The 141,962-nt window shown below is 43.2% G+C and overlaps 3 protein-coding genes and 1 pseudogene across 3 annotated transcripts in view; all 4 read right to left on the minus strand.

The window, feature by feature from the left end:
- Nucleotides 1-32,264: 32,264 nt before the first annotated feature.
- Nucleotides 32,265-35,033, minus strand: LOC139651660 (zinc finger and BTB domain-containing protein 14-like). The gene is made up of 2 exons (XM_071528664.1): nt 34,942-35,033; nt 32,265-34,308 (listed from the first exon to the last, which is right to left on the minus strand). Exon 2 carries the CDS (start codon nt 34,283-34,285, stop codon nt 33,113-33,115), a length of 1,173 nt encoding a protein of 390 aa, XP_071384765.1. The 5' UTR covers nt 34,286-34,308; nt 34,942-35,033; the 3' UTR covers nt 32,265-33,112.
- A 2,933-nt stretch (nt 35,034-37,966) lies between these two features.
- Nucleotides 37,967-87,924, minus strand: epb41l3b (erythrocyte membrane protein band 4.1-like 3b). The gene is made up of 27 exons (XM_071528672.1): nt 87,806-87,924; nt 72,688-72,893; nt 68,570-68,713; nt 63,536-63,640; nt 62,871-62,913; nt 62,688-62,763; nt 62,169-62,387; nt 61,089-61,176; nt 60,015-60,059; nt 59,226-59,378; nt 58,664-58,761; nt 57,894-58,069; nt 57,077-57,282; nt 55,971-56,555; nt 53,911-53,964; nt 53,354-53,389; nt 52,768-52,833; nt 51,472-51,657; nt 50,672-50,734; nt 49,445-50,128; nt 48,499-48,546; nt 48,212-48,282; nt 46,342-46,432; nt 45,798-45,896; nt 44,764-44,844; nt 44,205-44,320; nt 37,967-38,994 (listed from the first exon to the last, which is right to left on the minus strand). Exons 2-26 carry the CDS (start codon nt 72,880-72,882, stop codon nt 44,210-44,212), a joined length of 3,723 nt encoding a protein of 1,240 aa, XP_071384773.1. The 5' UTR covers nt 72,883-72,893; nt 87,806-87,924; the 3' UTR covers nt 37,967-38,994; nt 44,205-44,209.
- A 2,033-nt stretch (nt 87,925-89,957) lies between these two features.
- LOC139651641 (transmembrane protein 200C-like) lies at nt 89,958-91,572 on the minus strand (annotated as a pseudogene).
- Nucleotides 91,573-113,826: 22,254 nt separating this feature from the next.
- The window catches only part of LOC139651666 (receptor-type tyrosine-protein phosphatase mu-like), a gene marked incomplete at its 5' end in the record, with an annotated part of 82,183 nt that continues 54,047 nt past the window's right edge, over nt 113,827-141,962 (minus strand). Inside the window, 15 exons of the mRNA XM_071528674.1 lie at nt 113,827-113,935; nt 114,498-114,633; nt 114,968-115,131; nt 116,083-116,208; nt 118,207-118,338; nt 119,601-119,774; nt 120,490-120,639; nt 122,889-123,024; nt 123,706-123,860; nt 124,937-125,053; nt 127,486-127,583; nt 132,690-132,726; nt 136,029-136,105; nt 137,057-137,144; nt 140,954-140,962. Of these exons, the coding sequence (XP_071384775.1) occupies nt 113,882-113,935; nt 114,498-114,633; nt 114,968-115,131; nt 116,083-116,208; nt 118,207-118,338; nt 119,601-119,774; nt 120,490-120,639; nt 122,889-123,024; nt 123,706-123,860; nt 124,937-125,053; nt 127,486-127,583; nt 132,690-132,726; nt 136,029-136,105; nt 137,057-137,144; nt 140,954-140,962 (1,653 nt within the window). The remainder of the gene's footprint in view (nt 113,936-114,497; nt 114,634-114,967; nt 115,132-116,082; nt 116,209-118,206; nt 118,339-119,600; nt 119,775-120,489; nt 120,640-122,888; nt 123,025-123,705; nt 123,861-124,936; nt 125,054-127,485; nt 127,584-132,689; nt 132,727-136,028; nt 136,106-137,056; nt 137,145-140,953; nt 140,963-141,962) is intronic.

Genomic DNA, 141,962 nt, shown 5'->3' on the forward strand with positions numbered 1-141,962 from the left:
GAAGGAGGCCTCATCATATACATGAACAGTATTCCATACACTTCTCCAGTAATCCTCCAATCCTCAAGGGTGCAGCTAATAAGCTACACCCTTAATCAGTAGAGCAATGCTCCGGAGGGAGTTCTAATTAATTTCTATTGTCTGGAGTCTTAACCCCACGGCTGGCTCCCTCGGTACGCTCCACGGTATTTGCTCTGTTTCCTCTAATCCTGGATCCATGCTCTGGGAGAGTGACTCCAGCCCTCCTTTTCTCTATTCCTTCTTTTCTCCAGATCCGGAAAGCCGCGGACCGGGATCCGGACAAACACACTCAGACTGATGGGATTTGCAGGGCCCCGGAAGGCGTATTAACAAGGGGGTTGTATAGAGGAGCGGGCAGGAGCAGGGAGGTGAAACTGGGAGGCTTGTTCTGGTGTGTTGACCCCTGTGTTGTCCTGTGTGGCTAATCAAAGCGTCACCGCACCCCCTTTGTGCTGCTGCTGCTGCTGGGATGTGATCTATGCCTGGTGGAAATAAGCCTGCTTTGATTGTCCAAGGCTCTCTGGGACAGTAAAGCCCCTGAAAACATCGCACCCAAATCATTCTGCCATCACAGACTTATAAAACCCATAAGCAGTGATAACATTTATTTAAATGTTGTGACGAAATCATGTGGAATTGGTCATGGTGCGTTGTGATTTTGTCTGTAAACATTACGCATGGCTGTGCTGCTGACTTTCACATCGAAACTTGTTACTCTCTCCCTGTAGTTTTGAACCATTAGGGAGGATTGTAACATATTTTTCGCATTAAGCATTTATCATCAGCGTCCCTAAACATGTCAGTGCAGATGGATGGTAGTGGGGACATTTCAAAGTTGTTGTCTCTCTGTTTCTGATTAAGACCATGTTCTGAATAATTGAATGACTGTGCTGTTTTCTGTTTGCCTTCTTTTTCATGTCTCCCTTTAGACATTTGTGTCATTTCTGGCGGGGCGTTGTAAATGGCGAGATTTGAGAAGGGTGTGGCGCACGGCGAAGATAAAACGCTAAAACACAGGCTGAGTTATGGGACGTTAGCTGTCCAGCTCTTGATTGTTTGTTATATTAAGCCAGAAGTATGACTAACTTAGACTACTGACAGCACTGTGTCACCAACGTCAGGTGATCTATCATCTGAATGACTCCATATTGTATTGTAGCTGATTGGTTCTGGTGATATTGCATTAAGCTAGAGCTGCTCCTACTGTGTCAGTGCCAATCAAATTACTCGCTTTGTCTTCAATGTCAGACATGGGTCAAATAGTGGCTGCAAATACTTTGTTTTTATTTTATCTTGCTTTGGATATCAGATGGGAGGGCTTCACCTGACAAAGACAACTCATTTAGTGTCAGATGAGCTATTACTCACAGAATAATATACTGCATTTACTTTATAATACCTTCCTGTAATTGTCCACATTCTCTGGCACTCATTACATCTTCCTCCGAGCCAAGCACCATCCATCTTGCACCTAAGTAGGATAAAACATCATAAAAAAGTATCTGCAAGCACCACTTGACCCAGGTCTGTTCCAAGTGCAGCAGGAGCCAGACGGAGTATCTCCTCCACCTCTGGTCTGTCTCCCTCCCTCAGAAAAAAAAAAACCCCTCTGCAGCCAAACAATGAGTCAAACATGTGAGGTAGCCCAGAGCGCAACCGAAAAGCCCTGGCTCCGAGTGCAGTTTCAATATGGCCGACATCTGCTGCATAGACAATTGAAACAGCACAGCTAAATCAATCCAGACTGGGAGGGGAAACAGAGAGAGAGAGAGAGAGGGGAGAAAAAAAGGAAAGAGGAAGGGAGGAGGAGGAGGAGAGGAGGAGGAGGAAGGGGCCTCTTTTCGTCTGTGTTGCGTTGGTAAATACTCCCATGTGCAATGAGAGATGCCATTGTGTAGAAGTCCCCTGAAACTGTGTGCGATAAAGCAGTCCTGCTCCCTCAATGAGAAAATCCCAGAACCGACTGGGCCTCATCCATGACAGAACCAAGAAACAGTACAGGGGGAACATACAGAGAGAGAGAGAGAGCGAGAGCGAGAGAGAGAGAGAGAGAGAGAGAGAGACACACACACACATTTACTTCTGTCTATGTGTAGTTTACATTTCCCCCAATCACTTTGCAATGCATGCCATATATACTGCAATTTTTTTTTTACCATTTACTCATTTTTCGCCGTTTTTAAAATACAAACTCTACGGTGAGAAGGTCCCGGCTAACAAAGGCGCCCTAAATAAAAAAAGACACGGCTGTAACAATAAAGTTTTGAGGTGGAGTCTTCCATTTTTTCCTGCGGGTGTCAGGTGATTGACAGAAAGCAGAGCGTAATGCAATGCAGCGCTGATGTGAAAACACTCAACTCTCTCACAATTAAATGACGCTAAAACTGAAACTCTGACAAAACCAAATTAAGGCTTTGTGTTTACTGTGATGGAGTATCCAGATTGGGGGTTGTTTTTACATACTGGACAAAAATGAATGGGAGCAAATGGCACCAGGAATAATGCAATGGATGAACAGCTGTGTTATCCTTTAAGATAGAGAGAAATCCATGATAGAGCAGGACCCTCGCTCCCGCTATACCAATGTAAAAGAGGCATAGGATGTAGGAGCAGCCTGCTGCTGCTGCTGCTGCTCCTCGATGCCAGAGTCAGAATTCTTGTGGTCTCTGTGGCCTCCGTCCCGTCCAGCGGCCTCTGGCCTCCTCCAAAAGGCCCCCGCTTGTCCTGCACAGTGCCAGCTGCTCTGTGAACACGGGGGCTGACTTGGCACCGTCCTGCCCTGCACAGCACAGCACAGCACAGCACAGCCAGGGCGAAGGAAGCCGAGGTCTTCGGGCCGCCGCCACAGCAGCTTCTGCTAACAATGCAACATAACCATAAACAAACAGGATGCATTCATTTAGTCACTGTAAAACCAACTGTGTAGATGCTGTATGTTCGATGAGGAATGGAAAAGAATGGAGGAATCATACACTTGACATTCAAAGAAACAGCATTTGATGGCGCACAAAATGTAATTTTGATATTATGGCACAGTAAAGATTCATATTAAAACAGCTTTGGAATAGAAAGATGGACACCACTAATGGAGGCAATAGGGGACCATTGGGATTGATAACGGAACGACTATATACTTTTATTTTTTGATAAATAATATGGATATTTTCCTGTATATTGGACTGAATATGTGTGTCTGTGTAAGATGAACTTGTATATAGCCCATGTTTAGTTTTGTTTTGATATGTCTGTGTTATTTACGTTGGTTATTTTCAGTATTGTTATTATTATTATTTTCATTATCTCAATTGTAACCCCTTGTAAAGGAAACTGTCAACCTATGTTGAAATATTTTTGATGTAAAAGGGGATGTGAGAAATAACCAAATAAAAAAATAAGTTTCTAAAACAGCTTTGGAACTGTTTTGAAATATATTTAAGTCCCGATTTCACGAAACAATGCAGTTAGCAGTTATGGACGATTCTGTCGCTGTATTAACACGTGTTTTCAAATTTGGTGCAGCCAGTCGTATCAACATGTATTCAAAACATCAAAATGTTTGCTGGGTAACATCACACTTGTGGGCAATTTGTAAATAAACAGAAAAAGTAAGAACGAAGAAATGACAACTTCTATCGCAGGGCTGCTACAAGGTCAGATATGGAGATTTCATCTTCTTCCTATCCGAGCGGTTTTCCCCTGGGTGTGACAGGCAGCTGCAGGGATCAAAGGCTCTGGCATGAAACTGTTGAGGAGGAACATCCAGAACATTCTGCACACAGGTGTCAGGAAGATGACTGGAGAGCAGCAGCCTCGCAAATCAGGCGTCTCGCTGCAGAAGAGGAATGACTGGATTGCGATGATGCCGTGAGATGAAGAACGCACTTAGAAACTGCATCGTTTATCAAGTCACCACTTATAACTTTGTAGAACTTTTTTTGTGTAGTGGAGCATAAACCCACCTACACTCAGTTTACCCACCTTTTTATTTGCAGAATAGAGTTTACCCACCTTTTTAGACTGACTTCAACCTGTAAGTTAAACAAAGATCATGTTTTATGTGGGGGAAAAAAGTAGAAATTACTGCTTTTCTGAAAAGATAATTGATTTTTGTTTATATTGGTGGTTGTTTGCCTCATGATGACCACAGACTGGAGGTCAGAGTTCATCCACCTTTTTTATTTACGACATTACTTCTTCAATTCATTCACTGCAGCTCCACTAGAGCAGCAGGAGTTTTTGTACTTTGCTCAAAGGCACCTCAGCAGTAGTTGTTGCGGGAGGGGAAAGTGTGTCTCCTTCACTTCTCCTGCCCATATTTTCCCAGACGGTTTGGAAACAAAAGGCGACTAACTGTTAAGCAAAAGCAGGACTTTGGACCGTTACGAAATTAAAACATGATGGCTCAGTTACTTAGGCAGTTAAGCCAACGAATATCCTATTAGTGTGAATACAACTAATCCTACTAAGGTTCATACAAAGGGTTTTCAGGCATCTACATTCATTCAGAATATTTAACAACAGAGAAAACAACAGTTCAATCTTTTCTCTGTTTTATGTCTATTGTATCCTGTCTTTTTTTGGAGGGTGGGGTAATGAGACTATCATTTGGTATTCATGGGAGTTTTCCCAGTGGGCTTATAGACAAGTTTGTTGTCCGGGGTCGTCTCAGCTCTGACCCGGCCCTCTGTGGACTGACAGGTGGGGACGACCTCAGCTTATAGGCAGGTTGCAGCACTCGGTTTCTCCTGATAGCCTGAGGCAAGGAGGGATTTTAGCCCTTCAATGGATTTCCAGAGTGATAAGTACCTTGTATTAGCTCTGTATTGATGCAGCGTGGCCAGCATATCCATTATGAACTGTTGAACAGCTTGACTGGAACTACATTATAGGTATTTAACGGAAATATCCATCCCAAAACATACTGTTAAAAAAGCAGATAAGCTAATGTGCCTTGCATTTCTTGCATCATTTTGTTGTTTGGTGGCTATTTATAAAACATCAATGTTTAAACGTCAGGGCAAGGAAATTACAACACTTCATCATAAAATAACTCCTAGAATACACTGAACATCACAGACTGATGATATATAACAGTGTAAGTGTGTGATTCTTTTTATTTCTTCTTGATGGCACAACGCCCAGGAAGCTAATATTTATTTGATACACTGAATAACATGATAGTGACTTGTGATTATGCCACATACCGTATGCAAAGTTTTATTTTCAAAGGACAGATAGAAAGACATCTCCTTATTAAGTAGTTTGCTGTAGGTGGCCTTGCCCAGCAGCATCACAGCTCTATTTGACACGGTGTGGGATTGAATCAAAAACCTTTCAACCAACTTGCCACCCTGCTGCCTCATATTGCTTTCATCTGTTGCTAATATAGATCCCTTAGAGCAAAAAAGATGAGATGTAATTTAATGGTAATTCATTGCCATTCAGATCTGATGTCAAAACATGTCTGTGCAAACTCCAAATAGTTCTTTGCAATGGCAACTGTTGAGCACAAAGAGCAGCAGGAAGAGGCAGGTACACTCATGTTTGTGTTGTTGGAGCTTCTGAGTGACGGGGAAATTGCTATAGGGTCACGTTTCAAAACATACCATCCCACCCCGCAACATTTGATCTTGTTTCTGTGTGTGTGTGCGTGTGTGTGCATGTTGTGTGCATATGTATTTGTGTGTGTGTGTGTGTGTGTGCTTGTCTGTGTGTATATGTGTGTGTGTGTGCATGCCCAAGCTTGAAGACAGGAAAGGCATTAGAGGATTTTTGATTAACGCCGATCTTTTTGACAGCACCGATTTGTTTGTCCGGGGATTTCCAAGCATGCAGAGAAGACAGAGGCTACGGCTCACACTTGTCATCACAATTGGATTTTGCCTTGATTGTATAACAATGATGCTGCACTAAAGCAATAAAACTTGACAACAAAACTATAGAGCTTAAAAAAGCCTCTTGCCAAAGCTGCTGCAGAAGTGAAGGGATGAGCGTGGGAGCCGCAGAGAGGACTTTACAGGACTATCTGTGCGAGCGGTCAGAGATTGATGGATTCTCAATGCAACACCGCTGATGTGCTCTGCAATTTTTCCATGAGCAAAGACAGATCGTGGTGTGTGTGTGAAACAGAATTTGTCCCAGATTTTCTCTCTTCTTCTTCCTCCTCCTCCTCCTCTCCTCTCTTCTCTGTGGGCTGGATGGAGGGAGCTTTGATGTGGCACTCTCTCAGTGTTGTGACCGCAGGCCCAAGAGGAACCAGATGCTCTTTGGACTGGCTTGTGGTGGAGAGGCATATATATATAAATTAACAAAAAAAAAAAAAAAAAGAAAAGAAAGAAAGACGGGGCAGGCCTGAGGGGGGATGGGGGGGGGCAGGGGTGGGGGCTTCCTCCATGCCAGCCGAGTTTACTGTAAAGTTAGCCACACCAAAGCAGACGCAGTGGGGGTGTCTTGTCCCCGGGACAGTGACGTGACACCATGGAAAGCATAACGGCCCACACAAAAAAAAACGCGGAACAGCAGAGGAACAGCAAAGAGGAACAGCAGTTCTTACCGTAACAACGGGCAAGATCCTGTAAAGGATTTGACACAGCAAAATCTGATATGATATTCTATATTTAATTTTTTTTTCCATTTTCATGCCAGAAAATATAAATATTCAGTGTTTCCCCCAGAATTGTATTCTTGCCAGGGTGGAAAAGCCTCTGAAACAGCATTTAGACCAACATGGGACACTAAAACACTCCACTCTCCAAGATAAGATAAAATAAGATAAACTTTATTGTCCCGAAGGAAATTCATATCATCATATCAGCAGTGGACAGCTGCCACATTGATATCTGATATTTAGTAAAAGCCCAATATCAGCAAACTGATATATTGGTCTAAACCTGCTGCTAACATTTCCTCAAGACATGAGTGGTGACTGCTGGTCCCCATGGAGATCTTAATGGCTGACACCAAAAATCAGATAATGACCAACAACTCTCACCACAACAATGTCTGAGCAGTGTGTAAGACAATGTTTCTCAACTGGTGGTTTGGACTCACATTCTAACAGACAAAGAACCATTTTTATAGAGGAATATTATTTATTTAATATTATATTTGATATTCAGGGTTTCTGGGGAAGGTAAGATTTGGATCCTGATGCCAAACCAATTGAGAATCATTAGTCTATGATACATTTCTTTTGTTATTCTACACTGGGCTTCCTTAGCCTACATGAAAATATTACATCTCAGTGAAAATATTATTGAAACATTTGGTTTACATTTACTCTGATTCTCACTAGATGCCGTCACCACTGCAAATTACATCAGTACTGCTAACAGCTGAATTCATTGTGACGAAGAATATGTCAATATAGGACAGAATGTGTATACAGAATCAGTGTATGTCTGTATGTTTATCTGCACGACCTGATTTTGCAGAGTTAGAGCCATCCCAGGGTCAACAAGGGACAACATTAGGTGATGTCTCTGGGTCAACATCAGGCATGATGTCTCTGGGTTAATATCATGCATGATGTCACTGGGCCAACATTAGCCATGATGTCTCTGGGTCCCCGGGTTAACATTAGCCATGATGTCCCTGGGTCAACATTAGCCATGATGTCTCTGGGTCCCCGGGTCAACATTAGCCATGATGTCCCTGGGTCAACATTAGGCATGATGTCCCTGGGTCAACATAAAAGTATGAAATGCATGCTTGCTAGCTAGCTATGTGGTAAACAAGCTATGATATCCAGACCACTTCCATAACTTCGCAACATTAATAAATATTGAGAAGAAACTGTTCCAAGCAGGTTCCAAGTATTCTAACAGAATATGAAAACATATTAGCAAGTAACATAGCAATGGCTATAGCAAAGTTAGGTAGCAAGCATGCTAACGTTCGCTAAAGTAGCTGTGTCATGTAATGTGTCATTAAAACCAACAATGCATTATGCTAATCATGTCAACAAGTAACATAAAGGTCCTTACCTCCTGAACAAGTCAAAGATGTGATTTAAAAAAATGCTGAAGAAGGGGGCGCAAAAAAAAAAACACATAACAAAAGCAAAGCACAGGTAATGATGGCATATGATGAAGTTTGGGATTGGCTGAGCAGATTTAAGGCAAAAGCACCACCCTTGTTGACCCTGGGATGACTCTAACTGCAAAATCAGGATGTGTATGTTTATCTGCGCTGTATGTGAGGTCATGTGCGTCTTTACACCACGTGTGTCAGTCTGTAACGTTCAGCTATGTGACTGTGACACATGGGCACCAAATACCAAAGTCCTTGTGCATACACTGTACTCAGCGAAAAGCGATTCTGATTCTGATACTTGACGTTTACTGATGTACGTTCTCCATAGGCAAGCAAACACATAAGAATAATAATAATGTGATGAATTTAAAACTTTCTTGGTCCCTGTTGGAAAATTCTCTGAGCAGCGCCCCTGGAACTAGTGAGGGGGTTTTGCTTAAAGAAGTTACGTGTATCATTTTTAAACCTCAATATATCACTGTCAAATTAAAAGTAGTATAAATACTGTATGGTATAAATACTGTAAACAAACTAGTAACTTAACATGTCAGTTTTGTTATTAGATAGTTTTTAATATATATCCTCAATCTGTCCCTTGTACTCCTGCTTCAGTTAGTGATTTCCTATATTTCCCAGAATGCCTTTTGACAACCCCCAGAGAACACGCCTGAACTTGTTGCATTCAGCTGTGGGTTTCATGTGTAGGTGGAGAGAGCGAGAGCTTTTCCAGTCGAGATCAGTCACGCCCTTACTCAAAACGCAACATGGCTGTGTGGCTGCATTGCATTCTGGTCTATTGAGGCTTCTGTCTGTGGAGAAATTGGTCTCTCTGCCTCTTCTACGATGGATTTCTCCCTGTATGATTGTTGATTGTTGGTGCAAAATGGTGAGTCTAGAAAGAAGCCCTTGCTCTTTGATTCTGAGGGACTGACACCAAATTTAAAAAAGTTGATGTTCTAACATTTTCTGCTATTTTGGCCTGTTATCCCATAAAGAAACACACCACCAAACAACAAAAATGGACCCAGAAATGTTCTTTTTTAAACGCCGTAAAAGAGCTTCGGGGTGGATTTTTCCCTCAGCAGGACGAATACTTGCTGACACAGGGGTTTGAACCCGAGTCCTCCGGTTGAAGGACAGTCTGTCTGACCACTAGGCCACCAACAACAACAGCACAGCAGCATGACAGAACACATGCTGCATCAAATCTGTCTCCTCCACGACTCTCCCTCCATAACCGCCGCCTTGGTACTGTACCATTACACAAACCTCATTATAGTTTTGATTTATGACCCTCATGTGACACTGTAGGGTTTGGCAGGAAGCCTAGAGAGCTCCGTCCCGGGGCTTTGACCGCATAAGCATAAAGGCGTACATTAAGAATTTCCTTCTGGTCGCACCGGGGGACGTTAATTGTGCCGTTAACGGGAGAGGGAGAGTAAGCTGTGAAAAGTGAGACGGGGAGAGAAATCTGATGTCCGCTTCAAAGAGTTTCTGTCCCATCGCTATCTGCCTGGAGAAGAGGAGGAGTATGGGAGTCACTTTTTCCATCATCTCTCTCTCCTGCCTTTTTTCTCTGCGTCAATTTCTTTCTTTCTTTCTTTCTTTCTTTCTTTCTTTCTTCTTTCTTTCTTTCTTTCTTTCTTTCTTTCTTTCTTTCTTTCTTTCTTTCTTTCTCTCTTTCTCTCCGTCTGTGAGGTAGATCTGCCATGAATGTTTATCTTACATGACAGAAAACTGTTTATGCAGTAAACCAAAGTGGAGCAAATACAATGTCTTGGTAATGGATGCTGGATGCGAAGTACGTTGGAATGATATAATTGTTTTGGTTGGAGGGCAGTCGAACCCGGCAGGCCATAAACAAAAACAACTAAGAGCTGATTTTGTTTACTGAAGGCGAAGACAAATACGGGGAGCAGTTTTGTGAGCGATAGTCTTTGAGCCTACTGCTGAATAATTTCAAGAGGTTTTAAATTGGTTTCAGAATCAGAATCATTTTAATCGCCAAGTACAATAAACAGCAGAATTTGTCCTGATGACAACTTGGTGCAGAGTCGTATTGACAATTTACAGAGATTTGCAGCGCAGGCAGCAGGATCTCACTTACAGTGTGACAAGACAGCGCAAGACATACTGTATATGACCCTTAGACTATATCAGTGTCCATATATATACCTGCAATGGTTATGGCAGATTGGAGATTTCATTTATACTAATTCTTTTTGCAGGGATGCCACTGCGCTCTGACCACCTGGTGCGTTATCCTAGATGCATATAACCATTTTGTGAAGAGAGGGTCACACTCAGAGATATATCATTCACTTGATTTAATTGTTCATCTGTCAGATTTCAGTTATACAAACATTTCTTGGAGGGAGAGCTGCTCAGAAATAATCTCACTGGTTGAGTTAATCTTCAATGGGTGGGGCTAAAGAAACCATTTTTTTTCTGGATAAGTAACATTACACTGAAGCTCAGTGAAAAAGTCAAAAGGTATTGGAGAAAGCTAATATTATGAAGCTTAGTGCTCTGCTGCTAACTGAAAAAATTCAGTCATACTAAGTTAACCAGGTAAGCTAGTTAGCCTAGCTGACCTTCCAAGATCAAACTAGCCATATTAGCCTATAGCTATCCAAAGTTAGAGCTCCACTACCAGCGTTGCGTCGTGTTGCCATCAGAATTGTGCCAACGTGACGTTCTCCTGCTCCACAGAGCGCGTTGACTTTTTGATTAGATTCACCAGAAAACAATCAATTCAACTTTATTTCAATGAGGGAGAACGCATGCATCAGCCAGTGAAAATTTAAACCCTGGTGATTTTTCGCTTGGACGCAGCCATCGGACGCAACGCAACATGAGCAGTGGAGCATCTTTCAGTGCCGGTAAAGGAATCATTCCTTCGATGGCTGACGGCTGATGGCTGTAGTGGAGCAGGGCCGTAGGCTAGTTAGGTAGCCTGACCTTCCAACATCATGAATGTAATGGACATGAGTGAATGAAAAAAAACTAAAACAAAAGAAGTCATTGTGAGTCATATTTTCATTTATATTTTGACCAGAGTTCCTTCTTGGCCATTCAAGTTTGTCAGTTAAGCTGGGGATAAAACCACACAATTTTCAAAATCCTAAAAGATTATGAGAAGACTGGGCATACACACTAAACTTGTGCTTTGAAAAACTGGTTCATTGGCTCCATTTAAGGTTTAACTCGACTAGTAAGATTATTTCTGCCTGCAGAGCAGCTCTGCCTCTGAGAACTGTTTGTACAACTAAAACTACAATCTGTTAGTCAAAGAGTTTTTTTAAAACGCTGATTTTTCCAGGGAACATCAAGTCAGACGAGAGTCGTTGACAGAAAAACTCCAAAACTATGCCAGTGGTTTATTTTATGTGGCAGAGCTGTGCCAATTTAAGGATCCTCTTCGGTTTCCCTCTTAAAGATCAAAGGAGCTTGGCTAATCTATTTGACTGGGCCTGGCTGTCTCCACGACAACAAGATCATAGACAGGAAGCCTGTCCTTCCTTCATGGGCCCTTGTCATCAACAATGCAACCACTCAGCAGTGTCTGACTCTCCCATAAGTCACTGTGTATGTGCATGCCTGCCTGCTTTTTGTGTGCATGTGTGTGCGTGTGCGCGTGTGCATGTGTGTGTGTGTGTGTGTGTGTGTAATTCTACTCCACAAAGCAAATTGCTTTTCTATTTTTCTTCACTGTGCGTGTGTGTGTGCACACGGGTATGTTTGTGTACGTCTTTTAGTTCTGTAATGACAATCTGCTATCTCCCTCCTCCCCCCACACTGTGTGAGTGTGTGTGTGTATGAGTGTGTGTATGTGAGTGTGTGTGTGTGTGTGTGTGTGTGTGTGTGACAGTTGAGTTCTGCTCCAGTGACCCAGAAAGCATCTTCAAATGCCACGGTCTCAGGTCACTAGGAGCCCCCCTTGTTTGCCCAACACATGATCAGAAACTAACACGATAGCTTTTTCCTTGATGGAGATGGGGTAACGCTTTACCACATCATAACCAAATAGACCTGGAATGTTTTTTTCTTTTTTCTTTTTGGCAAAATTAAACCATATCTGTGATGGGCTTCTTACATCTATCTTCTATCTATATTCTATCTTCAGGTGCCTTTGATGAAGTTTTTAGCTTATGAGTAATGAAAACAAAACCTGCACAGATCTTAGGCTGGGCTGCCTCTTGCACCATAACCAGGTTTGGCTGGGTAGCTGGTAGTTATTCCACAGATTCAAAATGAAACTATGAGCGAAAGCCTCATTAGTAATGTTTCTGAAGATGTACCTTCATATTCTCAGGGTACATTTCCAACAAAAGATCATAAACAAATCTTCATTCCCAAAACTCTTTTGTGTTGCTAAAGGAGCACAATTATCGGGAACTATGAGCTCAATATGCAAGTCATCACCCCCCCCCCCCCCCTCCTCCTGGCCATCGCTTGATGAGAACAGTGTGTGTGTGCGTGTGTGTGTGTGTGTGTGTGTACACGTATGCATCCAAGAGCAGCTCCCCTCAGTGACAGACTCTTGTCATCTTCAGCATGTTTCTAGTTGAATGTGAACAATATGATTTGGACGCCCGCGGGCCTTTACGGACATGGGGAACGTCAAGTCTGTGTCCTATTAAGAATCTGTTATAATCTTATGATGGAAAGATGGAACGAGCCTATGAAAGTGGGGGGGGGGGGGGGGGGGGGGGATCAGCTGCAGCACATTAGGACTAAAGCCTGACAGATCTCGCCCGTCTGGGCTCAGGCAGCAGATTCCATCGTGTCCAGCTAACTGGATTTTGTCTTTTTTTACTCCATTTTGTTTGCATAACATCAAGGCCTGGGTAAACTGAAGAGATAATTCACATTCTCTTGTGTTACTCTGTGCATACAGCATTGAATGTGAAGCAGAGATAGTGTGGTGTGTAGGGTAGGAGTATGAGAATATGAGCATCACTTGTGAGGTTCAGTATTCACACATACTTATTATGGGATGGTTTGGCTTACTTAGGTATACTAGATGGTTTGGATTTGCCACCTTTCTGTGAACTTACCTGACTGAATTGTCCAGATACGGTAAACTCCTGGTCCGGGGACCACCAGGGGTCCTTGAGGGGGTTCCAGGGGGTCCCCAGCAAGTTGATGAATTGTTAAACTTCAGCATTATTTCTTTTATAAGAAGTTAACACAATTAGTAGTACTACAATAGTAGTTCACTGTTGTCTCTCTGCATACAGATAGTCATGGAATTCTGGACAAAATCATATCCAACAATATAAATGTAGATTTGGGTCAGAGAGACAAAATCTCATCAAATGGGGGTCCGTGGCTCTAATGTGGACTAAATTAGGGGTCCTTGATGAAAAAGGTTGAGAATCACCGTTCTAAAGGAATGCAAAGAAATATGTGGAAATAGTATTTAACCTAAGGCTGGGTAATTTCTACTGTAAAACATGCGGTTTAGTTCATCAGTCTAACATGTTTGTGTCAGCCTACCAGACAGTCCAGGTGTGATTCCCCGATTGTTAATACAACACTTTCCAAAGCCAGGTATTGAGTAAAGTCTGAGTGTCACTTCAGATGAAACTGATTAAGAAAACCATCGCAGAGCCGCCTTGAGCTTGAGTTTATTAACGGTCAAGACAAAGTGTTGCGTGACGGTTTGAGCCATTAAAAACGGCGGAGGATTTGTCACCGTGCTCGGAGCCGTCTCATCCCCCCCCCCCCCACACACACCCGCACTGTTTCAAACACTTCATTACTGATGAGTTGTGAGGCAACAGATTTTCAAACATTTCACTGACTCCATCTCTTGGCGGGGCCGTTTCTGTCTGGTCCCCGCAGCAGGTTGGAAACAGATGGGAGGAACGGAGCGGAGGAAAAAGTCGGACACTATCTAAACTTTCCTGAACACTTCCCTCATATTCTGTCAGAGAGCCCGCAGTCCTCAGTCTGCAAGGAAATCTCAACACTGCAGCTGCACATACAAGTGAAGAGTTCTGCTCCAAAAGCCTGTATCCAAAGAACATTACCTGAGGGTTTTCATTTGATATCTCTAGAACATACACACAGAAAAATAAAGGTGTGAACTGGAACCGAAAATGGCTCTTTGGAGTGACGAACCATTTCTAGAACCACAAAGAACCTTTCAAGAACCTTTGTAAGATTCTTCGGGTTCTTGATTCTTAGTTATTGGATGGTGGGTGATGGCATAAATGTGGAAAATAACCAAACCCCTCCATAGTAGATATTGTGCAATTGCAAATGAGGCAAATGGGCAGATAAACAAAAACACAATGCAAGTGTCTAAGCAGAGGAGTGCAGAAATGGTTCTTTAAAGAACCTTTGTGGAACCAGGGATGGTTCTTCTATGGCATCAGTCCAAAGAACCATTTTTTGCACCTTTTTTTTTCTGTTGTAGAGCAGTGATTCTCAACCTTTTTCATATCAATGACCCCTAATTTAGTAAACATTAGGGCCACAGACCCCCATTTGACCCAAATCTGTGAACATTTTTATTGTTTGATATGATTTTGTCCAGAATCTGTATTGTAAGTAGAGAGATAACAGTGTAACTATGATCAAACTAGTCATTCTTTTACATTCTCTAATTGTGTTATCTTCTTGTAAATTAAATAATGAAGTGTAACAATTCATCAATTTGCTGGGGACCCCCTGGAACCCCCTCAAGGACCCCTGGTGGTCCCCGAACCCCACATTGAGAACCACTGTTGTAGAGGATTAAAGTGTGTAAAATCATTCTGCTATCCAGTGACTTACAGGAAGTTAGTGACTATAATTTAAAAAGGGCTGTAATTTGCTTTAAATTGTTGCTATTAGGCATCACTTTTTCAAATGGTGAAATCTCATTTTGGAAGAAAACTCTTTAGTGGCTTAAAATAACTGCTTCAAGACAGAGCTGATTCAGAATAATACTGTTTCAGCTCCACTAACCCACATAATAATCACTGTAAAGCAAAAACAATCCTCTCATCATTTTTTTTTCAGCTCTATTTACTGCTATTTTTAGAGGGCTCATCAAAACTATTGGGCACCAAGAGAAAAATCCATTTGGCTGCATTAGATTAATGCAGTCATGTTTTCATCATGTTTTTCAGAGAACTGGCATCATTATTTTCTTGTGGCTTTCCATCATTATCAATTATCCCTCTCGTTTCTCCCCTTTAATTTATGAGGCTTATCCACTACCATGCAGATACAGACATAAGTGTTTAGTATCTACTGTAGTTATTTTGTTATGTGCTGTTCGCTGCACAGAGCAGGAGAGGGAACGCATTTATCTAATTCTGAGAGACACACGCTGGTAAGTTTAGCCAAGTAATTCATCATTTATAAACATTTGTTTTCCATTTTGTAAATGCATATCAGATTTATGTAAAGGACAAATGAGTCCTCGACCTTTTCTCAACAGAGATTTGTTTCTCCAAGCCAAGTATTTCTTTTTTTCCTCTGCAAATGCATGCTTTATTAATTAAGAAAGAGATGCAATAGTGGCTCCAAGACACGTTCCTTAAAGGGAGGGTCCTATTCCCCCTGAGTCATGATATCAGACATTTTCCTGTATATGTGCTTGCAGTGTAGTATTCTAAGGACTTGACCCCATGCTCATTATGCTACACTCACATTAATCATCCAGGACAGATATGGCATAACACTGTTGAGGTTGGAGTCGAGGAACACTTCACAGGAAGTTCCTGTCATGTGTGCACCTCAGTCTAGAAATGCAGATTTTAAAACTGACAGAAAAGTAAAACACAATCCCTAAAAATTTTGTGAAATGAGCACAAACCCTGCAATGCAGATTATGTGTTGTGAATCCAAATTATGTTAAGATTAGCCTACGCTCCTCCACTTCCCTTCTAAATTTAAAGGCCCCATATCGTATAAAACAGGATTCCCCTTGCCTCTTTGATTATTAAGGAGTTGGATGTGCTATCTAAACATTGTGGAAGTATAAAAACGCACGGTCGCCAACTAAATCCACGCAATCCATATTAGAAAAGTGAGCCTCTAAAAGACCCGTTTGGACTTCTGTAACTTTGTGGCGTCACAAAGGTTCGCTCATTATCATTTTCTCATTATCATTTTTGTAAGAAATAATAGACTAACAATGTGTTTTTTTCAAAGCGGTTGAGTGGTTCTCATTGTTTTTTACTGGAGAGTATTCCTTACCTGTTGCTGCCTGGCTGTGGTGTCTCATGTTTCACGGTTAGCCAATCAGAACAGGGGTTGTTAATATTAATGAGCCTTAAAGACACAGCAACAGAAACAGCCTGTTCTTGGTAAGGCTCAGAGAGATGCTGGAAAATGAACGTGTAAAAATGGATTGAGAGTGTTTTTGGTACATGACACCACACAAACAGCTTTTAATGGACCTCAAGACATAAAATAAAACACTGGAAAGTGGAGAATATGGTTGATAGTTGTTCCTGAGATTGCTATAGCTAATTTGATAACTGATCGCCCTTTCTGAAGTCCTCACTTAAGTGCTGAAGTAACGGTAGTATCTTCTGGGTAGAGTTTCCAACCCTGAGTGTGACGTAAATTCAAAATGTCCGTCGTGTGAATAAGGTCAATACTTAACCTCTAGCTGCTTCAATGAAGCTGCTCAGTGGCCAACAGTAGAAGACTGTGGTTGTACTGAGCAGGTGTGAATGTGTGTAACTGTATGAGTGTGAAATAAGTTCTGCTGAATCATGACCAGTGCAATGAGCATCCTCGTCTTTTCCCTTTGGAGGAACTGAAGTAGGCACATAAAGTTAAAGGATCTTAGCCGTGTGTGTGTGTGTGTGTGTGTGACACTGCAGCTGACAGGGTAGCGATAGCATCACAGTGTAGTAAAGGCCTCTCTGTCCAGCCCGGCCTGCAGCGGCCCAGGCCCGAGGAAACACACACTGGCCCCTGATCCTGAATAGAGGCCGGAGCAGGATTAAAGCTGTCATATTTCAGGAGTGTTTGTCATCAACGTGCGCCAGTGTCTCCGGTGAAGGAAGTGGTAAGTGAGAGGATTAACCCGGGGGTATAGCCCTGTGTAGAGGTCTGGGTCCACCGGGGGTAGGGCACACTTGAGCGGTTTATTTCGAATATGTTATAACAATGACATCCCCCTTAAATTTGTGAATCAGTATTTCTTAAATCAGGCTGTTTTCATTCTCAGAAGTGTTAAAAGGCCTTATTAGGCCTTATTATAACTTCAACAGCACTCCATAAACAGTTTGAGGGTTTGGAGCCAGAGGGGCGTAAGTAGGTTTTGGCAAACTTTACAGGTGAGCCAAAACAAGAAAGTGGAACCAACTTTGATCGACTGCTGTAAATATCTTATATCATCACATAAATACACAAATAAAGAGATTCTTACACTACTAAATAGATCTCATCAAGAGCTTTTACTTGATATATACATCTCATTTTTGCCCAAAATACCCTCTTTTATGTCAGCGTTAATTTAAGACAAGGTATTAGTTTTTAAAATTAGGATTATTTAGTTTGGAATGTTTTCACTTGTAATAAAAGAATAATGCTACTGTGCAACTGACTTTCTGTGTAATAATATGAAATATTATATAGTAACTTCAAATCAAAATGAAATTATGTCATTTTGAAGAGAAGAGAAGGAAGCCAATGAACTCTTTTATATGCTTAAAAATGTGCTTTAAAATCTTAAAAACTGCTTATTACTGTGGCTGCCCAGAATCTTCCCCCCTGACTCCAATGAGTGTCTTTATTTGCAAGCAATATTAAAAATAGTTACTGGATCATAAAGCTCTGGTATCCATTCTCAACACTGAATCACTCAGTATTCACTGACCAATACATTGCTGCAATGTGACGCAGCTTTATGGTCTTTGTAATGACATGTAAAGAACTCTGCATGTTCAGAGGTGGTAAGAGGCTCGGCTTTGGAGCGCCAAATCAGATACTGAGCGATCTGTATGAGCTTAAAGGCAAACTTCCAGCATTCCTCATTCTGGGGCGGACCACCCAAAAAGCCCCCCACGCCTCCCCGCCCACCCATCCCATCCCCTCCCCTCCCCCCGTCTCGCGTTACAAGGCACCGCTGGTCTCCAAAAGAAAATGTCACAAAAAAGGAACTTGAACTTCAAAAGGCGACTAATCTGAAGTAGCCTGAGTTAATCGTGTGCATCTGTTCCTCAGCTCCAGGGCTTCTGACCCGCAGCAGCCTCGCTCCGCCGGCTGCCTCGCCATGCAGTAAACACTAAATACTCGCCGAAAAAGACTATAAAGTTATTACTACTAGATTTTTCGAGGGAGAACCTCTCCTTTTACATTTTGTTGACGAAGCCGCATGGAGAGACAGACTGTCATTTGGAGGTTGTTTGGAGGCTGACGTTCCTTCCAAAGAGCCTCGTCTGATTTTACGAGAGCGCTATCAAGCTGATGTCATGACCTCAGTGGAATATTTCATTTCAACCCTGATGAAAGGAGTTCATTTTGCAAACACTTTAAGTCCATTTTGGGGGAGGAAAATCATTACTACTAAGTTCATCAAGCAATATTTCTGTTAGCATTTTGTCAACCAAAGACTGAACTAACCTCCAATCCTTAAAAAACACCATAATTTATTTCAATTTTGAGGTATTTATCATTTTGTAAGATTATGCGTCACTTTTTTCAAATGGTAGATATCTCATTTGAACCCAAACCCAAGTTATGTTCCAGTCACTTCAGCTCCCATTCATCTACAAAGAGTCTGAAGAAAGCTCCATTCAGTGGCTTCATATTCACACTTCTCCAACAAGTTCAGACCAAAATAGTCTGACTTGTCTTTGATCATTCTAAAGCAGGCAACAAGTTCAATGGATTTGCTCATAAACACACACACAAACTTTCAAAACAAGTTCAGACCTGAAACGCCTCAGTTCCTTATACTTTAATCACAGGTAAACAAAAGAGAAATACAAGCGACAGATAAAGTTTTTAGAAGTCAGACCACAAACTATCTTTGAGGCTGTTTGTACCTCTGCCAAGTGACGTAAATGTGGGTCAGTGTCTGAGAGAGAAGAGATCCGTCCTGACACCGCTTCTCTCTCCAGGCAGCTGCAGAGCAAGAGGCCAGATGGCTTCAGATGGCTGTACAATATCTTAATATACAATAACAACCAACCAAAAAAACAATAACAATGCCACTCACTCATTTCTATTACTGTGACCACTGACTTTTTCATATAATATAAGTATACAGTGTGCAACGTTGAAAGGTTAAAGGGAAAATCCACTCCAAAACAACTATTGGTGATGTAGCTACCTTGTACTTCTGTGCCCATTTTTTTTAGGTACAATGGAGTTTGATAGCAGAACATTTTTCAGCGATCTAAAACATCAACAGTAAACGTCATGTTTTGGTGTCAGTCAGGGCCGGATTAACCAACCACATGTCCTATTGGGCCCCCCCACCTCTCGGTACGCACAAACAATACAAACGTAAAACTTTTACAGGTTCAAAGTAATCTGAAACTCAGATTTAGCTATTACAAACTGCCATTCCTTCTATCTGGAGCTCGCTCATTCAATTTGAGAGTGATAACATTTGTCCAACCCCAAGGCAAGCTTTAGTTCCTAATTTTAAGTAGTGGGGCTTCCCTTTGTTTACATTTGGATTGCAGGTTGTGGCTTTAAGGAGGCGAGGTGACAGGTGGCAAGAATGAGGGACCAAAAAAAACAGTTAAATGTTTGACTTGATGTTTGAAAAAGGTTTGACTGTCTGTACCTAGACCCCCCTGCCCCACCAGTATATAATTAGTGCGCTGCATCTTAGCTGGATGATACTCACTAAATGCACTGCTCATAAACATATAAGCAAGAGGTGGCAGTTTAATAATTGTGATTGGGGCCTCCACATCAAAAGAAATGTCATTAGAGGCTGTGACTTGGGCCCCAATAATCCTAAACTGTGGCCTACGGGCCTGTATCTGTCAGGATCCCGCCTGACTGCACATTTCAATTGAAATTCGTGAAATGTTGTAAAATGCATTGAACATGGACACGGGCCCCTGGTGGTCTGGGGCCATGGCGCATGTGCCCTGCATGCCCGGTCAGTGATACAGGCGTGGTGTCAGTCCCTCAGAATCAAAGAGCATTGAGCTTCTTTCTTCTTTCTTGCACCAATGTTCAACAATCACACAGGGAGAAATCCATCGTAGAAGAGGAAGAGAGACCAATTTCTCCACCGACAGTAGACTCAATAGACCAGAATGCAATGCAGCCAGATGTTGTGTTCACACTCACTTTTTCTCAGCTGGAAAAAGTGAGTGTCTTTCTTACTATGCTATTGCTATCGCTCTCTCCACCAACAGCTGAATGCAACGAGTTCAGGACTGTTCTCTGGGGGATTGAAAGGCATTCTGGGAAATGTAGGAAAGCGCTAACTGAAGCAGAAGTAGACAAGGCAGGTTGAGGGAAAGTGGGTACACCACGGCAAGTAAATTACGACACTTCATCTTTAAATACTGAACAAATGTTGCAATATGCTGACTGAGTGTAAAAATCTGGGAAGATTTAATGTTTACAAAAATGTGTTTTTAATAAAATGTGTTTTTGCCATGCAAAGCATACAGTGAAGTGATTTTAGCACTAACAGCAGTTTGTGGCCAGTTTTACTAGTTCTATGCTAATACTATTGTAATCCTGGTATAATATTGTTTACCAAGATATTTTTGGCTAAGTAAATCATATACTGCCTCACAAAGCCACAGAACTAACTGATTAGTGAAACTGACAAAATGACTTCAAAGTTTGATCCTGCTCTAACAAATGTCTTTTTGTTACAGAAGTAGACTGCATATCATTTGATAGTATTTATAGGTATACATTTTGTTGACATTGAATCTAAAACACATGATTACTGCTGTTTGCATTTGTAGAGCAGAATACCGGGACAAGTTGATTCCAGGTCATGTCAAAATATTGATTCTTGCTGCACACCAAGTCTCCAGAAAAAGTTCCTTTATTTTACATGAGACACAAAGTTTAGGAGCGAACTATGCGTTTCACTTCCTGCTTCTTCAAGTTTCTTCCAGGAAGTCAAATCAATATCCCCTTTTGCCTCCTGTTTGTTTTAAATAGGGACTTCTTTTGAAGTGGTAATGCATTTGCACTGTACCTATGTAAGTTGTCAGTGTATCTCTACACCGACGCCACCAAGACAAATTCCTATATGTTTATTATACTTGTTGAACAAACTGATTCTGATCTCCCTTTGAGGTTTAAAACCCCAGAATAGGTATATGAGTCATTTTACTGTCACCAGATGTTGGTTAGTGTTAGTGCATTGGATCCACTTGTCTGTGATTGTACAATATGACACACAGGAGCTAGACATCACTAAGTTCTGTAATGGCAACATTAGATGTCTCTCAATTTGGTGTAATGACAGATTCCCCCGACCAAACCGTCTGCATTCCTCGCAGTGGGACAGAGGGAGAAAAACATCGCCTATCATATTTCATCTCCAGCACCACCTTGCCAGGCAGATAGCAGTCCAGCAACATGTGGCTTGCCCTTGAAGGCTACCCAAAACCACATGTGTGAATCCCCCAACCCCCTCAAGTACACACACACACACACACACACGCTATACACGGGCAACCTGGTGTCGTTGGAGAGGGGCGATTAGGGGGAAGCCAAAATCAAAGGTACAAATCTTGAAAATTAAAGGACCAGCCATCTTTTCCTCTCTCAGTCAGGAATGCTTCTCATTAGACGACCGCCTCGATGTGAACCAGCAACCCGCAGATGCAGATTGGAGTGGGCGTTCACCTTTCGCAGCCTCTTTAGAAAAATGAAACACAAAAAAAGAAAAAAAAAAAGAAAAACAGGGTTCAAACCCCGTAATGTTTTCAGTGTGTCTGAGTGGGTTCTGCTCTGGATGTAACAGGATGTGTTACAGGATTTAAATCACATTACACTTTGTTACGCGGTGGACGGAAGTTAAAAATCGACTAAATCAATCAATTCTTAACGTCACTTTAATAAGTCCTTTGAGGAAATGTGAGGAAAAAACATTTTAAATATTAACGCTTATTTTGAAGGTTTTACAACTGGCTCTGCTAATGGACAGTGACAGTTGAGAGCAGGTTGATAAAATATTTAATCATTGACTAGCATTGGACAATTTGGAACTCTTTAGCTTCAGTTAGTAGCATAACGCATTAAATGGTTAGTATCACCTCACATCAGAAGTAAACAAAAGTCAAATAAAATAAAAACTAGCCTTCCCTTGGGACTGAAACATCTTCGATAAAGTAAAAATGATGGAGTGCTCTCACCTCTGGAGTGGCATTTTCCTTTGCCTTACCTTGGGGAAAACAACTAACATTTGAACTAATATAGGTGCGGAGAGTCATGGTGGGGTCGTCAATAAATCACCCCTCCCCCACACACACACACACACACACACACACACACACACACACGCCCTCCTGTCGATGACGGATAGGAAACACTTGAGATCACAAGCTCGCTATCGCATGTGTGTATGCTTAAAGTGCCTCAAATATAGATCCTTTGCACAACACCTACGCACATGTTTAACTTATGTGTGTATGTCTGAGTGTATGTAGTGTGTGTATGTGTGTGTGTGTGTGTGTGGTGGGGTGGGGTGGCGGGCAGGAAGCGCACATTCAAGGTTTATCCACTTTCTTTTCACCACTTGCTTTGAGTTTCGAGTCTTTAACTCGCTTCAGCTTATCAAGCCGGGTGAATTATTCACCGAGGGAATCGTTTAATCATCCGAGTTTCTTTAACCTTTCAGGAAAGCCTGCCTGACAGCCAACAGGGCCGTGTCATAGGTGTGTGTACACTGCGGGGAAAGGCATGCGCTAAGTGAGTGTGTGTATAGAATTAGACTCCGCACCATATCCTGTTTACATTCACACGCTCCACTCCCATAAGCTGTTACCGTTTTCTACAAGCATTAAGTCGAGCTAACGTCCCCTCCTGCCTCGCTTTTGTTGCTCTTAAGCGCCATTATCTTTAGCTCTAGTGTCTCGCGGATGGATAGAGAAATAGGTCAGAACCCTTGAGTGCATGACGCCCCCCTTTGGCCTCCTATAATGGTATCTTCCTCCACGAAGCACACCTGTTCTCCGCTGCACAGTCCCTCCATTTTGTGCCGAAACACCAACTGTTGGGTCGGCGGGGATTGAAATCCCTCTGAAAGCGGGCCGCTGACCTTCTCCCTATGAGGTGTTTATGACAGCAGGTTGGATTTTAGGCACTTGAGCTATGTGACCCCCCCCCCCCACGACCCCGCGCTCGAATATAAAAACAGTCTCCTCATTCCTCCTGCCGAGACCCCTGCGCCCGCTAAGCCTCAGTTTTGAAATCTTAGATTGTGAGAATACGGCGAAGAAACGTCCACTTTTCATCCCTCTTTGAGTTTAAGGGTCTTCGGAGGCCTGGCTCGAGTGTAAAAAAGACCTCAAAGGCACTTCTGGACCGATGCAGATAAACGCGGCTTCAGATAATTTCCCAGGAAGCATGCGGGCCCGACAACTGCAAAACTGTTCCGACTGTCCCGTATCTCTCCGCAGCTCTCTTTGTTCTATTTCAATCATTCAGTGGGTTGGCATGCACTACCTGGAAAGTTAAGAGGCTGCCTTTGAAACACTGACCACAACATTGGCTTGATTGAATAACAGCTTAACAGCCTCTGCTCCACCACCGCATTACATCGGGCGGTTGGTGCCAGATTGCGAGTTCAAAACCTTTGGCTGCAGTGCTGTTGACCACTTGTGATGGTTTTGGGACAAGGCACTCACTGTTCTTGGACCAGCTACTCTGCCGATCAGAGGCCCCAGCTGCTGATAACACTCTGGGCTGATTTAGTCATGTGTGAGACGATCAAAGGAGACAAACTGACGGTGAAGATTAAAGCGGTAATCTGCGAGAGTCACGTTTTGATTTTCGGTGACGTCTTTGGTGCAAAACGGTCATCGCTGTGCCGTTTTTTATGCCGCAGTTCCCAGAGATCGCCTGTCAATCAAACAGGGTGTCCATCGTTTCTGTTGGTGAAGTTTGAGTTTCTGTAGGTGGCACTTTTTTCTTTGTCTGTTCACTGCTCATAACTACCCAGTTCTTCTTCTGTTTACTCCAAACAAACCGCTGTTTCTGGTGACATAAAACGCTCCACTTCACCTCATCACTTTTCCCTGGAAAGACCTACCAGACACCGGGTGATTACAACAGTAAATGTAAAAGCTTTCATGAACTGGATATAGGTTGTATCACTATTGTGTTATAGCCTATTAATCATTAATAGAGAGTAGCAAAATGGAAATTTCTTGATATCAAAATGTCACAGATTTTCACTTTAACTCATCGACTTTCATGATGGCTGTGTGTCTCATGTTGCTTTATCGTGTATGATAATAGAATTTGTTCTACTTTGTTTGCTTTTGATTCAACCAAAGGAAATGTGTGGACAATAGAGTTTTCTATTCTCTACTCCAGTGGATCTCAACCTTTTTCATATCAAGGACCCCTAATTTAGTCCACATTAGGGCCACGGACCCCCATTTGATGCGATTTTGTTCCTCGGACCCAAATCTGAGAATATTTTTATTGTTAGATATGATTTTGTCCAGAACTCCATGACTATCTGTATTGTAGGGAGAGAGATAACAGTGAAACTATGATCAAAACAGTCAGTCTCCTACATTCTATAATTGTTCTTGTAAATTAAATAATGAAGTTTAACGATTCATCAATTTGCTGGGGAACCCCTGGGATGCCCTCAAGGACCCCTGTTGGTCCCCGGACCCCACATTGAGAACCACTGCTCTAGTCTACTCTTTTCTGTTTTGTTCTGTTCAGTTGTGTTCTGTTCTATTCGGTTCTACATTGCAAAAATGAGACGTATGCACCTAACACACATGTTTTCATATCAAATTCCCGCAGACGCATGCCTCTAATGATGAGTCAATATTTTCTGGGACGCCCCAGCGGCCTTGTGCGTTGCCCACTGAGGGTCCTGCGGTCCGCAGCGTCTGGCAGAGGGGAACAGAGGCCCCTCTCATGAACCCAGAGCCCAGTCTGGCTGGCTGACATCAAAGTTCCCCTCCACGCTCAGACACAGACAAGACAGAGAGAGGCCAAGCGGACAGAGATCGAAGCGATACCTTTTATCATTTATTTTCCCTCAGCAGGGGACAGAGACAGGGACGTCCTCAGATTAAACACAAAAATAAAAGGCGCTCCTGGAGGCGCGGACTGAGGAAACAACCGCCGATAATTGATATTTGAACACCTGCTGAGGAAGAAGGACAGCGAGGCGCTCGACTTTGGGCCCCAGTCCAACTCACATACTCCGATGTTTCAACAGGTTTGTTGAGGAGTGTGCAGCTGATCACAGCAGCCATTGTTCTCAGCACTGCAAACACAGAGGATTCACTTAATATTCAGCCAAATGAGATGTTTGGTTCACCTCCATCTCTGCTTGACAGACCTTTATGATAATATTGTCAAGGTTTTCCAGGTTGACGTGCCCCTCGGAGACGGATAAACCCTCGCCTGAATCACAAGTAGAGAGAGCATCCCTGAGGAGAGCCCGTTTTTTTCAGCCTAAAATAATATACAGGTTGAAGTCTCCCTGAAAAAAATGGTGTCCTTTTCCCCTCAAGGAGAGACCACAGAATAACTTGTGATGGAGTTATAATCCCTGAGGGGGAGAAGACAGAAAGCGGGCTGTCTTTACCCCGGGGTACGTCTGGAGATGATTACAAAGATGATTTGGAAATGGATCTGACTCTTCCAAGAAGCTTTTAAGTGAAATGCAATTTGGATAATTTTGTGTGTCATGCAAGTAAATCAAGGTTGTCTACACAAAGCATGAGAATCTTTCGCAACAGACTCTGCAGCGTGAGGTCGAAGGACCAATCACTCAAATCCCATCATAGGTCAAACTCAATGTGTTTATGTGTTGGGTTAAAAGCTCCAATGGGGATTCATCCTTGATTCTTTCCAAACTTCATCTGAAATACTATTGATTACGCTATCTTTATTTGAAGAGCATTAAATACACAAACAGTAAAACACACTGACACATTGTTGTACCGAGACTTTGTTCATTTAGAAACAAAGCGATGAGAAGTGAATTATTTGGACATTTAAAAGTTCTAATGGGGATCCGCCCCCTGATGTGTTTCAAGCTTCATTTCTAATATGCGTGCCAGTTGCACACATATCAAAGTCACTGCAGACATGGAAAAGGACAAATGCACATAGACAATACACAAGTTTTGAATTAAGAAGAAAATTGACTTGCTGATTTGATTGAATTGAAAGTGAATTGACGTTAACCTTGACATATTAAGATGTGAATCTACACAGAAACATATAATCTGACAGTGTGGTCTATATCTAATGTATTCATGTGTGTTGTCATGGAAAAATTGGCACCTAGGGTACAAAATCATTACTGTGGTCTACATCAGACTCGGGACTAACAGCATTTGTAGGTATTTGCTTTTGGTTGTGCATGTGTCTTTGCTTTGCCTCATCAGATCAGGACAAATCAGATAGTGTCAAGTAAGGTTTCAATCACAGAAAAGTACAGTGTCTACGCTGTACACTGTAAGTTATACTGTGTAAGGTTTTACAAACTCTCTGTTACTTATCCTATGCAGCAAACCCAACCACCTGGTACTCACACTACAAATTATTTGTGGTTCTTACCATTCAACCCACATCCAGTCTGGAATTTGTATACTCTCTTTAAGTCTTTAAGAGTCTTGTATAGGTTTCACACAGAATGAATGTAAAATCATCCATGGTACCAAGGTGCCATGTGGGTTAGGGAGGTTACTTTAAAAATATAATCGATTACAGATTACTGATTATCTGTTTAATGTGTAATCAGTAACATAATCCACAGAGATACATTAATGTAACCTGACTACAATCAAGTGTATTTTGATTACTTTGCTTTCAATACATAGCAATTTAATGCTGAGCTTTATTGTAAGGCAGTGTGCATGGTGTCTTTCTGTTCTATTTAGTTCTGTCTTTATCCTTTTGTACCTGCCAAGAGGATTTTGAAGGTGTGCAGATAGCTTGACTACTAGATTACTTTGCTTTCAAAATGCCATAAAATGCCATAAAATGAACACATTAAATTAATTTATCCCCATCTATTGAATAACTGAAGTGTTAGCTACAGCCCGAATCCATTATTTCACGACACATAAAAATATGTTGTTATCCACAATCTCAGGTAGATGAACTGGTTTTTGAATAATGCAAGTAATGCAATCCACCTTTTTTGTCAAAATAACAGGTACCATTTTTTGAAATCATATTTTTGTGCACTCCCATTCTGTCACTCCTCAAACATGGACTCCAAACACTGTTTAGATCCCTCAGCATGATCACCAGGGGAATTTCATTAGTAGAGTGAGACCTCCAACGCTGAGACTGATAACAGCGAAGGAGGGAAGGAGGAGGGAGGGAAGAGGGAGGGAGGAGAAGAGGAGGGGAGGAGGAGAACAGCATGTGCTGTGTTTGACCAAAGACAGCCTTCAGTTGTTATCTCTACTGGGTGGTGAGGAGGGGAGGAGAGGAGGAAAGGAGGGGAGGAGAGGAGACGGGGAGAAGGGAGGGGAGGGGACTTGGGGGAGAGGGGAGGAGGGAAGAGGAGAAGGAAGAGAAGGAGTGGGCACTAGAGGAGAGGAGAGGAGAGAGAAAGAGGAGAGGAGAAGAAACAAGGGGAGAAAGGAGGGGTGCAGGGATGACGGGAGGGGAAAGAGGAAAGTTGAGGAGGAGAGAGGAGGAGAGGAGTGAAGGGAAGGGAAGAGGGGAGAAGAGAGAGGGGAGGAGGAGTGGAGTGGAGACACGGCGAGAGGAGGGAGGAGAGGAGAAGGGAGAAGGAAGTAGAGGAGGGGAAGGCGGGAGAGGAGAGGGGAAAGAGGGAGGGGAGGAGGAGAGGAATGTAAAGGGGAAGGAAGAGGGGGAGGAGAGGAGGAGAGGGAAACAAGGGAGGAAGAAGGGCAAGATGAGGAAAGAGGAGAAGAGAGGAAAGGAGAGGAGAAGGAGAGGAGGAGACGGGGAAAGAGGAGAGGAGAGGGGAAAGAGGGAGGGGAGGAGGAGAGGAATGTAAAGGGGAAGGAAGAGGGGGAGGAGAGGAGGAGAGGGAAACAAGGGAGGAGGAAGGAAATGAGATGAGGAAAGAGAAGAGAGGAGAGAGGAAAGAAGAGGAGAAGGAGAGGAGGAGACAGGGAAAGAGGAGAGGAGAGGGGAAAGAGGGAGGGGAGGAGGAGAGGAATGTAAAGGGGAAGGAAGAGGGGGAGGAGAGGAGGAGAGGGAAACAAGAGAGGATGAAGGAAATGAGATGAGGAAAGAGAAGAGAGGAGAGAGGAAAGAAGAGGAGAAGGAGAGGAGGAGACGGGGAAAGAGGAGAGGAGAAGGGAGGAGAGCAAGAGGGGGAGATGAGGAGAGAGGAGGAAAGGAGGGAGGCCTGAGCGAGTGAGATAGAGCGGCCCCGGCTCCCCACTGAGGAGGAGTGATGCGATGCTAATCTCTCAGCTGTAACATCTGCTGCGGTGCTGAACAATGGCTCCGGCAGCCCTGGCAGCCCGGCTCTCTCAGAGCGCCGGCGATGGCCCGATAACCTCCTCCGCCCCGGCTGGAGGGAGGTCCCCTACCCGCCGAGGTCAACGCCGCGCCGACCAACAAAGGCCTACCTTGTCTGCGGACGCACCGGGTCGCGGTTAATAAACCCACGCGGCCCGGTGGGGGAGAGGAGGAAGCCCGGCAGATAGGAGTTCCTGTGTTCCAGGTGACGAGTGAAACCTCCTGGTAACATTCCACAGGGATCAGCGCCCTCCCTTCAATTAATATGACTCGATAGGGGATTAACTGCTATCTGAGCGTAATTTAGTCGGTGTCATACTTTGAGTGGGGCCCCATCAAATCAGTGTAACAGCCTAAGTGGGTGTTTATACAGTAACTGGAGATTTGCAGTTGCAAGATGATGATTTATGGGGTTTTTTCTCGGTTTAAAGATGCCTTGGAGATAAAATCAGGGACATAAAACGTCTCATGAAAAGACAGCGGGGGATAGAGAGGGCCCATCATCCAGAAGTCCTTAAGCAGGCAGCGGTACAATTCCAGATGGCGCTCGAGTGAGGACGACATCACGGGGGAGACTATATGGCTTACGAATGTCAGCAACTTTGATTAAAAGCTATTTCACATGGAAAAAAAATGTGCTGGGTTTGCCTTTCATGCCCGTATATCACATGGAATTGTTTGTATACAGTTGTTTTATTCTCCCCGAGTGTGTGTGTGTGTGTGTGTGTGTGTGTATGTGAGAGAGAGATGAGATGAATGTAATTAAAGTTTTTTAATTAGACGCTGCTCTTTTCTGGGAAGCCTGTGGCAGCGCTGGGTGGAGCCAGAGTGGAGACAGGAGGTTTGTGGTCTGGCTGAGCGAACCACGCCGGCCAGGGTAATGGAAACCGGGTGTGCACCATACACATACATACACACACACGTACACACACACACACACACACACATACACACATATATACGCAGAGTCACACATGCACACGTGCCCACACACACACACACATACACATTCACAAACTCAAGCTGAAGAGTGCACACATACACACACAAAGCCACATAAACTCAAGCTGAAGAGTGAACCTGAATGCACAACCCCCACAATACTAATGTATGCGCACACACACACACACACACACACACACACACACACACACACACATGCACGCAAACACATATACTGATTGATGTGACTACCTGCATTAGAGGACTCTGTGGCCTGCTCACATTTAAATTAAATAGTGATGATGTGCATATTTGCATGCACATACATGCATGCAAGCTCATGCATACATATAAACAAATAAGCACTGACACAAATACTGACTGACACACACACACACACACACACACATACACACAACCTCCTCCATACTGATGCACAATCCACACGCACAGGCACGGATGAGTACACGCACATAGGTACATGCATGAATGCACACTCACTCTCCGCCTATCACTCGCATGCAGACACACACAGATGTGCGTGCGCACACACAGGCCTCATTATAAATGCATATAGCACACAAACATATAAACACTCACGAATGCATGCACGCACACACGCACATGCATGAATGCACACTCACACTTTCCACCCCCCAATCATTACACATGCATACACACGCACACATGCGTGCGCACACATATAAATGCGCTTAGGCACATGCTTGAGCACACACATACTCACACACAATAAGCCCTCACCACACAAATCCCTTGGCACATACACACCAACATAATTCATGCACACATTTCACCCCCCAACCCCACCCGCCACACACACACACACACATTCACACACAACACGCACACACGGGCAGTCACGACACAAAGGCACACAACAGAATAAACACACTGCATAACCAGCCCAATCAGTCCAACAGTGTGATACAAAACCCAGATCCTGCATCATTCGCTGGGTTTAATGCACACACACACACAGCAGGGCCAGGAAATGCAGAAAACAGATCTTGGGCATCTACTGACACCAGTGAGGCAAGGCCCGCCTTTTCCATTAGACACTGACGTCAGTTTTCCACAAAGCCATTTCACCCCAAATTATAGGCGATCAAACCCTTCCTCTGTTAACAGTTAAGAATAGATCAATCTTACATACGTACATACAGCATACGAGCCAGAGAGCGGACCAGTAGTGAGGACGGTTTCCACCAGGCTGTGTGGTCACACTCATAAATACGTATATCTGCAGCCTGCTGTCAAAGGAGACAGAGCAGTGACTGTGAAACCTTGATACTGCACTGGCCCGACTCCAGCCATTGGAGTCAGATGTATGTAAATGTATGGAAAACATCAAGGTGTGATGGCGCATACATTTCACACTGGCACCATATGTGCTTTAGAGTGAGCTCAGCTCCCTTTAATAAACCCAGTATCTGTAATTCAATTAAAGCTGCTGTTCTAACACTGTCATCAGTGCCTCATTTAGACTTGGACTGTCTACAGGAGCAGGTCAAATTGGCCAGCAACAGGTCAATCACTATGAACAGGGCACCATCTAGTGTTGCATACTGAGTATGGGAGAGTTGAAAAGTTTCCCTCGACGACACAGCACAGCTGTGTCAAGAGTGTGTGAGCTACCTGTATGTCCAGTCCAAGGTGTCTTTACCCTCTGATGTGAAACACTCAGGTCACTGAGAGGTCAGTTTCTACTCCGAATTAAACTGCGGAGCTGAAACAGACCTGAGACGGACTCGGTAAACCCGAGGGGCAGCAGACTTTAAGGGGGCTGGGCAGCAGATGTGATTGTTTGCATAGACTGGGCTTATAAACAAACCAAAGCTTGAGCCGCTGCTTGAGCCTGGATAGAAGACATTTTTAACTTAGGATGAACTAAAGCTGCATCATTCTCAACATGTTTCATATCTTTGTTCCAGGTGGATCTTTGCTGTGTAATATATTAGTTTAATAGACAACACATGGCCAAACACACCAGCTAAATCTCTCTGAACTGCTTCAGTAATACAGTCAATGACTTGGACACTTGCAGCTATCAATCAAAACTGAGTCTGCAGACTAACGGTGTGGTGCTGCACACACAGGTAGGGCTAGTTGGTGATAATTCTTGTCAAAATTAAAAGGTGAACTACTAATTTATGTGAATATTTCTCTCACAGTAACTTAACAGGTCATTGTGAACATTTGACGAACTACACAATTACATAAATTACATGATAACCAAGCTCCTGTTGATAACTCACAACAAAATCCTACTTTCTGTTTTGCAGTTGATTTATTCTAATGGACTTCTTATCACTATAGGTCACATAGGATTCTGAGCTCAAATGGAAATTGCAGCCTATAATCTTGTTTTTTTTAGATGCACTTCATCCAAATCCAACCAAAATCCTCAGAACTTGACCAGTTTAATCTATGTGGCAACAGCTGATGGTATTGATCATTGATCAGCTTTGAAACCCTCCAATTCCCACAGATCAGCTTGATATTGATTTGGGCGTGGCACACCTTACTCCACTCATGAATAATAATAAGTACATGATGTGTCTACTGGACACAAAGCCTGAGTACTGAACTCTCTCAAACAAAACCAAACTTTGGAAAAAACAATAAAACACAGCAAATGGTGTTTATTGTCAAAGTGTAGGAGTAGGACAATGTTATATGTGCATATTTCATTATTCTGTACTCTAATTGTGCAACAAACTAAGCTACAGTATATACAGACATCTATCATTAACTGTTGATAGCTGGATGACAGTTATACTGTATAACAGTAAATCTAGTTGGCCGGTTGCTTGGGCAGGACAGCCTCTTAAAGACAATCCGTCAAAGGCCCAAGACTTTGGTATCATCTGTGTCAAATGCAAAATGGTGACTCTTACTCTTACAGTGTAATATCAATCAATACAACTAAACACATCCATTAAAAACATCCACATGAATATAGTCAACGCAACAAATGTTATGCAGAAAATCTTTTTTTTTCCTCTCTCTCTCTCTGTCTCATCTCTCTCTCTCTTTCTCTCTCTTTTATCTCCTTAAAATCCAGTAAAGGTTAAACAAAACATTTAAATGTTACATATTCCATAAAAGTAAAAGAGAATAATGTTATGAGAACCCCCAGTCTAGATAGCAACGATGCTTTGTGAAAAATATACGTATAGTAGAGTGAACTAAACATTTACATGATTTTACAGGCAAAAGAAAACATCGTTTTGACATAACTCTTTAGAATAATAATACAGCCCCACAGTCTTATGAACATGCTATGATCTCTTGTTACTCACTCCGATCATTGTCCGTGTGATTTGAGGCTACGCAGCCCGTCACAGGGTTGTGGTTGTGTCGGTGTGTATACAATATGTCTGTGGCTGAGTGAGTGTTGTGCACGTTATGTGTGTGTTTACCGTGTCGTCGTGTGTGTTTGCCATGTCAGTGTGTGTTTATGTTCGGTGTGTTTGCAGGCTCAACAGTCCCCAGAGTTATGCGAGTGTGGCCCGGTCTCCATTTTCCAGTCTCTCTGGTCCGTGGCGTCCGCCTGGCCCTGCTGGGAGGCGGCGGGGGACAGCGACATCTGTCTGCGCGGGTTGCCGCTGTGCATGGTGTTCCAGTGGCGCTTCAGATCCGACGCTTTGATGAAGGCTTTGTCGCAGGAGCCGCAGTTGAACGGCCGCTCGCCCCGGTGCTGCCGCTCGTGGTCTTTCAGGTGGGACTTGTGCTTAAAGGCCTTTTCGCACATTTGGCACCCGAAGGGCCTCTCGTTGCTGTGGACCCGCTCGTGCCTCTTCAGGTCGGGGCCTCTGATGAAGGCCTTGCCGCACACCACGCAGCGGTGCGGCTTGAACCCGGAGTGGATCTTCAGGTGCTCCTTGAGGTGGGCGGCGGTGGTGAAGGCTTTGGGGCAGTGCTCGCAGCCGTAGGGCCTGTTGGCGGTCAGCAGCCTCTCCTTTTTGGCGTTGTGGTCCATGGGCTTCCCGCCGGGCCCCTGGCAGGAGCCGTGGTCGCGGTGGCCGTACAGCAGGTACTCCAGCTTCATGTCGCTGGAGGAGGAGGAGCCCCAGCCGTGGCCGTGCGGGTCTTTGCCCATGTTAGTGCTGTAGTTGTGGGGCTGGGAGACGTGCGAGCCGCCCGGGCCCATGCTGTCCATCCCCTGGTCGTAGAAGCTGTTCTTCCTCACCTCCTCCATGGCCAGCTCCTTCAGGATGGCGTCCTGGGCTCTCATGCCGTGGTCGCCCGGCGCCTGGTTTTCCCGGGTCTTCATGTTGGTCAGCTCTCGTTTCTGGGTGCACAGGTTGTCCAGGAAGTTGATCCCCAGGATCTGTCCGGACGACATCATCATGTTGATGTCCTTCTTCCTCACGGCGAGCCTGGCCGTGTACATGTAGTTGAGCACCTCTTCGAAGATGTCGGAGCGGATGAAGTCCAGCTCCACGATGGAGTTGTCCTCGTCGCTCTGCTTCTTGAAGAGCTTTTTGAAGTAGTTGCTGCAGGCCGCCAAGACACAGCGGTGAGCCCTGAATTCAATGTTTTCCACCACCACCACCACATCACAGTGCTCACCCTCCATCCTCTGCTGGTTCAGCATCTTCAGGAAGGTGGCTTTGTGGTCATAGTCGATATATCTCAGTAAGTCAGACATGTTGCAGGTCAAATAGGAGCAACCTGGGAGCAGAAAACAGCGAATGGTCAAACGTTTTGATTTACAACAAAACCGGGCATGTTAGTCACCTGCAAAACAGAGGGGTGGAGCGCTCACACAATTTGCATGCTTATTATGATAATTTATACAGATACACACAACGCAACACCCCTTCACTTTCAGGAAGAATGCAAACACACAAAAATAAAGCAAACTAGTTACTATTAAAACACCCGATGACAGATAAGCGTCGAAAACACACAAAGTAAACAAAAGTGGCTAAATCACTCATGCAGAAATCCTTTTAGAAAAAAAGGCCCTACAGCGTTAAAAACCGCGATAATGCTGACATAAAAATTAAACACAAACATACAAAAAATGCTTCGCTGTTCGCCGCGCAGATACGCGGTTTTATCCCTGCGTTTGCGTGACAGTCGCGTTACGTGCAGAAAGGATAACCTTAGCAAGAATATTTCACATTTCACTGCGCCCAGCCATTTTGGTCAGCAAGCCTCCATTGGCATGTTTCGGTGTCTTTAAGCACTTCAGAAATAGCAAAGACCACAGCGCTGCACTAGTGAACAAAAGCCCAAAACGTATCGTGCCGCTCACTACGCCCTTTCCAAGCGACAAATAGTGAATAGAAATGTTAATACCCGAAGCCTGAACGCGATCCTGGTGTTGTCACGCAAGGCAGTCGACGACGATCCAGAGCTGTCGTTTTTCCTCTTCCTCCTCTTGTTGTGACTGTTGGACTCCACAGGAAATGCTGCATTGTTCTGCTGCCACCTACAGCACGGGAGCACGCACCGCCCGCAGATCGTCTATCGTGCGAGAAGATGAACCACTCGGTAGTAAATAAACGAGGAGAGAGAGAGAGAGAGAGTACCTGTGCGGTCACACGGCGCTTTCGTTTGCGATGACATTGCGGTGACTTTCAAACAGAGGTGGGACCAAGTCATTTGTTTTGCAAGTCACAAGTAAGTCTCAAGTCTTTGCACTCAAGTCCCAAGTCAGGACAGGCAAGTCCCAAGTCAAGACTGACAAGTCCCAGGTCAAGACAGGCAAGTCCCAAGTCAAGTCCCAAGTCAAGACAGGCAAGTCCCGAGTCAAGTTCAAGTCAAGACTGACAAGTCCCAAGTCAAGACAGGCAAGTCCCGAGTCAAGTCCCAAGACAAGACTGACAAGTCCCAAGTCAAGTCATTGGTGTCATTGACTTGACTTGTCATTGTCATTGTCATTGGTGTTAAAGTCCAAGTTGAGTTGCAAGTCTTTTTTTAATTTGTCAAGTCGAGTCTAAAGTCATCAAATTTGTGACTCGAGTCCAGGTCATGTGACTCGAGACCACACCTCTGCTTTCAAATGGCCACGCCCACAAAGTCAAGCCTCATGCTACAAAACAAAAATCTGTGGTTGCTTTTTCTGAGTTCCAGTAATTTATGTGAAATATGGTTTTGTTAATCGCTCATAATCTTTTCACAGCTGTCAAACAACTGCATGATTATTGAAATGTTTATTTCTTGTTTAAGTCTCAAAATGCTAACATGACTCCTCTCTTGTACGGCACCTTGTTAGCATTTTGTGAGTTCCAGATCATTTAATTACAATGATCATGCAGTTGTTTGGGATAAAAAAAACCCCAAAACAATTATCATTTAAATTTTTTATTCCCAAACTCACGATTTAATTTAAAAAGTACACAACAGAGAGGGAAATGCAATGTGGGTATAACCCACTCACTGCGGCTTTGTATTGTTTGTTTACAGCCATGACAGAGCCAGTCAGCCAGAAAAGGAAACTGAGATACTTTTCTGCATTGCAACACAACCAATCATATAGCCTAATATTTTCGACCAACTGCAGATGATTGGGAGATGGTTGCAATTTCCACTAGTTCGGCCAGCAAGCCTGTCAATGCATTGCCAATGCTATGCTTAGCTTTCACTGCAATATGCCTTTTTCTTTATTTGCATCAGACAAATTTAATTTCTGCAGTAAAGTATACCGCCAGCTTTATGGAAACAAAGTGTATGTGACATAATCTCTTTTTCCAAAGCACAAAATGTTGTTGATGCAGCTCTTTTTCTATATTTGATGAATTGCAGCAGTCCATTCTAATTACACTGGAGATAGCTCTTGCATTTTGTGATGTAATGTGAAACCATTTGCATACAAGTTAGAAGATAGATGCATTTAATTTTTTCACAACTATTACTTCATTTTATTAGTTATAATAATGCTTAATAAACAGCATAAATGACTTGTGGAAAATTAGTGCTGTAAACCGTGATGATGTTTGCTTGTGCACAGGTACAGAGGAGTAAAGCGTCTTACCTTTAATTGACTGGTAGACCTGCCACTTAATGTCCACAGCACTGTGGTGAAAAAAAACAACAACAAAAAACAACAACGTTGGTCCACCTTAGTTTGCACAAGGTTTGACACTTGCATGTGTTCTGCAATTTTCCCTCAGAGAAGAGATGGTGTAAGCATATAAGTAAAATGCTGTAAATTAATAATAATTAAATAAAGCCTAGCTTCTTCCCCATGCAAAACACTGTTGCCATAGTGACTGATCTGGTATAGACCTAAAACAGTGTTATTATTCTCAACAACTCATCACAAAATGATATTTTTTTAGCTCTGATTGTTAACAGTACTTTGGTAAACTTTAGATGTTTTTAAGGATAGTTATCTGCAACAATAATTTACATCTTGTAAATTTTACATAACGTGAATACGGTCCGCCGTGCTTTGCTTTGACGTTTCTGGTACCCAAAAATAGTAACAGAGTGAGAGCTCTTCACTTTTCCTTCTCTCGGCACACATGCACTTATTTAAAGGGGGTGGGGCCTCGGACAAACAGGCCTCTATGCAAGCTTAATTATCTGTAGCCATAAAAATGCTGCTTTAATTAGCCCTAGGGTCCTCCTCTTAATGAATCAATTAAGTATTTAGGGCCACAGCTTATTCAATAATAGATCGGCTATTGGCGTTACATTTTGAACCCTCTCCCAGTAATATACAAATAGGTATTTTCCCCCCCAATATTTATCCTTCAAGAGAAGATTTTTATTAAACCTCGCTCTTCAAGTCCCGATTTGAGGGTTCAAGGGTAGATTAAATTGCCGTTTTTGTCGCGGTTATAGGTTTTATTGCTTAGGCAAATATGTAACCTACGGTATAGCGTATTTGTTAATGTAGCCTATGTCTCCATGCTTGCAATGAAAATTGCCCCGTGGGGATAAATAAAGTTTAATGAATTTAACGTTTAAAACCCGAATGTGGAATCCTAAATTGTACATTCCACATTAATGGGAGTTCAGAGGCTATCTGAAGTTTATGATCCAATTTGTTTAACGAGTTCAGAGTGCCGAAGTGTTGCGTATAGCCTACTAAAGCCGGATAGATTATCATGAAGCTTATTAATATTTTTGATGAAATATAACACAAGGGATATTTACAGTGCATCCTGTGTATTAGTAACAGGGAAGTATAACACAAACATCCTCTTGTTAAATGAACAAAGTTTTCTTTATCAAACATTACAACCTAATGTATTTACTGAAATATTGACTCCATACCAGTGTTTGAAGATGTAAAACCTCAATAATAGGTCCACTAATCACACAAATTTCAGTAATATGGTCAATATTTTATTTGAAAAGAAAATGACAAAAATTAAAATTAATGCATTTGCCACTTTTATTTCATCATTTTGAGGAAACATCGCTGTACATGAACGATACTTGGTTATTCAGATACAGTTTGAACAGATGAGGGGGGCATGTAGCTGACATGTTCAGGGGTTTGACAGATCGCTCTTGGCTTTGCATCTCGTCTGGACACAGTCACACAACCTGGGACTTCTGCTTCTGCTGCAGCCAATCATCAACCCTCAAAAACATTCAAGGCCTGCTCAGGCACACAAAAACCAGTTTCTTGCACAGAAATCTTTGGAGTTCCCCAAAACAGACTACGTTTCACCTTCTCAAAAAAAAAAAAAAATGTTGCAGTGGTGGAATCAATTGGTGAGAAAAAAAAAAAAAAAAATACTGATATGATCATAAAGGAAAAAGCAATTCAAGTAGACATGACAAAATCATTTGTGAAAGATATAATTTGCTTTTCTTCTAGTAAAGCTTAGGTATGTACAGTACTGGGCCGTATTGATTTCTGCAGTGGCATCTGACGGAAAATCATTGAGCTGTTGGAGTGAGTGAGGCGATGCTTGCTGGCAATGAGGTTGGCACTTCTACAGCAAGGTTAAATAGTGTTTGCTCTAACATATACAGCCTACAGCAATTTTAGGTTTTTGGAGTGATGGCTTTATTTCATAAATAAAACGTTTGCTACAATAATTATTCTTGGTAATCATAAAAACGCATCAAAGTCATAAGGCAGTGAAAGTAAAAGGTTTGCTTGCTGCACACACAGGGATTGAGCGTGCAGATGGATCGAGAACCATTTTTTAATAATCGTACAGTTTTCTGTATAATCTTGCCATTATTTGATAATGCAACATTGCGTCCTTCTCATGCAAAATGCACTTTTTTCGCAGGTGATGGGTGGGACTAGTGGCGAGCTGCAGCATCTGGAGAGTAGGAGCCGTCTAGTCTTCTGAGAGTCCCGGCGGTACATGTGGAGTCCTGGGTGTCGGATGTTGGGAGGTTGAGTCCTTGAATAGAAAACAGCCCTCAGCCTTATTCCTAGAGGAGCAGAGAAAACAGCAGCTAGTACATACTGCATATTTCATCACTTCTGAACCTTCACTGCCATAGTACACCATGCCTTACAGTGTAGCACTGGGGCAAAAAGGTTTACGGCGGTGTTTTGCCCCCCGAAATAGATGCAGTGAGGACCACAAGTTACAAAAATGCATGTAGATACACACAGGCTACTTGGGGATTTGCTGGCTACAGCCAACTTGCTAGCAATGCTCCTACTAGCACTGCAAAGTTATCAATTCCTACCATTTTACATTCTGTTGACAGCGAAGACCAGCAATATATAAAAGTCTACAAGGCTAGTGTCATAGCTGGCTGACAAAAATACAAAACAGTAGGGATGGGACGATATACTTATCTCACGATTCAATTAGATACACGATATGAGCTTCACAATTTGATACAATACGTTACGATGTAATAAATAAAAGTTCAATGACAACAAAGTCTGACTGTGCAGAATTATGTTCATTTCTGAGCCACAAGTCTTTCTAGCAATGGCATTGGCTTGCTAGAATGTAAACAATAGTTTAGAAATGCCATTACAAAGTACAAATAATATAATTTGGATGGCGAGCTTGTTAAATTGTGTTGGGCAAGCTGTCTCATTTGTGATTACTACAGCAGAATAAAGCGTATTGTCGCATTTTTGTATTGCGATATACTGAATTTCGATATATCGTCCCATCCCTACAAAATAGTCACTTTCAATCTAAAAAGATGTGGTTTGAATGGGATTCTCCAAACTGTGGACACAGCTAGTCCCATACATTTTTTCTTACTTTTGCACAAGCTTTGCCCCACCGCTCTGTGTGTATCTACAGTGGAAAGAGACGAGCATCCAAAAGACCACAAAAAAAAAAAACATAGTAGAATGTTAATAGTGCTACTCAGAAGCAGCCGTACTGGCAGGCAGACGTAAGACAGAGCTGCACACGGGGCTGAGGGCAAGGCCGCGGAAAACAAAGCCAGCCATTCCCATCTGGTGAGTCACGCAAGTACACACATGCACGCACACTCATCCCAAACCCCGTGCCTCGGGGGGGTCATTTCATTCAAAAAGCTAATGAAATAATAAGCTAGAGCGCCAAAAGGTGATTTAGAAAAAGTTCAGCTAAAAGAGAGTTTCCACAGACAAAGTGAGAGAGGAAAGGGAGGCGGGGTTAAAGCGCCAGCAGAATGGAATGAGAGGCTCGATCCGCGCCTGTCATAACCCTCACAATACTGACACCAGACAAGTTGAAACGCAAATGGCTGTGTTTGCAAAGTCGGTAGAAAACATTGCAACAAGAACCTCTGACCTATTTCTCCCCCCCCCCCCCCACCCACCCACACACACGCACACACACAGACTGGGAGTGAATGCTTAGTGTGCAAGTCTCATTATAGAAAATAGTTTTAAAGAATGCGTAAATATATATATCGTGGAAACATTGTTCTTACGTTTCAAGGATGTAACTTGTCCTCGAATATTTCTTACTACGGAATGTGTCCTGCTGGGCCGCTACATAACTATCATTACTAGAACGATTACATGATTGGTTTCTATACTTCTACACTAGAGCATGGGACTACTGCTGGCAGGATTAAGGGTTTGGATTCCCACTGTGGCTGTCCATGCTGAAAATGTACGCACTCGTAGTAATGTAAGGCGCTTTGGATCACAGCAGGGAAGTAATGGAGGGAAAACCCACCTACACTCAATTTATCCACCTTTTTATTTGCGAAATAGAGTTTACCAATCTTTTTAGTCTGATATAAATCTTTACTGAGTAAAATTCAGAGTGTAAAGTCAGAGAAATTAATATCAATCTGACGGTAATTTATTTGAGCATGGGGTTTTTCAGCAACACTGTATAAATAAATGTTTTTCAGAAATCTTAATAGATTTTGGTTTATACTGGTGGCTGTTTCATGATGATCAGATTGGAGGCAATATTCTATCCACCTTTTTTCTTTACCAGTACATCACTGGATAACAGTGGCCAGAAACAGAGGTTAGGGTCTGTTATTTGTATTGCAAGAGTTAAGTGGAAAATAGACCTTAAAGATAGCCCTTAGCGCATCTGTGTATACACAAGATCAGATTTCAGTCAATATGGGCGACTTGGCAACCACAAACAGAGAGCTGCAGCAAGAAGCAGAGCTGGTTCAGCTGGTATTTAATCACTCATCACTGACTGTGCCTATTGTGAGGCCACACAATGTTGACAAAACATTGTTCTTGCAATTTTGTTTGCTGAATATTGCTATTGTAATACGCACTACATGTGGACACAGCTTTTTCGCCGTAATGTCTTTTTCTGTACTTGTGAAAATAAGAATCAAACTTTAGTGGGAGCAATGAAAATGCTAATGCTCGGTTAGATTTAGATTTGCTTGATTTGAATACAATGAAGGATTGTCTCCAATTCCTTTCCAGTTGATCTAGTTTAGGAGGCAGTCTCAAACATCTTTTGGAAATTGCCAGTCATAGTCAGTATTGCAATTTTGATTTCTTAATTATAAACTGTCATCTAAATGAACTAGAAAGGTCTGTGCTGGGTGAAGTAATTTAGGGACATCATCATCATTAACATCGAGCTACAAGTACACACAGCAGCCTTGCTCTCTCCAGGGACTGTGTTCCTTTCCAGCAGGGGGGAGTGTTGCAACCACATTACAAGTGATTGCATGAGACTGCCAGAAGCATTACTGTACAGGGTTTTCAGCCTTGTCATTATGCAGGGCTTAAAGGGGGGGTAGTCAGTAGGGCTGGGTTTAAAAAATCGATTTTCCGATTTAAATCGATGTTCATTTGAATGATCCGATATCGATTCATAAAATCCTGAGATCGATCTTTTAATATATGCCTTTTTCCGTGGATGCTTGAAGCTTGAAGCTACACCGCACTAAAGAAAGCGCTTATCTGGTCACTCTCACTGACTGTAGAGTCTGTAGAGTTGCAAAACTTGTACTATATTGTGTTGACTGCTGTAGTGTGTTGGTCATGTTAAATAAAAGTACATTAATGTAACTGCTTTGGGGTTAATTCTAAATGTAAACATTAATAATTTTAATAATGCACCAGGTTAGAGGGTTCCTTGTACAATTTACAGCATTAGTTCTCTGAGAATCTCTTTCATATCCAAGCAAAATTGGTATTGTAACTGAAATATCCCCAACCGAATCGATATTGAATCGAATCAAATCGGAAATCGAATTGGGACCTTGTGAATCGGAATCGAATCGATTTGGGAAATCAGTGGCGATACCCAGCCCTAGTAGTCAGCACACGACACTTCTGTGCTGAATGAATGAATATTCAACACACAGCATTATTAATCTATAAACCTAGTGCAATAAGGATAACTGTGGAGCCCCCCAGGGGTCACCTGGTACAAAAAGAAATGATGCGGAAATCAGTGGGCCCGGTTTTCTTACAATTTACTCCAAAACCGTGCCCAGGGATTAGTAAACCATGCGCACAGATTTGTAATAACTATGTTGATAACATCAAAGAGGGACATTTAGGTCTATATACAGTGAGCCAGAGCCATTACACACAGCTTGGCATACATATAATGAGCTGTAATAGCCATTAGGCACCTAGACCATATGAACCATAACCATTGATTAGGGCTGGGCAATATATCGATATTATATCGATATCGTGATATGAGACTAGATATCGTCTTAGATTTTGGATATTGTAATATCGTGATATGGCATAAATGTTGTCTTTTCCTGGTTTTAAAGGCTGCATTACAGTAAAGTGATGTAATTTTCTGAACTTACCAGACTGTTCTAGCTGTTCTACTATTTGCCTTTACCCACTTAGTCATTATATCCACATTACTGATGATTATTTATCAAAAATCTCATTGTGTAAATATTTTGTGAAAGTACCAATAGTCATCCCTACAATATTGTCGCAATATCCATATTGAGGTATTTGGTCAAAAATATTGTGATATTTGATTTTGCCCATATCGCCCAGCCCTATTTACAACTGAACATTTAGGCCACTTCGTAGAAAATACCGAGATATATATCATGTATCGCGATTCAGCCTAAAAATACCGAGATATGATTTTTGGTCCATATCGCTCAGCCCTACCATTGATTAATCACATCAGTAGGTCTAATTTATGATCCGATGTGTGTTTTGGTGACAATATGAAACCCATTTACTCCCTATAAATCATGCTTGTAGAAAAAAACATGTTAATTAATTTTTATATGCAACTCTGGGCAGCTGTGGTGTCCCTGTTTGACGTTATCAATATACATATTACAAATCCGTGTGCACTGTCTACTCAGTGGGCACGGTTTACTAATCCGTGCGCATGGAGCTGTGCGCAGTTTACCAATCGGTGCCCGTATGGATTTCCACATCTATTATTTTTTTTCTTACCAGGTGACCCCTGGGGAGCTCTGTAGAGAACAGCCAAAGCAATGCCACATTTTTATGCTAAATGACGTTCGTAAATTGTGAAAGACAGATCACGTTCCGGTCTGTCATTGCTGCTGGAGCCGCAGCTGTAACTGTCGCTCCCGGTGTGGTCAGATATCGGAGTGCGCGCATAGCGGCGTTGTGTCTGGGATTGACCTCACGTGGAAAGAGCACTTTCTTTCTGCTGGTTGAGCACACACTGCAGAACAAACACCCGGTTCCCTTAATTTGTCGCACCAAGTGTCAAACGGTTTCCTGTCTCCATCCGTTTATTCAATCCATGCCTATCGCCGTTTGTTTTTTTCTCTGTCTCAGTGACGCGTGTATCTTTACCAGCTTAAATATTGCTTCGCTGAATATGATTGGATACACATCAAAAACAAAAACATGTGTGAGTGAGATTTTTTTTTTTTTTTTTTTGTCGAAAATAGTTTGTGAATCTAAAACGTCCATATGCCGGAAATCTGGCACCTGGCCGGAGGTCTTTAAGCCCTGCATTATGAGCTGAGACTATAATATCCGATCTGTGTGCACACACACGCACAAGTCGACTTTTCCCTGCTGGGGTAGCGGGGCTGGGATGATGACAGCATGATGCATTGGCTGTTAGTGCTACAGATACACAGCTGTCTGTACCAGTGAGAGGAAGTACTGATGGGAAAGCAGCATGCCGAGAACGGAGACCAGCTTGCAAGCTCAGCCCGACCAAAACCAGACCAGACCAGACCAGACCGGGACTGGGACCTCATTCTCTTACCTGGGTCAGTCCTCCCCCTCCTCTGGCGTGATCTCTGTCTCTTTATGTACCACTACTTTGGTCACTGACATGTCAGGATGCTGTTCTTTAGCCTCCTTTATGGCCTGAGCCAGAGCCTACACACAGGGTGCAGTGCCAGGAGGGGCCACCAGGGGGAGACAGAGAACGGGGTGGGAGGTGGGTAGGGAGGTGGGGGAGTGGGGATGTTTGGATTGTAAGTAAATATGCCAACACGGAAGCCACTATTAGTTACATTTGTAATACTTGCAATACTTGTTAAAGTCACACCACAAGTTAAAGAGATTCTGTAAAATGTCACATGCTAAGCCGCTCTGCATCACATGGCTATGAGCCTATTATTGTGCGGGGAACAGATAAGTGAAGGGCCTGCAGGGGGACAAGGTCACTGTTCAGCGTTTTACTTTTTCATGGTCATTGTACAAATCCAATCATTGACAGTATAAAGAGAGAGAGAAAGACGAGACGGGAGGAAGAGGGTGGAGAGAAAAACAAGATAAAACAATACAAAGGAAGACTGTAAGAGAAACTATGCAGAGACCTGGTCATGGTCGATGTCTGCATCTCCTGTGATGACAATCCTTTTCTCGATTCTCGTCTCTGATATTCCTCCTTTCACCGTCTGACCAACAGAGAACAGAAAGACGACTGTTAAATTAATATATACACACAAACCTCGCCTATGGCAATAAACATTAATTCTGGTCATAACCATAAAGCTACACTAAGCAAGATTTTTATGTAAAAAACACCGTCTTATCAGCCAAAATCACGTGGGGCTGCAACAGAGAAGAGTTTCCCATCCCCACTAATTGAAACTGCATAGATTCGCCATGTTTTGCCCAAATCTGGTGTTTGTATGTCCAATTCTCCACCCACAGGAAGGGACTTATTGAAACTAACGAGTGAAATACAAACTGTCTCCTAAACAACAGTGCAGAAAGTACTCCATCCAGAGAAAGCTGGACTCTGATCTTTTGCCTCTCTCATCTCTTTGGTTTCCTTTGGTATAAACTGATCACAGACCAGCCAAGTTGGTAAACAAGAGCGTGCTGTGTGCAGTTTACTGACATCACATTACGTGAATTTGTTTCTTTTTCTTTTTTGAGGTTAATCTTTTTCAAACAGTTACCTCTCACTGACATGTGGAGCCGCAGACATGTGAAACTGCCTTGTGCGGCTTTAACATTTCTGCACAAATGCTGGTTGAAATGTGCTCCTAGTGTGCAGCGCTGTGTTCATGTTTGCTAGGACCTCTGTGCTAATACATGTCGTGAGCTATAAAATGTTACTGAAAACCTCTAGAAATGTAGGTCAGAGAGGGGGATGATATCTTTGCGGCAAAAGCAACATGAGACTCTGCGTTGCAGTGTGTAATGATGCGTATCCCCGTACTACACAGACTCCTGTTCCTGTCCCCACTTCTTTACATGTTTCAAATTGGGCAGCAAGCAGAGAAAGGCTCAAACTGGGAGGGGGAACATTACACATTAATACAGCTGCATTACTCTGCTGTAGACATGTATAGGCTGTAAGAGCTTAGAGGCATGAGAGGGACAGCTGACGAACCCTGACCTTTGTGATGTGTGTGGTCATGGTGGTGCTGGTGGTTTCCGAGGTGATGGTCTGAGCGCTCAGCAGCACCCCGGGGTCTGCGTCACCGTTGGTGTCGACCTGTTGATAATCAGACACTCTGTTGTGAAAGGACGTTCAGGACGTTTTGAACACTTAAAGCACATAACAGAAAAACAATCAAACTGCATACTAAAATAGATTTTTTTTTAAATCTCAACATTACTGGTCAAATCAAACAGCCGTACCCTTCTTCAAGCACTTTCTTGCATCTTTCAAAATTGTCCAGTAGGCAATAAAAGGCTCAAAGTTGGGGTGATATTACATTTTTTGGAGATTTTGATGCCTATGTATGAATTTCTTTCCAAAGCCTTTGCCTTTCTATCAAGGCAAAGGGGTGGCTACTTTAAAAAAAATCGAAAATACAAGATAGTTTTGATTTGTTTAACACTTTTTTGGTCGCTGCATAATTCCACTTGTGTTATTTCATAGTTTTGATGTCTGGTGGTAATATTACATTTTCTTGAAGTATATAGGTCATATGTACCTCTGCAGACTCATAGGTGATGGTTTTTGTCTCTGTGTGGATCACAGGCACCTCTTTGGTACACAGCTCGTCCTGTTGCACGGCTTCAGGACTCTGGGACAGATGGGTGCAAAAAGAAACGAAAAGGGTGTGAAAAAATGCGTTAAAGAGCATAACAGCACTACCAGAACGATGGATGCTCTAGTTCTCCAAAGATAAATTAGGTGTTCTGTGCCTGAAAATCACAACCTTGTGGTAGGTGTGCTCTGTTGTACGGCTCTGTTCTTAAAATAGCCCCCGCCTCCACAGCACCGTTTGCAAATGTAATCAAATTGACACAAATAAATGCCGCATGCTCATAAACTAAGCCAATGACAATCATTTAAGGGCTTAAATCTCTCAACAAGCATGCAGTCATGCATTAGGGTCCCTAATCCAGTGAAGGAGAGGAAACTGAAGCAGTGTACTGGAAACGACCATGAGGAGAATGCAAATCACAAGGTTTCCATCAAGTGTGTGTGCACCATTTCATAGGCTCCCTGATCTGCTCAGCGACAAACAGTGAAGTTAGCAAGTTGAGACGGAAGTCCATGCTTTTGGTTTTGAGTTTTGCCCCTTGATTATTAGTGGCAGATTGCGTGGGGCCAGAGGGGAAGGGAGTGGTGAGGTTACACGGCCCAGGCTGAGGCCCTGGAGCAGGGGTAGGGTTACCTCCGACTGAGGCAGGGCTGGAGGTGCGTGGGTGAGTGGGGCCTCTGGGGCGCATGGCTCAGTCTGAGGAACTTCTTGTAAGCTGGACTTCTGGTCGTGTTCGTTTACTTCCTCTTCCTTCAATACTTCAGTCTGGTCTACTTCTTCTTCCTCTGCTTCTTCTTCCTCTGGTGCCTCTTCTCTCACTTGTTCCGCAATCTTTTCACCGCCACAGTTTTCTGCTTGCCTCAAATTCGGTTCTTCCTCCTGCTCCTGTATGTGTTCTTCTTCCTTTCCCTCTCTCTCTTCCTCCTCTGTTCTCTCCAGTTCATCTTCTGAGCTGTCTCCCTGTGCATAGTGGTATTTCTCTTTTTCATAGGGCAAACTTTTTGAGCTGTCTGGAAAGCTCTTCTGTTCTTCATCCTCTGTACACTGAAGGTCTGCCGGTGAACAGTGTTCTCCCTCTTCCTCCACCTCCTCAATGGCATCTTCTAACTCTGCGGGAAACATTTCTCCCTTGAAGTACTGCACCTCAGTGGAGAACTGGACTCTCTTGCCATCTACCTCTGTGTGCTCTCTCTCTTTGGTGACTTTTACATCTGTGGATAATGCTACTTCCCGATCCAAACCGTTCTCCCCTACTTCCTCTTGGTAGTCTTCCTCCTCTGGCGAAGGCAACTCCTCTTCTTCTCCTCCACAATCTTCTGTGTTTGTGGTGTATACAGGCTCGACGGTGAATCTGGAACATTCATCTTCGTCTTTGACCGTCACCGCCTCCCCCTCCGCACTTGCATCCTTTCCCTCCTCATCCACTTCCTCCTCACTTTGCCTTACTGCAGACTCTGGCAAGGCATTATCAGCAGGCAGGCTATCATCTACCTCCTCCGTCGCTCCTATCAGCTGCATTTCAGCTGCCGACTCCACAGATGCACACTGTTGAACTCGCCCTCCTGATAGCGCCGCACCTGGAACACCAATTCTTTCACAAACAACAGAGTCAGCTGGTCTATCTCCTACGCTACTCTCACTAATACCCTCCGGCGTCTGTTCATTCACTCCCATCTCGAATACTACAGAGCAGCCTAGCTTCACCTCTGCAGGCTCTGCTGACACCGTTTTGGCTGTGAGCTCTAGCTCCTCCGCTGCAGTGTGTAGCGGCTCGGCCTTTGCCGCCTCTGTGGTCGGGATATTCACCGTAGGCCCTGACGACTCGGCTGGCGCTGCCTCCGTCGCCGTGGCAACCCCCGCCTCGTCCTCTGGCTCAGCTGATGTCTGTGAATGATAATAGTCCCATTAGTTTTTGCATTAAAAAAAAAAAAAATCATACAGCACAAGGTAGTCTCACATCACACCTGTTAGAGGAAAGCAGTTATGTCTTTTACTGTGTACAACAACCAGATAGAATTAGATGAAATAGGTACAAAACAACTTAGATTTTCATGTAAACCAGCACCACTGCAGTGCCTTATCCAGAAAGGGAGTGGTCACCTTTTGTGAGGTGGGACTCAGAGAAGAGGAGACCCATCCCAGCGTAGACTGATAGGACAGAAGGACGGAGGGACAGACAGAAGGAAAGGAAGAAAAAGAGAGGACAGTCAAAATAGACACACAGTGAACACCAGACAAAGAGCAAATAGAGAGAATGTGGAAAAAGATGGAAAATAAAAATAAATATCGGATTGTATGGGTATGGTACACGTTCTGTTGTGTACTAAGAATCCTATTAAATCCATTGACATTAATACCAAGTTGAACAAATCCTAAAACCTCAAACGAAAATCCGTTTTTAGAATTACTGTAGCCACCAAGAGCAAATTTCCAGTAAATCTGTATTTGAAAAACTGTTAGTTAAGAACACTTGAAAATCTCTTTTCAGCTAGACCCATACAATTTTTTTCCTGTTAGCTGACTTGTTACAGAGGCACAGGGGATTTTGGAGAGTGAGGTGGGGAAAGCTGCAGCGGTGGCACTGAGCCAGGGCTATGAAGTCACTGCTTTAGGGGGGACTGATAACAGAGCTGAAAGAAAGGATGGCGCTGCTGAGCAAAACAGTAAAAACAAACAAGAACCCCCCCCCCCCCCCCCACCTTTTCCTTCCTTATCAACTGTTGGAGCCAGCTGCTAAGGTAAGGTAAGCCGTTTTAGCTGTCAACAAACAAAAAAAAAGAAAAAAAGAACCCAAAACACTTGTATCAAAAAGAAGCAGAGCGCTTGATTGCAACAGAAACCGGCGGTTTGGCAAGTGTAAGAGTAAACACTTGGTGTTTGGGGACCATTAGCCATGCAGAGCGGTTGATTACATTGTTGTTAAACTGGTTTGGCTACTGCTGGAGGGAAGGTAATGGGGATTAGGCTGCGGGTGGTGGTGGTGGTGGTGGTGGGGATGTGGAGGGAGGTAGCCAAGACCAGGTTGTTTTGTTTTGTCATACAGTACCACTGCTAAGGATGTAGTTGAGGATTCAGTAACAGTAATCTGAGATGTGGTCAGGCTCGACTTTGATTGCTCAGTCTGGAAGTCCTCAAAGGTGAAGAATTCGGCTTTCTGTTGGACCCCTTCAAAGCTCATCTCCTTCACTTCCTTTGTTGACACGCAGGTGACCTCTGACCCCTGCACCACCTCAGAAACCCATGAAGCCATGGCCTTCTTAGGCGAGCCAATCCCTTTAGTCATGTCAAACTTTTTGGTCTCCATCTTCGGACTTGTCTCTGTGTCTATCCCAACAGCTGTGTCTTCTTCGATGGTTGGTACATCTTTCTCTTCAGAGGCAGAGAGGAACTCCTCAGAGACAACAGTCTCTCCTTTCTCAGTAGGAGTGTCCACCTCTCTACCATCGGTGTCCACCTTGTCCTCCGCCTCCTTCAGGATGATGAGCGTCCCTTTCTTGTCGCTGATGGCCTGGGACACCTCCTGTCTGACGGCTCCGGGGCTGATCTTTACCACAGACCTCTCCGACAGCTCGTCCTGGGAGTCGGGGGTCTTCCCCTCCTCCCTGAGGGTCCCGTCCATGAAGACATCGTCGTCCATGGTGGTGGACAGACTGATGCCGTGCGGCCCGGAGGAGGTGGCCCCGTCTGTTATGTTACTATCCACCACGTATTTCACCACATATCCTGCCGCCTGGGGAGACACTTGGCTTATTGACACTAGGTTGTTCAAGTTAATACACAAGAGGGGATTAAGTGGTAGAGACACACAGCCAATACACAGTATAACTGAGCTCAAGAGAAACTACATATATAAAAAGACACACACTTATAGTGGGCTTGATATGTATGTGGACAAAGATGCACTGTTTAATGCATCTTAACCTCTTTTCCCTGCACAGAGATTGCAGAACTACCTCTCATAGAACTGTGAATGGTGCAGCGTGTGATACTTTACATAGATATGGGGTGGAAAAGGTGGAACCATATCCAAAAAGGAGTATAGTTCTTTACCTGACATACATGAATAAAACTAAAATTAAAGCTGAAAATCTGAACTTCTACCTCAGTAATTGTGCTCTTTCACATCCAAAGTAATAAGATCCAAAAAATCAAAACACTGTGCCAATGTCCAGATACGTATGGAGCTCTGTAGATACAAATACAAAGAGAAACACACAGCGATACACAAACAAGCTCAGGTTTAAGTGTGACAAACAAATTAGCAGCAGCTTACCTCAGTGGCATTAGCTTCCAGTTCCTTCTTTGTCTCATCTCCCACAGGCTGCTCATCTTTAGTCTGCAGAAAACAAAAAAAAGTGTCATTCAACGAGACAGATAATAGAAAGGACATGTCCAGTGTTGCCATGGCTGCAAGTTCCAATGAAGGAGATCTGTATCCCAAAGCTCCTCCAGAGAATCAGCATCTTTTTCATTTCAGTCAGCCAGACTCTTTTGATGTTAGTGATTCGTCTTCAAAGACTGTAATTAGTGCAGCTCATTCATCCTGCATGATCTCATCAGATTATGTTGCACAACACACACAAAGGACAGGATGAAAAAGTTTGATAAAACTACTCCTAACTCCAGCACACAATCATATTACTGATTAATGACTGCACCATTCATTACCCAGACAAATTATTAATATGACAATCAGCTTCTGATGAGATACAGTGAAGACATTAAGCAATATTGGCAGAGAGACACAGACTCACTGGATTAAAATGTGCAATTTTATTCACACACAAACTCTGAATGACTTCACACAGATTAATTTCCTATATCAAAGTGCCCATATTCTCTTATAATATGCACAAGACCCATCTGGAATATAAAATATACCACACAAGGCTGATTCTGAATATAAAATATTCTGCCCTAGACCCATAATGAATATAAATGATCTCTCATTACAAAAATGCTTCTGGTGTATCCTGCGTGTGAATGTGCTAGCGTGTGTGTATGAGACTCCTCGGTGATGTCACGCTCCACACACACATGCCGTTAATTAGCCTGGCGTGGAAAGCAGCTTACATCCTGCGGGTGCAGCGGCTCTATCATGGGTGCCTCGTCTGCTTTCGGTGAGCGGGCGGGAGACGAGGAGAGTCTCTTCTCCCACTCCGTCATGCCTGGGGTGCTGTCGCCCGTCTCCAGGAAGGAGCGCTTCAGTTCGCTGATGTTGCTCTGGTGCTTGACCAGCTCGTCGGGCGGCTCGGTGTCCTGCGGGAGCCGACCAACCACGATACAGGGAGATGAGGCCAGGGGCGGCGCGGAGGGAACGGCGGCCATGCTTTAAGTACGCAACGGTAGCTTGCACATCCAATGAACAATGGGGGGGGAAAGTCGGGAGGCGTAGAATGCAGTTGATTCTACACTACCAGTCAAAAGTTTGGACCCACGCATTATTCTTTATTTTACAAATTTTCACATTTTAGAATAATAGTAAAGACATCAAAACTATGAAATAACACAAATGGAATTATGCAGTGACCAAAAAAGTGTTAAGCAAATAAAAACTCTTATATTTTAGATTCTTTAAAGTAGCTGCCCTTTGCCTTGATAGAAAGGCAAAGGCTTTGGAAAGAAATTCATACATAGGCATCAACTTCACTATTTATATTTGTCTAAAAACAAATTTAAAGCATTTAAGCATAAGCCTTTAGATCAAAATGGCTTTAAGTTAATGAAAAACATAGTACATTCAATCAGGTGTGTCCAAACTTTTGACTGGTAGTGTATTTCTGAGGAAAAGGTCTAAACCTGAAATGTCAGCTGATGCAGACCTAAATCAACTGCATCCTACACCTCCTGATTCTTTACACAGTTCATGGGCCTGTTTTGAGAGGCTGTGCAGGCTACCTGTGCAGCGGTGTCAACTCTTACATTTATGGCTTGCATACACAGCAGAATAATGGCAAAAGGTCCATCCATGTGGTGGCTGTTAACAAATACAGTAGCTTGTGCTTAAATGCTAAGGCAGCATTTAGGACGAGCTTAATTCAATGAAAATAAATGGTTTCATGCGTAGTTTTATGTTTAGTACAACACTCCCAATTCTCGTTAGAATTTGAGAACCTCTGCAAACCTTGACTTAATCCGATCTATTTGTCATTTCTTTATCACTCACACAAATGAGTTTGGATGCTCACACTAAAGTCACTCTGTTATGGTAGATATTATAACTCCAATCCACACGGGAAATCCAGAAAAAGTATCCAATACTGACACAGCTACTGGTGAGTTAGACTTATTCGACAGCAGTCCAGTTAGGATTCTTCATACCAAAGTACCTGCATGCATATTTAGATCATGCATCGTTCTCTTACCAACCTCTAGCATCAGATTGCTATGCCTGATAAAAACGTTTTCCCCTTTTACTCGTCTTATGAAACTATACTGTAAAGACAAAAAGAGGGGAGATAGGAATTGTCAGCTTAAAGTTTGCTATGCCATGTTAAATTGATTATGTTTCATTGGGAGAGATCGGGAGCTTTGTCTTCTATGGCTGTGAATGACATGATGGTCAAAAGTCAACTCACTGCAGAGTTATTGTACCACAAATGGATAAAAAAAAAAGAAAAACCCTGAATACCGTACAATCCATTTGATTGTTAAACATAAGGTGCAGCAACAGAAACATGAAAATCATTCCACCATTTACAAAGAAAAGCACTTGAGAAATGAGCTGGAATGGTTTAGAAGCAGCGACAGCTTTGCAGCAGTCTGTGAAGTGAATTCAGGGGTGACTGGATGGTCAGTCTGGTGTCTGGTGTGTGGCGTGTGAGTGTGTGTCAACAGCAGCAGGCAAAGGCAAAGCGGAAGGACGGCACAAAGTGACTGATGGCGTCTGGGTAGCTCAGTGCATCCGGTGGTGGTGTGATGCAGTGAGCTGGGCCATGAAGCGAGCCCAGCGTACCTGAGTCCGCATCTCAGAGTCTTCCTCTGCCTCCGACTGACAGCAAGTAAAGAGGAGAGCACAGAGACGGCGTGAGACACGGAGAAGCACCGATAAAAGAGAAAAGACACAGAGGGCAAGATGGGCAAAGGGGGAGAGAGAGAGAGCGCAATAAGAAACAGAGATAAGAGAGGGGAAGGGTGGTGTGTAGAAAAAGAGAAAAACAGTATAGGAGAGGAGTATAAGAAGAAATTGTAATGTGGGCAGTGGGAAAGACGTAGTGACATGTAGGAAATTGCAGAGACAGGGTGACAATAGAAAACTTGTGAGAGAAAAGCATTGTGTATATTAAGTTTTAAGTGTGTGCACTTAATATTAAGGAGACCAAAAACTAAAGGGTCAACAGTACAAACAAGATGCATTGCATGCTTCACATGCAGGACTTCATTATATATAAATCCTTTCAAATGTTTTAAAATAAACATTCCACCTGTGATTCAGCACCACTTTACTTTACTCTTTTCCACCACTTCTTCTCTCATGCCTTAAACTCTTGAGGCTTTCCTCGATGTACAAACCTCTGTGGCGGTCGTCTCTCCATCAAAGGCAAAGTCAGTTTGTTCGCTGTCAGTCTGCTTTGTCGAACAGACCAAAACCATTCCGATCGGGCAAGCAAGAAAACGAGAGAACCCAGCTTGTGAACGTTTGAAAATGCATCACTTCTCAACAGAGACTCTTCATAACCACAAATGGAAAGAATGGAAATGCACTGGTTGTTTTTGTAAGCTTCACAGTATCAGACAACACTAAAGATTAAGGTTAGCAAAAGAACAAAAAAGGCAAAAGAATAGTAAGCAAGCAAAACAGACTCAGAGGAAGTTGAAACCTTCGGTCAGTCACTTTAACATTTAAGCATAATATCAGAGAGTTCGCCTTGGATTTGGAAAGGCTACATCCTGTTCTATATTCATTGAAATCCGGTCCAGGTAGGTAACACATTAGTTGTGTTGTCACTATGTAAACATAAAACTCTGGATATACAATAATTTGATTTGCTGATTTGGGTGATGAACAGTAACCTGACTTTCAGGCCCCCCTCTTCACCATGCAGGATGACAGGATGATCTGGATGTTTTAAACTGTCATAGTCTCTCTGCATTACAATATATTGTACACTCACTGAGCACTTTATTAGGAACACCATACTAATACTGGGTAGGTATCAGCTTTCAGCTCAATGTCAACTGGCTACCAAAGTGCCATCCGCCTCAAGGTTCGATGTGTTGTGCATTCTGAGATGCTTTTCTGCTCACCACAGTTGTAAAGAGGTTATCTGAGTTACTGAAGCCTTTCTCTCAGCTCCAACCAGTCTGGCCATTCTCCTCTGATCTCTCTCATCAACAAGGTGTTTCCGTCCGCAGAACTGCCGCTCACTGGGTGTTTTTTGTTTTTCGCACCATTCTGTGTAAAGTCTAGAGACTGCTGTGCTTGAAAATCCCAGGAGATCAGCAGGTTCAGAAATACTCAAAGCAGCCCGTCTGGCACCAACAGCCATGCCACAGTCAAACTCACTGACATCACATTTTTTCTCCATTCTGATGTTTGATGTGAACATTAACTGAAGCTGCCGACCTGTATCTGCATGATCTTATGCATTGCACCACTGCTACATGATTGTCTGAATGGATAATTGCATGAATAAGCAGGTGTACAGGTGTTCCTAATAAAGTGCTCGGTGAGTATACATTACACTGCCGCCATTTGTAATTCAAAAGAGTTTTGCTTGAGGGAAAAAAATCACAACTTAGCACTCTAAGCTGCTTCCCTAAAAAGCTGAGGGGCTTTCCGGAGCACAAGTACAATTTAAATGATTGATCTTACTTTGTGCTGCTTTGCTTGAGGCAGATTGCAACGCAGAGAGACTGACTGACTGAATGAGGGCACAGATGTATGTGGAAGTGTTTCCATGCAGCTGGTGTTGATCTTGTAGCAGTCTACACTATAAAGCTGTGAATGTAGATGATAACACTGAGATGGGTTAGGCACAAAGCTATAATGTCCTTAAATATGGGGTTTGGTGAAGGATTAGTAACTGAATGAGGATAGGTGACTTCTTCAAATCCCCAAAATCTCTAACAAACGCACAGTATTTAAATATTTCTATGAGGGATGTTTTTCCTTTGCAGTATGACAGTGATATTGTTCTACAGCTATTTGTTAGTGAGGCTGCTAAAAACTAAACTAGTATAGACTATCAACAAGAAGCTGAACTTGACTTCAATGTGAGTAAATCACTCCCCAGTGGCACTCATTGTTTGTGTCTAACCCTCTCGTTAAGGTGGAGCAGATACAAGCCAATCCATCAATTAAGAAATGGTGAGACTTGCATGTTCATCTCTGTGTACTCGTGATGCTGATGGGGATGCAGTCTACAGGATGACAATGTGACCAGGCAGAGATGAGGTTCTGAAAGTAGGAGAACTGACAGACACTGGGACACACACAGTCTCCAGGTCGGCTCTGGACTCTGAACAGCAGAGCGAGATACAGGACAGGATAAGGGGTTAACTGTTATAATGAACTGTCATTCTAAGCCAGAGGCGGGAATTGGAACACACAGGCGTACGCGCACACACACCTCCTCTTCCTCTGAACTGTCATGGTCATGGAAGCCCTGGGCTATGGAGGCGGTCAGGGAGGCTGCCTTGGGCTCCAGGTAGCAGAGGCACAGCGCCAGGGGGAAGGAGAGGGTGAGGGCGTAGGGGACAGAGAAAGAGGTGGAGAGCAGGAAGAAAAAGATGAAGAGGAAGCAGGGGATGAGCGAAGGCGACTTGATGGGCAGGAAGTGCTGCGCACATTCGGGGAGGAAGCGCATCTCCGACAGGTCGGGGAAGGTGATGTAGCCGTCCTCGTCCAGGATGGAGGACAGGTCGGGCAGGTGCAGGGAGAAGGAGAAGAGGGTGCCGCCGCGGCCTTTGCCCTGCTCCAGCCTCTGCTTGCGGGCTGAGAGCAGCAGGGCTTGCTCCTCCAGCAGCGCGGCCTTGCGGTCGGCGCGAGCTTGGCGGCGGCGGCACCCGGCGCTGCTCTTGGCCGGACTGACCGACGAGGCCCGTTTGCGCGCATTCTCCCTGCGCCGCCGACGCACTTTAGTAGATGAAACGGGGGACGAGGGCAGCGAGAGCTCTGAGCGGAGGGGGTCGGACGAGTATACACAAGGTGAGCACTGATGGGGAGAGGGATGATGGGAAAACGGGGACGAAGGGAAGGGATGCGATGTGTGTAAATGGAGAGGAGCAAAGGGGCAGGGGGCGAATGCGCATGAGTGCACACGAGTATAGTGTGGGGTCAAAGGAAGGACAAGAAAAGAAAAGCTAATTAGTAAAGCGCACACAAGACGAGAAGCACTCAGGCCTAGTCTACTGCAGTGGGTAAGCTGAAAGCATCTGGGATATTATTCTCAACAGCAATATAGTCCATTAAGGGAGAAAAAAAGAAAGAAAAGAAAATAATCTTCTAAAAAGGACTTGCAAAAGACAAGTCATGCAGCAGCTACTGAGAAAAAAAATGCACCATTCCCTCTCAGTGTGTAACCACCAACAAGAAGCATCTTCAACAATCAAGGCATGTTTGTACAAAATACAAATTTCTTTGAACCAAAATCCCCAAAAACACCCATCCAAGCCTCTGAAAGGTTCTTTTCTCCAACTCAAACACAGCAGCGGTGACTGTGCTGAATGTGTTTACCTTGGTGTCGTGTCTGAGCGGGGTGGAGGGGGCGGGCTCTGCCGTCCCCTCAGCGGTCATCTGGGCGTCCTCTTGCTCCGCCTTCTCTTCCTCTGCCTTCTTCTCTGGCGTTACCGTGGTGATGAGGTCTCCCTTGGAAATGACTTTAGCTGCCGCGTCAGCAGCGCTGTCCTTCATGAGGGTCTCATGGTTCTCCATGATGGGGGCTGGAGGACCAAGAGACAAACGCAGATGCAATGGACTGGAATCAGTGTGAATTTATTTAGACTCAGGCATTCACAGAGAACAAAATGGCCTGTTTTCAACACCTAACAAGGACAAATTTTAGTTATTCTAAATGCCATAAAAAATTTGAGCTTTTCATTTTTCGGGACAAAAGGATTTGATTTTGAATGGCACATAGCCATTATGATGCCCATTGTGGCCATGTCGCTGCAGATGTGAATAAATGTGCCAGAATTTTCAGCTTTGCCAGCTTTCAGGTGGAAAACACATTTTGTCTTCCTTTGAGAAGAAATTAGTTATTCAAGAGAACAATAAACTAATTTGCAATCCTCAAAAAGGGATTTTGCCATCATTTCTACTCACAAAAACTACCGGTGACTTACTGCAATTAGAGCAAGTTTTTTCACCCACTCAGAAAAGACAAACAAAACAAACAAGTAAAATTAACAGAGCACTTCCAATACTGTATGTATCAATTTGCATATGTAAAATTACGTTTTTTTTGCCGGTGATAAAATATCCACCTCAAAACAAACTGGACAACAGAAACTAAATCCAAGGCCATTCATCAAAACACAGGACCGCTCCTTACCTCCATCTAAGCTGCGGGACATGTTGTAGCGTTTGCTGGAAGAGCGTTCGAAGAAGGGAGCGGGTCTGATGATCTGGGAGCTGGCCCTGCGGGTCTGAGCCTGTGTTCTGCCGCTGTAGCGGAACTTGGAGCCGAGGCCCAGGAACTTCTTCGGGGGAGCCTCGGGGGATACGAGCCTGCCACGGTTACAAACACTCACATGAATCAAACCAGGAATAACCCACAGATTTAAGGTATGCCACTAAGCTTCTCCTTATTGGAGGACTCCCCGGAGATCTATTACCGTTGGGCTGGCGGCATGAAATAACCCAAGGGGGACTGTTTTTGCTTAAAGCTGCACTAGGTAACTTTGCACACTGGGTTAGGGATCCAAATGGCAACGAAAGGTAACTGCTTGAAAAATACCCAGTAATCATGTGAGGTGATGTCACTAAACTGCGCACAGCACACTCATGTTTACCAACCTGGGAGGTCTGTGATGCTTTACACCAAAAGATTAAAGAGATGAGAAAGCAAAATGTCTCATGTTGGTGAGTCAAGCTGCTTTGTCTGGATGGAGCGCTCTCTGCTGTTAAGGAGAAAGTTTTGTATTTTGCTCTTAAGTTTCATATTTTAAATTCCTGTGGGCAGAGAAGATTTCCCACCAGTGACCATTTGGCAAATAGGGCAACACAACAAATAGGGCAGCCCCACTTTGTGATTTAGGCTGATAAGTCGGGTGTATTTTTAGATTTAAAAAATCTTCCCTCTTGCCTTCTGGTATTTCTTACCTGAAGAAGGTGTGGTGCTCGACGCAGACCTTCCAGAGCCTCTTGGCGGCGCGATGATTTGGAAGCTTGAAACCAATCGTACTTTCAAACTGCTCAAACTGCAAGACAGGCGAAAACAAGTCACATCCACGGCAAAAATCACAATCTCACATCACTCTTCTACTCATCAATTCTGATCATATACAGTACTGTGCAAAAGTCTTAGGCATCCTAGATTATTTATATACATTTCTTAGAAGTCTTAGATGTTTTTTTTTGTTTTCTGGTTTTGTTAGTGTGTCAGTAGACTGCTGTTTATTGTAAATGTTTGATATTCAGAAACTTTTCATTTCATTAGTTTTGAAAGCATCTTCGCTTTATGGATTTCTTTGACATATGCCTAAGACTTTTGCACAGTACTGTATATCTATTTATTTTTAACCACTTCTCTTTTGAATGGGTTTTCCAATTTCACCTCCTATATTTTACTAGTCCTTACTTATATTTTTTTAACTCTGCTTTTTGATAAGTGTAACTCAACTGTAATTATTGAGATTTATGTATCTTGTTTTTTGCTGCTCACCTCGCCGGGCCGGATTTTGATGTAGAAGTTGTTCCTCTTGTAGGAGATCTTGAGCACTTTGGGCCAGGCAAACCTGTTGATCCGCAACCTGTCTCTGTAGATGAGGAGGCCGCTGGCGCAAACCCCCAACATTATCTCCACACCCTCAGAGTCCTGGGGAAGACACACGAACGGACGTGAAATAAAGAAAAAAAAAGAGAAGACTAAACCCCTTTTAAACTGCTTCAGGGTCTGCGATGTTTGTATAAAAGAAGCAATGTTCTTCTTTTTCCGTTCTGCAAAACATCAACTCCTATTCTATAAACTCTACAGCATATATGGGAGATGTATACTAGCTGGAGCACAGCAGGGTAAAAGTAGATGTAAACAGCAGCAGGTTTGTGATGGAAACAGGGTAAAGCAGGCAGGTGGAGAGTGGAGTCAGGCATTTGGTATTCTAATCTTCTCTATGCAGGTTGTGAGGGGTGACCATGAATAATGACTCAAGGGGCATTGAGTGGCAAATGCAACAGTGAAGACTTCGGGATATGGATGAAGCACGAAATGAGGTTGCGGAGTTCACAAGGCTCTTTATTGCACAAAGAATAAGATGAGCGAGTGAAACAGACGAGGACTTTTTTGAGAGGGAAGCGTTGATCCAAAGCAGGAACAACCAGTCTTAAATAACAGTGAGAGTGCAGTGCGTGTTGCAAACCGCAACTCGCACTTAGTGTCTGAAACCATGCATGAGGAGAAACCACACCAACACACACACACACTCAGGTAAGCACATGGAATGCAGCCTCTTACCTCTCCCTTAGCTGGAGCCAAGCACTCAAAGAGACTCCCTACCAACTAGGCGTTTAATGAGAGAGGAGAGAAGACAAAAGAGGAATGCTGGTCTGATTTATTCTCCATTACAGTTTATAAAAATTATGGCACTCACATATCCAACGTCTACTCGGTTCGATCGAGGCCGCTTCTTGAAATCCCCTTCTCCTTCATTCTGATCTAGATCTACGAAGGCAATATCCTCTTTATCGCTCGCATCTAGCTCCATTTTCACTTTCAAAACGCCTTTGATAACAGATTCAATAGATTCATATCTATCATAGAGTGATGTTTGTAATTTGCCTTGCTGACAACAGCAGTCCTGCCGCGGTAATCCAGCTCTTTCCCTCTCTCTCTCTCTCTCTCTCTCTGCTGCCTGTGTTCTAGTGACGCGTTTGATCCCATCTGGCAGGCGGATTAGAAACAACAAGAGAAACCACTGAAGTCAAGCTGGGCTCCAGACCCCCCCCATACCCCCCACCCCACCCCCAATCCACAGAGGCAGCAAATGACAATGTCAGTCAATCAGCGGCGCAGCGGTGGCATGTTAAGCTGTAGCATTACTGTGGCAGCGGTGATGTTTCTGAAGCAGCGGTGTTGTGGTGCTGGTGGCAAGCGACACTGCCAGTTGCGGGAGTGAAATGCGTTAAGATCTGTGGTCTTGCAGGTGCAGAATACAAAAAGTCGACATGTCACTTGGGTATTTCATGTCACTAATGTATCTTGGAGACAACTGTCATGAATGGAGACCTGGGTGGCATTCTGGTATACTGTTTAATTGTTAAAGATCACTTCAACATTTTCTTGTTTGTAAAGGAGGTAACAATTGCAATTACATTTCAACAAGTGACGGTTACAAAGTTGATAACAGAAACTTGAGGATGTCTCCAGCTGCAATGACTGCCTCCAATTTTCTATTTAATTTCATGGTCTCTGGACGTTCATGGCGTATTAATACTGATTAGTAATCCCTTAGAAATTCGTTTGACTTCAAAGAGACACAATAAATCTGAATACTGAATTCTGAGTTAAAAGGTTATAGGCTCTTCTTACCTTGGCATGGTGGAGGTCCACGCCGTACATCGACAGCTTCTTGGCATTTTCCAGGAAGTGCATCTCTGCTTCGGCTGGTGTCATCCCTCTGACAGAACGGGACAAAACAGATCATCGTCATATTGGTTCAACAGGTACAGGTAAAGCGAGCGAGAAGGTGCTGATCCTCTTTAAGCAATGTGGATATGCAACACCGGTGCGATGGCATTGAATCCAGCGAGATCTAAAACGGAGTATTCATAATCTTGTTGCATAAAAGCATCTGCAAATGGGTACGGTTTTGTTTTAATGTATTTTATCGGTTTTTATGGATGATTTTAACAAAGGCACCTCTCAGTATCATGAGTGCATCCATTTTTAGCATAGGTGGAGAAAATGGAAGCCCTCACCCTGGCAGTCTTGTTGCCGTGCTCCACCCATTGAGCTACACAGAACCGCATCAAATTACATCCAAATCAATATAATACAGGGAGAATGGGAGCATCAGATAAAGGTCTATAGCCAGCTAGATCTATTTATAGGACAATACATACTCAACGTCCGTAGAGATGATGGGTTTAGAGAGAGAAACATTCACCCAGACAGTCTAACTGATCGACTTGAAGTTGTCAGATTCAGGACTAAACAAGAGAGTTTTACAGCAAGTACAGTACAATTGGAACAAAAATTGCAATACTGAGCATTGCAATTCCTAATTCTTAGAGGCTGCCTATGTTTTGTTTTCCTTTTTAAATTTCTCAAATTTGGTTTTCAATCACAGGTTTTCAATCACAAACCCACAAAACTATGTATACAGGCTCTGAGCAGAATTCCTGTCAGCAAACCTACTGCAAGTAAGTAAATATTAAGTCAACAAAAAGCAGATTGTCAATATCACATAGCCCTAATATTGTGGGAAAAGCAAGTTTGCAAGTCATCTATGTGGACTACTTGATTAGTCAATAAAATCCTCTGTCTATTATTCAATCAAGTATTATATTCTTTAGTCAGAAACAGCAGTAGAAATGACTAAACTGACTTGTACTTCTTGCCAGGTTCAGGATTATATAAAAGCGTGTTACAAATGATGCGGAGACTAACTTGTAGGTCTTGTGGAGCTCCATGACCTTCTCCTCTAGCTCTTTGGTCTGGTTGGGGGCGAAGCGCAGCTCGCTGATGTAGTCGCTGCCCAGTTCGTCCGGGTCGTAGTCTCCGAGTTCAGACTGCACCGTGTAGGAGCCCAGGACCGTGTGGGTGGCGAAGGAGCAGGGCAGGCGACCCGAAACCACGTCATCCCTCAGCTGCAGGCACAGGTAGTACCTGTAAGGAAGAGGGAGAATCAGAAAGTGTTCAGTTTTTTTTTTATCAGTTTAGTTTTTGTTATCCAATCCCTTTTTTATCTCTCATCTTGATTTTAATCCTTAATTACTTCTTTTGAGTATTAGTACAGTTTTTTGGTGAGATGTTTTTATAAGCCCTTTGGGTTTTTCATCTAATCTCATCTGCACAATCTGTCATTTACCCCCCCCTCTTTCCACCTGTTTTTAATCATTTTTGTGGCAGAATCAAATACCTGCCAATGAACGCATAGCAATCAGCTTAAATGAGCTGCTGACTCACCTTGTAATATCCTCAGACAACTGGGAAGGGTCTGGAGGGTAAAACTTTACGTTGAAAGCAAAGTTCCAGGGTCCAGCTGAGACGTAACAGAACATTAAATTAGTAAAGCTCAATCTTACAATTGCATCTGCCTCGTTTCAAATCAAGATGAAATACTTGAGTGGTATTATTAGATTTACTTACTCCTGATCTGCTTCTTCAGCTCCTTGGAAGGGTCCAGCCAATTCTGCAACAGACAACCGCAAAACCAAGACCATTAATCACTGCCCAATTCCCGATCATTGTAAAATAAATTATTAAGGACCAGTTCCTGAAGTAGGACATCTTCACTGACCCCAGGACATAAAAACCAAGAGATTAATTACATATGGACCCTCAGGCTTTGGAATGGCCTGTCTGAGGAGCTGAGGCAGTGACATGTTATAAAACAGTTCAAATACACTTTTATAGACAAGCTTTTGTAAAATTTTTAATTATACCCATTTCATCCACCGATTTGCTTATTTTACTCTTCTGTAGCCCTGTTTTTAATTTGTGTCCAGCATTTTCTTGTCTGTAAACTACTTTGTAACTTCATAAAAAGTGCTTTGCAAATAAAGCTGATTAATATCATATTGTTGCGGTTGGATAAAAAAAAGTGTATCTTCAAAATGTCTATGAGAAACAGGCATGTTTTTAGATCGAACATCATGCATTTATTAGTGTATTTTATGGGGTTTTGAAAGGGTTTCATAAACTCAAGGGTAAAATTTTCTCAACCCACAGAGATATAATCCTTCAATTACGTTAGTTAACAAGTTTACAAGGTTTTCCCATGACAACAGCGATATTATAGGTTTCTCCTTTACCTTCTGATTCTCTATGTCTCTGTATGTGATGCCAAAGTAGTCCTTCTCCAGCAGGTTGAGGTGATCACATACTTTATCAAACAGCACTTGACCCTTGGCTCTCTTCTGGGGGAAAAGAAAAAACAGACAAACAGCAGTTGATTTAACAGGGGGTCAAAGAGCAAGAGTCATCTGACAGAGTCACACTGGAAGCAAGAGGCATTATCCCACCATGTATGTGTATGCTCACCATGTTATATTTAATGGATTCTACCAGCAAATTTGATGTAGGCTGTTATTTTGCTTAAGAAAAGGGTTGCATTCCTATTCCTACACTATATTCAGCATCTACAAATATGAAAACAAACAAAAAAACGAGTTAAATTTAGCTATGGAAATGTGATTGCCCATAAAAAAAATATATTTTGCCCATCTCAGGTATTGCAATTTTATGACGTCATAGGATTATATTTTCCTTTATCCTGAGGGAATAATAACTCAAAACTCATAAAAGAACAGAGATCGAATCTGGGCAAATCTAAGGAAGATTCATACTTTTGCAGAATAACAACATAAAAGTCAATTTTGGTGGAATTCTTAACATGCGATACACGCTTGATCCAAAGCGCCTGACAGTACCGTACCGCAGTGCATTTTCAGTGAGACTTGAACCCCTAACCCTGCCAGTGTTTGTGCCACGCTCTACCAACTGAGCTTCACTGGATCAATTCCTCTATAAAAAGCATCAAATAAATACACCTTCAAATTCCTGAGCCTCAAGGTGAACAATCCTGTGAACAACATCATCCCTCTGAAGGCTAACACCGGTCGATGGCACGTCTTTAAGTGAGCGCCGGGTGTCACTGGCTGCCGCTCCCTCATCTCCCCCAGAGGAGGAGGCTGGGGCTCAGCGGCTCATTTGGCCGGCTCCCAGAGGATATTTTAAGGTCTGTGTTACCACGACACACAAGCCTCCGCGGTACACACAGAGCCCCGGCCAGATCCCCACGTCTGGCTCCACCGCGCCACTGTGACCACTTATTCCACCAGCAGGGCCGGTCTGGCCATAACACACACACACACACACGCTTCTGCAGAGTAGTGCACACACACAATCTATGGCACGAAGACTCAGGAGCACACAAATTTAAGTATAAGGGCTGGAAGATATTGACAAAAAATGTCATCATATCATCAAGTTTTTGTTGTGATGATTTCTTGTGAAGAAAAGTGGTTTTGTTAAAAAAAACCCCCACAGATGTTAGTATGCAGGATTTACTGAGGTTTTCACCAGTATTGTACTTGATTCATGGACCAAAGATTAGCCGAAGCACTAAAACACCTTGTTCAGAAAATCCATTTTGGACAGCTCTCTCTCTTAATTAATTGCAGCCTCTGCGATTTGGAAATTGCATATGTTATTGCTATTTTGATTAATTGTTCAGCTCCAGCAAGTACGTAGTAGAAGTAGCAGCAGGAGCACAATGGTCTCAGACACAGAGAGTACATGTGCATGTGCAGACACACACACACACACTTCCCGTCACTAGACACAGACACACACATCCTTTACATGAGAGGAGATCTGGAGTGTGCGTGTGATTTTAACAGAGCTATAAAGCCGGCGGTGGCAGATAGTTAATCCTACCGGAACATCTCGGAGGGAATTAGCAGGATCGTGTCAGACTGCCGCTGCCTTGCTGTGACTGTGGCTTCTCAACTCAACACTTAACCCTAACATTACTGACAGAGCGATTTCACAAAAAACAAACAAACTGGTCGTGATCTGCAAAACTAGGTTTATTCTGTTTGGGTTTAGTCAAGTAGTTGTCTCCCAAACAGACAGTTGTTTCAGTTGTTTAGAAGAACGAGAAAAGCAGAAAAATGGAGGGAAAATCGATCTCATATTATAAATGAATCGGAGCTGTAGGGCCAAAATACCTGACATTCTGAGAAAATGTGAAAAACCTCATCCACGATCAATTTCATGATAATCTCTTCTAAAACCATCTTTGCCTAGGGAGCGAACAACAACAGTAGCTGTGTGTTATGGAGGTTCACGGTGATTAACTGAAGAGATTGGAACGTGGGCTAAACCACCACTAAACCACTTACTGAAAGACAACATCTAACATGCATCTAGCTTAGAGGTACGATAAAAAAAAAATACATCTAACTTACTGACGCAAAAATATACCAACGATTTCTAATCACAAGACAGTGAGGGGGAGAACAGAGTATTACTGTGGCACAGAAAACGATGAGAAACTCCTCGTAAAAGACATTTTTCCCACAGGAGAAAAATGAGTCAAGCTAGAAAACTGCGAGGTCATGGAGATAAAAATGTAATATCTTGACATTCTGGATTAGTTTCTAAAGGGATTGGGAGGAGGAAAGGGACTCCCCGCTGCAATTATCTGAGGATCCTCTGACCTCAATTGTTTCACCGTGTGAAACAACACAAGCTTTAACTGGCCTGTGTTTTAGCCTTGCCTGTCAATACGCTTTTATCCAACTGGTAGTTTCAGGCAAGCAATCTGATTGGTCATGATCATGATTTATTGATTGCTATGCCAACTCTTGACGTGACCAGGGATCTAATTAGCCATCTTTCGTGTTTTCTTATGAATATAAACTACTTGAAAACTTTTTAGTTGGTACATATGCATTAGTAACTGTCGTATGAAATATATAATACCCAAGAGGACGGTTTTTACTGTGATTATGGGTATTTTCGTGCTGCCGAAGGTACCCGGCTATGCTTCATGCCTATTGCATCACCGCTGGACCCATTATCACAGCTCACTCTTTTTGTATTATTGATCTCTTAAAGCTGCCTGGTCTAAAAAGCTCAGGGCCTGACTGCAGCTAAAATGTAAAATGTGTGTGAGATGCTTTATGGAAAGAAAAGGAATACAGTTACATGTATAGCCTGCCTAATCCTAGAAAGTTTTCACGATTCCAGACAGGCAACTCCTAATCATTCCAGTTTTCCTGCATTTTTTCTTCTTCTGTCTTGTTGTGTTCCTCCTGCTCACATCCCTTCTAATGCACTGTAGCCCAAGGTCAGCTGTAAGTATCCCTCCTCTGATGTCAGTGTTAAGACGTGGGAGGGGTGAGGTGAGCCCAGACCCCTGCCAGGGCCGCCCTGACCCAGGCAGCCCTGGCAGGAGGCAGGGCAGAGGGATTAGAGGATAGTAAACAGATGGGACAGGGTGATTCCTCTGGAGCCTCTGCGTCCGATACACACTCCAAACGTGCATGCTAACACCCTACGTGCAGAGACACACACACACACACACACCCTCTAAACAGTGATCTAACCTAGTCTCTACACAGTGTCTTATTAAGTTTATTAAATTTAAATGGTAATTAGGTAAATTGTTATGGATACAGTATAAGCTCAGTTTGGACACATGCAATATACACTACCAGTCAAAAGTTTGGACACACCACATTTTTCTTATTTTTACTACTTTCCACATTTTAGAATAATAGTAAAGACTTCAAAACTATGAAATAACATGAATGGAATTATGCAATGACCAAAAAAAGAAAGAAATCAAAACTATCTTATATTTTAGATTCTTTAAAGTTTCAAAGCCTTTGCCTTTCCATCAAGGCAATGGCTTTGGAAAGAAATTCATACATAGGCTTCAACTTCACTATTTATATTTGTCTAAGAAACACATTTCAAGAATTTAAGCATAAGCCTTTAGATCAAAATGGCTTTAAGATAATGAAAAACATAGCACATATTCAATCAGGTGTGTCCAAACTTTTGACTGGTAGTGTAATTTTCTGAGACACTGAAAAATTTAGAAGCACAAGAAAGTATGTCAGGTAATTGAAAATGTGCATCCCTACTTTCAATTTCACAAGATTCAATTCACCAGAGGTTAGGGAGCATGAGTCTCCAGCAGCATATGTTTCTAAAATGACATCACTGTAGAAACCTGCTAGGAGTCTGTCTGGAGGGCCACAGGTCCAGACTGACTCTCATTTCCAGACCAATGTCCTCAGGAATCCTTCCAGGGCCACAGTGGGAGATCAAGCTGCTAAGTAATCATGCCGACACAGAGTGTGTGACGCTGATTCCCTCCAACAAATGCCCCCCATTTCATGGTCACACACCCCCCCGCCCCACTAAAAACAGCCAGCTAATCCCTCTGTCCAAACCCCTGGTGGGGAGGAATCTGGTTAGAGCAGATTTGGGAAGGAGGGTCTGAGTCACTGCCTTGCTGGGTCTGGTCTTCCTCACTCAGCCGACACACATTCTGGCAAAGTACAAAGATGAAGTGTTGCACTCTCAAATGCGGCTTTGAGAAGAGGCTCAACTTTGTATTGTTAGGAAGGAGATTTGAAAGTCTGAAATGTTAAATAAGTTAATTATTTAGATTTATTTCTGAATTAATAAGGTTCCAAGGGTAAAGAATGGCTGTTTGAAGGTAGAGAGAAGCAGTGTTGCTGTGGTGGTCCAACCCTCCCGCCACATTTACAACACAAAGAAGCAACTTTTTGACTGATAGTTGTCCTTGCTTCAAAAGGTTTATTTTTGGATATGGGATGAGCTTTGAAAAAAATGCTAAACATTTAAAAATATGAGTCTTTTTTTTCTCAAAACTACACAATGCAGATTTGGGAAACAACAAACAAACAAAAACTAATCCTCACACAGCAATTTGACAAAGTGCATACATACTGTAAATGCGCAGTGAAACCCACCAAAGTCCAACTTTCAAAGCCCAACTTCCAAGCCATCTGTAGCATTGTCATGATACCACAGTTTTATCCAATGATAATATACCAGGCCAAGTACCAAGTAATATTGATAACATTCAATGCACAGAGCTTTACTGGGTACAGTAAAAGACTGAAGCACAGACTGGCAAGTTACTCAGCTCTTTTACAAAACTCTCCTTTTATGTTCATCTTTAAAATTGGGAGGGAGGGATGTATCTTTTTGTAACATATTGTTACTATGCACTTGACTAGAATAAAGATGTGTATTACTTGCAAAGTAATAAAGTAAACCCCCCCCCCCCCGTGTCTCACCTCCACAGTGAGTGTGTAGTCAGAGCCGTCCAGCAGGGTGACCTTACACTGCATGTTTTTCAACTTCTTCACTCCTCTCAAAGGAGACCTGGACAGACGACTGGTGGAAGACCTGTGGGATACCTGGTCCTCTTCCTGGTACTCCTAAGAGGAAAACAACAACTGTTAGTTTCACATAATGAGTTGAATATTGAATTAATATATGTAAAGTGATAACTGTAGTCTTCTGTATGCTTTGCACTGTCCCTTTGAACTGTATGTGAGAACTTGTTTTCCTTATTCAATACTGCAAGCTACTCAGATGTCTCTGCAATGTCATGAAGATAAATTCCTGTACATTTATTGTGCTTGGCCACAGAAAAGGGAGTCTGATCAAGAACACAACACTAGCATTTAGGCGAAATGGCCCTCTGAATGAAAAGGCCAAACACCGTAGTTGAACAATGCTGAATGACACAAAATACCTCCTGTACACTGCGCTCTTACCAAACTGCCTCAAACTGCCCTAAATGTCAGTTACTTAACACAGTTGTCTTTGACAAAACCACCAGTTCTGTCACATGTCCAAAACCTAAAAATAGAGACTGGGACCCTGAATGAACGTAATCAGGTCCCACTGAGAAGACCTAGAGGTGTGCCGCCATTTTGTCTTAGAGAAAATCCAATTTTCCACTTCGCTGAAAACAAAGCCCTTCCTGAGTGACTTTGTGCAGAAAAAAGGCCTTGGCTCTGAGACATTTTACTTCTTACTCTGAAAGTGGATTTACTGCCTCTTTTCATTTTGATATTGGAAATGTCTTTTCTTGCTCTCCAGGCTATATCCATCATATTGTGGCTATCTACTGTAGTTATTGTAGACCAGTACTTCCTCTGCATTCATTCAGCAGTGGTGCGCAACCATACAAGAAAATTGCTACCACTTTTAGAAAACATGGGGAATTAAAATGACATCGTAATTTAGTTTAATCTCCCATTGTAAAATAAAGAATGGTGTTTTTCCAGTGTTTACTGATGATTTATTGATGATGAAACAAGCACCACTGATGCATAAAAACAGAGAAGGAAACACTGTAAATGGAGGCCGCTTCATTCACATGTACACGTTGTTGTGCCAGAACAATATCTCAGCCTGAGCACGTCCCAGAGGAAACACTGACGCTGTCATGTCAGACTGCTGTGCTTTCTATCAGCCTTGTTCATGCCAATTCACACTTCTCACAATAGCAGAGCATCATCCATCATCCACAGTATGACACAACTAGGGCTGGGTGATAGCCTACTGGATTTTACGGTATACCGGTATGGATCCTCTCCATCGTATGTGTTTTTATGACACAGCTGTGAATGACATTGTAAAAAAAAAAATAGTTTTAAACTCTGGGATGATTTCTTTTTCTTATTTTTGTGGGCACTGTATAGAGTAAACAGAGGAGAAACTTGTGTGAACTCATTGGTTGGCATCCTATAGTCATGCAAGAGTATCTTTGTATATAGTCAAATAACATTATAGCATCAAAAACACATTTTTTTTCCCTTATTGCCCAACACAGGACATAATGAACATCTCTCTCACACCTCCCCCATTCCAGCCCATTATGATTCACCAGCAACTCATGCTCTATTTCCTCTCTTCATCAAACACCTCATTTCCATACTTAATTTTTCCACATTATGATAAAAGCCACACTGCTGGGTCAGTGGGGTTGCGAGCTTGAGCATGCTCAAATTGCAGCTGCATGCTCAAACATGCTGCAGAACATAAGAAGGCAAAATATCTTAAAGCCTAAGCCCTTTTTTCCCCTGCACATCTGTTGTCTGGGTCCAGTGACTTTGACCTTTCCACTCCTTCATATTGGTTGCTTATAATGACAGCACTCTATAAATTTAAACTTAATCCACTGTTGCACTCATTCTAACTTCTAAGAAAGGACCATCAGCCAGTTGAGACACTGGCACAACAGGACTGCTTAAGCTAATCCCCCCCCCACCTGTGAGCCTCACCTGATCAGAGTGTGTGTGACTTCCTGCTTGTGGGGTGAACGTGTGCTACCAGAAAGATGCTCCCATCTTGAGTAGTAAGGGGAATTCAAACTTCAAATATAAATGTTTGTTTGGGGGAAAAGTTTGTCTGTTACCTGGTGAACAAAACACCAACTGGGTCACTCTGTTCTTGAACTACACCAATCACAAAGTTGTGATTGCAGAAGTCACATGCTGTGGACCAGTTGCAAATCTGTATATATCAACAGCTGAACCAAGCTAACCCTATTGTATTTCGTTAAACGGCTGATTTAGCTGAAAAGCAGGATTCTGCCTTTAGTCTGCCAGTGCCCCTGCTGTTTGGGAGCTCTGGAAATTTAACCTGCAGATCGATCAGATAGTGAGCCCAAAAGCTTGTTTGGGCCAATATCCGCAGACAAGCTCTTAGTGTTCAGATAACATCGTGCGCTACCTGGGCTGTCTCAGGCACAAAATGGACAGGCTGCAGGCTGCACTCTTCCTCATAACAGAGAGCAATGGTTTTAAAAAACGCTGAGCTGATTCCAAAATGCCCTGGGATTCTCCATTGTTCTAGAGCAGAGCATGAAAAAAACTCTTTTGTCCACAGGCCACAGTGACTGAGTCATCCCAAACTTTCTTTCTTTCACTAATTTACCAGCAAACTCGAATATAAGAGAAACTAAACTAGAAAAGAATAGAAAACAATCCCCAAATCATGGTTGGTTACCTGCCAGAGTGGCTGGCAGAGTCGACAACCTTATAAGAAAAACAAAAATGTCACTGCCTCACCATATAAACAAGGTGCAAGAACTATAAAAAGGTAGAAAGAAAGAACAAATTCAGCTACTACTGGAGACTAGTGGAAGGTCTAAAAACTATTTTTCGTTGTGCAGAAAAAACAATGTGTTTCAACAGAAGGCCTTCATCAGGGATCAATAGAGGCAACAACCTTATCAGGCAGAGTCAAAATTTACTGGCATTTGCCTGGTGTTCATTTCCCGCCTTGTCCTAGACCAGTAATCTCTAACCATGTGCCATATATGCAGGTTTTCCTTCTAAACAAACGGAACAGCAGCTCATTTTATCTATTAGTTCCTCATGTCTGGGTGAAATTATCAGCTGGTGTAGTATTTGGTTGGAATGAAAACCTGCATACACACACAGGGTCTTTCTCAATATGTGTTGTTGTGCGCACCATTCCAACACAGAGGAATGTGAGGACGGATAAAAATCTTGACAGTTTACTTGCCAATTGAGACGTATCGGATGACGACTTGGACGACGAGAACGAATGTGAAGCCCCAAGATTCATTGCGCAAATGACGCATCACGTCCAAACAGTGCTATAAAGCATAGCACAGAGCCTCTTACTTGTAGCGCGACGTCATGCCCATCGCCCATCTCAAACTGTAAGGAGGTTTTCTCTGTTAATGCATTCTTATTGCGTTCTTTGCATTCTTGGATTTGATTTGTCACCAATAGCCAGTGTCCAAAATTAACTGGCTTACCTGCTACAAAAAAAATAGTATTTTTTACTGGCCAAAATATCTAATATACATTTTTCATCGAAATATGTCCCTGTACCCGTTTTCAATCCTCAGGTCCTGTGCGAAAAATTCAATAAAGAGAAGAAAGAAGGTTTACAGTTTCAATTTAAAACTTGCTCACTCATTTATACAATGGATCTTTGTCTTCATCTTACTTTTCTCTCTTTGGTGGCCTCACATCATCTCATGGGAATAACGCTAAGTTTCAACTAACTTTAAGCTACTTTACCATCCAGGCAGCGGAGAAACTTAAGTTCAGACGCTCACGGTTTGTGTAGAGCAGCGTAACAGGCAGCCAATCGGGAGTCTTGATTTAATTTGCTCATGGTCAGAGAATGTATAGTGGTCAGCAGGGTCAAAGGTTGAACCAGGCAAAGACCAAAGACTGTATATAACCGAGGAATTATTATTGATTTATCCGACAAACACACATTTTACTGGCATTTGGTGCTTGGTGGGGTGTATTTTTGGACACTGCCTATGGCTCCGGATGACACATGGTTGGAAACCGCTGTCCTAGGCCGTATTCACACAGTACAGGGAGTGAATGTGGTACGGATGGAGGCTCACCTGTTCCTTCCTGGCAGGGGTGCTGTGTCCGGCGGCGGCAGGGAGCGACTCCGGCTGGGCCTGGGGCGAGGCGGGTTCGGCTGCTGCCTGGCTGGGCTGGGACGCTGCTTTAGCCTTCCCCTTCTCCGTCTCCTTGTTGTCCTGCTGCTGCTGCTGCTGCTGCGGCTCCGAGTCTGCGCCTGATTCAGTTGTCATGGCAAATCACGCTGGAGCAGAGGAGAGAGGAGGGAAAAGAAGAGGGGGAGGAGCAGAATTAGATGAGTCAGCTGACGTGCTTTGAAAGCTCTTCATTTACAGTCGTTTTTCAACCCAGTGAGTGATCAACAACTCTCTGACGCAAACGCAAAGACATGGATATTTATGATATTTATGACAGTAGAATGAATGTGAAATGAATATGACCAGCTTAGGTGCACTCAAATCCTATTCTTAATAATCTCAAGGCTCTCGGCAGTTGGTAACTGAAGTCTGATGGTGCCTTGACATTCACAAATCCTACAATACAAGTCTGTTCACATATCCTCGGGGGCTGAATTCAACTGGTCCAAAACGCTGCATATCTGTATGTATTAGGAGTAGCAGTAACTATCAACATTCAACAGTGGACTGAGTAGATGACGACACACATGCAATGTGTTAGAGGAGTAAAGCGTTAGGAGAGTAATTTTATTCATTACAAACCGAGAGGCTACCAATGCAATCAACAGCAACAGTGACGGAAAACCAATTCTGTAACCATGTGACGTCCTCTCTGTTCCAAGTATTTACACAGCCATCCCAAACATCTGAACTACAGCAGCACACGTCTTTCATAACATGACCTTCTCCCTCTGCGCATAGCAGCATACCAGCGACAGACGTGCTCCCAAGGGCCTAAAACTGGGTAATGAGAGGAAACGTCTAATAGCCTGTTTTGCCAAACAAAGATGACAGATAGGACGACTCGCGCCGGGGGCCCCGGTGCTAACCGTACCCAGAGGCTCTCACTTTAGGTTAGGATGTGGGGTTTGGAGGGCGTGTGTGCGGGCTGGCGGGCCTCTGCGGAGAGTCTGGGGTTTATAGTATGGATGCTTGTCATTCTGCTGTTGGCCTCCTTCTCCCTGAGCTCTATTTATAGGGCCGTGTTTACTCTGGGGTGGAAGGATTCAGGCAAGGATCTCTGACTTCCAGCCGTGGCCCAGGACAGCAGCCTCTGGATCAACACAGCCAACACTGTGGACTGGGGAGATCCCAAACCTTTTGACATGTAGGGCCAAGTGCTGGAACATAGCAACAATGGGGAGCTGCGGGCTAAAAAAATGCGACAAGGCATTGATTATTTAGAATGTAACAAGCAGGCATTAGCTTTTTAGGTCGGATGTCAGCAAGGTGTTTGTTCGTTTGCTTTGTAGTAAGCAAACTACCTCAGAATAACTCCTCAAATATAACTTAATTAGATCAAAATAGACCAAAGACAATAAATCCTCATTGTCTGAAAAACTTTGGAGGATCATGAAGGCTTTTCAGCAGGCCAGATTTGGCCCGTGGGCCCTCTGTTGAGTGGCCCTGCTTTAAGCAGCACTGGCAGGCGCATAACTGGAATATTAATAGCTGGAGTCCATGCCCCTGACATGCCCCTAACATGCCCCCATGTTGTTTACTGATGTTCTCGTTACACTTTGTGTGAGAGGCGTTACTTCAATTAGCCTACAATATACTTTGAGTTGAATCAGGCGCTTTTTGTCCTGAATCAAGCGCCTTAGGTGAGATTAATGATTCCACTGTGCAAACGAAAAAACCTCTTGATTCAATATCATTTGGTATTACTGATTATAATAAAGCAGAATGATAGAGTTATTGAGTAGGGGATTGGTGCTTGAACGCCAAATGGTAATTTTCCTCTGCTAATGAGCATTGCTTGGGATCTCTATGCAACTGCTTCAAATAGGATTAGAATATAATGCCAAATCATGCTTTGCCAAGTAACAAAAACCACTTCAGAACAGAGCTTTATTCGTTTTTAAATGGATCAGGATGATGTTGACTCGGTGCAGTGGTAAATCTGGACTTAGAAATGAAATAAACCAATTGGGAGCCTCAAGCAGCTCATTCAGTGTTTCTGCCCTTGTTCATGCAGCAGTCCAGAGCATGTGTTTGAAGCAGGGTGGGTCACTGAACGCAGCATGCTGATCAAACTCCCTCAAACCTTCAACTTATATAGCTTCAGGCGCTATAAAAAGGCTGTATAGATTACCAACTCTAGATTATAGGGTTGACTTCCTGTAAGCAGTAACGTAAACGAAGTGTTGAAGTCACAGGATCAAAATTGCAACCCTGGCTTTTAAAGAACATGTTTTCCAAGGGAAGATAAGCAAAGGCAATTCTAAAAGATCACTGAGGTGAATTCGACCAGAATCCTGTCAAAACCTCCCCACCACTTTATTGTGTCATGTGGGGCAGAGTTGAGCAGCGGCTCAGTAATCGGCTGACAGATGAGGGCAGCACAGCTAACCTTTGCTTTTCTTAACCGGCTATGAAACAGGAACTATTGCAGGAGGGGGGCGGGGGGGGGGACAGGAACATCTTAGCACCATAGAAATGGAGGAAGAATACGTTCAGTCACTGGTGACAGGCACTCTTCACAGGGCTACACAACAGCCAACACAGTAGCCTTGTGTGCGGTCAACACTATGGACTGGCACATACATTATGCATTCAGAAAGCTGTATTCAGAAAACATTTAGTGCACTGGATGGCTGCTAGTATACAGCAGCAGCTGATGACTGCGCCGATATATCATATTGAGCATGAGATTCAACTGTGTGGTGCATTCAGAGTTTGTCCATTAAAAAAGAAAAGTAAGCACATTTTAAAGTAATGTAATAATCTGTGACATTTTCATATAATAAACGTCTTTTTTGCTACTCTCTATCGCTGACTGATATATTTATATACCCAGATCATGAAACCTTTCACATTTGCTGCTCTAAATACCCCGTGCCGTGTTGGGTAAGTCATTCCAGTAAAAAAAAAAACACTCACAGAGGAAGTGATATGTTTTACATTTCCAGCAACAGCTGTTTGTTTGGAATAAACAGAAGAAGGACTGGGTAGTTAGCATGAGCAGCGATAGCCACTATGGCTGGACAAACAAAGAAAAGAGGGCCACTGAAGAAACTGAAACTTCATCAGTAGAAAATCCAAGGAAAAAGACGTCACAGTACTGGACGCACTGTTTGATTTCTAGTTGATCTCTCGGAAACGCAGTGGAAAAACAACACAGCACCTCACTTAGCACCAAAGATGTCTCCCAGATTACCACTTTAAAATGACTCTCAACTTAATTGACACCTCATGAAAAGCAGATGTATTCTTCTCAGACACACACACACACACACACACACACACACACACACACACACAGATAAAACTAATATTCTGAGTGGTGTGACCATGTGGGAGGAGCAGAAACCATCTGCACCCCTGTCTTCCTGCAGAGACGACGTCGCCTCAGCAGAACAACTAGCACTACACTCTTCTTCCCAATACGAATCCAGAATAACTTGTAGAGAGGCAAACACACCCATGGGCGCTGAACAAACAAATCAAAACCGGATCGAATCACGTTCAGAGATAATGGCGAGACGGCCCGGTGCAGTGGATATTCATAACCATGATTAATGCTCAATGGCGGCGTATCAGTATGTAGCTAGATTACATAATTGATGACTAGCGCTGAATACTTTGGCGCTGCCCTGTGCCTGCAACCTCCATTTTAAGGTCCATTTGTGATTGTAATGCACACTGCTGGAAAGGGGCATATGCACACACACACACACACACACACACACACACACATACACATACAGGATGAGGAGCTGCCATCTGTGCTGAGTGCCATTAGCTGGAATAAACCACAGCTGGGCCCATCTCGAAACCACCTCCCACCCCCACCCCCAGACCTCTAGGGGCTTGGGGAGGTTACATGGAGGTGACTACTGAGCGTTTTTTGACACGTCCAGGCCCATCCTGACTGGGCAGGACTACTGTATATGACTCCCCCCCCTCTACACGGCTGCAGGGCTGACAGCTGTCACACACACACACACACAGCTACTGTAACAGGATACTGGGTAGCTGGCCTGTCCACTCAAGTGAGACACCTCTGCAAACGGGAGGCAGACCTTTGAGCCCCCAAGTGCCTTCAACTGTCCTGACCTCCAAAGACTGACAGAATTATTGGGTGTTACGTGTAGTGACATGCAGAGTCTGCTGCCCTCAGTAGGTCTTGCTCTGTTCTGTTACACCGTATGTGAGGTCCTGTCCTCCCTAGAACGTGCATCAGAACATGCCGTGAAAATTCCTGTACGTTTACTCCACACCTCCACATCGCTGTGTGAGGAAGGTAGGACTGCTTAGAGGCAGGTGAGACCAAGCTGAGAGCAGTCTGATGGGTCTACATTCTTAGCTCTAAAGCCAAGGCAGTCAGGGCTATACAGCACAGACAGACCATCTAGCTGATTGTTTTCTCAACTGGACTGTCTTGATTGTCCACTTCATTATGCGAAAAGATCAGTGTGTCTTTGTTGTGGCCAGTAGCTTCAGGCCAGGGTTGGCTTCCCTGAAAGCCTGGCACAAACATCACCAGTGTGAGTGAAAGGGAAAACAATTCCTGAAACTCATCTTTGCTTTAGTCGGTTAACCGTCAATCCAGCTGTCCTGTTCCTACGACAAATAGATATGAGAACCCGCCTGTTGGTGTGAAAGATTAGTACTAAATCGTGGTAGCTAGATGAAGTGCTAATGCTTATGCACAGGCTGAGACGGCCATTTAATAGGGTGCAGATGGGATTAACCAATTTATGAGATTAGCTATAGGTAATCAGTAAATCAGCTGTGACTCGATTCCCACTAATGTCTGCCAGCCAGCATGATATTAAATGGCACTTCAACCTTGGGGTTTGTTGACCTCAGTTGGGACAACCAGCGCACCACGCTTGTTTTTTGAAACTGTAATAAACAATGTCTACTCACTGGAGAATACTGTTGCCTAGCACCATGCCCTAATGACAAAATAAAAAAATAAAAAAAAAATAAATAAAAAAAAAAATTCACTATTATATTCCTATAGGGGCCTATTCTACCCTCCAAAGACAAAGAGCAATCTCTGTTTGAGTGGTGAAACTGAGAAAAAGATACTTCAAAGTTGATATTCTCTCCTGGTAAAAGTATTACTGGTACAGAGGTGGATGGTATATCACTTAGTAGCATTCATATTAGTTGGTATGAAACCTAAACACTAGTATTGACCTTTGACATTTAAAACACTCAAAAAGTAGTTCCTGCATGGCAGGTTTGTCTGTAGTGCTCAATAGTGATTTTATAGTGACCTAATCATACTTTGTTTATCTCTATAATATTCCTAAAGGGATTTTATGCTTGCTGTGATATTTGTACAGTATCCTCCTAAAATATACTGTAGGATTATAATAGTTATTTTTCATAAGGGTGGTACAGAAAGACAAGTATCTCTCAGATTCCAGTCTAATGCAACCTCAAAAACAGATTCAAGAAAATCAAAGCTGTGACCAAAGACCATCAGTGAATAAACCATCAAAACATGCAAACAGGCCCATAATGTTGTTGCCTTTCAGTGCTACTGCAACAAGAGCTTACTATGCATCTTAATTAAATTGTCAAGTCAGGCACAGGCCATTACATTCCATAGCTAAAAGGATGTGAGGATGCTAAAAGAGGATACAGACCATGACATCCTGTCTCTAACCACGCCTACCGCACTGCAGATCAAAAACACCCAAATATGTCGTCTAAACGTCCAACAATGTAATATTTTTAATCCCTTAATTGGCTACAAATGTTACCGTGTGCAAGTGACTCAGCGTCGCCATTCATTGATTTGAAATGCCGCGATGAAATGCTGGAAAAAACATCTTTACCGTGTTGTTTTCCCGTGTTTTCGACCTTACACCTCGAAGTTACACCACGCTTCACCTTAAGCGGTTTAGATTTTTACAGTATTTGTCCAACCGTCGACTCATAAAATTAAAATAACGGCTGCAGCAGGGAGCCCATTCAGCAAAAAAAAAAAAAAAACATCGCTACGATGTTGCGCACTAAATGGTTACACTGCAGACACACAGAAGAATAAAAGGTTACGAGCAATATGTCAGAGACGTTTAGCCACGTCCACTCGACTTTTCCGCTTGACTGGATAAAGTAGAAGTGTATTTTAATGCCAATTATCTGTCATCGACCGCGGGTGTTGTGGTCAGACGACCCCAACATGACAAGCAAAGGAATAATACAGAGAATTGTACACAGCAGGCTACATGCATCTCTTATAAGATGTCCGCCGCGTAAGATTAGGAGAGAAATCCTGCAAAATGAAGCTTATTACCAGGTAAATCGTCCTCTTTCAGCTGAAAATGCGAGTTGCATTCGTAGTGGGCTTCTGTGTTTCCTGACAGCGGTGCTACACGGCTGTAGTTCCCCTCTCCACCAGCCTATCAAACTCCACTATGCAGTTGAGAGTAGAATTGTGGGATAGCAGGACAGCCAAGGCATTATTTTAGCAGACAACCCCCCCCCACCCACCAACCCACCCCGCCCCCGACACACACACACACACACACACACACACACACACACACACACACACACAAAAGTGCAATTAATGACACGAGGTTTGTTGTTGTGCTGGGGAAAGGCATTGTGGTGGCATGAACCATCTCCATTCACAGGGAAATGATCATCAAAACGTTAAATGAAACTGAACAATGATTATGATAAAAACACTAAAACACTAGAGCTATTATGACTGAATTTCAAACAGAGACCTCTCACAGACACACGGACCAATACACTGCACTCTTTCCTGTAACGTTTTGACCACAGCATTCCTGTCTGCATGCACCGACTCTGGAGCACTTATGTCTAATATTCTCCCCATATCATAAACACAGTCAAAAACACATGTGCACCAGCCTGCAGTGTGCACATGAACATACTGACACACACACACACACACACACACACATTGCTCTATACTCTAAAAGGTACAGTACATGTGGGCTTGCACACAAATACGCACATAAGAGCATGTTTTTAATTAGTGTCTGGGTTGCTCCCTCTAGGGATTTGTGGGTTTTGCCTCCCGCCTCCCAGTGGGAACTTGACCCTACTTTTCTGGCACAGCTCAGTCACCCGTTTGACTTTTATTCCATCTAATTGCTTTCTATTTACACTCTAGTTGTATATAAAGTGCACACATATGCAAATATAAAGCATGCACGTATCAGCACTATAGTGTTCTGAGTTCTTTGGCACAGTTGCACTTATATTCCCTAAATAGTGACATAGACATACCATGCATACTTTTCTGATAGTAGAAGGTGCGTCTAATAACATACTGTACAACTCTTACATCTTCATATTTACCTTTATGAACATCTTGAACATTATTACCATTCCATTCACCCTCAAGCTACCTGTAGCTTATAAAACAAGCTATATGACAACATGATCAAATGCTTTACATTTCAGGAACGTACTTCACATTCCAATCCAGAGTGATTTACTATAAGCGCAACAGTGGAATAAGTTTAAAATCCTAAAACATTGCCTTTGCGAGCAACCAGCAGGAAGGAGAGCGAGTTTCAGAGCCACAACACCCTGACAATAGATGTAACAAAATATTCCTGTGAGCCTGGATGCTAGGGGAAGAAATAAGAGAAACAATAGCTGAGGAAAGCGGTAGAAAGGATTGTTTTTGGCACATTGATCGCAGGAATGAGGTATTGCTGTGTCATCGTGAGCCTAATGCAATATATTTCCGTAAACCTATAGGTCTAAGGTCATGTTTTTCCTTCAGTAACAAGAAGCAGCCTCACTTATTAAACCCCAGTAAACCCATTTACTACTAATAATTCTTGCATTTTCCTAAGCATATCATACTTTCACTTCATCCTTGATTTCTGTATTTTTTTAAAGCACAAACATTATTTTGCTGAGAAACCTTGCTTAGGTACCCAGTGCAAATTGACATGTACCACACCAAGGCTCACAAGACACACAAGAGCATCCCTAACAAATAACCGGGATTAAGATGTCTGTCCTCTGTGCAGCCAAACAATAGTTAGCTCCATTTAGACCAGGTGGAGTCTGGCATAGTGCTGTCATGACCCTACTGACTCGTCTCAGACATTGCTCACCAGGGCCTGTCTGGCCAGTGGGCGGTGAATGTGTGCCTGCAATGCAATAAACAAGCTTTAAGTGGACATGAGGGGTTAGATACTATCCAGTCTCCAAAGGAAAAATCCATGCTAAAATACGGTTAAAAATAGCTATTTGTGATGTATCTTGCATTTCTGGGTCCATTTTGTTGTTTGGTGGTGTATTTTTCTTATTCCTGCAGATAACTGGCCAAACATGGACGTCATGTTGAGATATTTCCAGGCAGATTTCTCCACCGACAGTCAATAGACCAGAATGCAATGCAGCCACAAGACATGTTGTGTTTTGAGTAAGGAGTGTGACTTTCACTTTTTCTCCACCGACAAAACTCTCACTTTTGCTATCGCTATCACTGTTGCTCTCTCCACCCACGCGTATAACCAACAGCTGAATGCAACAAGCTCAGGCACTTTCTCTGGGGGTTGTCGAAAGGCATTCTGGGAAATGTAGGAAATCACTAACTGAAGTAGAAGTGGATGAGGCAGGTTGAGGGAAAGCAGATACACCAAAAAAAAAAAGCAAATTACATCACTTACATCTCGCACGAAATAACTCCTGGAACACATTGAACATCACAGATTGATGATATCTAATAGTGTAATCTGAGTATCTGAAGGTGGAATTTTCCATTAAGATACCATAAGTCTCTTTGTGCAGGTTAGTGTAGTTCACAATGCTGACATAACGAGGTGTAGTGGGGTCACAGTAGGATAGCGGTTAAAAACATGCAGGGCAGTTTGAAGTCGACACTTGACATGCTTGATGTAGTATGTTGATTAGGCTGGGGGCCACTGTTTGAATCCAGTGAATCAAGTTTTGAAAATCAGATTAAATTCCTACACGTTATGAGGTAGATTGGATACTGTACATGAACATGTTGTGTAAAAGTATCTTCGTCTCCTTTTACGTCTAAACTAGAAACGAGGAATGGATCACTGAACTTTGAATCAATCACCACTGAGATAGAAGCTATATGTAAAAACCGGGTCCATGAAACATCTGCTCTTGATAATCTGTCCCATAGGCCACAATAAAATGATAGCTAGGCTTAAAGCTGCCATATGTACTGAGAAAACCACTTCTCTCACCCAGTTAGAAAAAGTATTTTGGTGTGCAGAACCAATGGAACATGGCAGTCAAAGCAGAAAAAAAAAATCTGCACTTGAAAAATGTTAAGGCTTACAACTTCAATTCTATTTTTAATTCTTTTGATCACTGCAGAATATAAAACAGATTACCACTTTAAGGAAATGTTTACAAGACTGAAATATCAGGCCAAAAATTCTATACAGACAGTTTTTAAAATGCACTGTCTGATTTGCGGTTGAAATGTTTTAATTTCAACACAGCAACAAATGAATTGCAACGATGAATTACTAGCTTGTTATTTTCACAGAGCAGCATATTTATGGCCGCTTCTTAGTAGTCCTGCCATTTGGGAAATCTGAGGCTGTGAGTTTCTATTAATCCTCCGTCTCTGTATGTATAGTGACTAGCAGATAAGTGTAGATACCGTGAAGACAGATGTGTGACTCCTCAGAGCCTCTGGAACAAGCCTTGGTCAGCAGAATGATTAATACCAACCCAGACAGACAACATGTGATCTCTGGACTCTACTTGGTCTATGTGGCTGCTTGACTCGTCACTTTTTCTGCTGTGTACAGACACTTAGTTCCTGTGCAGGGGCTCATCTGCTCTGACTGGTAATAACGCGTAACCTTGAACTTAGTTTAACCCTAAGACCCTGACTCCTCTGTCTTTTCTCACAAACCTAATGGGCATTAACATAATTAGACAAGATAAAGCTGTGTTTTCCTTCTCAAACAACAAAAACTAGATACTGCCACTGTGACATGAAGAGCGCTAACCCCTATTGGGTGTTTTATTGTTTTGTTTGTGGGTCTTTTATTTTACTTGATTTCAAACTTTACGTAAGAAGAAAGCTACGATAAATTAGTCACACTTAATGAGATTCTCTCGTGGACATAATTAATTCATTTCAAATCAATAGTTTCTTTGAAGGTCATTTTGAATGCCCAAGCTTTGGAATAAACAAGATTTGCCTCAAATTTCCATCGGCAGGTCCTGCCCCTCATGGATCTTTGTGTATACGCCCCTAAATGATGCACTCAATCCCCTGAAAATCCCTGAATTAGGACTTTAAATGCCTCCAACATTACCATTACACAGAAAATGACAAGACCAGCTGATGTACAGTGCACCGCAAGGGCCTTATTCCAAAAAACTCATTAAAACATGTAAAAACCACTCTCTAAAATCAGTAACCTTATGAACATCATTACAGCAATCCAATTTCCAGTGCTGCGGTCAGAACAAGCAAGCTGGCACTTCATCAATACATAATTACATTGAAGCATGTCCCTTACAATACATGGCAAATCACCCATGTGATCCAATTAAAAACACAGGTCCGGGCCCGCATTCCTGCCCATCCCTGGGGCCTGGTAGGAAATAATTGCTGGTCCAAAAGAAGCCATGCTCAAAAACAGCATCAAATTTCCACTTTGTCTTTTGATTAGCGGATACAGAGTGACCATAATCACTTAATTCACCAGGCTCTCCTTCCACTGGATGACGTACGCTGCATTTATGCAGACTTCTGCTGTTTGTTGCGGTTAATCAATTCAGGAAGTGATTTTTGTCCAAAATTCAAAAAAGCTGGAAATGTTTCAATCTAAAATATTCTATGAAGACACTATTGAGAATGAAGACCTTATCCTCATCATGCTAATTGTACTTGCAATTTATGTTCTGAACTGAGTGAACTTAAAGCAAATCGGCCCCAATTCTAGTTTGTCTCTTCACCCCTGCCAAAGCTGCTTTCCCCTGCTGGCTGGCTCCACTCAGTTGTAAACGACTTGACTCCTAGAGGGCTACAGTTCAGCAAGCACATATGCCAAATTAGAGTCTGATTTTGACACATCGAACTGGGCCAAAGTTCCCAAATCAGCCCCCTACCTTGAGCACACACTCATCACAATGCCCCTCCTACTGGGAACCAGAGCTTAAAGCCAGGCTTTCAACTCTCCCTATCATGTAAAGCCATTAGTGTTACACAGATTGTTGAATGATCTGGATATGCATGCATGAAAAAGGGTATTTAGTAAGATGGTGAGGAGCACTCCCTTCTTTCTTTTTTTGCATGAAGCACATCTTATCTTGAGGAATCATAAATGCTGTCAGTATTTCTAACCTTTGGAAAGCGGTAGGCTAATGATTGTGCCCTTCAAGTGATTGCAGAGGAGGCATTTTTAGACCAAGGGAGGGGCAGCACATGTGCAGTGGCTGGAAAAAGCTACAGTATTTTGAACTACCCTTTCCTTTCCATGGCAGAGCTTGCTGCTGAAATCAGTGCTTCGGCTCAGTAGAATATTCTAACATTCAGTATCCTGCCCCTGGTATTTGTGGTGATGTCACTCACTTGCTTTCATTTTGAAAACGCAGTCCAGGATATTTTCTGTGGTTTATGCCTGTTTGCAGCTAAGAGTCACAAAAAAGCCTGATTGAAGACATTGGTTTGCTTTTGTTGCTATGGAGAGCAACAAATTTGCTTTATAAAAAAAAATATGGTAGGAATAAATGTTGATTTGAGCACATGAACCCAAATCAACACACTGTTTATGTATGTTAAAAAAGTAAATGTTCTTCCAAAGTGAAATATTGCTTTAATCTACAGTATGTGAGCCTCTTTTCTGTCTTCTGAGCCTGTCTTTTCTGTCCCATGTTCAGTTAACAATCAAAAGAGAAGAAGGAACATATCTGATAGGATTAACTTAAACAGGAACAAGGCAGCCCAGCGCTTGTCCACAGCAATGCTCTAAAGAAACAAACTGAGAGAAGTCCAACAAGCGTCTTGCCAGGAAACAGAAGTGTCTGCACAATAGCACACTTGAAGAGGACTTCAAAGAAAGCCCGGGCCGAGGCTGACCCCCCGACTCTCCACTATAAATACCCTGCGATGGTGGAGGTGCCATCTCAGTCAGCTGCAGCTTTATAAGGCAAAGACAACCTCATACCTCGCTCTCAAGTGATCAGGCAATGTGGGGAGATAACAAGACTCCCAACAAGCTTATCTCTCCGCTCACCGAGATTGAGTCATACGCGTTATCTCTTCCAGCCCCCGAGGCTTTGGTGAACGTACGCAGCGTTGCGCTCACGTGTGTGTCGAGTCCAAACCCAACTAAACCCACCGCAAACAACTGCTCACCTGGCAGAGAGAGAGAGAGAGAGAGAGAGAGAGAGAGAGCTGGGCCAGAGGACAAAGAGCGGGTGTTGACGCTGATGCTTATAACGCCTAAGCAATTACAACAATGAGTGAGCAGGCAGGGATTCAGTGTCTTCCTTCAGGACATTTTGAGAGGATTAACTGACTTTTGATGGACACATTGGGTCACGTTGCTGTGATCGAACCTGTGAACTTCTGGTTACAAGACGGTTTCGCCTAGCGCTACTCCACCCTGTTGCTGTGTTTAAAATCACAAGGAAGCGGCATTTCGATAGTGTCTTGCCTCCATAATTTGACGTATTTCTGGGGGAGGGACTGTTCAAAAGTTCAAAAATTCTTTGCGCATAATCTATCAAAATGAGGCAATTCCTGCCACAGGGACACAACCATGGTGTCTTAGGAAAAGGAAGCAGTGGTGCAAAAATCCTCCGCCACACCATGTTGCCACTTGCATGATGGGAGGGGCGGAGCTGGGTGCGATTGTTCAAAAATCTGTGATAGTATTATTAGTTGGAATTTTTATGTTTGCCTTTACTGGTATGCCATGAAGTAACCACTAAATATATGCTGCTGTCCAGGAGGTAAAAAGTAATGAGATTTTCATGTAAAAAATATGAGAATAATAATAGCTAAAGTGCAAAAGTAATTTTAAGTTGATTGTGACCTTAATCATGTCCCCATCATCTTGGTTGTATTACTGTAGGAAGGCTGTAGGTGGGGTATATTGTGATATCCCAACACTTGGCTCTGCCCTCTTTTCCCAAGAATGTCTAGATGATTCTTCACCCCAACCTTTGCATTTCTTATCGCTAAGTCACGATAATGGCAGAGATTTGCGGACTATTTCATTTAACCTTTAACCCCTCTCTCTGACTCTCACACACATGGCTCTTCCACGTCCTTCATTCTGTCGCACACTGTGACGCTTCATCATGTGCAAACAGCACCAGGGGAAAATAATGGCTTCTCTTTCTTGCAGTACTATGAAATGCGATTGATCATGAACTGAACTGAGAGTACTATTGAGTCAGATTCCTTAGATAAATAGTCATGGATAGATACTCTATAGCACTAGCAGCATTACATCACAACAACAACAGGAGGTAATCTTTCCTCGTCTGCACCGGCTCTAAAAGCCTTTAAGAGGTACTGCACTCAGTTTGTGTTTATTACCTCTGATAGTCTGGGACAAGTTAATCAATATTTGTGAACATGAGCAACTCTTTCCTTAAGCCATAAGCCACAGAAATAACACTCAATCTTGTGATGTCATCAGGTATAAAGTCCAGAGGTGCTCCTTGATGAATGAGTGGGGAAGATGGTAAAAGTGTATAAAACCTCTTGCACTTTAGGTCCCCAAAATCAGTTTCCCATTCATAATGCCTGTAACGCATCTCCAGACTTTATACCTGATGACATCACTTTTTTATTCTTATGCTGTGTTCCAGTCAAAATTGGAAGTCGGAAATTCCCAGCTGGTAGGTCGTAATTACAACCTCTGTGCGTTCCAGTGGTCCGGCTTGGAAAAAACCTGGAAGTCTTTTATTACTGGTATTCAAGATTTTGTTCCTGGCTTTCAATATCAACAACTGCAAATCATGGGCCATGGACATGGAATGTTCTCCCGTGCGTTGTTTGTATATATATGGTATGACAGAATTAACATACTAAAAGTAACACAGTGGCAGTGACTACGAGATTCCAGTGCGGCCAATATTTGCGCTTGCCCATTCATGAACACCTACACAGGTATGTGAGCTGACAAAATCACAATGTCAGGAGTGTGCGGGCCTCTGCTGACCAATGAACGTGACGTCCCACAGACTTTGCCCGGTCTTATCTTCCTAGTCCTGAACATTCAACTTCATCAGTCAGCCTCATAAACCCATTAAAAACTACTGAACAGTAAGAGGGTCGATGTGGCACTATAAAAAGAAGTGGCTGATCCCTAAGATTAAAACCCCTAAAAGAGTAAATGCTAAGGAAAACTTAATTACAGCCATTAGGATCTTGGTACATTAGAATTACAACAGTGGTCACCTTTATTCTAAATGTGTTGAGAGTGCATGAAGGAGAATAATAAACCACACAGTTCTTCATTCATTGATCCCTTGACATATTTTTTTGGAGAATATAAGAGGAAACACATGCTGTGAGAACTTCCCCTTTCCGAACTGTCTGCCTCTGCCCAGTAAACTTTTGATCAGGTGTGTGTGTGCGTGTGTGTGCGTCAAGGAAAACAAGATGTGCTTGATCAGCAGTTTGGAGAACAGAAGTGCTCAAAGTGAGGGAACTGCTTAAGAAAAGTGCTGATATGGACATGCCACAATCACAGCACACAATCAGCACCTTAAAGACCATCAGACCAAATGTCACAGAAACATTTGCAAAGGTTACTGGAGGCCTTTGTCTGTGGCTAGATCTGATTTAGTAGTTTTTAACACTAGAAAAAATGACAAGCAGACAGCTGATTTAAAATATTTCAGCTTTCAAAATGTCCCTCCATTACTTTTGCTACACTAACTTTCTGTACAAACCAGTATTGTGAGATTGTGAGAAGGAAATAATAATGAAATTGACACTGGCCCTTCTAGTGTTAGCTGAAAAAGCTGTAATCATCATCATATTAAATATCTTTACTGTTGTCGACACCAGACATGTCCCTAACCACTGTCTGTGCACTGTCTCTATTTTACTTCCTCCTTTCGAAAATTAATTCCCGGTACTCACCATTTCAAGTCCCAAGTCAAGAGAGGAGCAGGTCCCGATGTGTTGGAGAGGCCAAACAGAATATGACAAGACAGAAAATGAAACAAAGGAATAAAATGAGTCATTGGATACAACTTGTTTCATTTTCCTCAAAATGAACCTCTGTAAATGTGAACAACCCCTTACAGTACGGGTAATATTGCCTAAATTATGCAAAACGCACTTCATTCATTGAGGCTGTCCAGTAGTATTGAGCTGTAGTGTGCAACTACTGCGCAACTGTAGCACAATATCAGTGTGTTGCGATCCTGAGGAGCAGTTGAGCGCACAAACAACATTACAGGCTACTTTACCTGACTCTTTTGAGAGGGGAGAAGTCCCGGAACAAACCCCCAAAACACAGCAGATGTGACCGGTGTGTGTCCCAGAGGAGCAGGAGTCCCGACAGACGGGTCGTCCGGGCAGAAAGGACCTGACACCTGTGAGCGTCTCCCTTGGCAAACCTTCCCAGGGCGGCAGCTTCACACAGGACCGAGCTAACCCCGCCCCTCCGGCTTCAAAAAACGGCCCCATTCCCACAGAACGGCACGCCCACAGAAAAGGAACCTCACCAGCTTAATCACACCGCCCCCTAATGGTCGTTCATACAGGAAAAAAGGAGGTATGTAGTATGACCACTAGATGGCCATATTAGTCTAGTCCAGGATGTTTCCCTCATTAAGACCCCTGTTTGATTGGTCTGCAACACAATCAGCCCAATATATTTTTTTCCCCCATGTTACATATGACTCTTTACAGAATTATATAACTGCCTCTACTGTGGATGGGGTGATAACAACAGTGAAAGGGAAACATCTGATCATAACAGTAGTTTCTCTCATTGTATTCATTTCAAGGTTTGAAATAAAAGTGAAACTCAACTATTCCTCAATTTTTTTGGGGGCCCTCTTGGACCGTCTCAAGGCTCCTTGCTGGTCCCTGCAACCCACTTAGATAACCATTAGTCTAGGTAGAGAGCCATGCACAAAATATCTGCAATACTGTGAAGATAAATATGTAAAAATGTGGTTTCCTATGCATGGGAAGCAGATAATAGAAATCAGCAGACGAGCCAATACAAATTCACCTTTTCAGTAGCGCCAGCAATTAATAAAGATGCTTGAAAAGGTCACTTGGCTTTTATAGGGTACTGGTCTCAGTTCAGTGAACACAGATAATGTAATATCAATATGAGTGTAATCCTTCTCAGCTCTGAAAGGTGCTGACAAAGTGCAGGAAAACATTATCCGTAAAAACTGTAGACTTAATCACTCATAGGCCAGCTTCTTTCAGTTATTTATCTTTTTAATTTTTCAGAATGCAAGTAAAACCAGTCGGAGCGAACAAGGCGTTCCGCGTTGCTGCCGATAATATCATATCACACAATGACACCTATTAGAGTCAACAGAGGTGTTACAGTCAAGTTTATTCAACCATGAATTTTCATTTAAACAAGTGTGCACATAGGGAAGACCTCACCCAGAAGGTCCCAATCCTAAACCAAACGTCTACCTGAGATTCAATTCAGTTCACCTATTCACGTGGTATTCACATAACAATGTATAGAAACAAATCTAAACTATTATGTTTGCTGCGGCATATATTTATGCTACAGTACACCATGTCGTACAGTAGTAAGTTTTCAGTGACTGTTTTTTGGCAATTCTACAGCTACAGTTTCTGCAGTTGCCCTACTGTTATACAAAGGAAAAGTTAAAACTCCTCTTTGTTTTTAATGCTAGGATTTTTTTTTTTTTTTTTTTTACAAATCATTACTAAATCTCCATACAAGTCTGTAGTATTGCTCTTGCTACATTGAAAAAATAGAAAAGTTACATCTGAATATTGAGCTGTGGATGTGGTATTTATAAAGAGTCTTGCTCTTGAGTGTTCATGGCTATGTTTCAATAGTCCTTAGCTGCTTTCCTTCCGTGTTTCCTTTCCTCGGTCAGTCTCACATCAGCAGCAACCAGAGAAGGAAGGTATGAAGCAAGGAAAAACAAGACATCAAAGAGTTTCAGAGGCTCATCAGCATAAAATCAGTCTAGGATTCTACAGAGGTGCTGGGTGTCACCAGGTCTTCCTCTCCCTGAGCTTCTTCTTCTGCTGCTGCTGCTGCTGCTGCTGCTACTTCCTGGTCGGTGGCCAATAAGGAAGTGTCCGTGTCGGGGGCTTCGAAGGACTCGCCCCCCAGGTCCAGTCAGTTTGATGTAGCCCTTACTGTTGGAGCGCTCCAGACGGGGGCAGCTGAAGCGCCTGGCTCTGTCGCCTTGACGACACGCAGACACAGACAGGCTGCAGCGGCGCGCGGACCTGGGCTGATCCGTGAGGGAGTTGAGTGACAGCCGTGAACCCATCGCCCGGGCGACAGGTGACGGGGGGAACAGCTGCATCTGGGTCCACTGGTGCTGGGGCTGAGGCTGAGGCTGCGGCGCCCCCTGCTGGTCACCTGCGTCTGCGGGTGCTGCCTCATGGCTCTGCTGGGGCGGGAGGGAGTCGGTCGTCGTGGCGTCCGTCCCTTTGGCGTCTGTCCCTTTGGCGTCCGGCTCCCCGCTGTCCGCCTGCACATCCTCAGTGCCGTTTTCACCAGCGGCCTCGCTGACGACCCCTTCCTCTGAGCGTCCCTCTGCGTCCGCTCTGTCAGACTCCTCCACCTCACAGTTATTCAGTTTGATGACAGGTAAGGTGAAAGCGTTGACGGACGAGGTGACGATGGAGGTGGTCTCCCACTGTCGGGGCTGTGGGGTCTGCTCGCTGCTATTGCTGTAGTCTCTGTAGATGCTGTAGACAGTTTCTGTGAAGGACTGGACGTCTCTGGACCAGCTGCGCGGCCTGCTGGCCAGCGACGGGCGTCTGAACAGCTCATCACCGCCTGACTCCCCCTGGAAAACGATTCCAGTGGAGGGCCAGGAGCTGCGAGAGAGCATTCCGCTAGCGTTGTACGGGCCGGACGGGCCGGACAGGCCGGACGGGCCGGACGGGCCCTCGGCGCTCCTCGACTGAGTGTAGTTCACCAGGCCGTTGAGGGGCGAGTACTCCTTTGACCGTATGCTGTGTAGATCGATAACCGTGGAGTAGATATCCCTCAGGTTGATGATTTTGGTTTTCTTGTCTCGGTTTTCATGCAGGACCGCGTTGGCACAAATGAAGAGGAAGATGCCGATTCCCATCACCAGCGGGCCGAAGACTTTCAGATTGTCTGAGTACAGGTACGTGTCCAGGAAGTCGCAGAGGAAGCCGCAGGAAGGGGAGGGGTCAGGGGTGCTGCTGTTAGCATGGCTCTGGTTAAATAAGTTTGCCTGGTTGGAGCGAGACTTATTACTGGTCAAGTTAGGGGAAAGGGTTACTTTTGGACTTTTGGAGTAGCTCATCCTGTCGGCTCGGTGTGCTCCGGTTCTGCGGCGCTCCTGGTACTCCTGTTGGTTCTGGCTGGGCCAGTAGCCCAGAACGGCCATGGAAATTCCCACCATGAGAACCACTACTCCAACAGCGGCCACCATGCCGGCTGGGGAACACAGATTGAGCTTCCCCTTCACCACCACCACGTCGTTCTTCTTCTTTTTCTTGGCTTTCCGCTTCCTCTTGTTTTCCGCTCGGTTTTTGGAGCGGAGCGAGTCCTGGCGCCTGTTCATGCGCAGCAGGCCACCTGTGGCTATCATGGCGGCGATTGGACAGCAGGCTTGTCACTCAACCTGGCAGAACAAAAACCAGAACAGAGAGGGCATTAGGAATAAGAGAGCAGAAGGTTTGGAGATTTAGAATAGCCACATAGAAAATACATTCACATCACCGAGAGATTATATATGAAATCCAGGAACATCAGACGCACACCAGAGATTATGCGGTATGTTTTTAGGTGTAGAGTAATACACTGTGTATTGTGCAGTATCAGCTAAAGGCAGACACATTATTAGTCATCATGTAGACGCTAATCCAACAGATAACATCCATCTGCTGCTGTTGGATCTATAAATACTATGATGTAAGCGAAACAGAGACAAATACCTAAGTTGACAGTCGAGAACAAGGAGTGCTATTTATCTACATTCAGCCGTGCCGGTGCGATATCAGCCTATGAAAATGTAATGTGTCCAGACAGCAGGCCAGCAGGCATGTTCTCTCCACCTCGCTCGCCCTCCCTCTCTCCTCCTCTCTCTCTCTCTCTCTCTCTCTCTCTCTCTCTCTTTTCTTTCTCCCACCAATCTCTCCCACCTCCATTCTTCCTCCTCCTCTCTCCCCAAATCCATTTCAACACAAACCACCGCAACTCTTTAAAAGATGACCGTATCTTTTGCATACAGCAGATAAAAATAGGCAAACACAAGCTATTGGTCCAGTTGTTTACACACCACAGCCTCTGCTGCATGGGAGGTGTTTGCGTTTGTTTTCGGTTCTCTGATTATGCCAGCACAGGCCATCGCTGCATGATGGTTTCTGTGGTCCAAAGGGCATGGAAGCCACCAACACCTATCATGATTATAGGCGTCTGCTGATGAGCTTCAACCACATGGGCTGAATATTAATGTGAGGATAAGGCTTAATTAGACTCGTGCATTCCCCCTTGAATCTGCTGGTAGCTAGGTATTTAATTTGACTAATCACGCCTAATTATGTATGACTTAGGGCTTAGATTCATGAATAACTTATTCCACAAATTATTTTCAGAGCAACAATTAGGAAGACGTTTTCAAAGGTTGCTTTTGCACATCAGTGTTGATCTTACAGCCTATAATAAAATAATGATGAAGGCGCTTGCAAATCCTTTCATGATGAAGTTATTACAAGCAATTCCCACAGCGAGCAGAGCACAGAGCACCGCACCTGAGCTTCAGCAAACAACACATCGGTGCTCAGTTGCTTTTTATAGCGATTTTCCCTGAATATCACATCCAATAAGCACTCAGAAGCCTCCTGGGCAGGAGCAAGTCAACCTGCACTAAAAGTGATAAAGCGTGGGCGGACTATGTTTAGGGCAGAGAGGCAGCTGATGTGGAGCAGAAGTGGGTGTGGGCAGCTCGGGTTTTGTCTCTGTCCGCGGTGCTGAACGCAGGCTGCCAACTCGTCGCTTTGCCTCAAACCATCTCAGGTCTAAAAGCTGCTCGTCTGGCAGGAGAGAGCATATAGTTAACGCTTCGTCCGACATGCGGGGGCGAATATTTTCGTGCAATGTTGCATGAGTAATCGACTGTTGATATTACCACGCATCTGTTTCCCTTCTGTTGGAAAGGCTGTGAAGCAAATATGAGCTGCTGTTAAGCTGGGGGTGTCCTGAAAATGTCCAGAGCCACAGCGAGGCATCTGTCTCCAATACAAAACCACAACACAGTATATCTGGGCTCAGTGGGTACAGACAGATGACAAACATACACAGCTCCTCCACGGCCTGACGAAGCCCATGCTTTCATAACTAACACCTACAACTCAAAGCTGTGTGGCTGTAAAGCTACTACTGTATATGCCAGCCCGTCTGCTTTGTCTTACTGGCTTATTATGAATGATTGTTATATGGCAACATCAGAACCATAAAAAGTTTTACTAGATTGTAAATACAGTCGGCTTTAAAATATAAATATTTTTCTTTCGGCCAGGTGTAGGTACGATATTCCGCGACCTTTTCACTTTCAGTCTCTCGCGTATCTGACGGAAAGCGTCAAACATGCAAGACAAATCGAAACAGCTCTATCAAATTGCATCAAAATTTTCATGTTTAATAATCTTTCTCGGATTAGGTAAACGGAGAGGAGCGCGCTATTCCAAGTCCAACGCCTTCCTGACATCAAAACTCTTGTTCGTCTATTTATTCAAGATCAAATATACTCTCCAACTCGGCTTATCTAGTGTAACACAATATATATCAAACACTAAAGCCTTCTGAAAACCCCGTTCCACCCTGATACAGGCTATTAGTAGCCAATGTGGCATGAGATGCGACTATTCAACACAAAAGAAGCCCGGCTGTTCTGTATAATGTAGTGTCTGCCGCAGGTAAAGGCAAAAGGAATAACAATAAAAAACAGAGACAGCGGATGTCTTACCAGAAAATGTGCCTTGATAATCACACATCTTCAAAGGCGCACTCCTCGTTCAGCTGTGCATGTCGTGGTGCGCCACTTTGGTGCCAAGGCTGGAAGAGTGGTTTCCAATTGAACGCGTATTCACAATAGACCAGCAGGGGCGGGACAACCGCATCTACATTGGAGGTGATTATTGGGCAACGTGAAAAACGAGTGCTGCTGAGGACATTTATGTCATTTTCATACTTCCAACACTCCCGTATTGCTTCATATTTTCTGTCTGAACACACAGATCAGTAACCCGCACGATTACATTTTATTGGCTGCTATACAGATGTCAGCAGCGTTTTTTGTCAAGGGCCATAAATCTTTATTTAATTGCCAGTAAAGGCAGGTGGCACGTTATGTACTTGTGCCCATATGTGCATATCTTAGATGAAAAGGTGAAAAAATAGGATGTACAGAGGAATGATGAAATTAAACTGTCATATATAGATTTTAAAATGTACATTAGTCAGGATGGTGTGGGTGAGGCTAGAGACAGATTCAAAAATACCAAATGTACAATCTGGTGCTCTTACATCACTCTGCCTCACTCTTCCTCCCCTCTACCTTTCCCCTGGGTTACATCCCTGTAATTGCAAGTATGCTGTGTCCAGATGAGTGTTAAACAGAATGAAATGTGACAGAATCCAGATGTGTTTCAGTGATGGGAGACTGGAGACAGACGCAGCTACACTGGACAGGGGGAGCATGAATAACAAAACCTTGTGCTGATGCTCCAGAGAGTTGGCTGCAAATTTATGACCCAGAAATGTGTTTTGTTTACGGCATAAATTACCGGATGGAACAGAGAAAAAAACACTCCAGTGTGCATGCTGCAGTTCATCTCAAAGTACATGGAAATGGGAAGTAATCCAGAGGTTTTACAGAATGCTTAATGTGAAGAGCTGTCTTTTAATCCATGGTGTTAACCAGTGCTGCGTACATCCAGAAGGTGCATTGCTTCCTGCCCTATAGATCTAAGCTTGTGCAATATAGAAAAAGTCAGCGGCACACAACAGATGTTTCTGAGCTTCTGCTAGAGGATTTATGCAGGCACATGTCATTTAATACCAGTTCTGTTGAGTCAACCTTTTTAAAACCCTGTTACTGAGCAAATGCTTGCATTATTCTAAAGTGAGAAATCAAACATTTGAGAAAAGTGTTCTTACGAAATCATTGGTTGAAATGGTGCTTTTAACAGAGTAGTATGCTAAGTGTAAATATGAACTTCACAAAATAAGTTTACAGAATGATCAGGCAATAGGATACACAGTGTGTATGTGTGTGTACATTTCTGTATCTCTGTAAAGCACCTTAGTACATTCTTAGAACACACTATTTATTCAATATGTTATTTTGTAAAGCACTTTCATGTAAACATTGCTTTGTTTTTAAAGCGCTAAATTAATAAACTTAAACTTAAACTTAAACTTAGGAAGGCCTAGTGGTTGGAGTCTCTTTCTGTACTAGAAGGATGCAGGTTCAGTCCCCACAACAGCCAGCGCATCCTGTCCAAGTGGCTTTGAGCAAGACATGTACCCCCACCTGCTTGCTCAATGTAAGTTAATCTGAATAGACAGAATCAGTTAAATGCCTTTTTTTTTCTTTTTCCAAATTGATTAGAAGAGTTTTGGAACTCTTCAAAATCAGCCTCAGAATCCAACAGGAACCCACAGCTGTCCTTTCACCCCATCCACATCATCTCTCTCCATCTCCAAGTCATATTCAAGAGATTACTTTCCCCCACAACTGCTGATTCCAATCAGCAATCAGCCTGAGATCCTGACCCCAGTGAGAGTGATTTATAACAAATTTAGATTGGCGCATCTCTCCCCTTTTCTTGTCTGTATTTTAAACAAAGTGTGGTTTCACTTTGCTACCCCCCAAATGAGGTCTGGGACCAGCCGTGCACTCCCTCGATGGATCTCTGTTGACTCTGGCAAATGTGTTCTGTGGCAAAGGCTTGCCAGCACCTGTTCCACTTAATTAAGTCAATATATTGAAGAGGAGGGGAAAGTTAAATTCATTAGTCTTTACACAGTGTAGAGCCACTGAGGAATCTTCAGGTTATCGGCTATGATGCTATCTCACTGGTGTGTGTGGTGTATGTGTGTGTGTGTGTGTGTGTGTGTTGGGTTGGAAGGGGGTGGATGAGGACACAAAGAATGTGCAGCTTTGTTTTTATGTTGCTCATCCGAAAGGCCAAGAATAGGGTGTTAGACAAAGAGAAAAGGAAGGAGGGATGTAGAACGGAAAGTGAGAGAGAGAGAGAGAGAGAGAGAAAGAGAGAGAGAGAGTAAGTGTAAGAAAAAGACAAAAGACAAAATAGTTTCTGTGACCCTCGGGTGAAAAAGTACCAGACTGCAGTCTTGCAGAAACTGCAAAAGCATTTACATTATTTCTGCAGACTTCCAGCTTGCCTTAATGACTTTATCCTTACATACTTAATCATTTATTATCAAGACATACCCAGGTAATTAAACTCACCTACCTACAGCATGGTGATGAATTAGGCATTCACTGGAGATTCACTGTCACAGAGAGAGAGAGAGGGAGAAAATACCAGAGAGGGAGGGGGTAGAATATGAGGAGGGTATGAGAGAGAGAGAGAGAGAGAGAGAGAGAGAGAGAGAGAGATAGACAGAGAGAGAGGGGGAGATTTTAGCTCTCGCCTTAGTTATGTCACATTCCCATAATACTGTGGATTTCATCTCGAGGAGGGACATTCCCATCCAGGCTGCAGCAGCAATAATTCAGTAATTAAATGTATTTCTCAGTGATTATTCCACTTCTGTCACAGTTATTTCAGACACCACTCTCCCCTCCTGTCTGTCCTCGTATCTGAAGTCACACATGAATTATAAAGCTCCTATATACTCTGTCCTACTGAAGCCATATCGGATCAGCTCCTACCATTCTTTGATGCTTCCTTATCAAAAAATAGATCGCCCCCCCTCACGCTGTAGCTATCAGTTATCCAGGCTTCCCAGGAGAAGGTACGGTGGCACGCATAGTGTCAAAAATAGTTCCAGTGGGTCTTCTTCTTTCATTCTGAAACCCGACCAGCTTTGTTATCTGTGTAGCCACAGTGCAGCACCACCTTCATGCCATTTCACTTTGTCCTGCAGCTTTCTTTGCTTGTCAGACATTCTTTCTGTCTGTACTGTGCTGGTTAGCAGCTAAGACATTCGGCTCCTATCTGTCTGGAGCAGCATCAAAAAGCTGCAGGGGTTTTCTACCCCTCGCATGAGGTTGGGATATATTGGCTAATTGGGAATGTGGGAACTTGGTATGTTGGCCCCAGTGAGGGATCCACTCCCCGGAGAAGACGATGCCATCATCGCTGCTATAATTGCCGCACAAGTCATGGGGCTCCACAATCAGAGAGATAAAAGCCACATTTCCTTCTGAGACGCTGGAAAGGATGGCATGGTAGCTGAGAGTATTTAGGGATCTGAGGGAGATGACGAGTCATCAATTAAACATTTAGAAACAGCCGCTCTGGTCTCAATTATTGAAATAGTGTATATCTGCCTCCTGTCTGGTTAGACATTAAAAGGCATGCAATCAGTGCTTAAGTGAAAAATACCCATTTTGTACACCTGATGCTTTTTATAGCCTGGATTATACATTATGACTCCTCTCATTCCCACAGGGACCGCCTGTATGTACACACTACAAACCCCCATGTGTATTTAATATCTACATGCGCAGTAATTCATACTACAGTAAGTGGTACCAGTTCATGAAACAGGGTCAAGAAGAAATAATTGGTATGAAACCCAAGGCGTTCTTCTTTATTAACCAAAATTAATTCTAACCCTTTAAGTAAAATGAAACACATCAACTGGTTTGACCTTGGGTTTTGACTGAAGATACACCGTGTTCATTATCTTACACAATGGCAGTTCAAACAGTGGAAAGAAAGACCTCCTCATAAATCAAAACGATTCCCCACAGTAACAATCATCTGCACCATTGTCTGACCAGGTACAGTAGGGAGAAGGCCCTCAAGTGATGAATGACCATTAGGGTCCAATCTGCTGCTTCTTGGTTGTGGCTAATGAGATGCGTGACAGTGTAGCGACTGATGCAGGTCATGGAGACATATGGGCATTTCTTGTCCCTCCGTTTCTATGTTCGGCAGCCATGCGTCTCTGACATCATCTGGAACACAGGAAATGGAACGAGACGCCCACCTGTAGCAGACCAAGAGAGAGAGAGAGACCGCTAGTTGGGTTCCTGAAGACAGGATCAGAAGAGCGCGAGGGAGGCGGGGTGAGGAGGGGTGAGGAGGGGTGGAGAGCAGCAGGTGAACACTTGTTCCCAGCAGGTACCTGGTTCCCACTGGTGACCTTGTTTCTTTTCTACAGTATAAATGGCTGATGAATAGGCAGCTGGGGCTCCAACCACAAATAGAGGCCAGTATTAGCTCTCATATCAGCTGGTAGCACTAATGGGAATTCATAGGTAAAATATGTAGGCTATACTGCTTTCATTAATGGAGGATAGCCCTAGATAGAGAGCTCAAACAACTCTTTTAAGGTTGGGCTTTTATTAGTTGTGCCACAACTTTGCCAAAAGGAAATGTATTTGTATTCAGTGAATTTCTCTCTCTGTGGTTGTGAAGTGGCTGGAAAACAGAGGTGAGCGGATTGTGCATCGTCTCAAGAAAAGAAAGCAATTACAATCCTCAACATCAAACAGCTCTGTTTCTCCTAAACTGCAGGATCATGATTCCTGTGGGCTGAGCAGCTACAAAGAAGCTGTTTTTTTTCCGCTGTTTAGCTTCATGGCCATTTTTGCCAGAGCAGCCAGGCAGTTGCGCAACCGGCGCTGATTCTCCTGGCTTGTAGGATGCGAGCTCCATAGAACTATGGGATCACAGTGAGAAAGCCTTCTTTGATCTTCCATCCTAGATAATATAGGTCATCTCTTCAGGGAGAAACAACAAAGACCCAATGAGGCGGAAAATACCATTCAACCCACCTCTCTGGAGCACACACAAGAAGCAAATAGCCCCTCAAATGCGGCTTTACGGACCACAGCAAATAGCCTTACAGACCTTTTCTCAGCGTCTTGATCTTTGGCATTTTTAACACAACAGTCCGTCAGCTTGCAGAGAAGAGAGAAAAGGGAATTTTTGAAATGTGAAATATTGCATCTGTCATTTCCTATTCTGCTGCCTGTATGTGGAGCCTGTTCAGACTGGGTATCCATGGCAACCGTTTTATAATGCCTCGCGAAACACCTTAGAAGAGGTTCCTTTTTATCTGGGCTGGAGGGCTGGGACAGAGGCAGCGGAGAATCAAATGAGGGGGCTAAAGTGAAGGTTGACTGTTCCCACATAGAATTTTTTTCAGCTGACATCTTTGTTAACCGCCCCCTCAAAGGGATGTGCCTTGCCAAAAGGCATCGGATAGGGGAAATGATAAAAAGAGCTCACCATCAAAGACCTCGGGAAATATGATGACAAATAAGATCTTGTCAGAGTTCATAGCGAGGACATATGGCCAGGAAAACTGGATAGGGGGGGAAAGGAAAACCATGTGACGTCTTCCAACTGTGGATTTAGAGATTCTAGTTTAGCAACGACTTATTCTATTCACAATAACATAAACATTTGCCACTAATACACAGAAGGACAAGACTGTATGTGACTCAGAGAGCCATTCTGGCACTGTGCTGCCATTCACTGTACAGGAGCATGGTCTCTGGCTCCTGGAGGATGAACCCAGTCATGTGGAATACAGCAGGCGTGAGCATGATGGGGAGGGCATGTAGCCAGCTGGGTCTTCTGCAGGAGAGAGCCGGAGCCCATGCCAGGAGCTGACAGGACCAATCAGGGAAGAGCTCAGGCCTCACCCATGCATGCTAATCAGCCGGTCAGAGGAGTCGAGGTCGAGGGCATCTGCAGGGGTTCATCGCCATGGATACAGCAGCAGTCACACGGTATTACCTGAGCAGGTAAACCAAGTGGAATGAATCTCTCTCCCAGCATTGGCTGCACTAAGCTCTGTGACCTTCAGGTATGCCAAGGCTACAGAGTAAGGAAGTAAAATTGTCTGTCATCAGATGACGGCTGACTTTTTTTGAGGGGTATTTTTGGATATACACCACCAGTCAAAAGTTTGGACACACGCATTTTCTTTATTTTTATTATTTTCCAAATTTTAGAGTAATAGTAAAGACATCAAAACTATAATATAACACAAATAGAATTATGCAGTGACCAAAAAAGTGTTCAACAAATCAAAACTATCTTATATTTTAGATTCTTTAAAGTAGTAGTTCTTCCAAAGTAGGCTTTGGAAAGAAATTCATACATAGGCATCAACTTTACTATTTATATTTGAAAAACACAGTACATTCAATCAGGTGTGTCCAAACTTTTGACTGGTAGTGTATGTTGATACTTTATAGCTACCAATTCCCTTGATTTAAGGAGAAATACAAAAAAATCAATCTCTTCCATGGTTGCCTTCAAAGGAGTGGAGGAGAGTCTGAACAAAACAAGAACACAGTCTTAAAAGGATGTAGGCTATGGCAAAAAAAGTCATTCATCATTTCAGCACAATCCTATCAGTGGATTTTAGGCTAATACGGCTATTTTATCTTTTTCACAGTTCCACTCCCGCTTCTATTTTCAGTCATGTGGCACATAAGGTGTTATCTAGACTTTGTATCAGGTGTTATGGAGACTTGGAAGTGTGATGGGAGACCAACATGCAAACTCCCTCAAGTGTTTTTCACTGGATGAGCTGTTTAATCATGTTAAAAGGCTCCCTGAGTCACCAGAGTGAGTGACACAAAAAGATCAGTAAGTGAAAGATAGGCATCACTTCTGGGATGAGGGACTTTCATTATGCTATTTTGACTTTGGTGAGTGAAATACGCCATAAATTTGAAGACAGGGATTACATCCAAATTTGATGGACAAATTTGCCTATTCATCCTATAATGCAGTCTATAATATATAATGCAGTGCCGCATAGATGCCGCACATTATTAAGTGAAACCTCATCTTCATCCCTACATTCCCGGTGGAATAGCAAGAGTTTGAAAATGTATATTCTATCAAAAGGGTTTCATCTAGGCAGTCGACCTAACACAACCACTTTTGACTGCTTTTATCTGGAACATCTTTGAGGTCATTCATCTTTTCATATGCTAATGCCTTAATCAACATTTTCCAATGAATTAAGCCTTCGCAGGGCTCAGGCTCATTTGTGTTATCTGGCAAATTAACCTTTACTGCTGGAAGGACAGAATCCTGACCGTCTGACTGTATTCATAATATAGTATTTTTCTTTGTGAAAGCCAAATGGGTTGAATTGAGTTCTGACACATCGGCAGTGTATTGTGGCCGTCTCTCTCTAGCGCTACAATTACACAACTGACCTACATCCACAGCTGTTTTACCACAAACCATAAATAAACCACATAATAAAATAAATGAACCACAAAGAGTATGATTGAGGCCTCACTTGAACACATCGGCAGCAATATGGTCATCTAACAATTATTGATTATGTGTTTTCCTCATATCTGTGAGGTTCAGAGAAGGGTCAGACTTGACATCGATTCACATCCTGTCCTGTCGTTGGTCTCCCTTTTGGAAAAGAAGACACAAAGGGAAAAGAAAGGATGGGAAAAGGCTTGAAAAGATGAGAAAAAGGAAAGAAAATAAAAAGAGAAGGAAAGAGAAGAAAATTTTTGGTCAAAGATGGCATGGAAAAAGCCTCGTCATCATATTTCCCGTAAACTTTACACAGCCAACAAACCATTTACTCACAGTACTGGTCATTATAGTAAACATCATGCACTGCCAAAAAGCTTCCTAACATTATGAGCGTGCACTGGCAGGCAGCCGGACATGTTGTGTAAAACCACTTATACTGTGTCATTATCACCTTGTGCTCTTGGGAAAAGAGCGGATGAGAGAGACAGAGGGATAGAGATAGAGAAATAGAGAGAGAGAGAGAGAGAGAGAGAGAGAGAGAGAGAGGGAGACAGAGAGAAAACCATACAGATGGGAATCGAGAGAGACAGTAAGAGAAAGTAAGAGGAGACGGAAGGAGAGAGTGGGAGACAGAGATGGAGGGCAGAGAAAGAGAAGAGAGAAAAGAGAGTGGACAGTGAAAGAGATGGAGAGAAAGAGAGGGAGAGAGACAAAGACAGACAGTGGAAGCGAGGGAGAGAGAGAGAGAGAGAGGGAAGGAAGAGAGAGAGACAGAGAAAGACAGAGAGATGTAAATCGAGAAAGACAGTAAGAGAAAGTTAAGAGAGAGTAAGAGAGATGGAGGGAGAGAGTGTGAGACAGAGATGTAGGGCAGAGAAAGAGATGGAGAGAAAGAGAGGGAGTGAGACAAAGACAGACAGAGAGAGAGAGAGAGAGAGAGAGAGAGAGAGAGAGAGAGGGGTGCACTGGCCTAAGACCAAAGTGGCCAATGAGAATGCTTACTCAGCCCGTTCCTCTTGTCTGTGAAACACTCTCAGAGCAGTGGAGTGCGGCGGGACAGTGACCGATCTGCTGCTTTGTTATAACCACATTATCGACAGAGGCAGAAGAGAGCTTGGCCGGTTGTTTATGCGCCCTGCGGGACCGTGCTCCATGTTAATGCACGCATCGTCCTTGTCGCAGAGTTTAGATTTACAATACCCCCCTCACCCCCACCCCCACCCCCCAACAGCCTGGTGTGTGTTTACTGTGCATTGTCATCTCTTTACCGTTGACACTGGCCCTGTAGAAGTCAATGAAGTCAAATGGGAGTGACCTACTGATCCTGTTCATTGACTTGAGAGAGAATAGGCTCTGGTCAGTCTTTCACCGACTTGCCATCAACTGTTCATTACTGAGGATTTGTGTATCAAGCTCAGCTGGAGACGATGGCTAGATGTGCTGTAGGCCTATACTCTTTAACCCTGTTTGTGATTCGTTTTTGTTTCTTATCTTATTGGTTTTTATGTGCTGTTATTTTAGTGTGTATAAAGGTCTTTGAAACTCTAAATGTGTCTAATATATTACTGTCAAAATGGTGCTGTTGCCACGTATTGAAGGTGTCATGAGGCAAATTTACACTCAGTAACCTCTTTATTAGGTGACACCTAGATAGCACCTGGTGGGACCCCCTTTTGCCTGCAGAACAGCTTGAATTTTTCAAGGCATGGATTCAATAAGCTTAGGAAGAGAAGCACTCCACAGGGATCTAGGTCCATAGGTCCATACCGACTCGATAGCATCATTCAGCTCCTGCAGATTTTCCTGCCGTACATTCATGTTGCAAACAACCCATTCCACCTCATCCCAAAGGTGCTCTGTTAGGTTGAGATGTGGGCGATTTACAGGCCATTGGAGAAAGCCTAAGTCACTGTCATGTTCCTGTAACCATCTTGAGACGATGCATGCTTCGAAACATTCTGCGTAACCCTGCCTGAAATGTTCATTTGACAAAGGGTAGACTCTGGCTACAAAGGGATGCACTCAATCAGCAACAATGTTTAGGTTCAAATGATGCTTACTTGGTACTAAGGGGCCTGATGTGTGCCAAGAAATCCCCCACGCCACCACCAGCAGCTAGACTGACTCCATAGATCCAAATTCTCACCTTGCCATTAGCATGATTTACTGGACCGGGCAACATTTTTCTTACACTCTTTTTGATGATTACATGCCCACTGATGCTTCACCTTCTGACATCTTCTGACCTTGCCTGTCAGGAGTGGAACCTGGCATGATCTTCTACTGCTCTAGCCCATCCGCTTCAAGATTTGATGATTTATTTGTCCTCCAATGCCCAATCTGCACAACTGTTGCACTGAGCTGTTGTTTGCATACTTGTTGCTGGCCGGTTACCTTGAACGACTCTTGTCATTCTCCTCTGGCTGCCCCATCGACAAGGTTTTCTCCCTCAGGACTGGATGTTTTTTGTTTGTCGCACCATTCTTCGTAAACTCTTGACACTGGTGTACATAATCCATTGGTGCATCTGGCACCAATGAATATACCACATTCAATTTCGCTTAAATCTTGTCTTGCCCATTCTAACTTTTAGGCAAACAGTCACTGAACCTCTTGACACTGTCTGCATGCTTTATACTTATGATTTATTTGTGCTGTATGTGACTCACAGTCTGGAGGAGCGAGATGTTTGCATAAAGTGGGAGGTGTACCAAGATTTTAACAAATAATATCATCATAGATTTTTGAACAACCGCCCTCCCTCATCATATAAAACCTGCAACTTGACAAGTTTCAAATTAACACAAAAGGCAACACCGCGGACAAAATATTCCTCCTCTATCCCTTCCTCCTCCGCTTCCCGCACTCGGAGGATTTCTTCCACTCCTTGCTCAAACAACAGCAATAGTGATGGAGGTGTTGGAGGCGAGTGGTCCTCTACAGTGGAATGCAGGCTAGCATCCAGTTCTTCTGACTCACTTTCCAAGTTTGCTATGGTCCATCCTATTCACTTTGGAATAATCCCTCCCCATGTTATATCCCATCCCAAAATTCTGTATTTAACCAGAAATACATTGAATTATGGAAGCAAGACATTCAAAATGCCATTTAATTTAGTCCTTACCGTAATTACCATTTTATTAATGATTTCTTAAACATTTTTATTAATTATGTCATTTATACATAAATGTAATTAATCACTTTTAAATGTATTCATTAATTACTAATAATTAATAATTGAACTAGTCTATAATTATTACAGTGGAACAGAAAATACTCCAGTATGCGTAGAGAGAGGGGAAGAGGGTGTTGCAGCTTATCAGTCAGTAAAGCAAGGTAAGGTTGATTTAAAACTCCAATATGCAACTTTTTTTTTTACATTAAAATAACAAGAAATTGAAAGGACATAACAGTCTGTGTCTGTCTGTGATGACAGACACAGACTATTATGTCCTTATCAATGATGTTTGGGATGTTTTGGGGCCATATGGGTGTAGTCAGTGGTGAGCTGGGTGGTGGAACAGTGAAGCTAAATGTGCAGCAGACAAATCCTGTTCAAAAACACACTGACATCGGCATTGATTTTGTTTAAAATGCAGATTGTATGAGTTCACCATTTGCTTCTTCAACTCTTGCAGTGGGCTTTAGGCTGTGATCACATAGGATGCTTTTTTGAACGAGCCTCCAAACATGTCTGAACTTAAGCTGTGCTGCATTACAGCAATTTGAAATGGCCTCCATTTGTCCAAGCCTTGGACAAAATGATAAAAATCTCAGTGCTCTGTTCTCCCTGTCGGACGATGTCATGTACCCACATTCTCTGTTTTAGAATGGGCTATCTCTTGTCTATTTTCAACATTGTCACCCCCTTGTTATCCCCTTTTCAACAGTGTTTTCAACAAGGTTACCTAGCTCAGGCTAACCGGATAGCTTGCAAGTTGCTGAACTTAGTGTTGCACAGCAGAGAGAGTGATGTAACACCCCGAGTGCCCTTTGAGTTCTTGCTCTCTCTGCTACTAGTTATGCTCACAGCTGCACTTTGCTTTTCAGCAGGAGAAAAACATATTTTGTGTGATCACAGCTTTTTTACAGATTCTGTTTACCTCAGCGCTACAAGCCGTTTCAAAGTCGACAGCTCATCAAGGTGCGTGTCGAGTGTTCGGGCGGGAACCTGACCAACCGAGGAGGGAGAGGGCGGGACTAACAACACATTTCCCTGCCTCGGGGTGAAGAGTTGCATAATGTAGCTTTAATGCTTTCTCCATCACTTGTAACACACAAAAACACAATGACTGGCAGCAACATTTTTGCTGTCAGGTAAATGGATCACTTGTTACAGCTCCTCTTTCAATTTAAACTAATAATCCAGGCTTTGTGCTTTGTCTTTTTGTTTTTTGCCTTGTCAGATTTACCAGATCAAAACCAAAAGAACCCCAATCTGTTTCCTTTGGGCGACTTTAGCTTGCAACCCCAAACACAAATTTTTTTTTTTTTCAGTTTTACACTGTTCTCAATTTGGCAGCGTTTGCCGTCTCTGTCAAGTGGAACTTGGAAAAGCCTGGTTCCCTAACTTCCTGGTTGTTTGCAAACATTTGAATTGGGTCAGTAGCCTACATCATCACCACAACTGTGCTGTGGGACTGTACATAATAGGTACTCCTTGTATTACAAAATGAGACAGCTTGAAGTCCAACCTGCACTCCTGGTTACTTTATCAAGACATGCCTCAGCATAACATCTGCCATCTGTATCTACCTCCTCATTAGCACCCAATGAGCACACCGCTTGCCTAAATACAGCTCTAGATCTCAATATAGATACTGTATCTCGACGTCTACATTCTCCCCCTTTGGCTCCCTTTGTCTGCTTGCCATGTTGTGAACACAGGCAAGCTCGGCTCAATAGAATGCGTTGGGAGATAAAGGAACTGACTCCCTGCCATGCCAAATCCATCCAGAACGCTATTACGGTGCCATGGCAACAGATGAAGACGTGCAGGCCTCTCTGGATGGGGGCACCGCTGGTTCGCTCGTCTTCTCTGCTAGACTGACTGGCAGGAAAGCTCCACGGGGCTGCTATGGCAACAGACTGATCATATGCAGAGAGGGGCTGTTGGCTGCCACGGCAACATGGGGGCCAAGTCGTCGGTTTCCACCGAGTTGCAGGAAATTAGATTGACTTTGATGAGAACTTGACCTCCGGCTGATTCCCAGTGACAGTTTGCATTTCCAGGATTTTTGACATGATGGAGATTGATGTTAAGACAGCGGGAGGTGTGTGTGTGTGTGTGTGTGTGTGTGTGTGTGTGTGTGTGTGTATGTGAGAGAGTGCTTGTAGGAGCTGCAAAACTAAAGACAGGTAGAGAGTGATGCAATATGCCAGCCATACACCAAACTAGGCTATCCACTTGTGGGTTGACACAAGGCTACCAACTTTTAAAATATGTAGTTTGAAACTGGTTAAATATGTATGCCACTTCTGCGCCCAGGAAGAATGTTATGAAGCCTCCTCACATCCAGTCTCTATCGATTAGCACACACTTGAATTTTTAAAGGTTGCTCTGTATTCACGACAAAAAAAAAAAAAAAAGCTTGAGTGCTACCGGCAGACACAGAGGGGCTGACAATGCAATCACATCAGACTGTCTGGGGGGATAAGAACAATGTCAGAGGAGCAGAGACATCTTATGCTCCCTCTCCCTTCCATATGCATGAAGATGGAGGAAATATGAGATATGGATTTGCCTCTGATGTGAGAGCTCGACAGGGGCGCTCTTGTATGTTGAGCCGGTCCATTGATTGATCTCTCGCTCCCCCTTGGCAAACGCTCGATTGCGGGGCTGCAGCCAAAAGCAAATACACTGAATTATTGGAAGTCCGCTCAAAACCAGCCGCTGCATCACTCTCCTCTCTAAAAGCGAAAGAGTGATGGTGATGTAGGAATAATCGCCCGCTTGTTAAACGTTAAAAGCATTATGTCGAAACTTAAGATATTTTGTCATTAAGCCTTCTGTGGTTCTGCTAATTTCAAAATGTGTCATTGGTGATTTAAAGGAGGCGAATCTGATTGCAGACAAAAAAAAAACTGGTCCTTGGCGTGAGCTCGGGTGAAACAATATGCAGAATGCAGAATGGAAAAGCCACAACAGACAGTGATGCTATCAAGGCAAGTGAAGACAATTTCCTCCCCTGCTCCCAGTCTCACGCAGATTTACAGTCTGTGCAATTGTTTGTGTAGAAAAAACAGGGGAGGGGGAGTAGATGGGTGAGAGATGGAGGCAGAGAGAGAGAGAGAGAGAGAGAGAGAGAGAGAGAGAGAGAGAGAATAATCCTGTCCCTGGAGAAGGAAACAGGCTGTTGTGCTCCAGTTGCTTCGGCTAACCTTTGACCTGTGCGTGAATCTGCAGTGTGGTTGTGTGTGTATGTGTGTGTGGATCTACAATGGTGTTATGTGTGTGTGTGGATCTACAATGGTGTTGTGTGTGTGTGTGTGGATCTACAATAGTGTTGTGTGTGTGTGTGGATTTGCAGTGGTATAGACTGGCTGACGGTTGTTTGCCTGGAATTCAGCTAGCATCTCAGTTATGGGAAAACATGCCCGTTAATGTTTCATTGGCAATTCCTTTGTGATCAATTATTCATTGGGTTATCACATTTATTACATTGTTACATCAGGGCATACAAGACTGAGTGTGAGAAAATATTATGCTCACAAACTCTATGTGCATATGCAAGGTGGAACAAAAAGACAAATGTAATACTGTAAACCAGTGGTAACACTATATACATAAGGGTGCAGGAGACTATCCAGAAAACTGTAAATGCAAATAAATATACAAACACAATATAGTAAAGAATGGAGGAGGAACCAGCCCATCAGTAATGTGCTGAATCATTGGCTACACAATAAATAACTTCAATTCATAATACTGCTCTAAGTACACAAACATGACTAATCTGCTCTTACCTTCATCATCAACTGTCACACTGAACATTAAATAACATTTGGATTCTTATGTTTTTTTTTTCCAGGTATTAAATACTGAGCGTGGGAGAAAATGATGCTCATCAACTGAATGTGTGTATGCAAGAGAGACAAAAAGGTAAATGTAAATGACAGAGTCCGTAACAGAGTGAAGAGTGCTCTCCACTGGCTGTTGTTGACTCTACAGTGACGCCGCACGGCTGACGAGGCTGCCCGCTCTCCGGCGCCATCTCGTGGTCGCGTGACGTCATTGCACCTCGTGTCAAAAGCAGTGTTCCAGACTGATGCTTTTGCAAGCAGCCTTCCTCTTCTCAATTGCAGTTCATAAAAAATTCATTTCCCCAAATTAAATTGTCCACCATCTGGAAAAATGGGAAACCTGACTCTTAACAAAGTGATGTCTGTCGTGAAAAGAAAACTCACAATTAAGTATTATTGAAGTTATGGAATGAAGTTACTGAGCATGAACATCAAGTAACTTCAATATTTTCTTTTCCATAATGGATGGATGGCCTATACAGCATTCTGTGATGAAACCCTTTTTATTTATTGATATGTTATAGAATTATTTTATGTATAGTAAAAAACCTAAACATTAACAAATCATTAACAAAAGGTAAATTTGCTATAATTTTGCCATTTTCATGTCTTGAGCCCAACCAAATGACAGCTGTATGGGTGTCCGTTTTGCTCAGGACATAAATATGTGTGTGGCTGTGTGTGTGTGTGTGTGTGTGTGTGTATGTGTGTGTGTACATATGCTGTGCATGTGTGTCTGGACATTAGCTCATGGAACATCTGGTGTGGACACTCCCAGTGGCTCTACCCACATCAAGCCACATCCAGCTCCCAATCTCCCCCATCTTTCTCTGCCTGCCTCCCTCCTTCTCATCAGCTCCCCTGGCCTCCATGTGTGAGGAGAGGAATAATTCACCACCGGTCCTGCTATGAAATATGAAACCCAGTGTCCCTGGCGCCTCGGTGCCTGTGGCTCTCCGACCAGCTGGAGACATCTGCAAAGGAATAAGATGAGACCTTCAGCTCCGGTGATGATGTGCCAAAGATTTCTTCCTCCTGTCCAAGAGAGTTCCTTCAAGATGCTGCTGCAGGCCACAGAGGCAAAGCAGCGAATTAAGATGGAAGCCAAATAGCACATGTTTTAGGAATTAAGATGCTGTTAGCTGCTTCCCTTATGAATCTATGTAATCCATGGAAATGTGGTGATTGTGTTGGGTTATTACCATAGTGTGCTGCTAATTAACACAGTGGATGGCTGCATTTCCAAGGCTAATAGAAACAGAATTGCCAAGAGATGCATAGTTTTTGCATAATATATACTCAATTATAAAATCTTTTCTTTTTTTATTTTATCCATCACTAACCCCACTTACTGTGCTCTACTATGTGACTGTTCTGTAAAAGTCATGCAGTACCAATCCTCACCACAGGAGTGTGACAGACAGCCTCTAGCTATTTTGGGACAGGCGAAGAAGGGGGGACTGTGACTGGAGGATCGCTGGTTTGAATCCCTGGACCGGCTGGGACAAATCTAGCTGGTGAGTGAACCAGTGAGTTAGTAATTCTCTCTTCTCTCCCTCAACTGCTGCTGCTGATGTGCCTTTGAGCAATGTTGCTTATCCCCAAGTGCTTTAGAGTGGCTGCCAGTGGCAAACAGCACAGTTCTGTGGTTGTACTGGGAAGCTCCCAGGTGGGAATGTATACAACTGAAAGAGGGTGGAAATAAAATATGTGCACAGCAAATTGCCCCTGGGTATATAAAAGTAAAAAAAAAAGTACATTAAATCACAATTCAAGGACAACCTTGAATTGTTAGATTGCCATCAAAATTTAAAACCTTACCATTTGTTGCCTCCGTGACATGGGGATATGATATGGGGAGGGGAATCTACAGTGGAAGGTAATATGAAGGAGGCTTTACTTGCAGTCAGATCTTTTGTTTTGGCCAGTTATTCCAGTATGTGGCTGTAAATTCATCATGGAAACTTTAAGTCATGGTTCTGTTCATGACACAAAAGTAGTTTTCAATATTCTCTCAAGCCAACGAGGAGCTCACTGCCAGGAAATAATGATTGTGTGTTGTTTCTTTCCTTAAGGATGTAATTTAAAAAGTTAAATTTAATTCAGCTGAATGCCATGGACTGTCAAAGCAACAAAAAGCCTTAGTGGTGATGTTTTGCTGCAGAGCCCAGATACAAACGCTTGCCCCATTTGATCAAGGTAACGCAATTTCTGTCTTTTCCGTTCAATGTCATTCACAGAAACACAACTGAATCCCGAATAATGGTTATCACTATAGTAGCTAAACAAATGCAGTCTACAATGGCATACAGAATAATTCATTCTGCAGTTAATTACTGACACTGCATTCATTCCTGCCTATAGAGGTTACAACAAAAAGTAATGGAATTTACAGATACAGAAGTGATGATCATACTGTGACACACAGCTTTGACTGCATTTACATTTTTACAGAGCCGCGGTTTTGCATTTTTAACATTCTGGGAGAAGCCTGTCTTCATGGGTTAGTGAATAAATGAAAACAATGGGAGCTAGTTTCATCGCTCCTCTGCAAAGAAATTGCACGACTATGAACACATTACATTAGAAACATTATAGTGCAGAAAATACTGCCATTTTTAATACTGACATGATTATATCTGGTGGCTAGTAGTTAATAATTATATTTCTGTCCCTAGATGAAATCTCACATAATTAAGTTTGATCTTGACATAGACTTTCCAACCTCATAACTGTGCTGGGAAATGCAGCTACCATCCAATAAGACATTTACTGCTGAAATAATCTTTTAGTATTTAATGTTATAAGCATTTAACTTGCTCGGCTGTGATAGCTGTGGCCAATTCTGCCCCCACTGTAAAATGGTTTTGACAGAGTTGTATTGGTGTGGGAGACTTTGGGAACATACTAATGTTAAATGGACACAGTTCACAATGAATTTGCTCTCTTTGAACGCACAATGCATGCGTTCTTGTATGAAAGGGATGGGTAAGATATGTGTAACATATGTAAATTCCTCTAAATCCTCAGTACTTAGTTCATGTTGCAGTTAATAATCCATTACAAAGCAGACAGTTTGCTTTTCTCCTCACTCAACAGTGAACTGGTGGAGCCAATTTGCTAATCAAAACTCTGTTCAGTAAGAGTATTTGCTACTCTACAGTGTGTCCTTGCCAAGCCTTTTGGAGGCTGGTCTTTGTTTTGTACTGAAACTGGCTCAGGTCTACCCCGGCTCATGTCAGTACACAGATAGAAAGCCAGGTGTTTGTTCAGTTCATTCTGAAATGGAATACAGTGTAGGCCTATGATGAATTGACGTTTTTGTTTTGTGTCCATCCTTCCTAGGTCACTGCACAATTAACTCGTACAGCCTGGTCTTGTACATTCACTGTTTTGTAAAGGACTGCGTGTAAACATTTTCACTGACAGCCTCCAGTAATAGATAAATAAATACATAAAAACAAATATAACTACATGAATGAACATAATAGGGCACTTTGTGAGTGGCAGAGCAAAGGAGCAGACTGCATTAGCCTCCTGCAGACACTGTCTATCAACTATTTAATAACTACAGCACAATGATGTAATGATGTAAACTATAACCTCCAAGGTGCTGATCATCATGAGGCAAACAACAACCAGCATAAAGAGAAATCTATATTTTCAGACATTTATGCTTTCCCCCCCCTTAAAAGACTCTATTCTCAATTAAATCACATCAGTTTGAATTTACTTACTATGATGTACACTATTAGTGTAAATAATAAAGATTTATGTCTGCCTAAAATAGTGGATAAACTCTATTCTGCAACTAAAAAACATGGATAAACTTAGGTTTAGGTGGGTTTATGCTCCTCTACACCCCTGCACTCCTTGCTTTAGATTCAAATTCAAATATTCCTATATGTATATACATGTATGATCAAAGATGGTAAATGAAGACATTGTTAGAATTTTATTTTGTTTGACTGTTTAAATTTAAAGTTGTTGCATATTAAAAAAACAAACAAAACTATCCTTTTTTTCTACAGCCAGTTTTAGTCTAACTCCAGTCAACACATCACAACTGGACTTGGTCCTGATTGGACTTGGTCCTGATTGGCTCTCCTCACTAAGCAATTACTAAAATTCCGCCAATCAGGCAAGTTTGCAGCATTTTAATTGGAAGGCCTCCACTCACCACATTTGAATTAGAGGGTCTGGTGTTGTCGGCCAATCAGGGTCCAGTATTGTCACTGTTCTGCCTGTCAGGACTTAGTCTTCAAATGAATTCAATAAATACCCTTTTAAATGAACTATATCTACTCTGCAAAATGTCATGAAGAAGATTATTTTCACCCTGAGCCATAGTATATTCAAAAACAAAATCATGAAAACAGAATAATCTGCCACCTTTAAAAGTTATAGATATGGTTCTATGTGATTCTGCTGTTCCCCATGTCTCCAGCAGATGTCCCCCTAATGTCAACTTTCTCAGCTCCACACAGAGTCAGAAATACATAATACAATGTTTATATTGTAGATACATTTATATATCTTTTTACAATGGAATTGATTTGTCATACAAGATGACCAAAAAAAGCACACGATACAATCAATAAAACAAACCCATAAAACATATGATTGTCACTTACTGCGAGTCACAAAAAAAGTACATACCGTGAATAAATAATCTACAGAAATATGTACAATATGCACAACAAGAATCAAATGGAAGTGCAAAATAAAGCTTTGGATCCCTGTACAGGAAATAAGGTAAGCGAATGTAGACTGAGCCAGCTGTCCCCAACATATGAAGCAATAATAATCTAGAAGTCATACTTTTACAGGACATTTAGTAACATTTAGGCTTTGAACTCCTGCATTTAATGACCCTTAATAATGACGTTATTCAACGCTGAGCAAAAAACATGATCGGAGAGAATAAAATGAACACATTACATTACGTACAGTGTATCGCATTCCACGGAAAACTTGAGAGTATTTAATGCTCGTCGTCCGATGAGGATCAAGGCAACAACCACGGGACCACAGGCGACTGAGATAGAGAGAGATAGACAGAGAGAGAGAGTGATAGAGAGAGAAAGAGAGAGAGAGAGAGTGGGATCCAGAGAGGAGGCGACTCACTGCAGTGGAAAAAAATCATTGTGCTCCTGCTGGGTTCCTTAGCTGGTACTGACAGAAACTGGCTGCAATATTAACACTGTACAACTCTACCACCTTTCCCATCTAGATCAACTGAAGATCAGCAGAAGAAGAGAGCCAGTCAAGGGAGCTGCATGTGTGGTTGTGTGTGTACTGTACCTCCCTCCTGTTGGGGCAGTCACACACACACAACACAACACAATGCACACATGATGTGATCTGCAGTCTTCCGTAATGTCCCAAACATGTAAAGTCTCTGGTAGGAAGCTCCGGGCGCCGTTACCCAGAGTTCAAGTACTCCAGTGCCACTTCATAGCAGAACTTGTACTGATCCTAGGAGACAAAACAAGACAAAATGGGAACAAGGAATGAAATAATTTTGGCTATACATTAATTGTACAGGATTTTTGACACTGCACAGATGGCTTTGTATCGCTATTTTCAGTCTGATTTATTTCTCTACGCACCTGCAGCTATACTACAGTCGTTTGTTATTTTTTAAGACTAAATTAAACTATATGAAGGGAATCAAGGCCTAAAAGCTCCATAGGACAAAAGGGTACAACCTAACATCATGAAGCTTCAATCAAACCTGTGTCAAATAGTATTTGCGAATATTTCTTTGCGTTTGTTTTGATCTGCTTGGACTACCAGATGGTGGGGGTTTACTACATCTGGACGATTCAGATAATGTCAGGTAAGTCATCAACCACAGAAAAGTATACTACAGTGACTTTCAAATAGTCTAAAATCTCTGGAGTTCATTGCATCCTATGTGATGAACCCCCACCCATCTGGCACACCGAGCAGTTTAAAACAAACTCTAAGAATGATTTGCAAATACTGTTTCACCAAAGTCTGACGCTGGTGTCCAACTGCTGCAAGTTCTCCTCACCAGTAGGTCCACCATGTTGGGTTTATTGTTCCTCAGTGTTTTGACGGCGTGGAAAACGTCCACAGAGCGCTGGTGTTGGAGCATCTCACACACGATGCTGATGGCACAGAACGTCCCGCTGCGGCCGCCTCCGTTCCTGCAGTTGTCACACAGCAGCCAAGTGTTAGAACATAGAGGGGAGATGTAGTAGAATAGTAAACTAAAATCGACTTGATCTTTAAGGCTTAACATTTAATCAATTCTGTCAAATGTAATTTAAACTAAGCTAGATAAAATTGAGTTTGATATAAAAGGGTTAGGGTTAATAAAAAAAAGCTCAAAATGGGCTGAGGAGTTGCAGAGAGCCAAGGCATGCTGATCAAGTTGTGCTGATGCAGTAACGCTTTTCAGTCAGTAGGTGGAGATGTTTCATCTTTAATGCCAGCAGAGAGTGAACCTCCTGCTGCACTGATTGTTAGGGGGTAACTTACAGACAGTGGACCACGGTGCGTCCCTCGCCCCCGTCGTACTCCTCCTGCCACTTGTCCACCTGTCGGATGAGCTTGAGGAAGGAGCGCTTGGACATGGGCGTGTCTCTGTACATGGGCCAGCCCAGGAACTGGAACTGCTGCACCATCCGGTAGCCGTCCTGGGGCTGGGAGGGAAGGACGCCGGTTAACCCAGGGTAACACATGGAGGGGGGATAATCGCTAATCGCTGAACCAAAGATGCAATCAGACAGCAAAGATATAGGGCTAAGCCTAGATGGCCACAAGTAGGACAAGGGATGGATAAAGGCGACAAGTTTACGCACAGATAGATGGACTGATAGACGGTTTGATAGATGGCCATAGTTAATGCTGGGGACAGACAGAGAGGCAATCAAAGATACAGGCTCTAAATCCATCACACACAGACATAACGATCAGTAACCATTGCCAATGATCATGTGTGATAATATTGTATTTCACTTAACAGTCTTGTGTTTTTTCATGCTGGTGCCTCTGCTGGCCAGAGGAAGTTATAACATGTCAGTATGAGGAGTGATTATCGACGGCCCCGGGCCAGCCGGGTCGGGTGGGGTAAGGAGCTTATGCAGGTGACTGCAGGTGGAGCTGGAGCGGGTCAGGACCCTTTCACCCTACAGTGCAGTGATGTCAGGTACTTCAAAATTAAGGAAGATTCATGCTTTCCTGCAAAGTCTTTGGCTGGTAGAAAAGTAAGAGGGTTCACTCAGTTCAACTGGGGTTATGCTTGTTTTTTCTACGTGGGATAATTTCTCGAGTAGACTACAAGATACGTGACTTGGACAATCACACCTTTGTCCAATCACTGGGAGACTGGCATAGTTCAAGAACAGAACGATCTTCTCTTCCGCACAGCTTGAATGGACAGGCTTGCATCAAAGTGAGTGGGAGGTGTGAGGTGGGCAGTCACAGTAAAAAAAAAATGGCCGCTGTGATCACCAGGGAGAAGGCGAACAAGTTACAGAAACGTACATGTGCAGCACAGCAGGAAAACTACATATCAACCTGCTCACACAAAAGGAGCGTATGTTCTTTTTCCCCAAACAAACCACTTGCTTCCTGATAGTGTGTGTCCGTACCCGTGCTGCGTTGTAGATCCGGAATATTCTGCTGATGATGTCCTCCTCCAGGTCGGCGGAGACAAACTCCACCTGGATGGGTCCGTGGCGGTGAACGCCGTTCTCTGGCCAGTACTGTGGGCACAACTAAGACAAACAGGCAGGGACACACACATACATGCGCACACACACACACATATGTAGGTACACCGGCACACATAAACCCACATGCAGACACACACACACACACACACACACACACACAAAGAAGAAGAACAGACAAAGAAAACGAAGAAAAGGGAAGATGATTCATTAGTTTGGAACTCTGACTGAACAAAATTTTACTTCTTACAATCACTACTTTGTCTATCTGATGGACTCAAATAGATGTTAAAACTTTTACTCTATTCCATTTAATGGGATCACAAAGTTTAAGAACATTAATCATAAGGAAGAAGAGGTGCAGAGATAGAAGAGTTAATTCAATGTTAAGTGTTTTCTTTTTAAAATGTGGTGAATTGCGTCCTCACTGAAGAACATCTGGATAAAAGCTAAGATATATATTTTTAATAGACATAAACCAAACACAGATATACTGCAGGTATAAAAGCCTTGTGCTAATCAACGGACGCTTTGTTCAATATGTCAAACACCTCAAAAACCTTGGCTGCTTGGTATTTCATCCTCTTAGAGGAAAGAAAAACAGATTCTTTCTTCTCAAAATCTGTATTCGTTTATTTTTCAGTCTGACTGAAATTCTGCTCTCTGTGAAAGAATATGTAATCAAAAGCATCTTTAAGAAAGCTTTCATTGACATCCACAGAGTGTTATTGACTCTTTGCTCCGGCAACAGTTTTGAACAGTACAGAGGGAGAAATGAGCCCCTGGGACAGCTTCGTAAGAGCGGCAAAATCTCCCCTATTTCCCCTCCTCAGGAGAAAAAGCCCAGTTAAGAACATGCACCTGCGGAGCGTACCGCCAGCCTCACGGCACTAAATCAGGCTCGCACACACACACACACACACACACACACACACAAAGACGCACACACACACACACACACAGAAGGACAGATTCTGCACTGACAGATATGCCCACATGCAGAGTCACACACTCTTGAACAAACAAGAAGAAAGACAGTACCTGAGAAGAATGCAAATACGTAAACAGGCCTGAGTACACGCACGCATGCACATTGCACACACAGATACAGACCGACACACACAATTACACAAATACATGCTCATGGACGCTTGCACTCACTTACTCTCTCTCCCTCTCTCTCTCTCTCTCTCTCTCTCTCTCTCTCTCTCACACACACACACACACACACACACAAACAAGCACATAGACTAGACAAACATATGCAGGCTCACACACGCACATACACACTGCGCGCATGGCAGGAAAAACACTACTTTTTAGCTTCCTTTGAGAGCCCATCAAAACTTGACAAATTCAACAGATGCAAAAACAAAGATGCTGATGGAGAGATGGTAAACCTCCACCTCCCTTGCCTCCATGCCTCCCTCCCTCCCTCCCTCCCTTCCCACCTGTGCTGCTGCCTTGGCTGGCTGACTGGCTGGCTACAGTGAGAATATTGAATGAAAGGCCCATCTATCCAGCCAGTCAGCCAGTCAGTCAGTCAGTCAGACAGTCACCTAGGGAAAAGGGATTTGGAGGGGGAGAGCAGCCTGGCTTCAGGCTTTGATCCCCGGGTGTTATGACAGAGCCTCAGGCTGAGAAACCTGGAGAGTCTATTCCACAGGCCTGTCTTTCCATCTACCTGCGCTTTCATGGCAAGTCCTCTTCCACTCCACAGCGCCTACCTCATTTCGGAACATATATATATACACACACACACACACACATACATATGCTGTATATCTGTGTTTGCTAGCACAGCTGCAATCCCGGGTCTTTCTCTTTCTCCGAGCGAGTACGAGGGCTTATGCAGGAACAAACAAAGCAATGTTTTCCTGAATCTAGTTCCCATGTTGTCTTTGTGTGACTTTATGAGATACGAGTTCTGATGAAAGGTAGTGCTTCGTCTGTCATCTGTTTGTGAGTCAATTTCTTACAATATCCTTTGGGGATTCTTTTGTGTGTGTGTGTGTGTGTGCACATGTATCAGGTCGGGTTTACCTGGGCTGGGTCCACATCGTTGAGCATGACTATGGACGTGCAGTGGTAGTCCAGGACCAATCTCCAGAAGTCCTTCACTGTGTTTGGCAACGGGTGCTGGGTCACTATGAATGCAGAAGGCTGCTTATAACTCTGGAGGAGAGGTAGGAGAAGAGAGGGAGAGAGAGAGAGAGTGAGAGAGAGAGGAGAGAGTGAGAGCAAGAAGGAAGAGAACGAGTTGAAAACTTGTCTCTGAATGCATCTCATGTATATTATACGGTATGTAAGCCCAGCGGCTTACCAAGAATAAACCTTTAACCATTCTTAAAATGACCTCCATCCTTTGACCTGTCTCTTACTGAGCGCTGTTTTCTAATGGAGATTTCATGTCTAGGGAGATTATATTAGGACACTGTGTTTCCAGTGTGGTTTCTGGCTCTCAGGGTGGCCTAGTGGTTAGTGAGACCATCCTGTAGCTGAAAAGCTTTGTCCATAAACAGCCAAGTGCCCTGTCAAGGTGTTCTTTGTCAAATCCACCCTAAAACCACAGCTACTGGTGATGTACCTTGCATTTCTCGCTTCATGTTTTGTTGTTTGGTTTTGTATTTGCTGTGGATAACTGGCCAAAATATCAATGTCATGTCAGGTTAAGATATTTCCAGCGCAGCTACAATTGAGTTTAAGAGCAGAAAATCTAAAACATCGAAGGTAAACCTCAGGTTTTGGTGTCAGCCACTAAAACAGCGAGGGCTTCTTTCTAGGGCCGCCATTTTGAACAAATTTTCAACAATCATCCAGGGAGAAATCCATTGTAGAAGAGGCAGAGAAACAAATTTCTCCACTGACAGTAGCGTCAATAGACCAGAATGCAATGCAGCCACAAGAGGTGTTGTGTTTTGAGTAAGGGACACGGCCGAAAACCCGCGCTCTTATAACACGTATACCTCAAGTCATTCTGGGAGATGTAGGAAATGACTAACTGAAGTAGAAATAGACGAGGCAGGTTGAGGAAAAGTGGGTACACCAAAAAAGTAAATTCCAAAACAGTATCCAAGGGTGGATCTTTGCTTTAAGTCACTCTGGATAGGATATCCCCTAGGGGATTTTAAATTACTTCTAAGAAATATGGAGAGAGCATCTGTGGGGGTTTGCTCTTGTACATAGTGCCTAAAATCTGGCTACCACTTTGGCACTTATCACTTTTATGATTGTGTTCTATCTTGTCTCTGTATTGAGTATCCTGTCTGTCTGTAACTTTTGTGTTGTACTGCTGCTGTTGCCCGACCAGGTCTCTCTTGTGAATGAGACCCCGTGTCTCAATGAGATTACCTGTCTGAATAAAGGTTTAATAATAATAATAATAATAGGAGCAACAGCTAAAATGTGAAATGTTAACGTCTGTGTCTGACTCTTACATCCATGAGGGCAGCGTTGATGTAATTGGAGCTCTCCCCGTCGATGGTGATGAGGAAGGGCAGGCAGCGGTCCGGCGGCAGGACGTCCATGCAGCGGTTCTTCTCGTGGTTCCTGGGCAGCAGGGCGATGCTGCAGTCCTCCACCCGCAGCGTGGGAGTCACCATGTTCAGAGTCTGCCAGACAGCAGCAGAGGTACATGCTGTCACACTGAGGCAGGAGGCTAGGCACAAGGGTCTCCACTGCGCTAATTGTGCCCCATTATTGTAATTAACAATGCAATTCTTTAATTAATTACATTAGCGATATCTCAGACGCCACACATGGGATTCGTGAGGAAACTTGGGGGAATGGTGCATCTCACCACTGCGTTACAGCATTTTCAAAATAACACTGATTGGCGCAAGGAGGGGTGCTGCAATTACAGGTCAAAACAAGGTGACATATTTGTTCCTGATTGGCCCAGAGGGGGACTGCATCATTTACCGGGGAGAGCATGTTTACTGTCGCTTTGTTTTGACCCTGCACCTGAGATAATGTTCCATTAGGGATTTGCACACACTATTTTCTGTGTTTTATTATGTTAAAAAATCATGCAATACTAGACTAGACTGGTTAGAAGGTCACTGGTTCCCATTCTGACAGGAAAATGTTCGGTGTGGGAAGGGAAGACGTACTCCCCTTTGTTTGGGGGCAACATGCTACTTTGTAACACATTAGAGTACTCTGATTACTTTTCTTGTGGTAACTATCAACTTAATGTCGTTTTTCAATTCTTGTAATCCATTATTAGTTACTTTTTAAAATTAGAATGTCGTTAATTTCAATTTTCTCTGCCAAAATCTGCCATACTAGACTGTGACTGATACAGTAACTGGAAACAGCTCTCACCCTAAACTCCTCCTTAATGGGGCTGGAGTTGGTCTGGGGGTCGAGGCGGTTCATGTCGTAGTAGACAGAGCGGAGCTGATTGGCTGGAATGGTGGTGTCCCCGCAGAGACACGCCTCCAAAATGGCGTCATGGATGAAGACGTACTGCTCCTGCAAAAAAAACAAGATCATCAGTACGGCCCTATCATCAAATCCTGTGTATTAGTAAATGCTGCCAGACAGTTTTGTAAGAGTCACAACAATCCTAAGGGACAACATTCATAGTTAACTCCCATATGACTGATTTCTCATCATCTTTACCACCACCATCATCATCATGACCGACATCATCATCATCATCATCATCATCAGAAATGCATGACCCAGGGTTCCTCCACATTTTTGCTTAACTAATTCTATGACCTTTCCATGACCATGCCATGACTATTCTACACCCTATCATGTAATTTCGTCTATGTTCAAAGGTCACATTACATATTTTTGCATTTTTTTTTTTGTTGAATAGCTGATTTAATTGTCCCAAGTCTTGTTTTGACTACTATTGCATGTACAGCTATCACTTGGGACTTAATAATCAAGAAATCATTTAGCACCAGAAAATAAATACGAAATTCCCTGACATTTTAAAAACCTTTTTGTATGTTAAAATTTTACAGTTCTGGAAGACGCTATTTTAAAAATCCATGACCTTTTCAGGTTTTGCATGATCATATCAACCCTGGTGGCCCTAACAAGGTCATCATCATCATCATCATCATCATCATCATCGAGGTCGACGTTTCAATTAAAGCTCTTAATAACAAAAATGACTCCGGTTGTCCTTAATGTCACGGAGAGTGAAACAGGAAACCACGACACATTTCCTCCTCTCCACATCAGTCAGTCATCCGGCCGACAGGGTGACACGGCTCGGGGCTTGATGTAAATCCATTCTGAAGTGACATTTTCAGCTGACGCTCCCTTGTCACTTTGGACCAAAATCCGCACACATGCACAGGGGTCACTGATTTACAGATTTACAGAGAAATATGTGTTGCCATCTGATAAGACTTGTTCTCCCGCAGTGCAGAGCGTGAACTGTTGACCCGAGAGCTCGACCAGCCTCGGCCGGTCAGCGGGTCGCCGGCGATATCGCGCTCAAACCAGAACGCGCAGATTGATAGATCTTATCCGAGCTAATACACTACAAACAACAACGAGGCTTTTCATTTCCGCGGACAGATAAAGCCTCGTCGGAGAGCTAGTGCCCCGGCCGCGGGGTGAGGAGCCGTGCCAACGAGCTCGAACACCTGCGAGGGAAAACACACACACACACACACACACACACACACGCACACACACTCTGAAGGTCACTGAACTTGAGGAGAGTGACTCAGGGTGAACAACATTTGGTCTCCAGTTACTCAAATCCCAATTCGCACGTCAACGATGAAACATTTGCCCATTAAGTCCAATGACGCTTGTGATTTAAAAGGAATTACGGTGAAATGATGCATTCAGCGGGACTATGGACGCCTCCAGATGGCCGGTGTTCAGAAAAGCGCAAAGTCCTTCGGTAGCCCACACCGGCGTAAAGCTGGAGGATGAGCCAGGGATGTTTTCACCCATCAATGTGAGCTAAATGCTCTCGTTTACAAGCCTCTAAACCCTTTTATTATAGCGTGTATTGCCAAGCATTGGGCCGAGCAGCCTTGGAAACAGTGAGGGTGTGCTCTTCAATAAACGACTTTTGTGAGAAATGATCATTAAAAATGTAGAAGTGGCATGACTGACTACACCAGATCAAGTACAATAAAACCTGCTCCTGAGATTAATTCTGGAGATCGGTACTCTACTGTAAATACTATAAACACCACTCATCTGGTGCTTCAAGCAGCTTAAAACAAATGCTAAAAATTACTTGCTTCACACCCACCAGATATGGGTCAAATAGCATCTGAAGAGTTTCATTCCAAAATGAGATACCTGCCAGATATCCACGGTTTGAAAAATGTGCCGCTTGACCTGAGACTTGAAAAAATGATTGATGGCAAAAAATTAAAGCTAATTATGTTGCTTTTTAAAGGATAGTAGGCAACTTATTGATTGATAAAATAATTAAACTTTCACAGCCTGGATCCTCTGTGTTGTAGAAATATAAAATAATAAACGTCTGGTAATGATTTTATTTCCCACAAATGATGTATGACGTTTTGGAATAGAGCTCCTTACTTTGCAAGTAATTCTTAGCGTTTGTTTTAATCTATTTGGAGCAGCAGATAGGTGGGGTTTACATAAAGAATTACTTGCAGATACTATTTAATCCACTTTTGATGCTAACAGCCTGTCAAGCTGCATCCTCAGTCTCCCATATTTTACTGATGAGTCTGTGAAGCTGAGGCAGGACAGCTTTGCCGTACCTCTGTCTGGACCATGTTGACCCTCCGTGAGCGCAGCTCTCTCACACAGTTGTAAATGTCCACCACTCCCTCTCGCTCCGCCATGTCCAGCATGATGTCGATGACGATGAAGCAGCCTGTCCGGCCAGCACCAGCACTGCAGGAACCAATAAGAGACCGGTCAGAGACGCGGATTAGAAACCTCAGAGGTGCAACAGAAACCTTAGGTTTTACTGGGAAAAGGAAATTTTAAATTTAAGATTTAACTACAGCATACTTTAATAATAAAATATATTCCACAGGTGTTATTCCTATGATCAAGTTCAATCTTTTAATATTCATAACGATGACTAATTCTTTACCATAACTATACTGTCCGATCTTATTGGAATAATGTGTGATTGCTGTTTTAGGATGACATTTGTTTATTAAGATACATATATATATTTAAGATAAGCTTTTATTTCTCTTCTGATAACCACAATTTAAAAGTAAAAGGACTTTGGGCTACAAAAGGATTTTTGACTACACACACTGAGATCCACAAACAAATGTCAAATGAACTACCTTTGTCCTTTGCATAGATTGATATCTTGACATTCTGGCTTGCCTCCAGAATACTGACCACTATATAGACTTTAGAGTAGAGTGTAAATATGCAGTGGCTAGTCAGACAGAGTGGAATAATATGTAATATGTTGGATAAGTTTATTTATATACTGTAGCACTTTTCTTTAACAAGGTTTCAAAGCTCTTCGCAGAGAAAGTAAGACAGGATGAAAGTAAAAAGCAAAAGAAAGTACAAGTATGAAACCGGTCGATGCCAGGGCATGCCGACCTGCAGTGAACCACCATGGGCCCGGCGTTGGTCAGGGTCTTGGACTTGACTCTCCTAATGAAGCCCAGCAGGCCCGTGGCGTGGTAGGGCACGCCGTGGTCCGGCCAGCCCGTGAAGTGAAACTGTCGGATCTCCCGTATCTCATGAGCCCCTCTCTGAGGAACAGAGTCATCATGTTAAACACACAAAGCACAGCGGATGTGGCGAAAAGACGGAGGATTTGTTGCACAGGCGAGGTGAGAGTTCCCTCGAAGGCAAACACGCCGTTGGATTGAATATAAATACACACTTCATGGACAGAATAGAGGATGGGTTGAACAAAGATTACATTATCTCTAGGGAAGCGGGATGTGCAAGGCCACTGTGAACTTTTTCTTTACCTACTTCTCTGTCATGCGTGATCCTTGTCGAGACGCAGGAATACATGTTACATCTATTCTGTTGGCACTGCGGCTTTGACCCTTGTATTGCTTGCAATGTTGGAGATCTAGGATTTAAAGCTTATTCTACAGTTGGACTTACTGCCTGCTGGATTGTTAGGAGTGTGAGTGAAATGCCTAAAGTGAGATTGTAATGTAAATGACCAACTGTTTGTTCTTTAACACCCATCACAGGATATTTGAAGTTAAAGCCTTCTGGTTAGAGGGTCACTTCCTATTCTGGCAGGAAAACCTTTAGTGGGGGGGGGAAGCGAACACGACGTACTCCCCTTTGTTGGGGGTAACGTGTTTTTCAATTCTTGTAATCCATTATTAGTTACTTTTTATAATAAGAATGTTGTTACTTTTCATTTTCTTTCATATTGTTTTGTGTTTTGTTAGTGTATATTTAAAAAAGTTGAAATCATGCAGACAATCTCCTGCTAATTGAAAAAATCAAAGTCTGCTTGATCTAAATGATACTGACAATGCAATAGTCTTGCATTGCATTTTAAGACAATGATAAACACACAAAACACAAAAAGTAACACAAAAGTACCCTAATGAGTTACTTTTAATAAAGATATTTTTAGTTGTGTTTTAAAGTAAGTAATGTAAAGAAGTAAAGCAACTAATTACTTGTAAAAGTAACTTTCCCCAGCACTGCTCAGCAACTGGTCTCTTAACTTAACCTTAACTTCCTCAGTGGAGCAGCTCATTGCCACCAGCTGAGGTCTGAATGTCTGACTGTGAAGAAGTGTGAATGCTCTTCAAATCTCTCCTGGGTAAGTGAAGGTTAAAAAAAATCGTACCTTCTCCACGGCGAAGGTCCTGATGACATACTCTGACAGCAGCTGTGTCTCTATCAGCGTCACCTTGATGTCTCTGTAGATCTCGGTGTCGTCGGGCCAGTACTTACAGCACTTCACCTGGGAGTGACACAAGTAAGCCATTTGTAACCACATGTGAATGTAATAGAAGTGATAACTGTATTTATTTACACACGTGAGTGAATACTTGGACACACACGCACAAAGTTGTTTGTTTCAGTGCACACACTCACGCAAGTTAGTTTCAAGTTTGCAACCTAAATAGGGTAGGGCTCCATTTTTTCCAATAAACAAAATTGTCACATAACATTACCTCCCATTTTCCACCTGATATTTCAGTTTCTAAAGCATTTCTTTCAAGTCAAAATGAGGTTCGCTTCGTATTAGTTTCAGCCCCCGGTCAAGGAGCTGCTGTAAATGGGAATCTTATGTATCGATGGAGAGCTCATTCCCACATTATTGCTTTTTCATTCGCACATCGATAATGTGAAAATGAGTCTAAAGGTAGACTGTACTGAACTCCACACTGCTAGAGAGAACAGGAACATGAACAGAATAGAATAGGCACCTTGGGGCTGTAAGATTTCTCCACCTTAAGTTCTGTCTGTCAGTGCGAAGAAATAGGACAAAACATAAAAAAAAATAGTCTACTACAATTTGATGAGGGAGATATAATGACAATCCAATAATGATATGAAATGATAAACCATCAGCTGTTTAAAACAGATTTCCCAACAGAAATCTAAAACACCCCACTGGAAATATTACTTGTATTAGGTATCATCAGAGTGCAAAATTACCCCCCGCCCCCCTCCTCCTCCTCCTCCCCCCCCGTTCAATTAAACTGTTGATACTGAGGGAGTAAGGGTGATAATAGCGATTGAGATCACGGAGGTATATCAGAGAATGATAATTTTTGATGAGGGATAAATGCGACATCAGCCACAGCTAGATTCAATTTTCATTTCTGGAGTCGATGCTCTGATTAGGAGTGAAATGAGATTTGGGTTTGTGGAGTGACACAGACAGAGGGGGGACTTCAGGTCCCTCTCTCTCACACCCCTGATGACTAATCCCCGATGACAATCACAAATCCACCGTCCGCTTCCAGCCAGATTGAATTAGGCAAAAGCCATTACCTTATTAGATCACTCCGAATCAGGCGCCTGGTTTGGGGGGAATTAGCCTTTGGGCTAAATTATGCCGGCGTACACACAGATGTTCTTTTGCATGGACACGCTCATGAATGTGTGTGTATACAGTACTCACGATCATTCGCTCATACGGACAAAATGGATGGAAAGATGCACACACATCACCTCATCACGTCGGCACACCACCTCCCAATCCAAACCTCTCGTACATCAAAGTGTGCCGAGCGCCGCCCCTGTGTGCGCAACCGGCGGGACGGAAGGCTGCGTGTGTGTGTGTGCGCGTCTGTGTGTGTGTGCCAGGATTTCCCAGAGTTCATCAGCGGCTGAGCTGAGCAGATGGCCCGCTGTGATATGGCGGAGTGATTTTATGGGGCCCTCTGTGGAGCCACCGTCACTGTGACCAACTGTGCCTACCGCCCGCCATTGGACAAGGATCATATAACAGACGGTTTGGGGGCCCGGGCCCGCTGAGGACGGCACCGCAGCTAAGCAGGTGTGGAGAAGGTGTGGGGCGGGGCGGGGCGGGCTCAGCTACTGTAGAGGAACGGCCTAATGAGGTGCCTAGAGATGGGCCCATGAATCATTATCAGCTCTGCTACATTTAAGCCCCCCAAAAATGCACATCAGCGAAATCAAGGAGTTGCCGGTGTTTAAGGGGCTTTCTCTGTGAATGTGTTTAAGATTCTTAGAGAAATCCCTCGGCGGTCAAAGTATTACACTGCGCGTAAGACCTTCATTTTCTCTTGATTATAACCTAACCAGGAGGAACTACAGTGCGAGTTAAGTGGAACAAATTAGGACTGAAGTAGGGCTTTTTCTAGTCAGGCCACATGCCGTAGTGAGGGAAAAAGCCAAGGCCCTGTCATTAGCTTGAACATTATGAACCCCCCTCTCTACTCAATAACAACAGCTCTTCTATGTCCAACGAGGACAACATTAAGAGATGTTTCTGCTCGGGGGAGCCTGGTGGAAGCTGGCGGCTAGAGCGGTGTATAATCTCCTGTTATAGACCCACTCAGATGAAACAGTAGTCAGTCGCCTGGATGCCTCTGTGGTAATGAAGGCCATCAATCAGTTTCTTCTCACTTCTCACTGATCAGATAGATGGAGAAAGAGCTGCCGGCACACGAGACCCATGCCTCACTGACTCAGTGCCGAACACACACACACACACACACACACACACACACACACACACACACATCTGTTCATGTATACTCCAACACACACACACACACACAAACTAACTAGAATTGGCCCGATCTGCCTCTAGACGCAATCAGACCAGTTGGCTGTCAGTCTGACAGGGATGCGACTGGGGGCAAGGTAATCTGATCCGAGAACTGTAGTTAGAGTGAACTTCTAATTAGTACCCACCCTGCCCACTTCCACCAGGTTGGTCACCATGACGATGGCTGCTGTGTTCTCCTGCCAGACCATCCTCCAGAAGTCAAAGACCGTCTCCTGCATGGGGCCTGACAGAGGGAGAGAGAGAAAGAGAGGGAGAGGGAGAGAGAGAGAGAGAGAGAGAGAGAGAGAGAGAGAGAGAGAGAGAGAGAAATTGAGAGAGAGAGTCAGATCAGCTTACCCACAATATAAACAGAGGGGATTTGGAGGTATTATGGTTGTACAGTAACAATGCAGTTTATGGAGCGTTTTCCCACCATTTTTCCTCCTTGCATCGAGCATTGAAAAACATATCAAGTCAGATTTATTTGTTGTGTTTTATACAAAACAGGTTCATGCTTACTCCACAACAAAAGACTTAAATAGAGATGAAAACAAGACAGTACAAATGAATCACAAATTTAAAGATGAGGCCAAAGCTTGTGCCTCTGTGTGCGTGTGTGTGTGTGTGTGTGTGTGTGTGTGTGTGTGTATGCCGCAAAGCTCACAATAATTGCTACTACTCCTCATCTGCTCAGCACCAACCTTTCCAGCAAAGTGGAGCCGAATACGGCTGGTGAACATCAAAATAAATGAGCAGAGACCCATTCAGTCCGTCCCATATTTAAAACTTCACTGAGCAATAATTGTGAATTGATAGGAATTCAATTATTATTCTGGTTAATTCAAATTATTAATATTGGTTTTAATCAAGCGCCAAGTGGAAAAAGAAAAAAATTACTTCTGACAAATTAATTAGTGAATGCAAATCTCCATAGTTGTGCATTCTCCGTCGTTAATGTGAATTACCTGGAGCCACGCCGAATTAGGTAGAGGGACTCAAACTGACACACACACACACACACACACACACACACAGAGAAGCAGAAGCACACACAAACTTAATAGTAATACTGGTGTTTTTTCCTTTCCTTGCTTGTCATTTATGTGACCCTTAGGCCATTAAAAAACATTAAGAAACCTGTTAAAAAACCTGTTATCCATGGGCGTCAATGAGAAAATAAGCAATAAGCATTCTTTTCTTTATTCCTAAATTATTACATGGTTTTTGTCTGACAACTGTGCTTTGTGGTGAGTCTCTACCTCAGTTGTGATGTTACCTGTTTAATTCCATACTAAGATATCCGGCATTTAAAAATATTTGACGGCCACAACTCTTGAATACTACTGAAGGTACCGGTTGTCTTGAGACCTTTGCTTAGAAAATGTATTTATTTATATATTAATATATTTTTATATATTATATATTACAATGCTGCCGAGCTAGTGGACACCAGTTTTGCTACTTTTTTCGGCACCACCTTGTGCTAAAGTCTGCTGCAATCACCTAATTTCCCCATGAGGATCAATAAAATGCTATCTTATCTTATCTTATCTTATCTTATCTTATCTTATCTTAACTTGCCGCTGTAAAGTAAAGCCTCTCGTGATGTATTGCTTAAATCACTTGCATTTTTGAAAAACTGTGTAATGAAACTCAGGAGACATTTTATTCCTCAAAACGAATATAAAGTGGTTTGAAACTAAACGCCATCTCCATCCTCATGTTTCCGCTGCCTGCGTTTGCATATGGTGTGTCTCTCTACTTCATCTGTACAAACTTTGCTTCGAAAACAATAACATTTCAGAGGGTATGATCATTTGTATTTTTTGAATTATGGAGAAATAAACTTCAGGTGACTTTTTTTTCCACCCCAAAATGGATATATAGCAATTTGGATGAATGAAAACGCCTCAATATCCTCCACCTGGATTCTCACGTTTCCTTTGCTTTGCATGCGGTGGGCCTCGATTTCAACTGCAGGAACTCAATCTCCAATTCCAATCTCCTGCGGTCTCTCCAGTAAGCACCCAACCTGATTGAACCACCCACTCGGCTACCTCCTACACTCGTCCCCGGGGGAGGAGACGCACTGTGGACAAGTTTGGGAGAAGGAGTCTGGGCAGGCGGGACAGCTGGTGTGTAGGACTTAAGTAACACAATAACACTTGGCATTGTATGGTAAACCATCCAATGGGAGGCTCCTGCCAAGCCAGAGAGAGCCAAGTTATGATTCCATATGCATTTAAGGATAGAAAAAATAGGTGAGGAGGAGATGCTGGGATACTTATCAAATAAGTATGTAAGAACAATCAAACAGGGTAATAAAAAAGGTATTTGAAATCTTAAAAAGATCTTAAAAAGGAGCCTAGTTGGCGGCTTTCATGTGGAAGTGATTTAGACCTCGGTTCGAGGGATTCTGCTGAACTTGGGGTGAGAGACACGAGGAAGTGCGATACTTATCAAAGAGGAATCTAGCCACAAATCAAGCACTCTAGATGCTAAAAACCGTGGCTCAAGCACACAAGTAATCTTGATAAAGAGCCTTTCAGAGAGCCTGCTTGCGGTCTCAAACGCTTTAGCCGCAGATTAGTAAAGGGAAAGCGGGTTTGAGAGCTCAGCTGTGGGATCTAACTGCAAGGTGAGAGCGACGTCTGCAGTGCTGCGTGCGCGGAGCCTAGTTGGAGGAGTTTGGAGGAGGCACTTCAGAGGAGAAGAACACCACTAGGAGCTTCACATCCAGCTGTCAAGAGAGCTAATGCTGCTGCTGCCGACGCTGTGTTTTGGGACTAGGCCTGTTCCTCCTCAGAAGCAAGGAGTGTGACAGCTGTAGAAATCCCCAAGCCAGCAACGCCGCAAAACTCCTGATCAACGTGTGGCACGTGTGGGTACACACACACACACACACACACACACACACACACACTCACACACACACACAAACACACACACACAGGCTACGTTCCTCTCTTGCCTTGCCCATTAATATTACATGCAGCAGACTCCGGCATTATGTACACTCACTCATCATTGATTTGCTCTCTCCTCTCTCTCTCTCTTCCTCTCCCCCGGTGGGCTTAGAGATGTTACCTGTAAATTATAAAACTGGTGCGCTGCCGGTGACATTTGGCACTTGTGGGGGTGGGGGGGGGAGCAGGAAGGATCGGTGGAGAAGGGGGGGGGGTAGCTTGATGAAATTGAGCCTTTTCCTGTGTCATGAATATTTTCCACATCACCAGGTGGATACAGGGAGTTATCGGAGGCGTTTGTACACCCACCTCAATGTAATCCACAGCCTCCACCAGGAAGAAACTCATGTCTGATCTGCACCTGAACGATTCGCAGGACATGAAACGGACCAAGCCGAGGAGGTAAAACCGGGGGGGGCTGCATGAGCCGCACGCTCTCAATCAGCTTAGTAGGTGAGCTACAGTTGGGTGCTGGTGAATTAATAACAGTCGGTTGTTGTATTCCTGCAGCAAAAAGCCCTGGATGAGAGAATGACCTACATAATGAGGAGCAGAGCTCGGGTGATGAGGCTTTTATGGAGTGACAGCTGTTCTACCTGCCGTCGTCACCTTGACAGAGCAAAGGGACTCATCAATAAACCAGAAACTAATGAGTGTCATTGTAGTTTATAGCGTAAGAGAACGGGCACAACGTTATCCCACACGTCGTCTGCCATATTGAGCACCCCCCTCCCCCAATTTATGACAAAGATTTTTTAGCTTATCCAGCACTATTGTGGGCCTCATCATTTCCTGAGCTGCCGTTGGTCCCAGTGGGCTTTAGTGGAAGTGTCACTCGCTAAAAAACTTTACTGGGGAAAAAGACTACTTCCTCATTTTCAGCAACTGTGCCAATGCCCAGGTGCACTTTTCAGGTGCTACTGTATGCAGTTTGTCTGACTGAGAGAGACAGGTCTGTGTCTGCCGTTCCTATCATCTCTGGCTGCTCTCTGCCTCAGTGTCAGCAGACTGAGCCTTCCTTCCTGTCAGTCTGCCGAGGATGATGATGAATTATAAAAGGACCTGCTCTCCGGGAGAATACAGATGTTTCACACAAACACACATGCACACACACGCACACACACATGCACACACACACACACACACACACACACACCTCTTCTTCCTGGATGGCTCTACCCGCTGAAAGTCCTTATCATGTTCCCGATACAGTCGATGTAAAGTGAGGATTTATTATGCAAACTCAATGAGAAAACAGGGGCTAATTAACTTGAATGGAAACACGCACAGCTTCTCAAGCTTTTCATCTAAGAGAGGGTTTCCGTTTGCAATATTTCTTTGACTGCTGCTCTCCATATGCATATTTTAAAATGAAGAAGAAATATGGGATGCTCTTAATGACTAGGACAATTATAGAAGTCATAATAATCCAGCTGCTTGTTTTTGCACAATGAGGACCCGCTGGAGAAAGCTGCCACTTGATAGAAGGCTTAGGTTGAGTGTTTGACTCGGTGGTCAGCACAAGGCGGTATATACCACATGCAACGCACACAGACAGCCAGACGAACTGAGCCGTCGCCTGATTGGTATGCTATCTCTTACTGAAGTAAGAGCAAACAGAGGGTTGTTTTAATTGAGACACTGAGGAAGAGAGGCGATGCTCTAATAAACAGGTAATTATGCAACTCCCAGCTCCGCCAAAGCAGATTGTGAATCCATTAAGGCCTCTTCGCAAAAACGCCTCTTCCCTTTTTTTTCTCCACTGCTTTTTTTTTTTTTTCTAAAGCGGTGCACAAAATCCCCATGCAAGCAGCCCTGTTGTGTGGGAGTGAGGCTCTCGACGCAAAATTCATAACAATTAACCATCAATCAGACTTAACCTCTGGGGTCACGGTAAGTGCTCCTCGCCCTGCGAATCTGCCGGCCAGATTAACACAGTGACAAAATGTGCCTGTACATGTCAGCTAATCCATTTATTTATTCAGCTTTCTCCCCGACTGACTGATTAATCGCTCCCACACCACCGATGGAAGGAGAGAGGAGAGAGAGAGAGAGAGAGAGAGAGGAAAAGAAAGTGAGGGAGCGAGAGAGTCCTGCTCTGCTTGCTAAGAGGTGTGCATGTGTGTGTGTCTGCGTGTGTGTGTGTGTGTGTGTGTGTGTTTGTGCACTGAACGATACCAGATTCCCTGAACACACACTTGACTGAGCATCAAAGAGTAGTTTGCAAGAGCGTATGTAAACAACGATGGGGATGTACGGAGAGATATTTGCACACACCTGCACACACATTCATTTCCAAACAAACAGACAGATAGCCTTAAATTCACACCGCCCACACATTTCCAACCAAGAGTGCCTCACAATTTTAGAAAGTTTATTCTTACCTTGAGTAGCGATGTAGTGATTTGGCCTGTGGTAGCCCTGAAAAACAAAAAAAATCCAGAGAAGAGAATGTGAGAATCACTTGACTTTCCTCCTACTCATTAAAGACAGCCTGCTGCGGTGGTTCTTCCTCTAAGAATCCACAAGACGAGACTGATATTAGTCTGTTTTCTGACAATGGAGATTGACCCTTAAATGTGAAAACATACTCATGCATGCCGACACGACACGCACAGCATGCCCACGCACGTACACGCATGCACACAAATTCACACGCGCGCACATACTGCACATAAACGAACAATACCCATACATCACCGCTGCTCAAAGACTTCACATCAACTTTTGCATATAAAACATTTAAACTGAAACCTGGAGTATGCATGCCTACAGTTAGTAGCTGTTTCTGTCTCAGAAGTCCCCCCATTTTCTGCATGCAGCAGTGAACTACTACTGCACCACTGCTCCACCCCGAAAGGAATTGTTTGGGAAATTTGTATTCTGCTCCGTTTTCAGGCATGTGAAAATGTTCAGGCAGCCAGCTGTTTGAAAACCGCTTGTTTTGTGTTACTGTACACCCATTCAGCTCTATATTTCACCGTCTGAGAGAGGGAGACGCATGATGGAGGGCTTGCGACGGCTGCCAATGGATACAGTGTACGTAAACACTCTCCGACACACACACACACACACTCACACACACTCCATATGCAGTACACCTCTGGAGTAAGCAGCCAAAGTGTTGATAATCCCCAAGATACAACTAGCAGCACTGATCTTCACAATAGGCCCCTAGTCTCGTGGATTACTCTAATCCCTTCAAGTTTTATTTGTCCAATTCCTTGTCTTCTCTCCGGAGATATGAGGCAGGAAACAAAACATTAGGACTTAAAGGCTCTTCCCCGGCCCTGCCTCTCCTTGATTGTCTCCCCCCCACCCTCCTCCTTGCCGCTCCCCTTATCTCGCTCATATTCAATTTAACTTGGACTGTGATTAACGCTTCTCCAATGAAGGGAGAAAGACACAAAGGATATTTTCCTCTCTCTCCCTCTCCCTCTCTCGCTCTCTCTCATCCACCGGGCTCCTTCAGCTATTCAACTGTCCTCCATTTTTAATGACTTCTTTATCTCTGGACTGAGGAAGAGATTTGTTTGTGCTTTCATGTATGTTCTGTCAAGCAAAGTGGAGGCCCAATACACCATCGGATTAGAGAGGGAGAGACAGAAGGAAAGGGGGGCCCTGACAGTGACTGTCAGCTGGGAAGTGCTTACTATAAATGGACCCGCTCCTTTTTATAGGGACGTTACACCAGGTAAGAATGTGTCTTCATGATAAACGTAAAGAGAGAAACGGAGTAAAGACAATGTTGAAATTAATAATTGAACATGCGTTGAGACGAGGGATGTATAAGTTACTAAAGAGGAACTAAGTATGTGCACACTGTGGTATGCTCTTTGTATTCTGCTGCGTTCTGGCTCGCTTCATGCAGTGATAAGTTACATTAATTCTTTCTAATAACAGTGGGGTGTAGGATCTCTGAAATATGCAGCACGACATGTTTTTGCCTGTGGGCATGTATTCGTATTCGTTTGGTTTGCATATCGTTAGATAGCCCACTTTCGCAAATCTGGGCAACCTGAGTGACTTGATTTCTGTGTTGACGCACATGTCTAGCAAGCCGCTGCCTCTGTTCAGTATACAGCACACAGCCCCAGCAGCCCTCCATGTGCCCTACATGCACAGTCACAAAACATGGCTCTGCAGACAACAGGCCATTACACTACATTTCCCTGCCTTGTAACAGCTTATGAGAAAACTCAATCAGCTGCGGAGAAAGGAAACATACCCAACTGGCTCTGCTTATTCTTACATGACTGGAAATAATAATAGAGTACAATAACAAACATTGTGGGAAATGTTCTATACATAAGAGTTTATTAGGCAGGACAAGCTTTTAGATGGGTTAAAAAGCTTTCTGAAGAGCAAAAACATCATTACCCATCTGCCTGCATTTCTACTAAGTACTTTTCCAATGAAGCTGGCAGAGCGGTGGAAATCCTTTTCAATCAAGGCCCTCTTTAATATGCGTATATTCTTATCTTATAATGGGGCCCCCTCTATTGTGAGAGTCTTCTCTGCAGCACTCCTTCTCACAGCATAATGGGCCATAAACTGAATAGCGGGAGAGGTAAATAATTTAAGCCCCCTGCATTTGCCGTGGCACACCTTGCATTATGAATTTACGTTTGAAGGCGTAACAAGAGATTACAAATTACCACATTAGAGGGGCGGGGGGGGGGGGGGGGGGGGAGAAGATGGGAGACAGAGAGAGAGAGAGAGAGAGCTCTCCTGAGCAGAAAGCCACTTAGGGAGTCAGGTACATCACCAGGCCATTACACACGGAGCGTAAGCATCTGCTAAAAGAGGCCAATGAGCTTCTGTGATTGGTCACATCCTGCTACTAACACTGTTATTAACAGCAAATCAGGTCAGATAAGGAGATTCCATATTGTGTGAGCTAAGTGAGTCAGATCTGTTTTTCACTGGGGAGCATGTCTCACGCCACTTTTTAATGACTTTTACTCACTGTATAGGTACAGTAGGTGTATGTACTTACTGTATGCAAGCGCTGTGGTAAGTTTGATTCACTAGTCTGTCAGTGGAGCTGCTGAGTGGGCAGATGCCTGTTGTGATTGTGTGTAACTATATGAATGTGAAGCAGAGGGATGCTGAAAAGTTTCACCTGATAGATAAAGGTTGACAAAATGCTAGTGATGTAAGTACAAACAGCAACAGAAGAATTAGAGTAGCCACACAAATAGTTTTTGACTTGTGTTTGTGCTTACTCCTGTGTATTTGTTTTTATACTATTTGTGATATGCAAGCCTACATACTGTACTGAGTATCTTGTCTTCTTGCTTGAATTTTACCCGTCTTAATAACTACACTAATTAATCATCCAAGCAATTTCCCTCCTTTCTATTCTGCGAGTCATTTTTGGTTTTCAGACTGTGTGTTCATCCTGTTTTTCAAAGCAAAGTCCAAAACTATAACCTCAGTTTCCCCTTTGTGCTGGTTTGCCTTTCCTCTATCCCCAGCGCTGTCAGCCTCTGATCTTCATTCCTCTTAATATATCCAATGAATAGAGCAATACAGCAGCCCTCTAAAGTTGAAAATAAAGGCATTGTGTGTGTGTGTGTGTGTGTGCATGTGATGGGCAGGGAGAGGGGGCTGCTTTGCCCCTCAGGCCCCCTGCGACGGCGGCACCAGTGCCCTCTCTCTCCCCGAGAGGGAGCGCAGTGACCTTTGCGTTGGTGGCGCTGGCTGGTGTGTGTACTTACATCAACATAATTTGCATTAATGTAATCGGAGCTCTGTTCTCCCTCCAGGGCCTGCAGCCTGACACGGGAGTGATCATCTGGAAGAGAGGCAGAGAAGAAGAAACCAGCGCTGAATTAATCATATTAACGAGGGCACAGGGAGAGGGAACGGGACAGAGAGACGGAGAGAGGGGAAGACAGAGAGAAAGGGACAGAGGCAGACATGTGAACAGAGGGACAAAAAGAGAAGGAAAGAGAGTGTGACAGATAGACAGACAGAGAGAGAAGGGGAGATGGAGAGAGCGGTGATGGAGGAGAGGAAGCATGGCCAGATTGGCATCACACTACAACAGAAAGTGAAGATTTAGAAAGTAAACATGGCTGATGAAGGTCTGACTGAGTATGGACCTGAGCCTATATGACAAACAACATAGCGCTGCTGTCAGTTTTAAAACCTTCGGAAAATCTAAAAAAGTTCATGAGGAATTATTAAAAAACATTGACTGCCAATGACAAATTTTTTAAATGTTTTTGTAGGAAACCATGCTTTCATATGCCTTAGGGTTGTGAAACTTCCTCGACCTACACAGAGGCATGAAAACCTTCAGTTAAAGAAATAACATGAAAATCACAAAAACGATCTGCAAGGTTTTTCCGTGACAGCAGCGATACAAGTAGAAGGGGGGTTGAAATGAAGTCCCTAGTCAGCGGTAATTAGCATGTTTGCATTGCTGCTCAGCTTGAGCTTGTACAGATAATATGAATTAATAGTGAAATCAAATTCAACACTTTCAGAAACTGAAAGTGAGTGAGGCTACATGTTAGGTGCCATATGCTGTATTGCCTGTTTCTCAGAACCGAGAAGACGTTGTATTAAGATGAAGATAAAAGTAACGTGGAAAGGTCAAAGTCGCTCTCGTCGGGTGATGATAAAATTCTGTTTGAGCAGCTTATAGCTATCCAGTCACAAGCCTGGCCAATAAATCAGCCAGAAGAATGGGAATGGCACACAAAGATTCATGAGCGCTGAGGAGGTGCTTTGTACACACATGCAATAATATTCCCATATCGGTTCTTCATGCGGTTCTCATCCTTCTTGGCCGAGTCCCACGGTGCAGACTGTCCTTCAAAAAAGCTCTGAAAAGAGAGGAAGAGAAAACAGAGAACAGAGAGAGGGGAGATGAAATATGGTGTCATGTGTGAGCGCTCTAAATGATAACCAGGCTAAACAACACAGTCTTCTCTTTCAGCTCTACAAAAAAGGAAGGGAACATTGGCAATAGAAAGGAGGATAGAGAGAGAGAGAGAGAGAGAGAGATATCCACATCATTATTAGACATGAAACACGGGGAGGATGGCACGTCCCTGAGAGCTGTGTCAAACAGCGAGTGCCATTAGGTGCAGAGGCGGCGGGTGTCACGCTCAAACCGCTCCCCCTGCACCGCTCTGCCGGGCGGAGCCACCACAGCGGCTGTCTGTCTGCCTCATCTGAAGGACTCACTCAGCTCGGAAAAAATAAAGCCAGCTCATCGTCTGCAGATCAAAACTGCTCCGCTCAGATTACCCTCATGAAATATTTATCATCTCTCGCTGGGGAGATTTCCATTCTGATGGCACACCAGGCACAATTAAGCCAAATTATGAAAATACATCTCCACTGCCAGTCCACCGCTGTTCGGCAGGGGCGGGGCGGGGCGGCTCCGAGCAGACTAGCCTGGACAAAAACATGTTATTGTTCTGGTTTTTTGGCAATCAGCTAATGCACATTTGAAAAAGTCAGCTAATACATTAGAATTCAGACCAAGTGACCATCTGTAAATACAGATTCAAGAGCATCAGTGGATGTTAAGCAATTAGTCAGGAGAGTTCCTTTTTATGCAGTGAGCCAGATTGTTAAGGACTAAGCAAGATGCAAAGTCCTCAATCATCAGTGTTTCGGTTCTTGTTGCTGTCATTCATCTCTGCACTATGCAGGCGGTGGGCCGTTTGTCTAGCAAATGGAGGCCTTTCAGACAGCACACAAGGACATACTTCTGTGTATTAAGTCTTAAGGATTAGCGATTTCACTGAGAAACAGCTTTAATATAATAAAAATATGTCCCCGCCATTCAGTAAAGATGGAAATGTGTCTCGGAGATGGATTGTATGGGCCTCTCCTCCCCCGGCAGTATGTCTTGGGAAAATGCGCTGGCCAATGTCATTCTCACTGTCATTCTGAAGGATACAGGTCTAATATCAAGCACCTGAAGACAAATCATCTTCAAGCTGAAAGGCGTTACCTGGCAACTTCATAATAGTTCTTTCTTAAACTGAATGACCCTGCCTGTCTGAGATACAATAGTCTCATTCCTCACAGCTGTTTGGATCCTGAATGCAGAATAACAAAATATGATGATGACAAAGTAGTTAGTGTTCGAGGAGGCGGAGATTATGTGAAGGGTTTCATTCTAAAATGCCACATATTGGAAAAAAATTTGGTAACTGAAATTCATCGGGCAACTTTGAAAAATAATGAATACCTCCAAAAACATAACTGTTTTGTAGCAAAGGTCGATGATGTGATTTACTTCATGTCAAAAATCATTCTGTGAGAGTGGTTATCTCATTTTGGGGGGAAAAGCCTGATGAAGAGGCAGAATTAGCCCAGAGTGATGGATCAAAACAATGCATCTGCGGCTAGTTTTTCACCATCTTCAAATTCCCTGTGGTCTACAGCCAGCGATAGAATATTTTTAATTGCAGGCTATTTGCAATATCCCAGTCACAACTTAGTTTTTCTATTCCGCCTTTTCTTTGTGGGTAATTGCAGAAGTGCATAGTACTTTCTTTGCATACAGTCACTATGGGAAAACCTACATAAAGCAGCAAAAGAGCACTTGAACATACACACCATGGCAAAGTAAAAAAAAGGGATAGCAACACAAAGAAGCAGAATTATTTAGTGAGCTTTCTCTGAATTAATTAATCATTCACCAAGTGAGAAAAGGAGGCTCATTCAAATTGACTAGTGTTCATTTGTGGTTTCCGAAGAGCTGCTGGAATTGGTTATTTCAGAATTTTCACATTGGATGCAACACATTTCTCTTCACACAAAAGAAGTTGGAAAAAAAAGTCAAACACAATGATAAACAAGATGCAGTTAAAACTTTGTGGCCCCAAAACTTTTGTTTCCCGCTTCCTGTTTGTAAAACAAAGTCCCTGCTCGCTCACTCAAACTGTGTGACACGTGCAGAACAATTTGGACATGCAAATACTTACTCTGTCATGGTTCAAATCAAATGTGGCTTTAGAAAGCTTTTACAAAGCATACAAGGTGACTTCAGATGATAATTTTTGATGTGCAGCATCATATTTTATGGTAAAGCAATTGTTTTCTAATACCAGTCACTTCAACTCATTGGTAGTGCAAATTACATTATCAACAAGAGTTATGCCATGCTCATGTTATGAAATCATTATACATGCTAAAACATTTGTTGACCCAGTCACATTTTGTAGTTATCTAGCTGGGGGTCAGAAATGGCTGGTTTGACTCATTCTTACTTCCAAAATTATATTTGGAAGTAATGCAAATATAATACTTAATGGTACTTAATGCAAATAAAACAGAATTCATGCTGTTTACTAGAGCCAGAAATATTGATCACAATTGTATGCATATATCCACTGCGAATGGATCTAACATTGAGAGAGTTACTGAATATAAATATCTTGGCATCTGGCTTGATGAGAAATTTACTTTTAAATACCATATAGACAATCTTGTTAGCAAACTGCGTCAAAAAATTGGCTTCTTTTACAGAAACAGAACCAGCTTCCCTATGATTAGCAGAAAGAGGATTGTTGAGGCAGTTTTCCTATCAGTGTTGGATTATGGGGATGTAATTTACAGAAATGCTGCTCTTTCCACCCTTAAACCCCTAGACACGGTTTATCATTCTGCCCTCAGATTTATTACTGGTGATAGCTATGGTACTCACCATTGTATTCTGTATAATAAGGTGGGTTGGTCTTCTCTGGCAGAGAGGCGTAATAAACATTGGTATTTGTTTATATATAAAGCCCTCGTTGGAAAGCTACCACCCTACATTTCAATGATGCTGGACTGGAACCTTGGACCCTATCAAACTCGCTCAAATGACTTGCTTATGCTTAAGGTCCCCCAAGCACGGTCTAAATTTGGACAATCAGCCTTTTATTTTAGTGCTCCAAATTCTTGGAATGATCTTCAACACACACTAAAAATCAATACTCTACTAACCTATGGACAATTTAAAACCATGATCACAAACCTCCCTGCCTCAATGTGTAACTGTTTTAATTGATTTTCTTTATTCTCATCTATGTCTTGTCCTATTTATTTAAAACTTTGAACTTGTTTGTAACTCGACATCATTGTAAATGAGGGCAACCTCAATGGTTATTTGAGTTTAAATAAAGGTTTGAAATGAAATGCAATATATGCACTTTACAACTGTTATTCTGGCTCTTATTTTTTTCCACTGATTGGCTAGAGAGTATGCTTTCGAAAAGCTTTGTAAAGCAACATCAGCATTAAGTTGTGGAGTACTGTGCATCTTTGTGTGTTAAGACACAATGCCCGATATGGAAAACATTTCACAGTCACATTCTCAAGGGTAAGAGGATGAATGTCTCAGGACCTTGCCATGACAGTAGTTCAACAAAACACTGTGGATAACTGTTACGGTGTCACTGTTTCAGACATGAACATCTGTGCACTGTCAAATGCTTTGGTAAAATTGCATAACTTCTGCTGGTAAATGCCCTTTTCAGTCTAGATCATCTAAGTGAGATGTTGTAATCCCACAGGGCCTTAAAAAAACAGCCAACAAGCACCATCAATCTGTCTGGATTTTTTTTTTTCTCAAAAGTGATATCATCTACACGTCTAGAAAACTCACAAATAACCAAAAGTATTGGCTTACCTCGTTTATCTGATCCAAAGTTAACGTACAGAATAACAAGAAGCATGGGTCAGAGAGAGATATAGTACAGTGTAAGTCAACAGGTTTAGAGGTGCACTAGGCTCCAATCTCATTAAGTAAAAAAAATGAAAAACGGTTAAAAAGGGCATTAACCTTAAGACAGATTGATATAGAGAAGACAGCATCGGAACACAACATACAAATGAATCGCTCTAGCCAAGTGAGAATGAGCTCCGTTGCACACTTCAAGCATCCCACAGGCCTTTACTGAAGCGGGATGTGGACAGCTAGGTGACAGCAGGGTAGGGACAGGGGCCAATCGTTCACTCTGGCGCGCTTCTTTTGATTGACTGTTATGCATCCATGCAGTGCCGGCCGCATGAGCCCAAAACACCTTTATCCATAATGGATTAGGCCCGGAGGGCAGCCCAAAGCACTCCAGCCCCTCAATGATCTGATGCTGCAGGTAGCGATGGGAGGCTACATTTTTTAGCTCCTCACTCATGGGGGGGAGGCAGGGAGTTAATTACTGATAAATGTGGCCCACGCATAAAACTGAGTAGGCAAGGAGATGGGGAGAGAGACAAAAAAAAAAAAGCAAGGAAGCATGATTGACGTATAGATAAGTAAATTGTAGAGAAAGAGATGAAGCAAGAGAAACATGAGAGTGCATAAGGGATGCGAAGAATAGCAAGAAGGAGGGAGAAAAGGAGAGTAGAGAGGGCGAAGAAAGAGATGTGATGCAAGTCAATAAAAGAGGATGAAAAAGAAAAGATGAGAATAGGGAAAGATGATGAAGAAAGATATATGATGTAAGTGAAACAAAAGTGACAAAGAATTGACGATAGTATCAATGATAAAGAAGATAATGTGACGGCAGATAGAACGATTAAGTGAAATGGATGAGATATGAAAAAAAAAAAAAAAAGAAAACTTAAAAACTTAAAAAGTATAGCTTGAAGCCAGTCTGTTTTAATGTGGCGTCTGGGTGAGATGAGTGCAGAGTGCT

This window comes from Centroberyx affinis, unplaced genomic scaffold (assembly GCF_046629955.1).
Source record: "Centroberyx affinis isolate AG114_WGS23_722 - 3 ecotype Tasmania unplaced genomic scaffold, CSIRO-AGI_Caff_v1 ptg001696l_1, whole genome shotgun sequence".
Lineage (NCBI taxonomy): Eukaryota > Metazoa > Chordata > Actinopteri > Beryciformes > Berycidae > Centroberyx > Centroberyx affinis.

Excerpts from the sequence above, each read along its gene's own strand:
- LOC139651660 (XM_071528664.1), bottom strand. The coding sequence starts at position 34,285 with ATGTCTGACTTACTGAGATATATCGACTATGACCACAAAGCCACCTTC.
- epb41l3b (XM_071528672.1), bottom strand. The coding sequence starts at position 72,882 with ATGACAACTGAATCAGGCGCAGACTCGGAGCCGCAGCAGCAGCAGCAG. Across the intron at positions 62,388-62,687 it reads TTGTCTGAGGATATTACAAG|GTACTACCTGTGCCTGCAGC; the intron begins GTGAGTCAGCAG and ends TCTTCCTTACAG. Across the intron at positions 50,735-51,471 it reads AGCCGCTGCACCCGCAGGAT|ACTAAAGATGAGCAGCCTGT; the intron begins GTAAGCTGCTTT and ends TGTTTTCTGCAG.